Raw genomic sequence first — 144,179 nt, 5'->3', positions numbered from 1 at the left:
TCGAATGTGCGGTACCGATCAATCGATTGTTCGGTACCGATCAATCGAATGTGCGGTACCGATCACTCGAATGTGCGGTACCGATCAATCGAATGTGCGGTACCGATCAATCGAATGTGCGTTACCGATCAATCGAATGTTCGGTACCGATCAATCGAATGTGCGGTACCGATCAATCGAATGTGCGTTACCGATCAATCGAATGTTCGGTACCGATCAATCGAATGTGCGGTACCGATCAATCGAATGTGCGGTACCGATCAATCGAATGTTCGGTACCGATCAATCATATGGGCGGTACCGATGAATCGAATGTGCGATACCGATCAATCCAATGTGCGGTACCGATCAATCGAATGTTCGGTACCGATCAATCGAATGTGCGGTACCGATCAATCGAATGTGCGGTACCGATCAATCGAATGTGCGGTATTGATCAATCGAATGTTCGGTACCGATCAATCGAATGTGCGGTACCGATCAATCAAATATGCGGTACCGAACAATCGAATGTGCGGTACCGATCAATCGAATGTTCGATACCGATCAATCGAATGTGCGGTACCGAACAATCGAATGTGCGGTACCGAACAATCGAATGTGCGGTACCGATCAATCGAATGTGCGGTACCGATCAATCGAATGTGCGGTACCGATGAATCGAATGTGCGGTACCGATCAATCGAATGTGCGGTACCGATAAATCGATTGTTCGGTACCGATCAATCGAATGTGCGGTACCGATCAATCGAATGTGCGGTATTGATCAATCGAATGTTCGGTACCGATCAATCGAATGTGCGGTACCGATCAATCGAATGTTCGTTACCGATCAATCGAATGTGCGGTACCGATCAATCGAATGTGCGGTACCGATCAATCGAATGTGTTGTACCGATCAATCGAATGTGCGGTACCGATCAATCGAATGTGTTGTACCGATCAATCGAATGTGCGGTACCGATCAATCATATGTGCGGTACCGATCAATCGAATGTTCGGTTCAATCCAATGTGCGGTACCGATCAATCGAATGTTCGGTACCGATCAATCGAATGTGCGGTACCGATCAATCGCATGTGCGGTACCGATCAATCGAATGTGCGGTACCGAACAATCGAATGTGCGGTACCGAACAATCTAATGTGCGGTACCGATCAATCGAATGTAGGGTATTGATCAATCGAATGTTCGGTACCGATCAATCGAATGTGCGGTACCGATCAATCGAATGTTCGGTACCGATCAATCGATTGTGCGGTACCGATCAATCGAATGTGCGGTATTGATCAATCGAATGTTCGGTACCGATCAATCGAATGTGCGGTACCGATCAATCGAATGTGCGGTACCGATCAATCGAATGTGCGGTACCGATCAATCGAATGTGTTGTACCGATCAATCGAATGTGCGGTACCGATCAATCATATGTGCGGTACCGATCAATCGAATGTTCGGTTCAATCCAATGTGCGGTACCGATCAATCGAATGTTCGGTACCGATCAATCGAATGTGCGGTACCGATCAATCGCATGTGCGGTACCGATCAATCGAATGTGCGGTACCGAACAATCGAATGTGCGGTACCGAACAATCTAATGTGCGGTACCGATCAATCGAATGTAGGGTATTGATCAATCGAATGTTCGGTACCGATCAATCGAATGTGCGGTACCGATCAATCGAATGTTCGTTACCGATCAATCGAATGTTCGGTACCGATCAATCGATTGTGCGGTACCGATCAATCGAATGTGCGGTATTGATCAATCGAATGATCGGTACCGATCAATCGAATGTGCGGTACCGATTAATCGAATGTGCGGTACCGAAAAATCGAATGTGCGGTACCGATCAATCGAATGTTCGATACCGATCAATCGAATGTGCGGTACCGAACAATCGAATGTGCGGTACCGAACAATCGAATGTGCGGTACCGATCAATCGAATGTGCGGTACCGATCAATCGAATGTGCGGTACCGATCAATCGAATGTGCGGTACCGATCAATCGAATGTGCGGTACCGATCAATCGATTGTTCGGTACCGATCAATCGAATGTGCGGTACCGATCAATCGAATGTGCGGTATTGATCAATCGAATGTTCGGTACCGATCAATCGAATGTGCGGTACCGATCAATCGAATCTTCGTTACCGATCAATCGAATGTGCGGTACCGATCAATCGAATGTTCGTTACCGATCAATCGAATGTGCGGTATTGATCAATCGAATGTTCGGTACCGATCAATCGAATGTTCGGTACCGATCAATCGATTGTGCGGTACCGATCAATCGAATGTTCGGTACCGATCAATCGAATGTGCGGTACCGATCAATCGAATGTGCGGTACCGATCAACCGAATGTGCGGTACCGATCAATCGAATGTGCGTTACCGATCAATCGAATGTTCGGTACCGATCAATCGAATGTGCGGTACTGTTCAATCGATTGTGTTGTACCGATCAATCGAATGTGCGGTAACGATCAATCATATGTGCGGTACCGATTAATCGAATGTGCGATACCGATCAATCCAATGTGCGGTACCGATCAATCCAATGTTCGGTACCGAACAATCGAATGTGCGGTACCGATCAATCGCATGTGCGGTACCGATCAATCGAATGTTCGATACCGATCAATCGAATGTGCGGTACCGAACAATCGAATGTTCGATACCGATCAATCGAATGTGCGGTACCGATCAATCGAATGTGCGGTACCGATCAATCGATGTGCGGTACCGATCAATCGAATGTTCTGTACCGATCAATCGAATGTGCGGTACCGATCAATCGAATGTGCGGTATTGATCAATCGAATGTTGGGTACCGAACAATCGAATATGCGGTACCGATCAATCGAATGTGCGGTACCGATCAATCGAATGTGCGGTACCGATCAATCGAATGTTCGATACCGATCAATCGAATGTGCGGTACCGAACAATCGAATGTGCGATACCGAACAATCGAATGTGCGGTACCGATCAATCGAATGTGCGGTATTGATCAATCGAATGTTCGGTACCGATCAATCGCATGTGCGGTACCGATCAATCGAATGTGCGGTATTGATCAATCGAATGTTCGGTACCGATCAATCGCATGTGCGGTACCGATCAATCGAATGTGCGGTACCGATCAATCGAATGTTCGATACCGATCAATCGAATGTTCGGTACCGATCAATCGATTGTGCGGTACCGATCAATCGAATGTGCGGTATTGATCAATCGAATGTTCGGTACCGATCAATCGATTGTGCGGTACCGATTAATCGAATGTGCGGTACCGAAAAATCGAATGTGCAGTATCGATCAATCGAATGTTCGATTCCGATCAATCGAATGTGCGGTACCGAACAATCGAATGTGCGGTACCGAACAATCGAATGTGCGGTACCGATCAATCGAATGTGCGGTATTGATCAATCGAATGTTGGGTACCGAACAATCGAATGTGCGGTACCGATCAATCGAATGTGCGGTACCGATCAATCGAATGTGCGGTACCGATGAATCGAATGTGCGGTACCGATCAATCGAATGTGCGGTACCGATCAATCGATTGTTCGGTACCGATCAATCGAATGTGCGGTACCGATCAATCGAATGTGCGGTACCGAACAATCGAATGTTCGGTACCGATCAATCGAATGTGCGGTACCGATCAATCGAATCTTCGTTACCGATCAATCGAATGTGCGGTACCGATCAATCGAATGTTCGTTACCGATCAATCGAATGTGCGGTACCGATCAATCGAATCTTCGTTACCGATCAATCGAATGTGCGGTACCGATCAATCGAATGTTCGTTACCGATCAATCAAATGTGCGGTACCGATCAATCGAATGTTCGGTACCGATCAATCGATTGTGCGGTACCGATCAATCGAATGTTCGGTATTGATCAATCGAATGTTCGGTACCGATCAATCGAATGTGCGGTACCGATTAATCGAATGTGCGGTACCGAAAAATCGAATGTGCGGTAGCGATCAATCGATTGTTCGGTACCGATCAATCGAATGTGCGGTACCGATCAATCGAATGTGCGGTATTGATCAATCGAATGTTCGGTACCGATCAATCGAATGTGCGGTACCGATCAATCGAATCTTCGTTACCGATCAATCGAATGTGCGGTACCGATCAATCGAATGTTCGTTACCGATCAATCGAATGTGCGGTATTGATCAATCGAATGTTCGGTACCGATCAATCGAATGTTCGGTACCGATCAATCGATTGTGCGGTACCGATCAATCGAATGTTCGGTACCGATCAATCGAATGTGCGGTACCGATCAATCGAATGTGCGGTACCGATCAATCGAATGTGCGGTACCGATCAATCGAATGTGCGTTACCGATCAATCGAATGTACGGTACCGATCAATCGAATGTGCGGTACCGATCAATCGAATGTGTTGTACCGATCAATCGAATGTGCGGTAACGATCAATCATATGTGCGGTACCGATTAATCGAATGTGCGACACCGATCAATCCAATGTGCGGTACTGATCAATCCAATGTTCGGTACCGATCAATCGAATGTGCGGTACCGATCAATCGCATGTGCGGTACCGATCAATCGAATGTTCGATACCGATCAATCGAATGTTCGGTACCGATCAATCGAATGTTCGGTACCGATCAATCGATTGTGCGGTACCGATCAATCGAATGTTCGGTACCGATCAATCGAATGTGCGGTACCGATCAATCGAATGTGCGGTACCGATCAATCGAATGTGCGGTACCGATCAATCGAATGTGCGTTACCGATCAATCGAATGTACGGTACCGATCAATCGAATGTGCGGTACCGATCAATCGAATGTGTTGTACCGATCAATCGAATGTGCGGTAACGATCAATCATATGTGCGGTACCGATTAATCGAATGTGCGACACCGATCAATCCAATGTGCGGTACTGATCAATCCAATGTTCGGTACCGATCAATCGAATGTGCGGTACCGATCAATCGCATGTGCGGTACCGATCAATCGAATGTTCGATACCGATCAATCGAATGTGCGGTACCGAACAATCGAATGTGCGGTACCGAACAATCAAATGTGCGGTACCGATCAATCGAATGTGCGGTACCGATCAATCGAATGTGCGGTACCGATGAATCGAATGTGCGGTAGCGATCAATCGAATATGCGGTACCGATCAACTAATGTGCGATACCGAACAATCGAATGTTCGGTACCGTACCGATCAGTCGAATGTGCGGTACCGATCAATCGAATGTGCGGTACCGATCAATCGAATGTTCGGTACCGATCAATCGAATGTGCGGTACCGATCAATCGAATGTGCGGTACCGAACAATCGAATGTGCGGTACCGATCAATCGAATGTTCGATACCGATCAATCGAATGTGCGGTACCGAACAATCGAATGTGCGGTATTGATCAATCGAATGTGCGGTACCGATCAATCGAATGTGCGGTACCGATCAATCGAATGTGCGGTACCGATCAATCGAATGTTCGGTACCGATCAATCGAATGTTCGGTACCGATCAATCGAACGTGCGGTACCGATCAATCGAATGTGCGGTATTGATCAATCGAATGTTGGGTACCGAACAATCGAATGTGCGGTACCGATCAATCGAATGTGCGGTACCGATCAATCGAATGTGCGGTACCGATCAATCGAATGTTCGATACCGATCAATCGAATGTGCGGTACCGAACAATCGAATGTGCGGTACCGAACAATCGAATGTGCGGTACCGATCAATCGAATGTGCGGTATTGATCAATCGAATGTTCGGTACCGATCAATCGCATGTGCGGTACCGATCAATCGAATGTGCGGTAGCGATCAATCGAATGTTCGGTACCGATCAATCGCATGTGCGGTACCGATCAATCGAATGTGCGGTATTGATCAATCGAATGTTCGGTACCGATCAATCGAATGTGCGGTACCGATCAATCGAATGTGCGGTATCGATCAATCGAATGTGCGGTACCGATCAATCGCATGTGCGGTACCGATCAATCGAATGTGCGGTACCGATCAATCGCATGTGCGGTACCGATCAATCGAATGTGCGGTATCGATCAATCGAATGTTCGGTACCGATCAATCGCATGTGCGGTACCGATGAATCGAATGTGCGGTATTGATCAATCGAATGTTCGGTACCGATCAATCGAATGTGCGGTACCGATCAATCGAATGTGCGGTATCGATCAATCGAATGTGCGGTACCGATCAATCGCATGTGCGGTACCGATCAATCGAATGTTCGATACCGATCAATCGAATGTGCGGTACCGAACAATCGAATGTGCGGTACCGATCAATCGAATGTTCGATACCGATCAATCGAATGTGCGGTACCGAACAATCGAATGTGCGGTACCGATCAATCAAATGTGCGGTACCGATCAATCGAATGTGCGGTACCGATCAATCGAATGTGCGGTACCGATGAATCGAATGTGCGGTACCGATCAATCGAATGTGCGGTACCGATCAACTAATGTGCGATACCGAACAATCGAATGTTCGGTACCGTACCGATCAATCGAATGTGCGGTACCGATCAATCGAATGTGCGGTACCGATCAATCGAATGTTCGGTACCGATCAATCGAATGTGCGGTACCGATCAATCGAATGTGCGGTATTGATCAATCGAATGTTCGATACCGATCAATCGAATGTGCGGTACCGATCAATCGAATGTGCGGTACCGATCAATCGAATGTGCGGTACCGATCAATCGAATGTTCGGTACCGATCAATCCAATGTGCGGTACCGATCAATCGAATGTGCGGTACCGATCAATCGAATGTTCGGTACCGATCAATCGATTGTGCGGTACCGATCAATCGAATGTTCGGTACCGATCAATCGAATGTGCGGTACCCATCAATCGAATGTGCGGTACCGATCAATCGAATGTGCGGTATTGATCAATCGAATGTTCGGTACCGATCAATCGCATGTGCGGTACCGATCAATCGAATGTGCGGTACCGATCAATCGAATGTTCGTTACCGATCAATCGAATGTTCGGTACCGATCAATCGATTGTGCGGTACCGATCAATCGAATGTGCGGTATTGATCAATCGAATGTTCGGTACCGATCAATCGATTGTGCGGTACCGATTAATCGAATGTGCGGTACCGAAAAATCGAATGTGCAGTATCGATCAATCGAATGTTCGATTCCGATCAATCGAATGTGCGGTACCGAACAATCGAATGTGCGGTACCGAACAATCGATTGTGCGGTACCGATCAATCGAATGTGCATTATTGATCAATCGAATGTTGGGTACCGAACAATCGAATGTGCGGTACCGATCAATCGAATGTGCGGTACCGATCAATCGAATGTGCGGTACCGATGAATCGAATGTGCGGTACCGATCAATCGAATGTGCGGTACCGATCAATCGATTGTTCGGTACCGATCAATCGAATGTGCAGTACCGATCAATCGAATGTGCGGTACCGAACAATCGAATGTTCGGTACCGATCAATCGAATGTGCGGTACCGATCAATCGAATCTTCGTTACCGATCAATCGAATGTGCGGTACCGATCAATCGAATGTTCGTTACCGATCAATCGAATGTGCGGTACCGATCAATCGAATGTTCGGTACCGATCAATCGAATGTTCGGTACCGATCAATCGATTGTGCGGTACCGATCAATCGAATGTTCGGTATTGATCAATCGAATGTTCGGTACCGATCAATCGAATGTGCGGTACCGATTAATCGAATGTGCGGTACCGAAAAATCGAATGTGCAGTACCGATCAATCGAATGTTCGATACCGATCAATCGAATGTGCGGTACCGAACAATCGAATGTGCGGTACCGAACAATCGAATGTGCGGTACCGATCAATCGAATGTGCGGTACCGATCAATCGAATGTGCGGTACCGATGAATCGAATGTGCGGTACCGATCAATCGAATGTGCGGTAGCGATCAATCGATTGTTCGGTACCGATCAATCGAATGTGCGGTACCGATCAATCGAATGTGCGGTATTGATCAATCGAAAGTTCGGTACCGATCAATCGAATGTGCGGTACCGATCAATCGAATCTTCGTTACCGATCAATCGAATGTGCGGTACCGATCAATCGAATGTTCGTTACCGATCAATCGAATGTGCGGTATTGATCAATCGAATGTTCGGTACCGATCAATCGAATGTTCGGTACCGATCAATCGATTGTGCGGTACCGATCAATCGAATGTTCGGTACCGATCAATCGAATGTGCGGTACCGATCAATCGAATGTGCGGTACCGATCAATCGAATGTGCGGTACCGATCAATCGAATGTGCGTTACCGATCAATCGAATGTGTTGTACCGATCAATCGAATGTGCGGTACCGATCAATCGAATGTGTTGTACCGATCAATCGAATGTGCGGTAACGATCAATCATATGTGCGGTACCGATTAATCGAATGTGCGACACCGATCAATCCAATGTGCGGTACTGATCAATCCAATGTTCGGTACCGATCAATCGAATGTGCGGTACCGATCAATCGCATGTGCGGTACCGATCAATCGAATGTTCGATACCGATCAATCGAATGTGCGGTACCGAACAATCGAATGTGCGGTACCGAACAATCAAATGTGCGGTACCGATCAATCGAATGTGCGGTACCGATCAATCGAATGTGCGGTACCGATGAATCGAATGTGCGGTAGCGATCAATCGAATGTGCGGTACCGATCAACTAATGTGCGATACCGAACAATCGAATGTTCGGTACCGTACCGATCAATCGAATGTGCGGTACCGATCAATCGAATGTGCGGTACCGATCAATCGAATGTGCGGTACCGAACAATCGAATGTGCGGTACCGATCAATCGAATGTTCGATACCGATCAATCGAATGTGCGGTACCGAACAATCGAATGTGCGGTATTGATCAATCGAATGTGCGGTACCGATCAATCGAATGTGCGGTACCGATCAATCGAATGTGCGGTACCGATCAATCGAATGTGCGGTACCGATCAATCGAATGTTCGGTACCGATCAATCGAAAGTGCGGTACCGATCAATCGAATGTGCGGTATTGATCAATCGAATGTTGGGTACCGAACAATCGAATGTGCGGTACCGATCAATCGAATGTGCGGTACCGATCAATCGAATGTGCGGTACCGATCAATCGAATGTTCGATACCGATCAATCGAATGTGCGGTACCGAACAATCGAATGTGCGGTACCGAACAATCGAATGTGCGGTACCGATCAATCGAATGTGCGGTATTGATCAATCGAATGTTCGGTACCGATCAATCGCATGTGCGGTACCGATCAATCGAATGTGCGGTAGCGATCAGTCGAATGTTCGGTACCGATCAATCGCATGTGCGGTACCGATCAATCGAATGTGCGGTATTGATCAATCGAATGTTCGGTACCGATCAATCGAATGTGCGGTACCGATCAATCGAATGTGCGGTATCGATCAATCGAATGTGCGGTACCGATCAATCGCATGTGCGGTACCGATCAATCGAATGTTCGATACCGATCAATCGAATGTGCGGTACCGAACAATCGAATGTGCGGTACCGATCAATCGAATGTTCGATACCGATCAATCGAATGTGCGGTACCGAACAATCGAATGTGCGGTACCGAACAATCAAATGTGCGGTACCGATCAATCGAATGTGCGGTACCGATCAATCGAATGTGCGGTACCGATGAATCGAATGTGCGGTACCGATCAATCGAATGTGCGGTACCGATCAACTAATGTGCGATACCGAACAATCGAATGTTCGGTACCGTACCGATCAATCGAATGTGCGGTACCGATCAATCGAATGTACGGTACCGATCAATCGAATGTTCGGTACCGATCAATCGAATGTGCGGTACCGATCAATCGAATGTGCGGTATTGATCAATCGAATGTTCGATACCGATCAATCGAATGTGCGGTACCGATCAATCGAATGTGCGGTACCGATCAATCGAATGTGCGGTACCGATCAATCGAATGTTCGGTACCGATCAATCGAATGTGCGGTACCGATCAATCGAATGTGCGGTACCGATCAATCGAATGTTCGGTACCGATCAATCGATTGTGCGGTACCGATCAATCGAATGTTCGGTACCGATCAATCGAATGTGCGGTACCCATCAATCGAATGTGCGGTACCGATCAATCGAATGTGCGGTACCGATCAATCGAATGTGCGTTACCGATCAATCGAATGTTCGGTACCGATCAATCGAATGTGCGGTACCGATCAATCGAATGTTTTGTACCGATCAATCGAATGTGCGGTAACGATCAATCATATGTGTGGTACCGATTAATCGAATGTGCGATACCGATTAATCCAATGTTCGGTACCGAACAATCGAATGTGCGGTACCGATCAATCGAATGTGCGGTATTGATCAATCGAATGTTCGGTACCGATCAATCGAATGTGCGGTACCGATCAATCGAATGTGTTGTACCGATCAATCGAATGTGCGGTACCGATCAATCGAATGTGCGGTACCGATCAATCGAATGTGCGGTACCGATCAATCGAATGTTCGATACCGATCAATCGAATGTGCGGTACCGAACAATCGAATGTTCGGTACCGAACAATCGAATGTGCGGTACCGATCAATCGAATGTGCGGTATTGATCAATCGAATGTTCGGTACCGATCAATCGAATGTGCGGTACCGATCAATCGAATGTTCGTTACCGATCAATCGAATGTGCGGTACCGATCAATCGAATGTGCGGTACCGATCAATCGAATGTGTTGTACCGATCAATCGAATGTGCGGTACCGATCAATCGAATGTGTTGTACCGATCAATCGAATGTGCGGTACCGATCAATCGAATGTGTTGTACCGATCAATCGAATGTGCGGTACCGATCAATCATATGTGCGGTACCGATCAATCGAATGTTCGGTTCAATCCAATGTGCGGTACCGATCAATCGAATGTTCGGTACCGATCAATCGAATGTGCGGTACCGATCAATCGCATGTGCGGTACCGATCAATCGAATGTGCGGTACCGAACAATCGAATGTGCGGTACCGAACAATCTAATGTGCGGTACCGATCAATCGAATGTAGGGTATTGATCAATCGAATGTTCGGTACCGATCAATCGAATGTGCGGTACCGATCAATCGAATGTTCGTTACCGATCAATCGAATGTTCGGTACCGATCAATCGATTGTGCGGTACCGATCAATCGAATGTGCGGTATTGATCAATCGAATGTTCGGTACCTATCAATCGAATGTGCGGTACCGATTAATCGAATGTGCGGTACCGAAAAATCGAATGTGCGGTACCGATCAATCGAATGTTCGATACCGATCAATCGAATGTGCGGTACCGAACAATCGAATGTGCGGTACCGAACAATCGAATGTGCGGTACCGATCAATCGAATGTGCGGTACCGATCAATCGAATGTGCGGTACCGATCAATCGAATGTGCGGTACCGATCAATCGAATGTGCGGTACCGATCAATCGATTGTTCGGTACCGATCAATCGAATGTGCGGTACCGATCAATCGAATGTGCGGTATTGATCAATCGAATGTTCGGTACCGATCAATCGAATGTGCGGTACCGATCAATGGAATCTTCGTTACCGATCAATCGAATGTGCGGTACCGATCATTCGAATGTTCGTTACCGATCAATCGAATGTGCGGTATTGATCAATCGAATGTTCGGTACCGATCAATCGAATGTTCGGTACCGATCAATCGATTGTGCGGTACCGATCAATCGAATGTTCGGTACCGATCAATCGAATGTGCGGTACCGATCAATCGAATGTGCGGTACCGATCAACCGAATGTGCGGTACCGATCAATCGAATGTGCGTTACCGATCAATCGAATGTTCGGTACCGATCAATCGAATGTGCGGTACCGATCAATCGATTGTGTTGTACCGATCAATCGAATGTGCGGTAACGATCAATCATATGTGCGGTACCGATTAATCGAATGTGCGATACCGATCAATCCAATGTGCGGTACCGATCAATCCAATGTTCGGTACCGATCAATCGAATGTGCGGTACCGATCAATCGCATGTGCGGTACCGATCAATCGAATGTTCGATACCGATCAATCGAATGTGCGGTACCGAACAATCGAATGTGCGGTACCGAACAATCGAATGTGCGGTACCGATCAATCGAATGTGCGGTACCGATCAATCGAATGTGCGGTACCGATGAATCGAATGTGCGGTAGCGATCAATCGAATGTGCGGTACCGATCAACTAATGTGCGATACCGAACAATCGAATGTTCGGTACCGTACCGATCAATCGAATGTGCGGTACCGATCAATCGAATGTGCGGTACCGATCAATCGAATGTTCGGTACCGATCAATCGAATGTGCGGTACCGATCAATCGAATGTGCGGTATTGATCAATCGAATGTTCGATACCGATCAATCGAATGTGCGGTACCGATCAATCGAATGTGCGGTACCGATCAATCGAATGTGCGGTACCGATCAATCGAATGTTCGGTACCGATCAATCGAATGTGCGGTACCGATCAATCGAATGTGCGGTATTGATCAATCGAATGTTGGGTACCGAACAATCGAATGTGCGGTACCGATCAATCGAATGTGCGGTACCGATCAATCGAATGTGCGGTACCGATCAATCGAATGTTCGATACCGATCAATCGAATGTGCGGTACCGAACAATCGAATGTGCGGTACCGAACAATCGAATGTGCGGTACCGATCAATCGAATGTGCGGTATTGATCAATCGAATGTTCGGTACCGATCAATCGCATGTGCGGTACCGATCAATCGAATGTGCGGTATTGATCAATCGAATGTGCGGTATTGATCAATCGAATGTTCGGTACCTATCAATCGAATGTGCGGTACCGATTAATCGAATGTGCCGTACCGAAAAATCGAATGTGCGGTACCGATCAATCGAATGTTCGATACCGATCAATCGAATGTGCGGTACCGAACAATCGAATGTGCGGTACCGAACAATCGAATGTGCGGTACCGATCAATCGAATGTGCGGTACCGATCAATCGAATGTGCGGTACCGATCAATCGAATGTGCGGTACCGATCAATCGAATGTGCGGTACCGATCAATCGATTGTTCGGTACCGATCAATCGAATGTGCGGTACCGATCAATCGAATGTGCGGTATTGATCAATCGAATGTTCGGTACCGATCAATCGAATGTGCGGTACCGATCAATCGAATCTTCGTTACCGATCAATCGAATGTGCGGTACCGATCATTCGAATGTTCGTTACCGATCAATCGAATGTGCGGTATTGATCAATCGAATGTTCGGTACCGATCAATCGAATGTTCGGTACCGATCAATCGATTGTGCGGTACCGATCAATCGAATGTTCGGTACCGATCAATCGAATGTGCGGTACCGATCAATCGAATGTGCGGTACCGATCAACCGAATGTGCGGTACCGATCAATCGAATGTGCGTTACCGATCAATCGAATGTTCGGTACCGATCAATCGAATGTGCGGTACCGATCAATCGATTGTGTTGTACCGATCAATCGAATGTGCGGTAACGATCAATCATATGTGCGGTACCGATTAATCGAATGTGCGATACCGATCAATCCAATGTGCGGTACCGATCAATCCAATGTTCGGTACCGATCAATCGAATGTGCGGTACCGATCAATCGCATGTGCGGTACCGATCAATCGAATGTTCGATACCGATCAATCGAATGTGCGGTACCGAACAATCGAATGTGCGGTACCGAACAATCGAATGTGCGGTACCGATCAATCGAATGTGCGGTACCGATCAATCGAATGTGCGGTACCGATGAATCGAATGTGCGGTAGCGATCAATCGAATGTGCGGTACCGATCAACTAATGTGCGATACCGAACAATCGAATGTTCGGTACCGTACCGATCAATCGAATGTGCGGTACCGATCAATCGAATGTGCGGTACCGATCAATCGAATGTTCGGTACCGATCAATCGAATGTGCGGTACCGATCAATCGAATGTGCGGTATTGATCAATCGAATGTTCGATACCGATCAATCGAATGTGCGGTACCGATCAATCGAATGTGCGGTACCGATCAATCGAATGTGCGGTACCGATCAATCGAATGTTCGGTACCGATCAATCGAATGTGCGGTACCGATCAATCGAATGTGCGGTATTGATCAATCGAATGTTGGGTACCGAACAATCGAATGTGCGGTACCGATCAATCGAATGTGCGGTACCGATCAATCGAATGTGCGGTACCGATCAATCGAATGTTCGATACCGATCAATCGAATGTGCGGTACCGAACAATCGAATGTGCGGTACCGAACAATCGAATGTGCGGTACCGATCAATCGAATGTGCGGTATTGATCAATCGAATGTTCGGTACCGATCAATCGCATGTGCGGTACCGATCAATCGAATGTGCGGTATTGATCAATCGAATGTTCGGTACCGATCAATCGCATGTGCGGTACCGATCAATCGAATGTGCGGTACCGATCAATCGAATGTTCGTTACCGATCAATCGAATGTTCGGTACCGATCAATCGATTGTGCGGTACCGATCAATCGAATGTGCGGTATTGATCAATCGAATGTTCGGTACCGATCAATCGAATGTGCGGTACCGATTAATCGAATGTGCGGTACCGAAAAATCGAATGTGCAGTATCGATCAATCGAATGTTCGATTCCAATCAATCGAATGTTTGGTACCGAACAATCGAATGTGCGGTACCGAACAATCGAATGTGCGGTACCGATCAATCGAATGTGCGGTATTGATCAATCGAATGTTGGGTACCGAACAATCGAATGTGCGGTACCGATCAATCGAATGTGCGGTACCGATCAATCGAATGTGCGGTACCGATCAATCGAATGTGCGGTACCGATCAATCGAATGTGCGGTACCGATCAATCGATTGTTCGGTACCGATCAATCGAATGTGCGGTACCGATCAATCGAATGTGCGGTATTGATCAATCGAATGTTCGGTACCGATCAATCGATTGTGCGGTACCGATTAATCGAATGTGCGGTACCGAAAAATCGAATGTGCAGTATCGATCAATCGAATGTTCGATTCCGATCAATCGAATGTGCGGTACCGATCAATCGAATGTTCGGTACCGATCAATCGAATGTTCGGTACCGATCAATCGATTGTGCGGTACCGATCAATCGAATGTTCGGTATTGATCAATCGAATGTGCGGTACGATTAATCGAATGTGCGGTACCGATCAATCGAATGTGCGGTACCGAAAAATCGAATGTGCAGTACCGATCAATCGAATGTTCGATACCGATCAATCGAATGTGCGGTACCGAACAATCGAATGTGCGGTACCGAACAATCGAATGTGCGGTACCGATCAATCGAATCTTCGTTACCGATCAATCGAATGTGCGGTACCGATCAATCGAATGTTCGTTACCGATCAATCGAATGTGCGGTATTGATCAATCGAATGTTCGGTACCGATCAATCGAATGTTCGGTACCGATCAATCGATTGTGCGGTACCGATCAATCGAATGTTCGGTACCGATCAATCGAATGTGCGGTACCGATCAATCGAATGTGCGGTACCGATCAATCGAATGTGCGGTACCGATCAATCGAATGTGCGTTACCGATCAATCGAATGTTCGGTACCGATCAATCGAATGTGCGGTACCGATCAATCGAATGTGTTGTACCGATCAATCGAATGTGCGGTAACGATCAATCATATGTGCGGTACCGATTAATCGAATGTGCGACACCGATCAATCCAATGTGCGGTACTGATCAATCCAATGTTCGGTACCGGTCAATCGAATGTGCGGTACCGATCAATCGCATGTGCGGTACCGATCAATCGAATGTTCGATACCGATCAATCGAATGTGCGGTACCGAACAATCGAATGTGCGGTACCGATCAATCGCATGTGCGGTACCGATCAATCGAATATTCGATACCGATCAATCGAATGTGCGGTACCGAACAATCGAATGTGCGGTACCGATCAATCGAATGTGCGGTACCGATCAATCGAATGTGCGGTACCGATGAATCGAATGTGCGGTACCGATCAATCGAATGTGCGGTACCGATCAACTAATGTGCGATACCGAACAATCGAATGTTCGGTACCGTACCGATCAATCGAATGTGCGGTACCGATCAATCGAATGTGCGGTACCGATCAATCGAATGTTCGGTACCGATCAATCGAATGTGCGGTACCGATCAATCGAATGTGCGGTATTGATCAATCGAATGTTCGATACCGATCAATCGAATGTGCGGTACCGATCAATCGAATGTGCGGTACCGATCAATCGAATGTGCGGTACCGATCAATCGAATGTTCGGTACCGATCAATCGAATGTGCGGTACCGATCAATCGAATGTGCGGTACCGATCAATCGAATGTGCGGTACCGATCAATCGATTGTGCGGTACCGATCAATCGAATGTTCGGTACCGAACAATCAAATGTGCGATACCCATCAATCGAATGTGCGGTACCGATCAATCGAATGTGCGGTATTGATCAATCGAATGTTCGGTACCGATCAATCGCATGTGCGGTACCGATCAATCGAATGTGCGGTACCGATCAATCGAATGTTCGTTACCGATCAATCGAATGTTCGGTACCGATCAATCGATTGTGCGGTACCGATCAATCGAATGTGCGGTATTGATCAATCGAATGTTCGGTACCGATCAATCGATTGTGCGGTACCGATTAATCGAATGTGCGGTACCGAAAAATCGAATGTGCAGTATCGATCAATCGAATGTTCGATTCCGATCAATCGAATGTGCGGTACCGAACAATCGAATGTGCGGTACCGAACAATCGAATGTGCGGTACCGATCAATCGAATGTGCTGTATTGATCAATCGAATGTTGGGTACCGAACAATCGAATGTGCGGTACCGATCAATCGAATGTTCGGTACCGATCAATCGAATGTGCGGTACCGATGAATCGAATGTGCGGTACCGATCAATCGAATGTGCGGTACCGATCAATCGATTGTTCGGTACCGATCAATCGAATGTGCGGTACCGATCAATCGAATGTGCGGTACCGAACAATCGAATGTTCGGTACCGATCAATCGAATGTGCGGTACCGATCAATCGAATCTTCGTTACCGATCAATCGAATGTGCGGTACCGATCAATCGAATGTTCGTTACCGATCAATCGAATGTGCGGTACCGATCAATCGAATGTGCGGTACCGATCAATCGAATGTTCGGAACCGATCAATCGATTGTGCGGTACCGATCAATCGAATGTTCGGTATTGATCAATCGAATGTTCGGTACCGATCAATCGAATGTGCGGTACCGATCAATCGATTGTTCGGTACCGATCAATCGAATGTGCGGTACCGATCAATCGAATGTGCGGTATTGATCAATCGAATGTTCGGTACCGATCAATCGATTGTGCGGTACCGATTAATCGAATGTGCGGTACCGAAAAATCGAATGTGCAGTATCGATCAATCGAATGTTCGATTCCGATCAATCGAATGTGCGGTACCGATCAATCGAATGTTCGGTACCGATCAATCGAATGTTCGGTACCGATCAATCGATTGTGCGGTACCGATCAATCGAATGTTCGGTATTGATCAATCGAATGTGCGGTACCGATCAATCGAATGTGCGGTACCGATCAATCGAATGTGCGGTACCGAAAAATCGAATGTGCAGTACCGATCAATCGAATGTTCGATACCGATCAATCGAATGTGCGGTACCGAACAATCGAATGTGCGGTACCGAACAATCGAATGTGCGGTACCGATCAATCGAATGTGCGGTACCGATCAATCGAATGTGCGGTACCGATGAATCGAATGTGCGGTACCGATCAATCGAATGTGCGGTAGCGATCAATCGATTGTTCGGTACCGATCAATCGAATGTGCGGTACCGATCAATCGAATGTGCGGTATTGATCAATCGAATGTTCGGTACCGATCAATCGAATGTGCGGTACCGATCAATCGAATCTTCGTTACCGATCAATCGAATGTGCGGTACCGATCAATCGAATGTTCGTTACCGATCAATCGAATGTGCGGTATTGATCAATCGAATGTTCGGTACCGATCAATCGAATGTTCGGTACCGATCAATCGATTGTGCGGTACCGATCAATCGAATGTTCGGTACCGATCAATCGAATGTGCGGTACCGATCAATCGAATGTGCGGTACCGATCAATCGAATGTGCGGTACCGATCAATCGAATGTGCGTTACCGATCAATCGAATGTTCGGTACCGATCAATCGAATGTGCGGTACCGATCAATCGAATGTGTTGTACCGATCAATCGAATGTTCGGTAACGATCAATCATATGTGCGGTACCGATTAATCGAATGTGCGACACCGATCAATCCAATGTGCGGTACTGATCAATCCAATGTTCGGTACCGATCAATCGAATGTGCGGTACCGATCAATCGCATGTGCGGTACCGATCAATCGAATGTTCGATACCGATCAATCGAATGTGCGGTACCGAACAATCGAATGTGCGGTACCGAACAATTAAATGTGCGGTACCGATCAATCGAATGTGCGGTACCGATCAATCGCATGTGCGGTACCGATCAATCGAATGTTCGATACCGATCAATCGAATGTGCGGTACCGAACAATCGAATGTGCGGTACCGATCAATCGAATGTGCGGTACCGAACAATCAAATGTGCGGTACCGATCAATCGAATGTGCGGTACCGATCAATCGAATGTGCGGTACCGATGAATCGAATGTGCGGTACCGATCAATCGAATGTGCGGTACCGATCAACTAATGTGCGATACCGAACAATCGAATGTTCGGTACCGTACCGATCAATCGAATGTGCGGTACCGATCAATCGAATGTGCGGTACCGATCAATCGAATGTTCGGTACCGATCAATCGAATGTGCGGTACCGATCAATCGAATGTGCGGTATTGATCAATCGAATGTTCGATACCGATCAATCGAATGTGCGGTACCGATCAATCGAATGTGCGGTACCGATCAATCGAATGTGCGGTACCGATCAATCGAATGTTCGGTACCGATCAATCGAATGTGCGGTACCGATCAATCGAATGTGCGGTACCGATCAATCGAATGTTCGGTTCCGATCAATCGATTGTGCGGTACCGATCAATCGAATGTTCGGTACCGATCAATCGAATGTGCGGTACCCATCAATCGAATGTGCGGTACCGATCAATCGAATGTGCGGTATTGATCAATCGAATGTTCGGTACCGATCAATCGCATGTGCGGTACCGATCAATCGAATGTGCGGTACCGATCAATCGAATGTTCGTTACCGATCAATCGAATGTTCGGTACCGATCAATCGATTGTGCGGTACCGATCAATCGAATGTGCGGTACCGATCAATCGAATGTTCGGTACCGATCAATCGATTGTGCGGTACCGATTAATCGAATGTGCGGTACCGAAAAATCGAATGTGCAGTATCGATCAATCGAATGTTCGATTCCGATCAATCGAATGTGCGGTACCGAACAATCGAATGTGCGGTACCGAACAATCGAATGTGCGGTACCGATCAATCGAATGTGCGGTATTGATCAATCGAATGTGCGGTACCGATCAACTAATGTGCGATACCGAACAATCGAATGTTCGGTACCGTACCGATCAATCGAATGTGCGGTACCGATCAATCGAATGTGCGGTACCGATCAATCGAATGTTCGGTACCGATCAATCGAATGTGCGGTACCGATCAATCGAATGTGCGGTATTGATCAATCGAATGTTCGATACCGATCAATCGAATGTGCGGTACCGATCAATCGAATGTGCGGTACCGATCAATCGAATGTGCGGTACCGATCAATCGAATGTTCGGTACCGATCAATCCAATGTACGGTACCGATCAATCGAATGTGCGGTACCGATCAATCGAATGTTCGGTACCGATCAATCGATTGTGCGGTACCGATCAATCGAATGTTCGGTACCGATCAATCGAATGTGCGGTACCCATCAATCGAATGTGCGGTACCGATCAATCGAATGTGCGGTATTGATCAATCGAATGTTCGGTACCGATCAATCGCATGTGCGGTACCGATCAATCGAATGTGCGGTACCGATCAATCGAATGTTCGTTACCGATCAATCGAATGTTCGGTACCGATCAATCGATTGTGCGGTACCGATCAATCGAATGTGCGGTATTGATCAATCGAATGTTCGGTACCGATCAATCGATTGTGCGGTACCGATTAATCGAATGTGCGGTACCGAAAAATCGAATGTGCAGTATCGATCAATCGAATGTTCGATTCCGATCAATCGAATGTGCGGTACCGAACAATCGAATGTGCGGTACCGAACAATCGAATGTGCGGTACCGATCAATCGAATGTGCGGTATTGATCAATCGAATGTTGGGTACCGAACAATCGAATGTGCGGTACCGATCAATCGAATGTGCGGTACCGATCAATCGAATGTGCGGTACCGATGAATCGAATGTGCGGTACCGATCAATCGAATGTGCGGTACCGATCAATCGATTGTTCGGTACCGACCAATCGAATGTGCGGTACCGATCAATCGAATGTGCGGTACCGAACAATCGAATGTTCGGTACCGATCAATCGAATGTGCGGTACCGATCAATCGAATCTTCGTTACCGATCAATCGAATGTGCGGTACCGATCAATCGAATGTTCGTTACCGATCAATCGAATGTGCGGTACCGATCAATCGAATGTGCGGTACCGATCAATCGAATGTTCGGAACCGATCAATCGATTGTGCGGTACCGATCAATCGAATGTTCGGTATTGATCAATCGAATGTTCGGTACCGATCAATCGAATGTGCGGTACCGATTAATCGAATGTGCGGTACCGAAAAATCGAATGTGCAGTACCGATCAATCGAATGTTCGATACCGATCAATCGAATGTGCGGTACCGAACAATCGAATGTGCGGTACCGAACAGTCGAATGTGCGGTACCGATCAATCGAATGTGCGGTACCGATCAATCGAATGTGCGGTACCGATGAATCGAATGTGCGGTACCGATCAATCGAATGTGCGGTAACGATCAATCGATTGTTCGGTACCGATCAATCGAATGTGCGGTACCGATCAATCGAATGTGCGGTATTGATCAATCGAATGTTCGGTACCGATCAATCGAATGTGCGGTACCGATCAATCGAATCTTCGTTACCGATCAATCGAATGTGCGGTACCGATCAATCGAATGTTCGTTACCGATCAATCGAATGTGCGGTATTGATCAATCGAATGTGCGGTACCGATCAATCGAATGTTCGGTACCGATCAATCGATTGTGCGGTACCGATCAATCGAATGTTCGGTACCGATCAATCGAATGTGTTGTACCGATCAATCGAATGTGCGGTAACGATCAATCATATGTGCGGTACCGATTAATCGAATGTGCGACACCGATCAATCCAATGTGCGGTACCGATCAATCCAATGTGCGGTACCGATCAATCGAATGTGCGGTACCGATCAATCGCATGTGCGGTACCGATCAATCGAATGTTCGATACCGATCAATCGAATGTGCGGTACCGAACAATCGAATGTGCGGTACCGAACAATCAAATGTGCGGTACCGATCAATCGAATGTGCGGTACCGATCAATCGAATGTGCGGTACCGATGAATCGAATGTGCGGTAGCGATCAATCGAATGTGCGGTACCGATCAACTAATGTGCGATACCGAACAATCGAATGTTCGGTACCGTACCGATCAATCGAATGTGCGGTACCGATCAATCGAATGTGCGGTACCGATCAATCGAATGTTCGGTACCGATCAATCGAATGTGCGGTACCGATCAATCGAATGTGCGGTACCGAACAATCGAATGTGCGGTACCGATCAATCGAATGTTCGATACCGATCAATCGAATGTGCGGTACCGAACAATCGAATGTGCGGTATTGATCAATCGAATGTGCGGTACCGATCAATCGAATGTGCGGTACCGATCAATCGAATGTGCGGTACCGATCAATCGAATGTGCGGTACCGATCAATCGAATGTTCGGTACCGATCAATCGAATGTGCGGTACCGATCAATCGAATGTGCGGTATTGATCAATCGAATGTGCGGTACCGATCAATCGAATGTGCGGTAGCGATCAATCGAATGTTCGGTACCAATCAATCGCATGTGCGGTACCGATCAATCGAATGTGCGGTATTGATCAATCGAATGTTCGGTACCGATCAATCGAATGTGCGGTACCGATCAATCGAATGTGCGGTATCGATCAATCGAATGTGCGGTACCGATCAATCGCATGTGCGGTACCGATCAATCGAATGTTCGATACCGATCAATCGAATCTGCGGTACCGAACAATCGAATGTGCGGTACCGATCAATCGAATGTGCGGTACCGATGAATCGAATGTGCGGTACCGAACAATCGAATGTGCGGTACCGATCAATCGAATGTGCGGTACCGATCAATCGAATGTGCGGTACCGATGAATCGAATGTGCGGTACCGATCAATCGAATGTGCGGTACCGATCAACTAATGTGCGATACCGAACAATCGAATGTGCGGTACCGATCAATCGAATGTGCGGTACCGATCAATCGAATGTGCGGAACCGATCAATCGAATGTTCGGTACCGATCAATCGAATATGCGGTACCCATCAATCGAATGTGCGGTACCCATCAATCGAATGTGCGGTACCGATCAATCGAATGTGCGGTACCGATCAATCGAATGTGCGTTACCGATCAATCGAATGTTCGGTACCGATCAATCGAATGTGCGGTACCGATCAATCGAATGTGTTGTACCGATCAATCGAATGTGCGGTAACGATCAATCATATGTGCGGTACCGATTAATCGAATGTGCGATACCGATCAATCCAATGTACGGTACCGATCAATCGAATGTTCGGTACCGATCAATCGAATGTGCGGTACCGATCAATCGCATGTGCGGTACCGATCAATCGAATGTTCGATACCGATCAATCGAATGTGCGGTACCGAACAATCGAATGTGCGGTACCGAACAATCGAATGTGCGGTACCGATCAATCGAATGTGCGGTACCGATCAATCGAATGTGCGGTACCGATCAATCGAATGTTCGGTACCGATCAATCGAATGTGCGGTACCGATCAATCGAATGTGCGGTATTGATCAATCGAATGTGCGGTACCGATCAATCGAATGTTCGGTACCGATCAATCGAATGTGCGGTACCGATCAATCGAATGTGCGGTACCGATCAATCGAATGTTCGGTACCGAACAATCGAATGTGCGGTACCGATCAATCGAATGTGCGGTACCGATCAATCGAATGTGCGGTACCGATCAATCGAATGTTCGATACCGATCAATCGAATGTGCGGTACCGAACAATCGAATGTTCGGTACCGAACAATCGAATGTACGGTACCGATCAATCGAATGTGTGGTATTGATAAATCGAATGTTCGGTACCGATCAATCGAATGTGCGGTATTGATCAATCGAATGTTCGGTACCGATCAATCGAATGTGCGGTACCGATTAATCGAATGTGCGATACCGATCAATCGAATGTGCGGTATTGATCAATCGAATGTTCGGTACCGATCAATCGAGTGTGCGGTACCGATCAATCGAATGTGCGGTATTGATCAATCGAATGTTCGGTACCGATCAATCGAATGTGCTGTACCGATCAATCGAATGTGCGGTACCGATCAATCGATTGTTCGGTACCGATCAATCGAATGTGCGGTATTGATCAATCGAATGTTCGGTACCGATTAATCGAATGTGCTGTAGCGATCAATCGAATGTGCGGTACCGATCAACTAATGTGCGATACCGAACAATCGAATGTTCGGTACCGTACCGATCAATCGAATGTGCGGTACCGATCAATCGAATGTGCGGTATTGATCAATCGAATGTTCGGTACCGATCAATCGAATGTGCGGTACCGATCAATCGAATGTGCGGTACCGATCAATCGAATGTGCGGTACCGATCAATCGAATGTTTGGTACCGATCAATCGAATGTGCGGTACCGATCAATCGAATGTGCGGTATTGATCAATCGAATGTTCGGTACCGAACAATCGAATGTGCAGTACCGATCAATCGAATGTGCGGTACCGATCAATCGAATGTGCGGTACCGATCAATCGAATGTTCGATACCGATCAATCGAATGTGCGGTACCGAACAATCGAATGTGCGGTACCGAACAATCGAATGTGCGGTACCGATCAATCGAATGTGCGGTATTGATCAATCGAATGTTCGGTACCGATCAATCGAATGTGCGGTACCGATCAATCGAATGTGCGGTATTGATCAATCGAATGTTCGGTACCGATCAATCGAATGTGCGGTACCGATCAATCGAATGTGCGGTATTGATCAATCGAATGTTCGGTACCGATCAATCGAATGTGCGGTACCGATCAATCGAATGTTCGGTACCGATCAATCGAATGTGCGGTACCGATCAATCGAATGTTCGATACCGATCAATCGAATGTGCGGTACCGAACAATCGAATGTGCGGTACCGAACAATCGAATGTGCGGTACCGATCAATCGAATGTGCGGTACTGATCAATCGAATGTTCGGTACCGATCAATCGAATGTTCGGTACCGATCAATCGAATGTTCGTTACCGATCAATCGAATGTTCGGTACCAATCAATCGATTGTGCGGTACCGATCAATCGAATGTTCGGTACCGATTAATCGAATGTACGGTACCGATCAATCGAATGTGCGGTACCGTTCAACTAATGTGCGATACCGAACAATCGAATGTTCGGTAACGTACCGATGAATCGAATGTGCGGTACCGATCAATCAAATGTGCGGTACCGATCAATCGAATGTGCGGTACCGATCAATCGAATTTGCGGTATTGATCAATCGAATGTTCGGTACCGATCAATCGAATGTGCGGTACCGATCAATCGAATGTTCGTTACCGATCAATCGAATGTGCGGTACCGATCAATCGAATGTTCGTTACCGATCAATCGAATGTGCGGTATTGATCAATCAAATGTTCCGTACCGATCAATTTAATGTTCGGTATTGATCAATCGAATTTTCGGTACCGATCAATCGAATGTTCGGTACCGATCAATCGAATGTTCGGTACCGATCAATCGAATGTTCGGTACCGATCAATCGAATGATCGGTACCGATCAATCGAATGTTCGGTACCGATCAATCGAATGTTCGGTACCGATCAATCGAATGTGCGGTACCGATCAATCGAATGTGCGTTACCGATCAATCGAATGTGCGGTATTGATCAATCGAATGTTCGGTACCGATCAATCGAATGTGCGGTACCGATCAATCGAATCTTCGTTACCGATCAATCGAATGTGCGGTACCGATCAATCGAATATTCGTTACCGATCAATCGAATGTGCGGTATTGATCAATCGAATGTTCGTTACCGATCAATCGAATGTTCGTTACCGATCAATCGATTGTGCGGTACCGATCAATCGAATGTGCGGTACCGATTAATCATATGTGCGGTACCGATTAATCGAATGTGCGATACCGATCAATCGAATGTGCGATACCGATCAATCGAATGTGCGGTACCGATCAATCGAATGTGCGGTACCGAACAATCGAATGTGCGGTACCGAACAATCAAATGTGCGGTACCGATCAATCGAATGTGCGGTACCGAACAATCGAATGTGCGGTACCGAACAATCAAATGTGCGGTACCGATCAATCGAATGTGCGGTACCGATGAATCGAATGTGCGGTATTGATCAATCGAATGTTCGGTACCGATCAATCGAATGTGCGGTACCGATCAATCAAATGTGCGGTACCGATCAATCGAATGTGCGGTACCGATCAATCGAATGTTCGTTACCGATCAATCGAATGTGCGGTATTGATCAATCGAATGTTCGGTACCGATCAATCTAATGTTCGGTATTGATCAATCGAATGTTCGGTACCGATCAATCGAATGTTCGGTACCGATCAATCGAATGTTCGGTACCGATCAATCGAATGTTCGGTACCGATCAATCGAATGATCGGTACCGATCAATCGAATGTTCGGTACCGATCAATCGAATGTTCGGTACCGATCAATCGAATGTGCGGTACCGATCAATCGAATGTGCGTTACCGATCAATCGAATGTGCGGTATTGATCAATCGAATGTTCGGTACCGATCAATCGAATGTTCGGTACCGATCAATCGATTGTGCGGTACCGATCAATCGAATGTTCGGTACCGATCAATCGAATGTGCGGTACCGATCAATCGAATGTTCGGTACCGATCAATCGAATGTGCGGTACCGATCAATCGAATGTGCGTTACCGATCAATCGAATTTTCGGTACCGATCAATCGAATGTGCGGTACCGATCAATCGAATGTGTTGTACCGATCAATCGAATGTGCGGTACCGATCAATCATATGTGCAGTACCGATTAATCGAATGTGCGGTACCGATGAATCGAATGTTCGGTACCGATCAATCGAATGTGCGGTACCGATCAATCGAATGTTCGGTACTGATCAATCGAATGTGCGGTACCGATCAATCGAATGTTCGGTACCGATCAATCGAATGTGCGGTACCGATCAATCGAATGTGCGGTACCGATCAATCGAATGTTCGATACCGATCAATCGAATGTGCGGTACCGAACAATCGAATGTGCGGTACCGAACAATCGAATGTGCGGTACCGATCAATCGAATGTGCGGTACCGATCAATCGAATGTGCGATACCGATCAATCGAATGTGCGGTACCGATCAATCGAATGTGCGGTACCGATCAACTAATGTGCGATACCGAACAATCGAATGTTCGGTACCGTACCGATCAATCGAATGTGCGGTATTGATCAATCGAATGTGCGGTACCGATCAATCGAATGTTCGGTACCGATCAATCGAATGTGCGGTACCGATCAATCGAATGTTCGGTACCGATCAATCGAATGTGCGGTCCCGATCAATCGAATGTGCGTCACCGATCAATCGAATGTTCGGTACCGATCAATCGAATGTGCGGTACCGATCAATCGAATGTGCGTTACCGATCAATCGAATGTTCGGTACCGATCAATCGAATGTGCGATACCGATCAATCGAATGTGTTGTACCGATCAATCGAATGTGCGGTACCGATCAATCATATGTGCGGTACCGATCAATCGAATGGGCGATACCGATCAATCAAATGTGCGGTACCGATCAATCGAATGTTCGGTACCGATCAATCGAATGTGCGGTACCGATCAATCGAATGTGCGGTACCGATCAATCGAATGTTCGATACCGATCAATCGAATGTGCGGTACCGATCAATCGAATGTTCGATAACGATCAATCGAATGTTCGGTACCGATCAATCGAATGTGCGGTACCGATCAATCGAATGTTCGTTACCGATCAATCGAATGTGCGGTACCGATCAATCGAATGTTCGTTACCGATCAATCGAATGTGCGGTATTGATCAATCGAATGTTCGGTACCGATCAATCGAATGTTCGGTACCGATCAATCGATTGTGCGGTACCGATCAATCGAATGTTCGGTACCGATCAATCGAATGTGCGGTACCGATCAATCGAATGTTCGGTACCGATCAATCGAATGTGCGGTACCGATCAATCGAATATGCGTTACCGATCAATCGAATTTTCGGTACCGATCAATCGAATGTGCGGTACCGATCAATCGAATGTGTTGTACCGATCAATCGAATGTGCGGTACCGATCAATCATATGTGCTGTACCGATTAATCGAATGTGCGGTACCGATGAATCGAAAGTTCGGTACCGATCAATCGAATGTGCGGTACCGATCAATCGAATGTTCGGTACCGATCAATCGAATTTGCGGTACCGATCAATCGAATGTTCGGTACCGATCAATGGAATGTGCGGTACCGATCAATCGAATGTGCGGTACCGATCAATCGAATGTTCGATACCGATCAATCGAATGTGCGGTACCGATCAATCGAATGTGCGGTACCGATCAATCGAATGTGCGGTACCGATCAATCGAATGTGCGGTACCGATCAACTAATGTGCGATACCGAACAATCGAATGTTCGGTACCGTACCGATGAATCGAATGCTCGGTACCGATCAATCGAATGTGCGGTACCGATCAATCGAATGTTCGGTACCGATCAATCGAATGTGCGGTACCGATCAATCGAATGTGCGGTATTGATTAATCGAATGTGCGGTACCGATCAATCGAATGTGCGGTACCGATTAATCGAATGTGCGGTACCGATCAATCGAATGTGCGGTACCGATCAATCGAATGTTCGTTACCGATCAATCGAATGTGCGGTATTGATCAATCGAATGTTCGGTACCGATCAATCTAATGTTCGGTATTGATCAATCGAATGTTCGGTACCGATCAATCGAATGTTCGGTACCGATCAATCGAATGTTCGGTACCGATCAATCGAATGTTCGGTACCGATCAATCGAATGATCGGTACCGATCAATCGAATGTTCGGTACCGATCAATCGAATGTTCGGTACCGATCAATCGAATGTGCGGTACCGATCAATCGAATGTGCGTTACCGATCAATCGAATGTGCGGTATTGATCAATCGAATGTTCGGTACCGATCAATCGAATGTTCGGTACCGATCAATCGATTGTACGGTACCGATCAATCGAATGTTCGGTACCGATCAATCGAATGTGCGGTACCGATCAATCGAATGTTCGGTACCGATCAATCGAATGTGCGGTACCGATCAATCGAATGTGCGTTACCGATCAATCGAATTTTCGGTACCGATCAATCGAATGTTCGGTACCGATCAATCGAATGTGCGGTACCGATCAATCGAATGTTCGGTACCGATCAATCGAATGTGCGATACCGAACAATCGAATGTTCGGTACCGTACCGATCAATCGAATGTGCGGTATTGATCAATCGAATGTGCGGTAATGATCAATCGAATGTGCGGTACCGATCAATCGAATGTTCGATACCGATCAATCGAATGTTCGGTACCGATCAATCGAATGTGCGGTACCGAACAATCGAATGTGCGGTACCGATCAATCGAATGTGCGGTATTGATCAATCGAATGTGCGGTACCGAACAATCGAATCTGCGGTACCGAACAATCGAATGTGCGGTATTGATCAATCGAATGTTCGGTACCGATCAATCGAATGTGCGTTACCGATCAATCGAATGTTCGGTACCGATCAATCGAATGTGCGGTCCCGATCAATCGAATGTGCGTCACCGATCAATCGAATGTTCGGTACCGATCAATCGAATGTGCGGTACCGATCAATCGAATGTGCGTTACCGATCAATCGAATGTTCGGTACCGATCAATCGAATGTGCGATACCGATCAATCGAATGTGTTGTACCGATCAATCGAATGTGCGGTACCGATCAATCATATGTGCGGTACCGATCAATCGAATGGGCGATACCGATCAATCAAATGTGCGGTACCGATCAATCGAATGTTCGGTACCGATCAATCGAATGTGCGGTACCGATCAATCGAATGTGCGGTACCGATCAATCGAATGTTCGATACCGATCAATCGAATGTGCGGTACCGATCAATCGAATGTTCGATAACGATCAATCGAATGTTCGGTACCGATCAATCGAATGTGCGGTACCGATCAATCGAATGTTCGTTACCGATCAATCGAATGTGCGGTACCGATCAATCGAATGTTCGTTACCGATCAATCGAATGTGCGGTATTGATCAATCGAATGTTCGGTACCGATCAATCGAATGTTCGGTACCGATCAATCGATTGTGCGGTACCGATCAATCGAATGTTCGGTACCGATCAATCGAATGTGCGGTACCGATCAATCGAATGTTCGGTACCGATCAATCGAATGTGCGGTACCGATCAATCGAATATGCGTTACCGATCAATCGAATTTTCGGTACCGATCAATCGAATGTGCGGTACCGATCAATCGAATGTGTTGTACCGATCAATCGAATGTGCGGTACCGATCAATCATATGTGCTGTACCGATTAATCGAATGTGCGGTACCGATGAATCGAAAGTTCGGTACCGATCAATCGAATGTTCGGTACCGATCAATCGAATGTTCGGTACCGATCAATCGAATGTTCGGTACCGATCAATCGAATGATCGGTACCGATCAATCGAATGTTCGGTACCGATCAATCGAATGTTCGGTACCGATCAATCGAATGTGCGGTACCGATCAATCGAATGTGCGTTACCGATCAATCGAATGTGCGGTATTGATCAATCGAATGTTCGGTACCGATCAATCGAATGTTCGGTACCGATCAATCGATTGTACGGTACCGATCAATCGAATGTTCGGTACCGATCAATCGAATGTGCGGTACCGATCAATCGAATGTTCGGTACCGATCAATCGAATGTGCGGTACCGATCAATCGAATGTGCGTTACCGATCAATCGAATTTTCGGTACCGATCAATCGAATGTTCGGTACAGATCAATCGAATGTGCGGTACCGATCAATCGAATGTTCGGTACCGATCAATCGAATGTGCGATACCGAACAATCGAATGTTCGGTACCGTACCGATCAATCGAATGTGCGGTATTGATCAATCGAATGTGCGGTAATGATCAATCGAATGTGCGGTACCGATCAATCGAATGTTCGATACCGATCAATCGAATGTTCGGTACCGATCAATCGAATGTGCGGTACCGAACAATCGAATGTGCGGTACCGATCAATCGAATGTGCGGTATTGATCAATCGAATGTGCGGTACCGAACAATCGAATCTGCGGTACCGAACAATCGAATGTGCGGTATTGATCAATCGAATGTTCGGTACCGATCAATCGAATGTGCGTTACCGATCAATCGAATGTTCGGTACCGATCAATCGAATGTGCGGTCCCGATCAATCGAATGTGCGTCACCGATCAATCGAATGTTCGGTACCGATCAATCGAATGTGCGGTACCGATCAATCGAATGTGCGTTACCGATCAATCGAATGTTCGGTACCGATCAATCGAATGTGCGATACCGATCAATCGAATGTGTTGTACCGATCAATCGAATGTGCGGTACCGATCAATCATATGTGCGGTACCGATCAATCGAATGGGCGATACCGATCAATCAAATGTGCGGTACCGATCAATCGAATGTTCGGTACCGATCAATCGAATGTGCGGTACCGATCAATCGAATGTGCGGTACCGATCAATCGAATGTTCGATACCGATCAATCGAATGTGCGGTACCGATCAATCGAATGTTCGATAACGATCAATCGAATGTTCGGTACCGATCAATCGAATGTGCTATACCGATCAATCGAATGTTCGTTACCGATCAATCAAATGTGCGGTACCGATCAATCGAATGTTCGTTACCGATCAATCGAATGTGCGGTATTGATCAATCGAATGTTCGGTACCGATCAATCGAATGTTCGGTACCGATCAATCGATTGTGCGGTACCGATCAATCGAATGTTCGGTACCGATCAATCGAATGTGCGGTACCGATCAATCGAATGTTCGGTACCGATCAATCGAATGTGCGGTACCGATCAATCGAATATGCGTTACCGATCAATCGAATTTTCGGTACCGATCAATCGAATGTGCGGTACCGATCAATCGAATGTGTTGTACCGATCAATCGAATGTGCGGTACCGATCAATCATATGTGCTGTACCGATTAATCGAATGTGCGGTACCGATGAATCGAAAGTTCGGTACCGATCAATCGAATGTGCGGTACCGATCAATCGAATGTTCGGTACTGATCAATCGAATTTGCGGTACCGATCAATCGAATGTTCGGTACCGATCAATGGAATGTGCGGTACCGATCAATCGAATGTGCGGTACCGATCAATCGAATGTTCGATACCGATCAATCGAATGTGCGGTACCGATCAATCGAATGTGCGGTACCGATCAATCGAATGTGCGGTACCGATCAATCGAATGTGCGGTACCGATCAATCGAATGTGCGGTACCGATCAATCGAATGTGCGGTACCGATCAACTAATGTGCGATACCGAACAATCGAATGTTCGGTACCGTACCGATGAATCGAATGCTCGGTACCGATCAATCGAATGTGCGGTACCGATCAATCGAATGTTCGGTACCGATCAATCGAATGTGCGGTACCGATCAATCGAATGTGCGGTATTGATTAATCGAATGTGCGGTACCGATCAATCGAATGTGCGGTACCGATTAATCGAATGTGCGGTACCGATCAATCGAATGTGCGGTACCGATCAATCGAATGTTCGTTACCGATCAATCGAATGTGCGGTATTGATCAATCGAATGTTCGGTACCGATCAATCTAATGTTCGGTATTGATCAATCGAATGTTCGGTACCGATCAATCGAATGTTCGGTACCGATCAATCGAATGTTCGGTACCGATCAATCGAATGATAGGTACCGATCAATCGAATGTTCGGTACCGATCAATCGAATGTTCGGTACCGATCAATCGAATGTGCGGTATTGATCAATCGAATGTGCGGTACCGAACAATCGAATGTGCGGTATTGATCAATCGAATGTGCGGTACCGAACAATCGAATCTGCGGTACCGAACAATCGAATGTGCGGTATTGATCAATCGAATGTTCGGTACCGATCAATCGAATGTGCGTTACCGATCAATCGAATGTTCGGTACCGATCAATCGAATGTGCGGTCCCGATCAATCGAATGTGCGTCACCGATCAATCGAATGTTCGGTACCGATCAATCGAATGTGCGGTACCGATCAATCGAATGTGCGTTACCGATCAATCGAATGTTCGGTACCGATCAATCGAATGTGCGATACCGATCAATCGAATGTGTTGTACCGATCAATCGAATGTGCGGTACCGATCAAACATATGTGCGGTACCGATCAATCGAATGGGCGATACCGATCAATCAAATGTGCGGTACCGATCAATCGAATGTTCGGTACCGATCAATCGAATGTGCGGTACCGATCAATCGAATGTGCGGTACCGATCAATCGAATGTTCGATACCGATCAATCGAATGTGCGGTACCGATCAATCGAATGTTCGATAACGATCAATCGAATGTTCGGTACCGATCAATCGAATGTGCGGTACCGATCAATCGAATGTTCGTTACCGATCAATCGAATGTGCGGTACCGATCAATCGAATGTTCGTTACCGATCAATCGAATGTGCGGTATTGATCAATCGAATGTTCGGTACCGATCAATCGAATGTTCGGTACCGATCAATCGATTGTGCGGTACCGATCAATCGAATGTTCGGTACCGATCAATCGAATGTGCGGTACCGATCAATCGAATGTTCGGTACCGATCAATCGAATGTGCGGTACCGATCAATCGAATATGCGTTACCGATCAATCGAATTTTCGGTACCGATCAATCGAATGTGCGGTACCGATCAATCGAATGTGTTGTACCGATCAATCGAATGTGCGGTACCGATCAATCATATGTGCTGTACCGATTAATCGAATGTGCGGTACCGATGAATCGAAAGTTCGGTACCGATCAATCGAATGTGCGGTACCGATCAATCGAATGTTCGGTACTGATCAATCGAATTTGCGGTACCGATCAATCGAATGTTCGGTACCGATCAATGGAATGTGCGGTACCGATCAATCGAATGTGCGGTACCGATCAATCGAATGTTCGATACCGATCAATCGAATGTGCGGTACCGATCAATCGAATGTGCGGTACCGATCAATCGAATGTGCGGTACCGATCAATCGAATGTGCGGTACCGATCAATCGAATGTGCGGTACCGATCAATCGAATGTGCGGTACCGATCAACTAATGTGCGATACCGAACAATCGAATGTTCGGTACCGTACCGATGAATCGAATGCTCGGTACCGATCAATCGAATGTGCGGTACCGATCAATCGAATGTTCGGTACCGATCAATCGAATGTGCGGTACCGATCAATCGAATGTGCGGTATTGATTAATCGAATGTGCGGTACCGATCAATCGAATGTGCGGTACCGATTAATCGAATGTGCGGTACCGATCAATCGAATGTGCGGTACCGATCAATCGAATGTTCGTTACCGATCAATCGAATGTGCGGTATTGATCAATCGAATGTTCGGTACCGATCAATCTAATGTTCGGTATTGATCAATCGAATGTTCGGTACCGATCAATCGAATGTTCGGTACCGATCAATCGAATGTTCGGTACCGATCAATCGAATGTTCGGTACCGATCAATCGAATGATCGGTACCGATCAATCGAATGTTCGGTACCGATCAATCGAATGTTCGGTACCGATCAATCGAATGTGCGGTACCGATCAATCGAATGTGCGTTACCGATCAATCGAATGTGCGGTATTGATCAATCGAATGTTCGGTACCGATCAATCGAATGTTCGGTACCGATCAATCGATTGTACGGTACCGATCAATCGAATGTTCGGTACCGATCAATCGAATGTGCGGTACCGATCAATCGAATGTTCGGTACCGATCAATCGAATGTGCGGTACCGATCAATCGAATGTGCGTTACCGATCAATCGAATTTTCGGTACCGATCAATCGAATGTGCGGTAACGATCGATCGAATGTGTTGTACCGATCAATCGAATGTGCGGTACCGATCAATCATATGTGCGGTACCGATTAATCGAATGTGCGGTACCGATGAATCGAATGTTCGGTACCGATCAATCGAATGTGCGGTACCGATCAATCGAATGTTCGGTACAGATCAATCGAATGTGCGGTACCGATCAATCGAATGTTCGGTACCGATCAATCGAATGTGCGATACCGAACAATCGAATGTTCGGTACCGTACCGATCAATCGAATGTGCGGTATTGATCAATCGAATGTGCGGTAATGATCAATCGAATGTGCGGTACCGATCAATCGAATGTTCGATACCGATCAATCGAATGTTCGGTACCGATCAGTCGAATGTGCGGTACCGAACAATCGAATGTGCGGTACCGATCAATCGAATGTGCGGTATTGATCAATCGAATGTGCGGTACCGAACAATCGAATCTGCGGTACCGAACAATCGAATGTGCGGTATTGATCAATCGAATGTTCGGTACCGATCAATCGAATGTGCGTTACCGATCAATCGAATGTTCGGTACCGATCAATCGAATGTGCGGTACCGATCAATCGAATAAGTTGTACCGATCAATCGAATATACGGTACCGATCAATCATAAGTGCGGTACCGATCAATCGAATGTTCGGTACCGATCAATCGAATGTGCGGTACCGATCAATCGAATGTGCGGTACCGATCAATCGAATGTGCGGTACCGATCAACTAATGTGCGATACCGAACAATCGAATGTTCGGTACCGTACCGATCAATCGAATGTGCGGTATTGATCAATCGAATGTGCGGTACCGATCAATCGAATGTTCGGTACCGATCAATCGAATGTGCGGTACCGATCAATCGAATGTTCGGTACCGATCAATCGAATGTGCAGTCCCGATCAATCGAATGTGCGTCACCGATCAATCGAATGTTCGGTACCGATCAATCGAATGTGCGGTACCGATCAATCGAATGTGCGTTACCGATCAATCGAATGTTCGGTACCGATCAATCGAATGTGCGATACCGATCAATCGAATGTGTTGTACCGATCAATCGAATGTGCGGTACCGATCAATCATATGTGCGGTACCGATCAATCGAATGGGCGATACCGATCAATCAAATGTGCGGTACCGATCAATCGAATGTTCGGTACCGATCAATCGAATGTGCGGTACCGATCAATCGAATGTGCGGTACCGATCAATCGAATGTTCGATACCGATCAATCGAATGTGCGGTACCGATCAATCGAATGTTCGATACCGATCAATCGAATGTGCGGTACCGAACAATCGAATGTGCGGTACCGATCAATCGAATGTGCGGTACCGATCAATCGAATGTTCGATACCGATAAATCGAATGTTCGGTACCGATCAATCGAATGTGCGGTACCGAACAATCGAATGTGCGGTACCGATCAATCGAATGTGCGGTATTGATCAATCGAATGTGCGGTACCGAACAATCGAATCTGCGGTACCGAACAATCGAATGTGCGGTACCGATCAATCGAATGTTCGGTACCGATCAATCGAATGTGCGTTACCGATCAATCGAATGTTCGGTACCGATCAATCGAATGTGCGGTACCGATCAATCGAATAAGTTGTACCGATCAATCGAATATACGGTACCGATCAATCATAAGTGCGGTACCGATCAATCGAATGTTCGGTACCGATCAATCGAATGTGCGGTACCGATCAATCGAATGTGCGGTACCGATCAATCGAATGTGCGGTACCGATCAATCGAATGTGCGGTACCGATCAATCGAATGTTCGATACCGATCAATCGAATGTGCGATACCGAACAATCGAATGTGCGGTACCGAACAATCGAATGTGCGGTACCGATCAATCGAATGTGCGGTACCGATCAATCGAATGTGCGGTACCGATCAATCGAATGTGCGGTACCGATCAATCGAATGTGCGGTACCGATCAACTAATGTGCGATACCGAACAATCGAATGTTCGGTACCGTACCGATGAATCGAATGCTCGGTACCGATCAATCGAATGTGCGGTACCGATCAATCGAATGTTCGGTACCGATCAATCGATTGTGCGGTACCGATCAATCGAATGTTCGGTACCGATCAATCGAATGTGCGGTACCGATCAATCGAATGTGCGGTATTGATCAATCGAATGTGCGTTACCGATCAATCGAATGTTCGGTACCGATCAATCGAATGTGCGATACCGATCAATCGAATGTTCGGTACCGATCAATCGAATGTGCGGTCCCGATCAATCGAATGTGCGTCACCGATCAATCGAATGTTCGGTACCGATCAATCGAATGTGCGGTATTGATCAATCGAATGTTCGGTACCGATCAATCGAATGTGCGGTACCGATCAATCGAATGTTCGTTACCGATCAATTGAATGTGCGGTACCGATCAATCGAATGTTCCATTCCGATCAATCGAATGTGCGGTATTGATCAATCGAATGTTCGGTACCGATCAATCGAATGTTCGGTACCGATCAATCGATTGTGCGGTACCGATCAATCGATTGTGCGGTACCGATCAATCAAATGTTCGGTACCGATCAATCGAATGTGCGGTACCGATCAATCGAATGTTCGGTACCGATCAATCGAATGTTCGGTACCGATCAATCGAATGTTCGGTACCGATCAATCGAATGATCGGTACCGATCAATCGAATGTTCGGTACCGATCAATCGAATGTTCGGTACCGATCAATCGAATGTGCGGTACCGATCAATCGAATGTGCGTTACCGATCAATCGAATGTGCGGTACCGATCAATCGAATGTGCGGTACCGATCAACTAATGTGCGATACCGAACAATCGAATGTTCGGTACCGTACCGATGAATCGAATGCTCGGTACCGATCAATCGAATGTGCGGTACCGATCAATCGAATGTTCGGTACCGATCAATCGATTGTGCGGTACCGATCAATCGAATGTTCGGTACCGATCAATCGAATGTGCGGTACCGATCAATCGAATGTGCGGTATTGATCAATCGAATGTGCGTTACCGATCAATCGAATGTTCGGTACCGATCAATCGAATGTGCGATACCGATCAATCGAATGTTCGGTACCGATCAATCGAATGTGCGGTCCCGATCAATCGAATGTGCGTCACCGATCAATCGAATGTTCGGTACCGATCAATCGAATGTGCGGTATTGATCAATCGAATGTTCGGTACCGATCAATCGAATGTGCGGTACCGATCAATCGAATGTTCGTTACCGATCAATTGAATGTGCGGTACCGATCAATCGAATGTTCCATTCCGATCAATCGAATGTGCGGTATTGATCAATCGAATGTTCGGTACCGATCAATCGAATGTTCGGTACCGATCAATCGATTGTGCGGTACCGATCAATCGATTGTGCGGTACCGATCAATCAAATGTTCGGTACCGATCAATCGAATGTGCGGTACCGATCAATCGAATGTTCGGTACCGATCAATCGAATGTTCGGTACCGATCAATCGAATGTTCGGTACCGATCAATCGAATGATCGGTACCGATCAATCGAATGTTCGGTACCGATCAATCGAATGTTCGGTACCGATCAATCGAATGTGCGGTACCGATCAATCGAATGTGCGTTACCGATCAATCGAATGTTCGGTACCGATCAATCGAATGTTCGGTACCGATCAATCGAATGTGCGATACCGATCAATCGAATGTGCGGTACCGATCAATCGAATGTGCGGTACCGATCAATCGAATGTGCGTTACCGATCAATCGAATGTTCGGTACCGATCAATCGAATGTGCGGTACCGATCAATCGAATGTGTTGTACCGATCAATCGAATGTGCGGTACCGATCAATCATATGTGCGATACCGATTAATCGAATGTGCGATACCGATCAATCAAATGTGCTTTAAGGATCAATCGAATGTTCGGTACCGATCAATCGAATGTGCGTTACCGATCAATCGAATGTGCGGTACCGATCAATCGAATGTTCGATACCGATCAATCGAATGTGCGGTACCGAACAATCGAATGTGCGGTACCGATCTATCGAATGTGCGGTACCGATCAATCGAATGTGCGGTACCGATCAATCGAATGTGCGGTACCGATCAATCGAATGTGCGGTACCGATCAACTAATGTGCGATACCGAACAATCGAATGTTCGGTACCGTACCGATGAATCGAATGCTCGGTACCGATCAATCGAATGTGCGGTACCGATCAATCGAATGTTCGGTACCGATCAATCGAATGTGCGGTACCGATCAATCGAATGTGCGGTACCGAACAATCGAATGTGCGGTACCGATCAATCGAATGTTCGGTACCGATCAATCGAATGTGCGGTACCGATCAATCGAATGTGCGGTATTAATCAATCGAATGTCCGGTACCGATCAATCGAATGTGCGGTACCGATGAATCGAATGTGCGGTACCGATCAATCGAATGTGCGGTACCGAACAATCGAATGTTCGATACCGATCAATCGAATGTGCGGTACCGAACAATCGAATGTGCGGTACCGAACAATCGAATATGCGGTTCCGATCAATCGAATGTGCGGTACCGATCAATCGAATGTACGGTACCGTTCAACTAATGTGCGATACCGAACAATCGAATGTTCGGTACCGTACCGATGAATCGAATGTGCGGTACCGATCAATCAAATGTGCGGTACCGATCAACTAATGTGCGATACCGAACAATCGAATGTTCGGTACCGTACCGATCAATCGAATGTGCGGTATTGATCAATCGAATGTGCGGTACCGATCAATCGAATGTTCGGTACCGATCAATCGAATGTGCGGTACCGATCAATCGAATGTTCGGTACCGATCAATCGAATGTGCGGTCCCGATCAATCGAATGTGCGTCACCGATCAATCGAATGTTCGGTACCGATCAATCGAATGTGCGGTACCGATCAATCGAATGTGCGTTACCGATCAATCGAATGTTCGGTACCGATCAATCGAATGTGCGATACCGATCAATCGAATGTGTTGTACCGATCAATCGAATGTGCGGTACCGATCAATCATATGTGCGGTACCGATCAATCGAATGGGCGATACCGATCAATCAAATGTGCGGTACCGATCAATCGAATGTTCGGTACCGATCAATCGAATGTGCGGTACCGATCAATCGAATGTGCGGTACCGATCAATCGAATGTTCGATACCGATCAATCGAATGTGCGGTACCGATCAATCGAATGTTCGTTACCGATCAATCGAATGTGCGGTACCGATCAATCGAATGTTCGTTACCGATCAATCGAATGTGCGGTATTGATCAATCGAATGTTCGGTACCGATCAATCGAATGTTCGGTACCGATCAATCGATTGTGCGGTACCGATCAATCGAATGTTCGGTACCGATCAATCGAATGTGCGGTACCGATCAATCGAATGTTCGGTACCGATCAATCGAATGTGCGGTACCGATCAATCGAATATGCGTTACCGATCAATCGAATTTTCGGTACCGATCAATCGAATGTGCGGTACCGATCAATCGAATGTGTTGTACCGATCAATCGAATGTGCGGTACCGATCAATCATATGTGCTGTACCGATTAATCGAATGTGCGGTACCGATGAATCGAAAGTTCGGTACCGATCAATCGAATGTGCGGTACCGATCAATCGAATGTTCGGTACTGATCAATCGAATTTGCGGTACCGATCAATCGAATGTTCGGTACCGATCAATGGAATGTGCGGTACCGATCAATCGAATGTGCGGTACCGATCAATCGAATGTTCGATACCGATCAATCGAATGTGCGGTACCGATCAATCGAATGTGCGGTACCGATCAATCGAATGTGCGGTACCGATCAATCGAATGTGCGGTACCGATCAACTAATGTGCGATACCGAACAATCGAATGTTCGGTACCGTACCGATGAATCGAATGCTCGGTACCGATCAATCGAATGTGCGGTACCGATCAATCGAATGTTCGGTACCGATCAATCGAATGTGCGGTACCGATCAATCGAATGTGCGGTATTGATTAATCGAATGTGCGGTACCGATCAATCGAATGTGCGGTACCGATTAATCGAATGTGCGGTACCGATCAATCGAATGTGCGGTACCGATCAATCGAATGTTCGTTACCGATCAATCGAATGTGCGGTATTGATCAATCGAATGTTCGGTACCGATCAATCTAATGTTCGGTATTGATCAATCGAATGTTCGGTACCGATCAATCGAATGTTCGGTACCGATCAATCGAATGTTCGGTACCGATCAATCGAATGTTCGGTACCGATCAATCGAATGATCGGTACCGATCAATCGAATGTTCGGTACCGATCAATCGAATGTTCGGTACCGATCAATCGAATGTGCGGTACCGATCAATCGAATGTGCGTTACCGATCAATCGAATGTGCGGTATTGATCAATCGAATGTTCGGTACCGATCAATCGAATGTTCGGTACCGATCAATCGATTGTACGGTACCGATCAATCGAATGTTCGGTACCGATCAATCGAATGTGCGGTACCGATCAATCGAATGTTCGGTACCGATCAATCGAATGTGCGGTACCGATCAATCGAATGTTCGGTACCGATCAATCGAATGTGCGATACCGAACAATCGAATGTTCGGTACCGTACCGATCAATCGAATGTGCGGTATTGATCAATCGAATGTGCGGTACCGATCAATCGAATGTGCGGTACCGATCAATCGAATGTTCGATACCGATCAATCGAATGTTCGGTACCGATCAATCGAATGTGCGGTACCGAACAATCGAATGTGCGGTACCGATCAATCGAATGTGCGGTATTGATCAATCGAATGTGCGGTACCGAACAATCGAATCTGCGGTACCGAACAATCGAATGTGCGGTATTGATCAATCGAATGTTCGGTACCGATCAATCGAATGTGCGTTACCGATCAATCGAATGTTCGGTACCGATCAATCGAATGTGCGGTACCGATCAATCGAATAAGTTGTACCGATCAATCGAATATACGGTACCGATCAATCATAAGTGCGGTACCGATCAATCGAATGTTCGGTACCGATCAATCGAATGTGCGGTACCGATCAATCGAATGTGCGGTACCGATCAATCGAATGTGCGGTACCGATCAACTAATGTGCGATACCGAACAATCGAATGTTCGGTACCGTACCGATCAATCGAATGTGCGGTATTGATCAATCGAATGTGCGGTACCGATCAATCGAATGTTCGGTACCGATCAATCGAATGTGCGGTACCGATCAATCGAATGTTCGGTACCGATCAATCGAATGTGCGGTCCCGATCAATCGAATGTGCGTCACCGATCAATCGAATGTTCGGTACCGATCAATCGAATGTGCGGTACCGATCAATCGAATGTGCGTTACCGATCAATCGAATGTTCGGTACCGATCAATCGAATGTGCGATACCGATCAATCGAATGTGTTGTACCGATCAATCGAATGTGCGGTACCGATCAATCATATGTGCGGTACCGATCAATCGAATGGGCGATACCGATCAATCAAATGTGCGGTACCGATCAATCGAATGTTCGGTACCGATCAATCGAATGTGCGGTACCGATCAATCGAATGTGCGGTACCGATCAATCGAATGTTCGATACCGATCAATCGAATGTGCGGTACCGATCAATCGAATGTTCGATACCGATCAATCGAATGTGCGGTACCGAACAATCGAATGTGCGGTACCGATGAATCGAATATGCGGTACCGATCAATCGAATGTTCGATACCGATCAATCGAATGTTCGGTACCGATCAATCGAATGTGCGGTACCGAACAATCGAATGTGCGGTACCGATCAATCGAATGTGCGGTACCGATCAATCGAATGTGCGGTACCGAACAATCGAATCTGCGGTACCGAACAATCGAATGTGCGGTATTGATCAATCGAATGTTCGGTACCGATCAATCGAATGTGCGTTACCGATCAATCGAATGTTCGGTACCGATCAATCGAATGTGCGGTACCGATCAATCGAATATACGGTACCGATCAATCATAAGTGCGGTACCGATCAATCGAATGTTCGGTACCGATCAATCGAATGTGCGGTACCGATCAATCGAATGTTCGGTACCGATCAATCGAATGTGCGGTACCGATCAATCGAATGTGCGGTACCGATCAATCGAATGTTCGATACCGATCAATCGAATGTGCGATACCGAACAATCGAATGTGCGGTACCGAACAATCGAATGTGCGGTACCGATCAATCGAATGTGCGGTACCGATCAATCGAATGTGCGGTACCGATCAATCGAATGTGCGGTACCGATCAATCGAATGTGCGGTACCGATCAACTAATGTGCGATACCGAACAATCGAATGTTCGGTACCGTACCGATGAATCGAATGCTCGGTACCGATCAATCGAATGTGCGGTACCGATCAATCGAATGTTCGGTACCGATCAATCGATTGTGCGGTACCGATCAATCGAATGTTCGGTACCGATCAATCGAATGTGCGGTACCGATCAATCGAATGTGCGGTATTGATCAATCGAATGTGCGTTACCGATCAATCGAATGTTCGGTACCGATCAATCGAATGTGCGATACCGATCAATCGAATGTTCGGTACCGATCAATCGAATGTGCGGTCCCGATCAATCGAATGTGCGTCACCGATCAATCCAATGTTCGGTACCGATCAATCGAATGTGCGGTATTGATCAATCGAATGTTCGGTACCGATCAATCGAATGTGCGGTACCGATCAATCGAATGTTCGTTACCGATCAATTGAATGTGCGGTACCGATCAATCGAATGTTCCATTCCGATCAATCGAATGTGCGGTATTGATCAATCGAATGTTCGGTACCGATCAATCGAATGTTCGGTACCGATCAATCGATTGTGCGGTACCGATCAATCGATTGTGCGGTACCGATCAATCAAATGTTCGGTACCGATCAATCGAATGTGCGGTACCGATCAATCGAATGTTCGGTACCGATCAATCGAATGTTCGGTACCGATCAATCGAATGTTCGGTACCGATCAATCGAATGATCGGTACCGATCAATCGAATGTTCGGTACCGATCAATCGAATGTTCGGTACCGATCAATCGAATGTGCGGTACCGATCAATCGAATGTGCGTTACCGATCAATCGAATGTTCGGTACCGATCAATCGAATGTTCGGTACCGATCAATCGAATGTGCGATACCGATCAATCGAATGTGCGGTACCGATCAATCGAATGTGCGGTACCGATCAATCGAATGTGCGTTACCGATCAATCGAATGTTCGGTACCGATCAATCGAATGTGCGGTACCGATCAATCGAATGTGTTGTACCGATCAATCGAAAGTGCGGTACCGATCAATCATATGTGCGATACCGATTAATCGAATGTGCGATACCGATCAATCAAATGTGCTTTAAGGATCAATCGAATGTTCGGTACCGATCAATCGAATGTGCGGTACCGATCAATCGAATGTGCGGTATTGATCAATCGAATGTTCGGTACCGATCAATCGAATGTTCGGTACCGATCAATCGATTGTGCGGTACCGATCAATCGATTGTGCGGTACCGATCAATCAAATGTTCGGTACCGATCAATCGAATGTGCGGTACCGATCAATCGAATGTTCGGTACCGATCAATCGAATGTTCGGTACCGATCAATCGAATGTTCGGTACCGATCAATCGAATGATCGGTACCGATCAATCGAATGTTCGGTACCGATCAATCGAATGTTCGGTACCGATCAATCGAATGTGCGGTACCGATCAATCGAATGTGCGTTACCGATCAATCGAATGTTCGGTACCGATCAATCGAATGTTCGGTACCGATCAATCGAATGTGCGATACCGATCAATCGAATGTGCGGTACCGATCAATCGAATGTGCGGTACCGATCAATCGAATGTGCGTTACCGATCAATCGAATGTTCGGTACCGATCAATCGAATGTGCGGTACCGATCAATCGAATGTGTTGTACCGATCAATCGAAAGTGCGGTACCGATCAATCATATGTGCGATACCGATTAATCGAATGTGCGATACCGATCAATCAAATGTGCTTTAAGGATCAATCGAATGTTCGGTACCGATCAATCGAATGTGCGGTACCGATCAATCGAATGTGCGGTACCGATCAATCGAATGTTCGATACCGATCAATCGAATGTGCGGTACCGAACAATCGAATGTGCGGTACCGATCTATCGAATGTGCGGTACCGATCAATCGAATGTGCGGTACCGATCAATCGAATGTGCGGTACCGATCAATCGAATGTGCGGTACCGATCAACTAATGTGCGATACCGAACAATCGAATGTTCGGTACCGTACCGATGAATCGAATGCTCGGTACCGATCAATCGAATGTGCGGTACCGATCAATCGAATGTTCGGTACCGATCAATCGAATGTGCGGTACCGATCAATCGAATGTGCGGTACCGAACAATCGAATGTGCGGTACCGATCAATCGAATGTTCGGTACCGATCAATCGAATGTGCGGTACCGATCAATCGAATGTGCGGTACCGAACAATCGAATGTGCGGTACCGATGAATCGAATGTGCGGTACCGATCAATCGAATGTGCGGTACCGAACAATCGAATGTTCGATACCGATCATTCGAATGTGCGGTACCGAACAATCGAATGTGCGGTACCGAACAATCGAATATGCGGTTCCGATCAATCGAATGTGCGGTACCGATCAATCGAATGTACGGTACCGTTCAACTAATGTGCGATACCGAACAATCGAATGTTCGGTACCGTACCGATGAATCGAATGTGCGGTACCGATCAATCAAATGTGCGGTACCGATCAATCGAATGTGCGGTACCGATCAATCGAATGTGCGGTATTGATCAATCGAATGTGCGGTACCGATCAATCGAATGTGCGGTACCGATCAATCGAATGTTCGTTACCGATCAATCGAATGTGCGGTACCGATCAATCGAATGTTCGTTACCGATCAAGCGAATGTGCGGTATTGATCAATCGAATGTTCGGTACCGATCAATCGAATGTTCGTTACCGATCAATCGAATGTGCGGGATTGATCAATCGAATGTTCGGTACCGATCAATCTAATGTTCGGTACCGATCAATCGATTGTGCGATACCGATCAATCGAATGTTCGGTACCGATCAATCGAATGTGCGGTACCGATCAATCGAATGTTCGGTACCGATCAATCGAATGTTCGGTACCGATCAATCGAATGTTCGGTACCGATCAATCGAATGATCGGTACCGATCAATCGAATGTTCGGTACCGATCAATCGAATGTTCGGTACCGATCAATCGAATGTGCGTTACCGATCAATCGAATGTGCGGTATTGATCAATCGAATGTTCGGTACCGATCAATCGAATGTGCGGTACCGATCAATCGAATGTTCGGTACCGATCAATCGAATGTGCGGTACCGATCAATCGAATGTGCGGTACCGATCAATCGAATGTGCGGTACCGATCAATCGAATGTGCGGTATTGATCAATCGAATGTTCGGTACCGATGAATCGAATGTGCGGTACCGATCAATCGAATGTTCGGTACCGATCAATCGAATGTGCGGTACCGATCAATCGAATGTTCGATACCGATCAATCGAATGTGCGGTACCGAACAATCGAATGTGCGGTACCGAACAATCGAATGTGCGGTACCGAACAATCGAATGTGCGGTACCGATCAATCGAATGTGCGGTATTGATCAATCAAATGTTCGGTACCTATCAATCGAATGTGCGGTACCGATCAATCGAATGTTCGGTACCGATCAATCGAATGTTCGGTACCGATCAATCGAATGTTCGGTACCGATCAATCGAATGATCGGTACCGATCAATCGAATGTTCGGTACCGAACAATCGATAGTGCGGTACCGATCAATCGAATGTGCGGTATTGATCAATCGAATGTTCGGTACCGATCAATCGAATGTGCGGTACCGATTAATCGAATGTTCGTTTCCGATCAATCGAATGTGCGGTATTGATCAATCGAATGTTCGGTACCGATCAATCGAAGGTTCGGTACCGATCAATCGATTGTGCGGTACCGATCAATCGATTGTGGGGTACCGATCAATCGAATGTTCGGTACCGATCAATCGAATGTGCGGTACCGATCAATCGAATGTTCGGTACCGATCAATCGAATGTTCGGTACCGATCAATCGAATGTTCGGTACCGATCAATCGAATGATCGGTACCGATCAATCGAATGTTCGGTACCGATCAATCGAATGTTCGGTACCGATCAATCGAATGTGCGGTACCGATCAATCGAATGTGCGTTACCGATCAATCGAATGTTCGGTACCGATCAATCGAATGTTCGGTACCGATCAATCGAATGTGCGATACCGATCAATCGAATGTGCGGTACCGATCAATCGAATGTGCGGTACCGATCAATCGAATGTGCGTTACCGATCAATCGAATGTTCGGTACCGATCAATCGAATGTGCGGTACCGATCAATCGAATGTGTTGTACCGATCAATCGAATGTGCGGTACCGATCAATCATATGTGCGATACCGATTAATCGAATGTGCGATACCGATCAATCCAATGTGCGGTACCGATCAATCGAATGTTCGGTACCGATCAATCGAATGTGCGGTACCGATCAATCGAATGTGCGGTACCGATCAATCGAATGTTCGATACCGATCAATCGAATGTGCGTTACCGATCAATCGAATGTGCGGTATTGATCAATCGAATGTGCGGTACCGATCAATCGAATGTGCGTTACCGATCAATCGAATGTTCGTTACCGATCAATCGAATGTGCGGTACCTATCAATCGAATGTTCGTTACCGATCAATCAAATGTGCGGTATTGATCAATCGAATGTTCGGTACCGATCAATCTAATGTTCGGTACCGATCAATCGATTGTGCGATACCGATCAATCGAATGCTCGGTACCGATCAATCGAATGTGCGGTACCGATCAATCGAATGTTCGGTACCGATCAATCGAATGTGCGGTACCGATCAATGGAATGTGCGGTACCGAACAATCGAATGTGCGGTACCGATCAATCGAATGTTCGGTACCGATCAATCGAATGTGCGGTACCGATCAATCGAATGTGCGGTATTAATCAATCGAATGTTCGGTACCGATCAATCGAATGTGCGGTACCGATCAATCGAATGTGCGGTACCGATCAATCGAATGTGCGGTACCGAACAATCGAATGTTCGATACCGATCAATCGAATGTGCGGTACCGAACAATCGAATGTGCGGTACCGATCAATCGAATGTGCGGTACCGATCAATCGAATGTGCGGTACCGATCAATCGAATGTTCGGTACCGATCAATCGAATGTGCGGTACCGATCAATCGAATGTGCGGTATTGATCAATCGAATGTTCGGTACCGATCAATCGAATGTGCGGTACCGATCAATCGAATGTTCGGTACCGATCAATCGAATGTGCGGTACCGATCAATCGAATGTTCGATACCGATCAATCGAATGTGCGGTACCGAACAATCGAATGTGCGGTACCGAACAATCGAATGTGCGGTACCGAACAATCGAATGTGCGGTACCGATCAATCGAATGTGCGGTATTGATCAATCGAATGTTCGGTACCGATCAATCGAATGTGCGGTACCGATCAATCGAATGTTCGTTACCGATCAATCGAATGTTCGGTACCGATCAATCGAATGGGCGATACCGATCAATCGAATGTGCGGTACCGATCAATCGAATGTTCGGTACCGATCAATCGAATGTGCGGTACCGATCAATCGAATGTGCGGTACCGATCAATCGAATGTTCGATACCGATCAATCGAATGTTCGGTACCGTACCGATGAATCGAATGTGCGGTACCGATCAATCGAATGTGCGGTACCGATCAACTAATGTGCGATACCGAACAATCGAATGTTCGGTACCGTACCGATGAATCGAATGCTCGGTACCGATCAATCGAATGTGCGGTACCGATCAATCGAATGTTCGGTACCGATCAATCGAATGTGCGGTACCGATCAATGGAATGTGCGGTACCGAACAATCGAATGTGCGGTACCGATCAATCGAATGTTCGGTACCGATCAATCGAATGTGCGGTACCGATCAATCGAATGTGCGGTATTAATCAATCGAATGTTCGGTACCGATCAATCGAATGTGCGGTACCGATGAATCGAATGTGCGGTACCGATCAATCGAATGTGCGGTACCGAACAATCGAATGTTCGATACCGATCAATCGAATGTGCGGTACCGAACAATCGAATGTGCGGTACCGATCAATCGAATGTGCGGTACCGATCAATCGAATGTGCGGTATTGATCAATCGAATGTTCGGTACCGATCAATCGAATGTGCGGTACCGATCAATCGAATGTGCGGTATTGATCAATCGAATGTTCGGTACCGATCAATCGAATGTGCGGTACCGATCAATCGAATGTTCGGTACCGATCAATCGAATGTGCGGTACCGATCAGTCGAATGTTCGATACCGATCAATCGAATGTGCGGTACCGAACAATCGAATGTGCGGTACCGAACAATCGAATGTGCGGTACCGAACAATCGAATGTGCGGTACCGATCAATCGAATGTGCGGTATTGATCAATCGAATGTTCGGTACCGATCAATCGAATGTGCGGTACCGATCAATCGAATGTTCGTTACCGATCAATCGAATGTTCGGTACCGATCAATCGAATGGGCGATACCGATCAATCGAATGTGCGGTACCGATCAATCGAATGTTCGGTACCGATCAATCGAATGTGCGGTACCGATCAATCGAATGTGCGGTACCGATCAATCGAATGTTCGATACCGATCAATCGAATGTGCGGTACCGATCAATCGAATGTGCGGTACCGATCAATCGAATGTTCGATACCGATCAATCGAATGTGCGGTACCGAACAATCGAATGTGCGGTACCGAACAATCGAATGTGCGGTACCGATCTATCGAATGTACGGTACCGATCAATCGAATGTGCGGTACCGATCAATCGAATGTGCGGTACCGATCAATCGAATGTGCGGTACCGATCAACTAATGTGCGATACCGAACAATCGAATGTTCGGTACCGTACCGATGAATCGAATGCTCGGTACCGATCAATCGAATGTGCGGTACCGATCAATCGAATGTTCGGTACCGATCAATCGAATGTGCGGTACCGATCAATCGAATGTGCGGTACCGAACAATCGAATGTGCGGTACCGATCAATCGAATGTTCGGTACCGATCAATCGAATGTGCGGTACCGATCAATCGAATGTGCGGTATTAATCAATCGAATGTTCGGTACCGATCAATCCAATGTGCGGTACCGATGAATCGAATGTGCGGTACCGATCAATAGAATGTGCGGTACCGAACACACGAATGTTCGATACCGATCAATCGAATGTGCGGTACCGAACAATCGAATGTGCGGTACCGAACAATCGAATATGCGGTACCGATCAATCGAATGTGCGGTACCGATCAATCGAATGTGCGGTACCGTTCAACTAATGTGCGATACCGAACAATCGAATGTTCGGTACCGTACCGATGAATCGAATGTGCGGTACCGATCAATCGAATGTGCGTTACCGATCAATCGAATGTGCGGTACCGATCAATCGAATGTGCGGTATTGATCAATCGAATGTTCGGTACCGATCAATCGAATGTGCGGTACCGATCAATCGAATGTGCGGTATTTATCAATCGAATGTTCGGTACCGATCAATCGAATATGCGGTACCGATCAATCGAATGTGCGGTACCGATCAATCGAATGTTCGATACCGATCAATCGAATGTGCGATACCGAACAATCGAATGTGCGGTACCGAACAATCGAATGTGCGGTACCGATCAATCGAATGTGCGGTACCGATCAATCGAATGTGCGGTACCGATCAATCGAATGTGCGGTACCGATCAATCGAATGTGCGGTACCGATCAACTAATGTGCGATACCGAACAATCGAATGTTCGGTACCGTACCGATGAATCGAATGCTCGGTACCGATGAATCGAATGTGCGGTACCGATCAATCGAATGTTCGGTACCGATCAATCGATTGTGCGGTACCGATCAATCGAATGTTCGGTACCGATCAATCGAATGTGCGGTACCGATCAATCGAATGTGCGGTATTGATCAATCGAATGTGCGTTACCGATCAATCGAATGTTCGGTACCGATCAATCGAATGTGCGATACCGATCAATCGAATGTTCGGTACCGATCAATCGAATGTGCGGTCCCGATCAATCGAATGTGCGTCACCGATCAATCGAATGTTCGGTACCGATCAATCGAATGTGCGGTACCGATCAATCGAATGTGCGTTACCGATCAATCGAATGTTCGGTACCGATCAATCGAATGTGCGGTACCGATCAATCGAATGTGTTGTACCGATCAATCGAATGTGCGGTACCGATCAATCATATGTGCGATACCGATCAATCGAATGTGCGGTACCGATCAATCGAATGTTCGATACCGATCAATCGAATGTGCGGTACCGAACAATCGAATGTGCGGTACCGATCAATCGAATGTGCGGTACCGATCAATCGAATGTTTGATACCGATCAATCGAATGTTCGGTACCGATCAATCGAATGTGCGGTACCGATCAATCGAATGTGCGGTACCGATCAATCGAATGTGCGGTATTGATCAATCGAATGTGCGGTACCGAACAATCGAATGTGCGGTACCGAACAATCGAATGTGCGGTACCGATCAATCGAATGTGCGGTATTGATCAATCGAATGTTCGGTACCGATCAATCGAATGTGCGGTACCGATCAATCGAATGTTCGTTACCGATCAATTGAATGTGCGGTACCGATCAATCGAATGTTCCATTCCGATCAATCGAATGTGCGGTATTGATCAATCGAATGTTCGGTACCGATCAATCGAATGTTCGGTACCGATCAATCGATTGTGCGGTACCGATCAATCGATTGTGCGGTACCGATCAATCAAATGTTCGGTACCGATCAATCGAATGTGCGGTACCGATCAATCGAATGTTCGGTACCGATCAATCGAATGTTCGGTACCGATCAATCGAATGTTCGGTACCGATCAATCGAATGATCGGTACCGATCAATCGAATGTTCGGTACCGATCAATCGAATGTTCGGTACCGATCAATCGAATGTGCGGTACCGATCAATCGAATGTGCGTTACCGATCAATCGAATGTTCGGTACCGATCAATCGAATGTTCGGTACCGATCAATCGAATGTGCGATACCGATCAATCGAATGTGCGGTACCGATCAATCGAATGTGCGGTACCGATCAATCGAATGTGCGTTACCGATCAATCGAATGTTCGGTACCGATCAATCGAATGTGCGGTACCGATCAATCGAATGTGTTGTACCGATCAATCGAATGTGCGGTACCGATCAATCATATGTGCGATACCGATTAATCGAATGTGCGATACCGATCAATCAAATGTGCTTTAAGGATCAATCGAATGTTCGGTACCGATCAATCGAATGTGCGGTACCGATCAATCGAATGTGCGGTACCGATCAATCGAATGTTCGATACCGATCAATCGAATGTGCGGTACCGAACAATCGAATGTGCGGTACCGATCTATCGAATGTGCGGTACCGATCAATCGAATGTGCGGTACCGATCAATCGAATGTGCGGTACCGATCAATCGAATGTGCGGTACCGATCAACTAATGTGCGATACCGAACAATCGAATGTTCGGTACCGTACCGATGAATCGAATGCTCGGTACCGATCAATCGAATGTGCGGTACCGATCAATCGAATGTTCGGTACCGATCAATCGAATGTGCGGTACCGATCAATCGAATGTGCGGTACCGAACAATCGAATGTGCGGTACCGATCAATCGAATGTTCGGTACCGATCAATCGAATGTGCGGTACCGATCAGTCGAATGTGCGGTATTAATCAATCGAATGTTCGGTACCGATCAATCGAATGTGCGGTACCGATGAATCGAATGTGCGGTACCGATCAATCGAATGTGCGGTACCGAACAATCGAATGTTCGATACCGATCAATCGAATGTGCGGTACCGAACAATCGAATGTGCGGTACCGAACAATCGAATATGCGGTACCGATCAATCGAATGTGCGGTACCGATCAATCGAATGTACGGTACCGTTCAACTAATGTGCGATACCGAACAATCGAATGTTCGGTACCGTACCGATGAATCGAATGTGCGGTACCGATCAATCAAATGTGCGGTACCGATCAATCGAATGTGCGGTACCGATCAATCGAATGTGCGGTATTGATCAATCGAATGTGCGGTACCGATCAATCGAATGTGCGGTACCGATCAATCGAATGTTCGTTACCGATCAATCGAATGTGCGGTACCGATCAATCGAATGTTCGTTACCGATCAAGCGAATGTGCGGTATTGATCAATCGAATGTTCGGTACCGATCAATCGAATGTTCGTTACCGATCAATCGAATGTGCGGGATTGATCAATCGAATGTTCGGTACCGATCAATCTAATGTTCGGTACCGATCAATCGATTGTGCGATACCGATCAATCGAATGTTCGGTACCGATCAATCGAATGTGCGGTACCGATCAATCGAATGTTCGGTACCGATCAATCGAATGTTCGGTACCGATCAATCGAATGTTCGGTACCGATCAATCGAATGATCGGTACCGATCAATCGAATGTTCGGTACCGATCAATCGAATGTTCGGTACCGATCAATCGAATGTGCGTTACCGATCAATCGAATGTGCGGTATTGATCAATCGAATGTTCGGTACCGATCAATCGAATGTGCGGTACCGATCAATCGAATGTTCGGTACCGATCAATCGAATGTGCGGTACCGATCAATCGAATGTGCGGTACCGATCAATCGAATGTGCGGTATTGATCAATCGAATGTTCGGTACCGATGAATCGAATGTGCGGTACCGATCAATCGAATGTTCGGTACCGATCAATCGAATGTGCGGTACCGATCAATCGAATGTTCGATACCGATCAATCGAATGTGCGGTACCGAACAATCGAATGTGCGGTACCGAACAATCGAATGTGCGGTACCGAACAATCGAATGTGCGGTACCGATCAATCGAATGTGCGGTATTGATCAATCAAATGTTCGGTACCGATCAATCGAATGTGCGGTACCGATCAATCGAATGTTCGGTACCGATCAATCGAATGTTCGGTACCGATCAATCGAATGTTCGGTACCGATCAATCGAATGATCGGTACCGATCAATCGAATGTTCGGTACCGAACAATCGAATGTGCGGTACCGATCAATCGAATGTGCGGTATTGATCAGTCGAATGTTCGGTACCGATCAATCGAATGTGCGGTACCGATCAATCGAATGTTCGTTACCGATCAATCGAATGTGCGGTACCGATTAATCGAATGTTCGTTTCCGATCAATCGAATGTGCGGTATTGATCAATCGAATGTTCGGTACCGATCAATCGAAGGTTCGGTACCGATCAATCGATTGTGCGGTACCGATCAATCGATTGTGGGGTACCGATCAATCGAATGTTCGGTACCGATCAATCGAATGTGCGGTACCGATCAATCGAATGTTCGGTACCGATCAATCGAATGTTCGGTACCGATCAATCGAATGTTCGGTACCGATCAATCGAATGATCGGTACCGATCAATCGAATGTTCGGTACCGATCAATCGAATGTTCGGTACCGATCAATCGAATGTTCGGTACCGATCAATCGAATGTGCGTTACCGATCAATCGAATGTTCGGTACCGATCAATCGAATGTTCGGTACCGATCAATCGAATGTGCGATACCGATCAATCGAATGTGCGGTACCGATCAATCGAATGTGCGGTACCGATCAATCGAATGTGCGTTACCGATCAATCGAATGTTCGGTACCGATCAATCGAATGTGCGGTACCGATCAATCGAATGTGTTGTACCGATCAATCGAATGTGCGGTACCGATCAATCATATGTGCGATACCGATTAATCGAATGTGCGATACCGATCAATCCAATGTGCGGTACCGATCAATCGAATGTTCGGTACCGATCAATCGAATGTGCGGTACCGATCAATCGAATGTGCGGTACCGATCAATCGAATGTTCGATACCGATCAATCGAATGTGCGGTACCGAACAATCGAATGTGCGGTACCGAACAATCGAATGTGCGGTACCGATCTATCGAATGTGCGGTACCGATCAATCGAATGTGCGGTACCGATCAATCGAATGTGCGGTACCGATCAATCGAATGTGCGGTACCGATCAACTAATGTGCGATACCGAACAATCGAATGTTCGGTACCGTACCGATGAATCGAATGCTCGGTACCGATCAATCGAATGTGCGGTACCGATCAATCGAATGTTCGGTACCGATCAATCGAATGTGCGGTACCGATCAATGGAATGTGCGGTACCGAACAATCGAATGTGCGGTACCGATCAATCGAATGTTCGGTACCGATCAATCGAATGTGCGGTACCGATCAATCGAATGTGCGGTATTAATCAATCGAATGTTCGGTACCGATCAATCGAATGTGCGGTACCGATGAATCGAATGTGCGGTACCGATCAATCGAATGTGCGGTACCGAACAATCGAATGTTCGATACCGATCAATCGAATGTGCGGTACCGAACAATCGAATGTGCGGTACCGATCAATCGAATGTGCGGTACCGATCAATCGAATGTGCGGTATTGATCAATCGAATGTTCGGTACCGATCAATCGAATGTGCGGTACCGATCAATCGAATGTGCGGTATTGATCAATCGAATGTTCGGTACCGATCAATCGAATGTGCGGTACCGATCAATCGAATGTTCGGTACCGATCAATCGAATGTGCGGTACCGATCAATCGAATGTTCGATACCGATCAATCGAATGTGCGGTACCGAACAATCGAATGTGCGGTACCGAACAATCGAATGTGCGGTACCGAACAATCGAATGTGCGGTACCGATCAATCGAATGTGCGGTATTGATCAATCGAATGTTCGGTATTAATCAATCGAATGTTCGGTACCGATCAATCCAATGTGCGGTACCGATGAATCGAATGTGCGGTACCGATCAATAGAATGTGCGGTACCGAACACACGAATGTTCGATACCGATCAATCGAATGTGCGGTACCGAACAATCGAATGTGCGGTACCGAACAATCGAATATGCGGTACCGATCAATCGAATGTGCGGTACCGATCAATCGAATGTGCGGTACCGTTCAACTAATGTGCGATACCGAACAATCGAATGTTCGGTACCGTACCGATGAATCGAATGTGCGGTACCGATCAATCGAATGTGCGTTACCGATCAATCGAATGTGCGGTACCGATCAATCGAATGTGCGGTATTGATCAATCGAATGTTCGGTACCGATCAATCGAATGTGCGGTACCGATCAATCGAATGTGCGGTATTTATCAATCGAATGTTCGGTACCGATCAATCGAATATGCGGTACCGATCAATCGAATGTGCGGTACCGATCAATCGAATGTTCGATACCGATCAATCGAATGTGCGATACCGAACAATCGAATGTGCGGTACCGAACAATCGAATGTGCGGTACCGATCAATCGAATGTGCGGTACCGATCAATCGAATGTGCGGTACCGATCAATCGAATGTGCGGTACCGATCAATCGAATGTGCGGTACCGATCAACTAATGTGCGATACCGAACAATCGAATGTTCGGTACCGTACCGATGAATCGAATGCTCGGTACCGATGAATCGAATGTGCGGTACCGATCAATCGAATGTTCGGTACCGATCAATCGATTGTGCGGTACCGATCAATCGAATGTTCGGTACCGATCAATCGAATGTGCGGTACCGATCAATCGAATGTGCGGTATTGATCAATCGAATGTGCGTTACCGATCAATCGAATGTTCGGTACCGATCAATCGAATGTGCGATACCGATCAATCGAATGTTCGGTACCGATCAATCGAATGTGCGGTCCCGATCAATCGAATGTGCGTCACCGATCAATCGAATGTTCGGTACCGATCAATCGAATGTGCGGTACCGATCAATCGAATGTGCGTTACCGATCAATCGAATGTTCGGTACCGATCAATCGAATGTGCGGTACCGATCAATCGAATGTGTTGTACCGATCAATCGAATGTGCGGTACCGATCAATCATATGTGCGATACCGATCAATCGAATGTGCGGTACCGATCAATCGAATGTTCGATACCGATCAATCGAATGTGCGGTACCGAACAATCGAATGTGCGGTACCGATCAATCGAATGTGCGGTACCGATCAATCGAATGTTTGATACCGATCAATCGAATGTTCGGTACCGATCAATCGAATGTGCGGTACCGATCAATCGAATGTGCGGTACCGATCAATCGAATGTGCGGTATTGATCAATCGAATGTGCGGTACCGAACAATCGAATGTGCGGTACCGAACAATCGAATGTGCGGTACCGATCAATCGAATGTGCGGTATTGATCAATCGAATGTTCGGTACCGATCAATCGAATGTGCGGTACCGATCAATCGAATGTTCGTTACCGATCAATTGAATGTGCGGTACCGATCAATCGAATGTTCCATTCCGATCAATCGAATGTGCGGTATTGATCAATCGAATGTTCGGTACCGATCAATCGAATGTTCGGTACCGATCAATCGATTGTGCGGTACCGATCAATCGATTGTGCGGTACCGATCAATCAAATGTTCGGTACCGATCAATCGAATGTGCGGTACCGATCAATCGAATGTTCGGTACCGATCAATCGAATGTTCGGTACCGATCAATCGAATGTTCGGTACCGATCAATCGAATGATCGGTACCGATCAATCGAATGTTCGGTACCGATCAATCGAATGTTCGGTACCGATCAATCGAATGTGCGGTACCGATCAATCGAATGTGCGTTACCGATCAATCGAATGTTCGGTACCGATCAATCGAATGTTCGGTACCGATCAATCGAATGTGCGATACCGATCAATCGAATGTGCGGTACCGATCAATCGAATGTGCGGTACCGATCAATCGAATGTGCGTTACCGATCAATCGAATGTTCGGTACCGATCAATCGAATGTGCGGTACCGATCAATCGAATGTGTTGTACCGATCAATCGAATGTGCGGTACCGATCAATCATATGTGCGATACCGATTAATCGAATGTGCGATACCGATCAATCAAATGTGCTTTAAGGATCAATCGAATGTTCGGTACCGATCAATCGAATGTGCGGTACCGATCAATCGAATGTGCGGTACCGATCAATCGAATGTTCGATACCGATCAATCGAATGTGCGGTACCGAACAATCGAATGTGCGGTACCGATCTATCGAATGTGCGGTACCGATCAATCGAATGTGCGGTACCGATCAATCGAATGTGCGGTACCGATCAATCGAATGTGCGGTACCGATCAACTAATGTGCGATACCGAACAATCGAATGTTCGGTACCGTACCGATGAATCGAATGCTCGGTACCGATCAATCGAATGTGCGGTACCGATCAATCGAATGTTCGGTACCGATCAATCGAATGTGCGGTACCGATCAATCGAATGTGCGGTACCGAACAATCGAATGTGCGGTACCGATCAATCGAATGTTCGGTACCGATCAATCGAATGTGCGGTACCGATCAGTCGAATGTGCGGTATTAATCAATCGAATGTTCGGTACCGATCAATCGAATGTGCGGTACCGATGAATCGAATGTGCGGTACCGATCAATCGAATGTGCGGTACCGAACAATCGAATGTTCGATACCGATCAATCGAATGTGCGGTACCGAACAATCGAATGTGCGGTACCGAACAATCGAATATGCGGTACCGATCAATCGAATGTGCGGTACCGATCAATCGAATGTACGGTACCGTTCAACTAATGTGCGATACCGAACAATCGAATGTTCGGTACCGTACCGATGAATCGAATGTGCGGTACCGATCAATCAAATGTGCGGTACCGATCAATCGAATGTGCGGTACCGATCAATCGAATGTGCGGTATTGATCAATCGAATGTGCGGTACCGATCAATCGAATGTGCGGTACCGATCAATCGAATGTTCGTTACCGATCAATCGAATGTGCGGTACCGATCAATCGAATGTTCGTTACCGATCAAGCGAATGTGCGGTATTGATCAATCGAATGTTCGGTACCGATCAATCGAATGTTCGTTACCGATCAATCGAATGTGCGGGATTGATCAATCGAATGTTCGGTACCGATCAATCTAATGTTCGGTACCGATCAATCGATTGTGCGATACCGATCAATCGAATGTTCGGTACCGATCAATCGAATGTGCGGTACCGATCAATCGAATGTTCGGTACCGATCAATCGAATGTTCGGTACCGATCAATCGAATGTTCGGTACCGATCAATCGAATGATCGGTACCGATCAATCGAATGTTCGGTACCGATCAATCGAATGTTCGGTACCGATCAATCGAATGTGCGTTACCGATCAATCGAATGTGCGGTATTGATCAATCGAATGTTCGGTACCGATCAATCGAATGTGCGGTACCGATCAATCGAATGTTCGGTACCGATCAATCGAATGTGCGGTACCGATCAATCGAATGTGCGGTACCGATCAATCGAATGTGCGGTATTGATCAATCGAATGTTCGGTACCGATGAATCGAATGTGCGGTACCGATCAATCGAATGTTCGGTACCGATCAATCGAATGTGCGGTACCGATCAATCGAATGTTCGATACCGATCAATCGAATGTGCGGTACCGAACAATCGAATGTGCGGTACCGAACAATCGAATGTGCGGTACCGAACAATCGAATGTGCGGTACCGATCAATCGAATGTGCGGTATTGATCAATCAAATGTTCGGTACCGATCAATCGAATGTGCGGTACCGATCAATCGAATGTTCGGTACCGATCAATCGAATGTTCGGTACCGATCAATCGAATGTTCGGTACCGATCAATCGAATGATCGGTACCGATCAATCGAATGTTCGGTACCGAACAATCGAATGTGCGGTACCGATCAATCGAATGTGCGGTATTGATCAGTCGAATGTTCGGTACCGATCAATCGAATGTGCGGTACCGATCAATCGAATGTTCGTTACCGATCAATCGAATGTGCGGTACCGATTAATCGAATGTTCGTTTCCGATCAATCGAATGTGCGGTATTGATCAATCGAATGTTCGGTACCGATCAATCGAAGGTTCGGTACCGATCAATCGATTGTGCGGTACCGATCAATCGATTGTGGGGTACCGATCAATCGAATGTTCGGTACCGATCAATCGAATGTGCGGTACCGATCAATCGAATGTTCGGTACCGATCAATCGAATGTTCGGTACCGATCAATCGAATGTTCGGTACCGATCAATCGAATGATCGGTACCGATCAATCGAATGTTCGGTACCGATCAATCGAATGTTCGGTACCGATCAATCGAATGTTCGGTACCGATCAATCGAATGTGCGTTACCGATCAATCGAATGTTCGGTACCGATCAATCGAATGTTCGGTACCGATCAATCGAATGTGCGATACCGATCAATCGAATGTGCGGTACCGATCAATCGAATGTGCGGTACCGATCAATCGAATGTGCGTTACCGATCAATCGAATGTTCGGTACCGATCAATCGAATGTGCGGTACCGATCAATCGAATGTGTTGTACCGATCAATCGAATGTGCGGTACCGATCAATCATATGTGCGATACCGATTAATCGAATGTGCGATACCGATCAATCCAATGTGCGGTACCGATCAATCGAATGTTCGGTACCGATCAATCGAATGTGCGGTACCGATCAATCGAATGTGCGGTACCGATCAATCGAATGTTCGATACCGATCAATCGAATGTGCGGTACCGAACAATCGAATGTGCGGTACCGAACAATCGAATGTGCGGTACCGATCTATCGAATGTGCGGTACCGATCAATCGAATGTGCGGTACCGATCAATCGAATGTGCGGTACCGATCAATCGAATGTGCGGTACCGATCAACTAATGTGCGATACCGAACAATCGAATGTTCGGTACCGTACCGATGAATCGAATGCTCGGTACCGATCAATCGAATGTGCGGTACCGATCAATCGAATGTTCGGTACCGATCAATCGAATGTGCGGTACCGATCAATGGAATGTGCGGTACCGAACAATCGAATGTGCGGTACCGATCAATCGAATGTTCGGTACCGATCAATCGAATGTGCGGTACCGATCAATCGAATGTGCGGTATTAATCAATCGAATGTTCGGTACCGATCAATCGAATGTGCGGTACCGATGAATCGAATGTGCGGTACCGATCAATCGAATGTGCGGTACCGAACAATCGAATGTTCGATACCGATCAATCGAATGTGCGGTACCGAACAATCGAATGTGCGGTACCGATCAATCGAATGTGCGGTACCGATCAATCGAATGTGCGGTATTGATCAATCGAATGTTCGGTACCGATCAATCGAATGTGCGGTACCGATCAATCGAATGTGCGGTATTGATCAATCGAATGTTCGGTACCGATCAATCGAATGTGCGGTACCGATCAATCGAATGTTCGGTACCGATCAATCGAATGTGCGGTACCGATCAATCGAATGTTCGATACCGATCAATCGAATGTGCGGTACCGAACAATCGAATGTGCGGTACCGAACAATCGAATGTGCGGTACCGAACAATCGAATGTGCGGTACCGATCAATCGAATGTGCGGTATTGATCAATCGAATGTTCGGTACCGATCAATCGAATGTGCGGTACCGATCAATCGAATGTTCGTTACCGATCAATCGAATGTTCGGTACCGATCAATCGAATGGGCGATACCGATCAATCGAATGTGCGGTACCGATCAATCGAATGTTCGGTACCGATCAATCGAATGTGCGGTACCGATCAATCGAATGTGCGGTACCGATCAATCGAATGTTCGATACCGATCAATCGAATGTGCGGTACCGATCAATCGAATGTGCGGTACCGATCAATCGAATGTTCGATACCGATCAATCGAATGTGCGGTACCGAACAATCGAATGTGCGGTACCGAACAATCGAATGTGCGGTACCGATCTATCGAATGTACGGTACCGATCAATCGAATGTGCGGTACCGATCAATCGAATGTGCGGTACCGATCAATCGAATGTGCGGTACCGATCAACTAATGTGTGATACCGAACAATCGAATGTTCGGTACCGTACCGATGAATCGAATGCTCGGTACCGATCAATCGAATGTGCGGTACCGATCAATCGAATGTTCGGTACCGATCAATCGAATGTGCGGTACCGATCAATCGAATGTGCGGTACCGAACAATCGAATGTGCGGTACCGATCAATCGAATGTTCGGTACCGATCAATCGAATGTGCGGTACCGATCAATCGAATGTGCGGTATTAATCAATCGAATGTTCGGTACCGATCAATCGAATGTGCGGTACCGATCAATCGAATGTGCGGTACCGATCAATAGAATGTGCGGTACCGAACACACGAATGTTCGATACCGATCAATCGAATGTGCGGTACCGAACAATCGAATGTGCGGTACCGAACAATCGAATATGCGGTACCGATCAATCGAATGTGCGGTACCGATCAATCGAATGTGCGGTACCGTTCAACTAATGTGCGATACCGAACAATCGAATGTTCGGTACCGTACCGATGAATCGAATGTGCGGTACCGATCAATCAAATGTGCGGTACCGATCAAACGAATGTGCGGTACCGATCAATCGAATGTGCGGTATTGATCAATCGAATGTGCGGTACCGATCAATCGAATGTGCGGTACCGATCAATCGAATGTTCGTTACCGATCAATCGAATGTGCGATACCGATCAATCGAATGTTCGTTACCGATCAATCGAATGTACGGTATTGATCAATCGAATGTTCGGTACGGATCAATCTAATGATCGGTATTGATCAATCGAATGTTCGGTACCGATCAATCGAATGTTCGGTACCGATCAATCGAATGTGCGGTACCGATCAATCGAATGTTCGGTACCGATCAATCGAATGATCGGTACCGATCAATCGAATGTTCGGTACCGATCAATCGAATGTTCGGTACCGATCAATCGAATGTGCGGTACCGATCAATCGAATGTGCGTTACCGATCAATCGAATGTGCGGTATTGATCAATCGAATGTTCGGTACCGATCAATCGAATGTGCGTTACCGATCAATCGAATGTTCGTTACCGATCAATCGAATGTGCGGTACCTATCAATCGAATGTTCGTTACCGATCAATCAAATGTGCGGTATTGATCAATCGAATGTTCGGTACCGATCAATCTAATGTTCGTCACCGATCAATCGATTGTGCGATACCGATCAATCGACTGTTCGGTACCGATCAATCGAATGTGCGGTACCGATCAATCGAATGTGCGGTATTGATCAATCGAATGTTCGGTACCGATCAATCTAATGTTCGGTACCGATCAATCGAATGTGCGGTACCGATCAATGGAATGTGCGGTACCGAACAATCGAATGTGCGGTACCGATCAATCGAATGTTCGGTACCGATCAATCGAATGTGCGGTACCGATCAATCGAATGTGCGGTATTAATCAATCGAATGTTCGGTACCGATCAATCGAATGTGCGGTACCGATGAATCGAATGTGCGGTACCGATCAATCGAATGTGCGGTACCGAACAATCGAATGTTCGATACCGATCAATCGAATGTGCGGTACCGAACAATCGAATGTGCGGTACCGATCAATCGAATGTGCGGTACCGATCAATCGAATGTGCGGTATTGATCAATCGAATGTTCGGTACCGATCAATCGAATGTGCGGTACCGATCAATCGAATGTGCGGTATTGATCAATCGAATGTTCGGTACCGATCAATCGAATGTGCGGTACCGATCAATCGAATGTTCGGTACCGATCAATCGAATGTGCGGTACCGATCAATCGAATGTTCGATACCGATCAATCGAATGTGCGGTACCGAACAATCGAATGTGCGGTACCGAACAATCGAATGTGCGGTACCGAACAATCGAATGTGCGGTACCGATCAATCGAATGTGCGGTATTGATCAATCGAATGTTCGGTACCGATCAATCGAATGTGCGGTACCGATCAATCGAATGTTAGTTACCGATCAATCGAATGTTCGGTACCGATCAATCGAATGGGCGATACCGATCAATCGAATGTGCGGTACCGATCAATCGAATGTTCGGTACCGATCAATCGAATGTGCGGTACCGATCAATCGAATGTGCGGTACCGATCAATCGAATGTTCGATACCGATCAATCGAATGTGCGGTACCGATCAATCGAATGTGCGGTACCGATCAATCGAATGTTCGATACCGATCAATCGAATGTGCGGTACCGAACAATCGAATGTGCGGTACCGAACAATCGAATGTGCGGTACCGATCTATCGAATGTACGGTACCGATCAATCGAATGTGCGGTACCGATCAATCGAATGTGCGGTACCGATCAATCGAATGTGCGGTACCGATCAACTAATGTGCGATACCGAACAATCGAATGTTCGGTACCGTACCGATGAATCGAATGCTCGGTACCGATCAATCGAATGTGCGGTACCGATCAATCGAATGTTCGGTACCGATCAATCGAATGTGCGGTACCGATCAATCGAATGTGCGGTACCGAACAATCGAATGTGCGGTACCGATCAATCGAATGTTCGGTACCGATCAATCGAATGTGCGGTACCGATCAATCGAATGTGCGGTATTAATCAATCGAATGTTCGGTACCGATCAATCGAATGTGCGGTACCGATCAATCGAATGTGCGGTACCGATCAATAGAATGTGCGGTACCGAACACACGAATGTTCGATACCGATCAATCGAATGTGCGGTACCGAACAATCGAATGTGCGGTACCGAACAATCGAATATGCGGTACCGATCAATCGAATGTGCGGTACCGATCAATCGAATGTGCGGTACCGTTCAACTAATGTGCGATACCGAACAATCGAATGTTCGGTACCGTACCGATGAATCGAATGTGCGGTACCGATCAATCAAATGTGCGGTACCGATCAAACGAATGTGCGGTACCGATCAATCGAATGTGCGGTATTGATCAATCGAATGTGCGGTACCGATCAATCGAATGTGCGGTACCGATCAATCGAATGTTCGTTACCGATCAATCGAATGTGCGATACCGATCAATCGAATGTTCGTTACCGATCAATCGAATGTACGGTATTGATCAATCGAATGTTCGGTACGGATCAATCTAATGATCGGTATTGATCAATCGAATGTTCGGTACCGATCAATCGAATGTTCGGTACCGATCAATCGAATGTGCGGTACCGATCAATCGAATGTTCGGTACCGATCAATCGAATGATCGGTACCGATCAATCGAATGTTCGGTACCGATCAATCGAATGTGCGGTACCGATCAATCGAATGTGCGTTACCGATCAATCGAATGTGCGGTATTGATCAATCGAATGTTCGGTACCGATCAATCGAATGTGCGTTACCGATCAATCGAATGTTCGTTACCGATCAATCGAATGTGCGGTACCTATCAATCGAATGTTCGTTACCGATCAATCAAATGTGCGGTATTGATCAATCGAATGTTCGGTACCGATCAATCTAATGTTCGTCACCGATCAATCGATTGTGCGATACCGATCAATCGAATGTTCGGTACCGATCAATCGAATGTGCGGTACCGATCAATCGAATGTGCGGTATTGATCAATCGAATGTTCGGTACCGATCAATCTAATGTTCGGTACCGATCAATCGATTGTGCGATACCGATCAATCGAATGTTCGGTACCGATCAATCGAATGTGCGGTACCGATCAATCGAATGTGCGGTATTGATCAATCGAATGTTCGGTATCGATCAATCGAATGTGCGGTACCGATCAATCGAATGTGCGGTATTGATCAATCGAATGTTCGGTACCGTACCGATGAATCGAATGCTGGGTACCGATCAATCGATTGATCGGTACCGCACATTCGATTGTTTGGTACCGCACATTCGATTGTTCGGTACCGCACATTCGAATGTGCGTTATTGATCAATCGAATGTGCGGTACCGATGAATCGAATGTGCGGTATCGATCAATCGAATGTGCGGTATTGATCAATCGAATTTTCGGTACCGATCAATCGAATGTGCGGTACCGATCAATCGAATGTGCGGTACCGATCAATCGAATGTGCGGTACCGATCAATCGAATGTTCGATACCGATCAATCGAATGTGCGGTACCGAACAATCGAATGTGCGGTACCGAACAATCGAATATGCGGTACCGATCAATCGAATGTGCGGTACCGATCAATCGAATGTGCGGTACCGTTCAACTAATGTGCGATACCGAACAATCGAATGTTCGGTACCGTACCGATGAATCGAATGTGCGGTACCGATCAATCAAATGTGCGGTACCGATCAATCGAATGTGAGGTACCGATCAATCGAATGTGCGGTACCGATCAATCAAATGTTCGTTACCGATCAATCGAATGTGCGGTACCGATCAATCGAATGTTCGTTACCGATCAATCGAATGTGCGGTATTGATCAATCGAATGTTCGGTACCGATCAATCTAATGATCGGTATTGATCAATCGAATGTTCGGTACCGATCAATCAAATGTTCGGTACCGATCAATCGAATGATCGGTACCGATCAATCGAATGTTCGGTACCGATCAATCGAATGTTCGGTACCGATCAATCGAATGTGCGGTACCGATCAATCGAATGTGCGTTACCGATCAATCGAATGTGCGGTATTGATCAATCGAATGTTCGGTAATGATCAATCGAATGTGCGTTACCGATCAATCGAATGTTCGTTACCGATCAATCGAATGTGCGGTACCGATCAATCGAATGTTCGTTACCGATCAATCTAATGTGCGGTATTGATCAATCGAATGTTCGGTACCGATCAATCGAATGTGCGGTATTGATCAATCGAATGTTCGGTACCGATCAATCGAATGTGCGGTACCGATCAATCGAATGTTCGTTACCGATCAATCGAATGTTCGGTACCGATCAATCGATTGTGCGGTACCGATCAATCGAATGTGCGGTACCGTTCAACTAATGTGCGATACCGAACAATCGAATGTTCGGTACCGTACCGATGAATCGAATGTGCGGTACCGATCAATCAAATGTGCGGTACCGATCAATCGAATGTGCGGTACCGATCAATCGAATGTGCGGTATTGATCAATCGAATGTTCGGTACCGATCAATCGAATGTGCGGTACCGATCAATCGAATGTTCGTTACCGATCAATCGAATGTGCGGTACCGATCAATCGAATGTTCGTTACCGATCAATCGAATGTTCGGTATTGATCAATCGAATGTTCGGTACCGATCAATCGAATGTTCGGTACCGATCAATCGAATGTTCGGTACCGATCAATCGAATGTTCGGTACCGATCAATCGAATGTTCGGTACCGATCAATCGAATGATCGGTACCGATCAATCGAATGTTCGGTACCGATCAATCGAATGTGCGGTACCGATCAATCGAATGTGCGTTACCGATCAATCGAATGTGCGGTATTGATCAATCGAATGTTCGGTACCGATCAATCGAATGTGCGTTACCGATCAATCGAATGTTCGTTACCGATCAATCGAATGTGCGGTATTGATCAATCGAATGTTTGGTACCGATCAATCTAATGTTCGGTACCGATCAATCGATTGTGCGATACCGATCAATCGAATGTTCGGTACCGATCAATCGAATGTGCGGTACCGATCAATCGAATGTTCGGTACCGATCAATCGAATGTTCGGTACCGATCAATCGAATGTTCGGTACCGATCAATCGAATGATCGGTACCGATCAATCGAATGTTCGGTACCGATCAATCGAATGTTCGGTACCGATCAATCGAATGTGCGGTATCGATCAATCGAATGTGCGTTATCGATCAATCGAATGTGCGGTACCGATCAATCGAATGTGCGGTATTGATCAATCGAATGTTCGGTACCGATCAATCGAATGTGCGGTACCGATCAATCGAATGTGCGGTATTGATCAATCGAATGTGCGGTACCGATCAATCGAATGTGCGGTACCGATCAATCGAATGTGCGGTATTGATCAATCGAATGTTCGGTACCGATCAATCGAATGTGCGGTACCGATCAATCGAATGTTCGGTACCGATCAATCGAATGTGCGGTACCGATCAATCGAATGTTCGATACCGATCAATCGAATGTGCGGTACCGAACAATCGAATGTGCGGTACCGAACAATCGAATATGCGGTACCGATCAATCGAATGTGCGGTATTGATCAATCGAATGTTCGTTACCGATCAATCGAATGTTCGGTACCGATCAATCGATTGTGCGGTACCGATCAATCGAATGTTCGGTACCGATCAATCGAATGTGCGGTACCGATCAATCGAATGTGCGGTACCGATCAATCGAATGTGCGGTATTGATCAATCGAATGTTCGATACCGATCAATCGAATGTGCGGTACCGAACAATCGAATGTGCGGTACCGAACAATCGAATGTGCGGTACCGATCAATCGAATGTGCGGTACCGATCAATCGAATGTGCGGTACCGATCAATCGAATGTGCGGTACCGATCAATCGAATGTGCGGTACCGATCAACTAATGTGCGATACCGAACAATCGAATGTTCGGTACCGTACCGATGAATCGAATGCTCGGTACCGATCAATCGAATGTGCGGTACCGATCAATCGAATGTTCGGTACCGATCAATCGAATGTGCGGTGGCGATCAATCGAATGTGCGGTACCGATCAATCGAATGTGCGGTACCGATCAATCGAATGTGCGGTACCGATCAACTAATGTGCGATACCGAACAATCGAATGTTCGGTACCGTACCGATAAATCGAATGCTGGGTACCGATCAATCGATTGATCGGTACCGCACATTCGATTGTTTGGTACCGCACATTCGATTGTTCGGTACCGCACATTCGAATGTGCGTTATTGATCAATCGAATGTGCGGTACCGATGAATCGAATGTGCGGTATCGATCAATCGAATGTGCGGTATTGATCAATCGAATTTTCGGTACCGATCAATCGAATGTTCGTTACCGATCAATCGAATGTGCGGTATTGATCAATCGAATGTTCGGTACCGATCAATCTAATGTTCGGTATTGATCAATCGAATGTTCGGTACCGATCAATCGAATGTTCGGTACCGATCAATCGAATGTTCGGTACCGATCAATCGAATGTTCGGTACCGATCAATCGAATGATCGGTACCGATCAATCGAATGTTCGGTACCGATCAATCGAATGTTCGGTACCGATCAATCGAATGTGCGGTACCGATCAATCGAATGTGCGTTACCGATCAATCGAATGTGCGGTATTGATCAATCGAATGTTCGGTACCGATCAATCGAATGTGCGTTACCGATCAATCGAATGTTCGTTACCGATCAATCGAATGTGCGGTATTGATCAATCGAATGTTTGGTACCGATCAATCTAATGTTCGGTACCGATCAATCGATTGTGCGATACCGATCAATCGAATGTTCGGTACCGATCAATCGAATGTGCGGTACCGATCAATCGAATGTTCGGTACCGATCAATCGAATGTTCGGTACCGATCAATCGAATGTTCGGTACCGATCAATCGAATGATCGGTACCGATCAATCGAATGTTCGGTACCGATCAATCGAATGTTCGGTACCGATCAATCGAATGTGCGGTATCGATCAATCGAATGTGCGTTATCGATCAATCGAATGTGCGGTACCGATCAATCGAATGTGCGGTATTGATCAATCGAATGTTCGGTACCGATCAATCGAATGTGCGGTACCGATCAATCGAATGTGCGGTATTGATCAATCGAATGTGCGGTACCGATCAATCGAATGTGCGGTACCGATCAATCGAATGTGCGGTATTGATCAATCGAATGTTCGGTACCGATCAATCGAATGTGCGGTACCGATCAATCGAATGTTCGGTACCGATCAATCGAATGTGCGGTACCGATCAATCGAATGTTCGATACCGATCAATCGAATGTGCGGTACCGAACAATCGAATGTGCGGTACCGAACAATCGAATATGCGGTACCGATCAATCGAATGTGCGGTATTGATCAATCGAATGTTCGTTACCGATCAATCGAATGTTCGGTACCGATCAATCGATTGTGCGGTACCGATCAATCGAATGTTCGGTACCGATCAATCGAATGTGCGGTACCGATCAATCGAATGTGCGGTACCGATCAATCGAATGTGCGGTATTGATCAATCGAATGTTCGATACCGATCAATCGAATGTGCGGTACCGAACAATCGAATGTGCGGTACCGAACAATCGAATGTGCGGTACCGATCAATCGAATGTGCGGTACCGATCAATCGAATGTGCGGTACCGATCAATCGAATGTGCGGTACCGATCAATCGAATGTGCGGTACCGATCAACTAATGTGCGATACCGAACAATCGAATGTTCGGTACCGTACCGATGAATCGAATGCTCGGTACCGATCAATCGAATGTGCGGTACCGATCAATCGAATGTTCGGTACCGATCAATCGAATGTGCGGTGGCGATCAATCGAATGTGCGGTACCGATCAATCGAATGTGCGGTACCGATCAATCGAATGTGCGGTACCGATCAACTAATGTGCGATACCGAACAATCGAATGTTCGGTACCGTACCGATAAATCGAATGCTGGGTACCGATCAATCGATTGATCGGTACCGCACATTCGATTGTTTGGTACCGCACATTCGATTGTTCGGTACCGCACATTCGAATGTGCGTTATTGATCAATCGAATGTGCGGTACCGATGAATCGAATGTGCGGTATCGATCAATCGAATGTGCGGTATTGATCAATCGAATTTTCGGTACCGATCAATCGAATGTGCGGTACCGATCAATCGAATGTGCGGTACCGATCAATCGAATGTGCGGTACCGATCAATCGAATGTTCGATACCGATCAATCGAATGTGCGGTACCGAACAATCGAATGTGCGGTACCGAACAATCGAATATGCGGTACCGATCAATCGAATGTGCGGTACCGATCAATCGAATGTGCGGTACCGTTCAACTAATGTGCGATACCGAACAATCGAATGTTCGGTACCGTACCGATGAATCGAATGTGCGGTACCGATCAATCAAATGTGCGGTACCGATCAATCGAATGTGAGGTACCGATCAATCGAATGTGCGGTACCGATCAATCAAATGTTCGTTACCGATCAATCGAATGTGCGGTACCGATCAATCGAATGTTCGTTACCGATCAATCGAATGTGCGGTATTGATCAATCGAATGTTCGGTACCGATCAATCTAATGATCGGTATTGATCAATCGAATGTTCGGTACCGATCAATCAAATGTTCGGTACCGATCAATCGAATGATCGGTACCGATCAATCGAATGTTCGGTACCGATCAATCGAATGTTCGGTACCGATCAATCGAATGTGCGGTACCGATCAATCGAATGTGCGTTACCGATCAATCGAATGTGCGGTATTGATCAATCGAATGTTCGGTAATGATCAATCGAATGTGCGTTACCGATCAATCGAATGTTCGTTACCGATCAATCGAATGTGCGGTACCGATCAATCGAATGTTCGTTACCGATCAATCTAATGTGCGGTATTGATCAATCGAATGTTCGTTACCGATCAATCTAATGTGCGGTATTGATCAATCGAATGTTCGGTACCGATCAATCGAATGTGCGGTATTGATCAATCGAATGTTCGGTACCGATCAATCGAATGTGCGGTACCGATCAATCGAATGTTCGTTACCGATCAATCGAATGTTCGGTACCGATCAATCGATTGTGCGGTACCGATCAATCGAATGTGCGGTACCGTTCAACTAATGTGCGATACCGAACAATCGAATGTTCGGTACCGTACCGATGAATCGAATGTGCGGTACCGATCAATCAAATGTGCGGTACCGATCAATCGAATGTGCGGTACCGATCAATCGAATGTGCGGTATTGATCAATCGAATGTTCGGTACCGATCAATCGAATGTGCGGTACCGATCAATCGAATGTTCGTTACCGATCAATCGAATGTGCGGTACCGATCAATCGAATGTTCGTTACCGATCAATCGAATGTGCGGTATTGATCAATCGAATGTTCGGTACCGATCAATCTAATGTTCGGTATTGATCAATCGAATGTTCGGTACCGATCAATCGAATGTTCGGTACCGATCAATCGAATGTTCGGTACCGATCAATCGAATGTTCGGTACCGATCAATCGAATGTTCGGTACCGATCAATCGAATGATCGGTACCGATCAATCGAATGTTCGGTACCGATCAATCGAATGTTCGGTACCGATCAATCGAATGTGCGGTACCGATCAATCGAATGTGCGTTACCGATCAATCGAATGTGCGGTATTGATCAATCGAATGTTCGGTACCGATCAATCGAATGTGCGTTACCGATCAATCGAATGTTCGTTACCGATCAATCGAATGTGCGGTATTGATCAATCGAATGTTTGGTACCGATCAATCTAATGTTCGGTACCGATCAATCGATTGTGCGATACCGATCAATCGAATGTTCGGTACCGATCAATCGAATGTGCGGTACCGATCAATCGAATGTTCGGTACCGATCAATCGAATGTTCGGTACCGATCAATCGAATGTTCGGTACCGATCAATCGAATGATCGGTACCGATCAATCGAATGTTCGGTACCGATCAATCGAATGTTCGGTACCGATCAATCGAATGTGCGGTATCGATCAATCGAATGTGCGTTATCGATCAATCGAATGTGCGGTACCGATCAATCGAATGTGCGGTATTGATCAATCGAATGTTCGGTACCGATCAATCGAATGTGCGGTACCGATCAATCGAATGTGCGGTATTGATCAATCGAATGTGCGGTACCGATCAATCGAATGTGCGGTACCGATCAATCGAATGTGCGGTATTGATCAATCGAATGTTCGGTACCGATCAATCGAATGTGCGGTACCGATCAATCGAATGTTCGGTACCGATCAATCGAATGTGCGGTACCGATCAATCGAATGTTCGATACCGATCAATCGAATGTGCGGTACCGAACAATCGAATGTGCGGTACCGAACAATCGAATATGCGGTACCGATCAATCGAATGTGCGGTATTGATCAATCGAATGTTCGTTACCGATCAATCGAATGTTCGGTACCGATCAATCGATTGTGCGGTACCGATCAATCGAATGTTCGGTACCGATCAATCGAATGTGCGGTACCGATCAATCGAATGTGCGGTACCGATCAATCGAATGTGCGGTATTGATCAATCGAATGTTCGATACCGATCAATCGAATGTGCGGTACCGAACAATCGAATGTGCGGTACCGAACAATCGAATGTGCGGTACCGATCAATCGAATGTGCGGTACCGATCAATCGAATGTGCGGTACCGATGAATCGAATGTGCGGTACCGATCAATCGAATGTGCGGTACCGATCAATCGAATGTGTTGTACCGATCAATCGAATGTTCGTTACCGATCAATCGAATGTGCGGTACCGATCAATCGAATGTTCGGTACCGATCAATCGAATGTTCGGTACCGATCAATCGATTGTGCGATACCGATCAATCGAATGTTCGGTACCGATCAATCGAATGTGCGGTACCGATCAATCGAATGTTCGGTACCGATCAATCGAATGTTCGGTACCGATCAATCGAATGTTCGGTACCGATCAATCGAATGATCGGTACCGATCAATCGAATGTTCGGTACCGATCAATCGAATGTTCGGTACCGATCAATCGAATGTGCGGTACCGATCAATCGAATGTGCGTTATCGATCAATCGAATGTGCGGTACCGATCAATCGAATGTGCGGTATTGATCAATCGAATGTTCGGTACCGATCAATCGAATGTGCGGTACCGATCAATCGAATGTGCGGTATTGATCAATCGAATGTTCGGTACCGATCAATCGAATGTGCGGTACCGATCAATCGAATGTGCGGTATTGATCAATCGAATGTTCGGTACCGATCAATCGAATGTGCGGTACCGATCAATCGAATGTTCGGTACCGATCAATCGAATGTGCGGTACCGATCAATCGAATGTTCGATACCGATCAATCGAATGTGCGGTACCGAACAATCGAATGTGCGGTACCGAACAATCGAATGTGCGGTACCGATCAATCGAATGTGCGGTATTGATAAATCGAATGTTCGGTACCGATCAATCGAATGTGCGGTACCGATCAATCGAATGTTCGTTACCGATCAATCGAATGTTCGGTACCGATCAATCGATTGTGCGGTACCGATCAATCGAATGTTCGGTACCGATCAATCGAATGTGCGGTACCGATCAATCGAATGTGCGGTACCGATCAATCGAATGTGCGGTATTGATCAATCGAATGTTCGGTACCGATCAATCGAATGTGCGGTACCGATTAATCGAATGTGCGGTACCGAACAATCGAATGTGCGGTACCGATCAATCGAATGTTCGATACCGATCAATCGAATGTGCGGTACCGAACAATCGAATGTGCGGTACCGAACAATCGAATGTGCGGTACCGATCAATCGAATGTGCGGTACCGATCAATCGAATGTGCGGTACCGATCAATCGAATGTGCGGTACCGATCAATCGAATGTGCGGTACCGATCAATCGATTGTTCGGTACCGATCAATCGAATGTGCGGTACCGATCAATCGAATGTGCGGTATTGATCAATCGAATGTTCGGTACCGATCAATCGAATGTGCGGTACCGATCAATCGAATGTTCGTTACCGATCAATCGAATGTGCGGTACCGATCAATCGAATGTTCGTTACCGATCAATCGAATGTGCGGTACCGATCAATCGAATGTTCGGTACCGATCAATCGAATGTTCGGTACCGATCAATCGATTGTGCGGTACCGATCAATCGAATGTTCGGTACCGATCAATCGAATGTGCGGTACCGATCAATCGAATGTTCGGTACCGATCAATCGAATGTGCGGTACCGATCAATCGAATGTGCGTTACCGATCAATCGAATGTGCGGTACCGATCAATCGAATGTGCGGTACCGATCAATCGAATGTGTTGTACCGATCAATCGAATGTGCGGTACCGATCAATCATATGTGCGGTACCGATTAATCGAATGTGCGGTACCGATCAATCGAATGTTCGGTACCGATCAATCGAATGTGCGGTACCGATCAATCGAATGTTCGGTACGGATCAATCGAATGTGCGGTACCGATCAATCGAATGTTCGATACCGTACCGATCAATCGAATGTGCGGTACCGATCAATCGAATGTGCTGTACCGATCAATCGAATGTGATGTATTGACCAATCGAATGTTCGGTAGCGATCAATCGAATTTGCGGTACCGATCAAACGAATGTGCGGTATTGATCAATCGAATGTTCGGAACCGATCAATCGAATGTTCGGTACCGATCAATCGAATGTGCGGTACCGATTAATCGAATGTGCGGTACCGATCAATCGAATGTGCGGTACCGATCAATCAAATGTTCGGTACCGATCAATCATATGTGCGGTACCGATCAATCGAATGTGCGGTACGGAGCAGTCGAATGTTCGATACCGATCAATGGAATATGCGGTACCGATGAATCGAATGTGCGGTACCGATCAATCGAATGTGCGGTACCGATCAATCGAATGTGCGGTACCGATCATTCGAATATTCGTTACCGATCAATCGAATGTGCGGTATTGATCAATCGAATGTGCGGTACCGATTAATCGAATGTGCGGTACCGATCAATCGAATGTGAGGTACCGATCAATCGAATGTACGGTACCGATCAATCGAATGTTCGATACCGATCAATCGAATGTGCGGTAACGAACAATCGAATGTTCGGTACCGATCAATCGAATGTGCGGTACCGATGAATCGAATGTGCGGTACCGATCAATCGAATGTGCGGTACCGATCAATCGAATGTGCGGTACCGATCAACTAATGTGCGATACCGAACAATCGAATGTTCGATACCGTACCGATCAATCGAATGTGCGGTACCGATCAATCGAATGTGCTGTACCGATCAATCGAATGTTCGATACCGATCAATCGAATGTGCGGTACCGATCAATCGAATATGCGGTATTGATCAATCGAATGTGCGGTACCGATCAATCGAATGTTCGTTACCGATCAATCGAATGTGCGGTACCGATCATTCGAATATTCGTTACCGATCAATCGAATGTGAGGTATTGATCAATCGAATGTTCGGTACCGATCAATCGAATGTTCGGTACCGATCAATCGAATGTGCGGTACCGATCAATCGAATGTGCGGTACCGATGAATCGAATGTGCGGTACCGATCAATCGAATGTGCGGTACCGATAATCGAATGTTCGGTACCGTACCGATGAATCGAATGTGCGGTTCCGATCAATCGAATGTTCGGTATCGATCAATCGAATGTGCGGTACCGATTAATCGAATGTGCGGTACCGATCAATCGAATGTGAGGTACCGATCAATCGAATGTGCGGTACCGATCAATCGAATGTTCGATACCGATCAATCGAATGTGCGGTAACGAACAATCGAATGTTCGGTACCGATCAATCGAATGTGCGGTACCGATCAATCGAATGTGCGGTACCGATCAATCGAATGTGCGGTACCGATCAATCGAATGTGCGGTACCGATCAACTAATGTGCGATACCGAACAATCGAATGTTCGATACCGTACCGATCAATCGAATGTGCGGTACCGATCAATCGAATGTGCTGTACCGATCAATCGAATGTTCGATACCGATGAATCGAATATTCGGTATTGATCAATCGAATGTGCGGTACCGATCAATCGAATGTTCGTTACCGATCAATCGAATGTGCGGTACCGATCATTCGAATATACGTTACCGATCAATCGAATGTGCGGTATTGATCAATCGAATGTTCGGTACCGATCAATCGAATGTTCAGTACCGATCAATCGAATGTGCGGTACCGATCAATCGAATGTGCGGTACCGATAATCGAATGTTCGGTACCGTACCGATGAATCGAATGTGCGGTTCCGATCAATCGAATGTGCGGTACCGATGAATCGAATGTGCGGTACCGATCAATCGAATGTGCGGAACCGATCAATCGAATGTGCGGTACCGATCATTCGAATATTCGTTACCGATCAATCGAATGTGCGGTATTGATCAATCGAATGTTCGGTACCGATCAATCGAATGTTCGGTACCGATCAATCGAATGTGCGGTACCGATCGATCAATCAAATGTGCGGTACCGATCAATAGAATATTCGGTACCGATGAATCGAATGTGCGGTACCGATCAATCGAATGTGCGGTACCGATCAATCGAATGTGCGGTACCGATCAATCGAATGTGCGGTACCGATCAACTAATGTGCGATACCGAACAATCGAATGTATGATACCGTACCGATCAATCGAATGTGCGGTACCGATCAATCGAATGTGCTGTACCGATCAATCAAATGTTCGATACCGATCAATCAAATGTGCGGTACCGATCAAACGAATGTTCGATACCGATCAATCGAATGTGCGGTACCGACCAATCCAATGTGAGGTACCGATCAATCGAATGTGCGGTACCGATCAATCGAATGTGCGGTACCGATCAATCGAATGTGCGGTACAGATCAATAGAATGTTCGGTACCGATCAATCGATTGTGCGGTACCGATCAATCGAATGTTCGGTACCGATCAATCGAATGTGCGGTACCGATTAATCGAATGTGCGGTACCGATCAATCATATGTGCGGTACCGATCAATCGAATGTGCGGTACGGAGCAGTCGAATGTTCGATACCGATCAATGGACTATGCGGTACCGATCAATCGAATGTGCGGTACCGATCAATCGAATGTGCGGTACCGATCAATCGAATGTGCGGTACCGATCAATCGAATGTGCTGTACCGATCAATCGAATGTTCGATACCGATCAATCGAATGTGCTGTACCGATCAATCGAATGTGCGGTATTGATCAATCGAATGTTCGGTAGCGATCAATCGAATGTGCGGTACCGATCAATCGAATGTTCGTTACCGATCAATCGAATGTGCGGTACCGATCATTCGAATATTCGTTACCGATCAATCGAATGTGCGGTATTGTGCAATCGAATTTTCGTTACCGATCAATCGAATGTTCGGTACCGATCAATCGAATGTGCGGTACAGATCAATCGAATGTGCGGTACCGATCAATCGAATGTGCGGTACCGATCAATCGAATGTGCGGTACCGATCAATCGAATGTTCGGTACCGTACCGATGAATCGAATGTGAGGTTCCGATCAATCGAATGTTCGATACCGATCAATCGAATGTGCGGTACCGATTAATCGAATGTGCGGTACCGATCAATCGAATGTGCGGTACCGATCAATCGAATGTGCGGTACCGATCAATCGAATGTTCGATACCGATCAATCGAATGTGCGGTACCGATCAATCGAATGTGCGGTACCGATTAATCGAATGTTCGATACCGATCAATCGAATGTGCGGTATGGAACAATCGAATGTGCGGTACCGATCATTCGAATGTGCGGTACCGATCAATCGAATGTGCGGTACCGAACAATCGAATATTCGATACCGTACCGATCAATCGAATGTGCGGTACCGATCAATCGAATGTGCTGTACCGATCAATCGAATGTGATGTATTGACCAATCGAATGTTCGGTAGCGATCAATCGAATTTGCGGTACCGATCAAACGAATGTGCGGTATTGATCAATCGAATGTTCGGAACCGATCAATCGAATGTTCGGTACCGATCAATCGATTGTGCGGTATCGATCAATCGAATGTTCGGTACCGATCAATCGAATGTGCGGTACCGATTAATCGAATGTGCGGTACCGATCAATCGAATGTGCGGTACCGATCAATCAAATGTTCGGTACCGATCAATCATATGTGCGGTACCGATCAATCGAATGTGCGGTACGGAGTTGTCGAATGTTCGATACCGATCAATGGAATATGCGGTACCGATCAATCGAATGTGCGGTACCGATCAATCGAATGTGCCGTACCGATCAATCGAATGTTCGGTACCGATGAATCGAATATTCGTTACCGATCAATCGAATGTGCAGTATTGATCAATCGAATGTTCGGTACCGATCATATGAATGTGCGATACCGATCAATCGAATGTGCGGTACCGATCAATCGAATGTGCGGTACCGATCAACTAATGTGCGATACCGAACAATCGAATGTTCGATACCGTACCGATCAATCGAATGTGCGGTACCGATCAATCGAATGTGCTGCACCGATCAATCGAATGTTCGATACCGATCAATCGAATGTGCGGTACCGATCAATCGAATGTGCGGTTTTGATCAATCGAATGTTCGGTACCGATCAATCGAATGTGCGGTACCGATCAATCGAATGTTCGTTACCGATCAATCGAATGTGTGGTACCGATCATTCGAATATTCGTTACCGATCAATCGAATGTGCGGTATTGATCAATCGAATGTTCGGTACCGATCAATCGAATGTACGGTACCGATCAATCGAATGTGCGGTACCGATCAATCGAATGTGCGGTACCGATCAATCGATAGTTCGGTACCGATCAATCGAATGTGCGATACCGATCAATCGAATATGCGATATCGATCAATCGAATGTTCGGTACCGATCAATCGAATGTTCCGCACGGATCAAGTGATAGTTCGGTACCGATAAATCGAATGTAGGGTACGTATTCATCGAATGTACGATACCGATCAATGGAATGTTCGGTACTTATCAATCGAATGTTCGGTACCGATTAATCGAATGTTCGGTACCGATCAATCAAATGTTCGGTACCGATCAATCGAATGTTCGGTACCGATCAATCGAATGTGCGGTACCGATCAATCGAATGTGCGGTACCGATAATCGAATGTTCGGTACCGTAACGATGAATCGAATGTGCGGTTCCGATCAATCGAATGTGCGGTACCGATGAATCGAATGTGCGGTACCGATCAATCGAATGTGCGGTACCGATCAATCGAATGTGCGGTACCGATCATTCGAATATTCGTTACCGATCAATCGAATGTGCGGTATTGATCAATCGAATGTTCGGTACCGATCAATCGAATGTTCGGTACCGATCAATCGAATGTGCGGTACCGATCAATCGAATGTGCGGTACCGATCAATAGAATGTTCGGTACCCATCAATCGAATGTTCGGTACCGATCAATCGATTGTGCGGTACCGATCAATCGAATGTTCGGTACCGATCAATCGAATGTTCGGTACCGTACCGATGAATCGAATGTGCGGTTCCGATCAATCGAATGTTCGGTACCGATCAATCGAATGTTCGGTACCGATCAATCGAATGTGCGGTACCGATCAATCGAATGTGCGGTACCGATCAATAGAATGTTCGGTACCCATCAATCGAATGTTCGGTACCGATCAATCGATTGTGCGGTACCGATCAATCGAATGTTCGGTACCGATCAATCGAATGTTCGGTACCGTACCGATCAATCGAATGTGCGGTTCCGATCAATCAAATGTTCGGTACCGATCAATCGAATGTGCGGTACCGATCAATCGAATGTGCGGTACCGATCAATCGAATGTGAGGTACCGATCAATCGAATGTGCGGTACCGATCAATCGAATGTTCGATACCGATCAATCGAATGTGCGGTAACGAACAATCGAATGTTCGGTACCGATCAATCGAATGTGCGGTACCGATGAATCGAATGTGCGGTACCGATCAATCGAATGTGCGATACCGAACAATCGAATGTTCGATACCGTACCGATCAATCGAATGTGCGGTACCGAACAATCGAATGTGCTGTACCGATCAATCGAATGTTCGATACCGATCAATCGAATGTGCTGTACCGATCAATCGAATGTTCGATACCGATCAATCGAATGTTCGGTACCGATCAATCGAATATGCGGTATTGATCAATCGAATGTGCGGTACCGATCAATCGAATGTTCGTTACCGATCAATCGAATGTGCGGTACCGATCATTCGAATATTCGTTACCGATCAATCGAATGTGAGGTATTGATCAATCGAATGTGAGGTACCGATCAATCGAATGTGCGGTACCGATCAATCGAATGTGCGGTACCGATCAATCGAATGTGCGGTACCGATCAATCGAATGTGCGGTACCGATCAATCGAATGTGCGGTACCGATCAATCGAATGTGCGGTACCGATAATCGAATGTTCGGTACCGTACCGATGAATCGAATGTGCGGTACCGATGAATCGAATGTGCGGTACCGATCAATCGAATGTGCGGTACCGATCATTCGAATATTCGTTACCGATCAATCGAATGTGCGGTATTGATCAATCGAATGTTCGGTACCGATCAATCGAATGTTCGGTACCGATCAATCGAATGTGCGGTACCGATCAATCGAATGTGCGGTACCGATCAATAGAATATTCGGTACCCATCAATCGAATGTTCGGTACCGATCAATCGATTGTGCGGTACCGATGAATAGAATGTTCGGTACCGATCAATCGAATGTTCGGTACCGTACCGATGAATCGAATGTGCGGTTCTGATCAATCGAATGTTCGGTACCGATCAATCGAATGTGCTGTACCGATTAATCGAATGTGCGGTACCGATCAATCGAATGTGAGGTACCGATCAATCGAATGTGCGGTACCGATCAATCGAATGTTCGATACCGATCAATCGAATGTGCGGTACCGAACAATCGAATGTGCGGTACCGATCAATCTAATGTGCGGTTCCGATTAATCTAATGTGCGGTACCGATCAATCGAATGTGCTGTACCGATCAATCGAATGTTCGGTACCGATCAATCGAATGTGCGGTACCGATCAATCGAATGTGCGGTATTGATCAATCGAATGTTCGGTAGCGATCAATCGAATGTGCGGTACCGATCAATCGAATGTTCGTTACCGATCAATCGAATGTGCGGTACCGATCAATCGAATGTTCGATGCCGATCAATCGAATGTGCGGTACCGAACAATCGAATGTTCGGTACCTTACCAATGAATCGAATGTGCGGTACCGATCAATCATATATGCGGTACACATCAAACGAATGTGCGGTACCGATCAATCGAATGTTCGGTACCGATCAATCGAATGTGCGGTACCGATCAATCGAATGTGCGGTATTGATCAATCGAATGTTCGGTATTGATCAATCGAATGTGAGGTACCGATCAATCGAATGTTCGTTACCGATCAATCGAATGTGCGGTATCGATCAATCGAATGTTCGTTACCGATCAATCGAATGTGCGGTATTGATCAATAGAATGTTCGGTACCGATCAATCGAATGTTCGGTACCGATCAATCGAATGTGCGGTACCGATCAATCGAATGTGCGGTACCGATCAATCGAATGTGCGGTACTGATCAATCGAATGTTCGTTACCGATCAATCGAATGTGCGGTACCGATCAATCGAATGTGAGGTACCGATCAATCGAATGTGAGGTACCGATCAATCGAATGTGCGGTACCGATCAAACGAGTGGGCGGTATTGATCAATCGAATGTTCGGAACCGATCAATCAAATGTTCGATACCGGTCAATCGAATGTGCGGTACCGAACAATCGAATGTGCGGTACCAATCAATCGAATGTGCGGTACCGATCAATCGAATGTACGGTACCGATCAATCGAATGTGCGGTACCGATCAATCGAATGTGCGGTACCGATCAATCGAATGTGCGGTACCGATCAATCGAATGTGCGGTACCGATCAACTAATGTGCGATACCGAACAATCGAATGTTCGATACCGATCAATCGAATGTGCGGTACCGAACAATCGAATGTTCGGTACCGATCAATCGAATGTGCGGTACCGATCAATCGAATGTGCGGTACCGATCAATCGAATGTGCGGTACCGATCAACTAATGTGCGATACCGAACAATCGAATGTTCGGTACCGATCAATCGAATGTTCGGTACCGATCAATCGAATGTGCAGTACCGATCAATCGAATGTGCGATATCTATCAATCGAATGTTCGGTATTGATCAATCGAATGTTCGGTACCGATCAATTGAATGTTCGGTCCCGATCAATCGAATGTGCGGTACCGATCAATCGAATGTTCGGTACCGAACAATCGAATGTTCGGTACCTTACCAATCAATCGAATGTGCGGTACCGATCAATCATATATGCGGTACACATCAAACGAATGTGCGGTACCGATCAATCGAATGTTCGGTACCGATCAATCGAATGTGCGGTACCGATCAATCGAATGTGCGGTATTGATCAATCGAATGTTCGGTATTGATTAATCGAATGTTCGGTACCGATCAATCGAATGTGCGGTACCGATCAATCGAATGTGCGGTACCGATCAATCGAATGTTCGGTACCGTACCGATGAATCGAATGTGAGGTTCCGATGAATCGAATGTTCGATACCGATCAATCGAATGTGCGGTACCGATTAATCGAATGTGCGGTACCGATCAATCGAATGTGCGGTACCGATCAATCGAATGTGCGGTACCGATCAATCGAATGTTCGATACCGATCAATCGAATGTGCGGTACCGATCAATCGAATGTGCCGTACCGATCAATCGAATGTTCGATACCGATCAATCGAATGTGCGGTACCGAACAATCGAATGTTCGATACCGATCAATCGAATGTGCGGTACCGAACAATCGAATGTTCGATACCGTACCGATCAATCGAATGTGCGGTACCGATCAATCGATTGTGCTGTACCGATCAATCGAATGTGATGTATTGATCAATCGAATGTGCGGTACCGATCAATCGAATGTGCTGTACCGATTAATCGAATGTTCGATACCGATGAATCGAATGTGCGGTACCGATCAATCGAATATTCGGTATTGATCAATCGAATGTGCGGTACCGATCAATCGAATGTTCGTTACCGATCAATCGAATGTGCGGTACCGATCATTCGAATATTCGTTACCGATCAATCGAATGTGCGGTATTGATCAATCGAATGTTCGGTACCGATCATCGAATGTTCGGTACCGATCAATCGAATGTGCGGTACCGATTAATCGTTGGTGCGGTACCGATCAATCGAACGTTCGGTACCGATCAATCGAATGTTCGGTACCGTACCGATGAATCGAATGTGCGGTTCCGATCAATCGAATGTTCGGTACCGATCAATCGAATGTGCGGTACCGATTAATCGAATGTGCGGTACCGATCAATCGAATGTGAGGTACCGATCAATCGAATGTGCGGTACCGATCAATCGAATGTTCGATACCGATCAATCGAATGTGCGGTAACGAACAATCGAATGTTCGGTACCGATCAATCGAATGTGCGGTACTGATGAATCGAATGTACGGTACCGATCAATCGAATGTGCGGTACCGATCAATCGAATGTGCGGTACCGATCAATCGAATGTGCGGTACCGATCAACTAATGTGCGATACCGAACAATCGAATGTTCGATACCGTACCGATCAATCGAATGTGCGGTACCGATCAATCGAATGTGCTGTACCGATCAATCGAATGTTCGATACCGATCAATCGATTGTGCGGTACCGATCAATCGAATATGCGGTATTGATCAATCGAATGTGCGGTACCGATCAATCGAATGTTCGTTACCGATCAATCGAATGTGCAGTACCGATCATTCGAATATTCGTTACCGATCAATCGAATGTGAGGTATTGATCAATCGAATGTTCCGTACCGATCAAACGAATGTTCGGTACCGATCAATCGAATGTGCGGTACCGATCAATCGAATGTGCGGTACCGATCAATCGAATGTGCGGTACCGATCAATCGAATGTGCGGTACCGATAATCGAATGTTCGGTACCGTACCGATGAATCGAATGTGCGGTACCGATCAATCGAATGTGCGGTACCGATCAATCGAATGTGCGGTACCGATCATTCGAATATTCGTTACCGATCATTCGAATGTGCGGTATTGATCAATCGAATGTGCGGTACCGATTAATCGAATGTGCGGTACCGATCAATCGAATGTGAGGTACCGATCAATCGAATGTTCGATACCGATCAATCGAATGTGCGGTAACGAACAATCGAATGTTCGGTACCGATCAATCGAATGTGCGGTACCGATCAATCGAATGTGCGGTACCGATCAATCGAATGTGCGGTACCGATCAATCGAATGTGCGGTACCGATCAATCGAATGTGCGGTACCGATCAACTAATGTGCGATACCGAACAATCGAATGTTCGATACCGTACCGATCAATCGAATGTGCGGTACCGATCAATCGAATGTGCTGTACCGATTAATCGAATGTTCGATACCGATGAATCGAATGTGCGGTACCGATCAATCGAATATTCGGTATTGATCAATCGAATGTGCGGTACCGATCAATCGAATGTTCGTTACCGATCAATCGAATGTGCGGTACCGATCATTCGAATATTCGTTACCGATCAATCGAATGTGCGGTATTGATCAATCGAATGTTCGGTACCGATCAATCGAATGTTCGGTACCGATCAATCGAATGTGCGGTACCGATCAATCGAATGTGCGGTACCGATCAATCGAATGTGCGGTACCGATCAATCGAATGTGCGGTACCGATAATCGAATGTTCGGTACCGTACCGATGAATCGAATGTGCGGTTCCGATCAATCGAATGTGCGGTACCGATGAATCGAATGTGCGGTACCGATCAATCGAATGTGCGGTACCTATGAATCGAATGTGCGGTACCGATCATTCGAATATTCGTTACCGATCAATCGAATGTGCGGTATTGATCAATCGAATGTTCGGTACCGATCAATCGAATGTACGGTACCGATCAATCGAATGTGCGGTACCGATCAATCGAATGTTCTCTACCGATCAAGTGATAGTTCGGTACCGATAAATCGAATGTTCGGTACTTATCAATCGAATGTTCGGTACCGATTAATCGAATGTTCGGTACCGATCAATCAAATGTTCGGTACCGATCAATCGAATGTTCGGTACCGATCAATCGAATGTGCGGTACCGATCAATCGAATGTGCGGTACCGATAATCGAATGTTCGGTACCGTAACGATGAATCGAATGTGCGGTTCCGATCAATCGAATGTGCGGTACCGATGAATCGAATGTGCGGTACCGATCAATCGAATGTGTGGTATTGATCAATCGAATGTTCGGTACCGATCAATCGAATGTTCGGTACCGATCAATCGAATGTGCGGTACCGATCAATCGAATGTGCGGTACCGATCAATAGAATGTTCGGTACCGATCAATCGAATGTTCGGTACCGTACCGATGAATCGAATGTGCGGTTCCGATCAATCGAATGTTCGGTACCGATCAATCGAATGTGCGGTACCGATTAATCGAATGTGCGGTACCGATCAATCGAATGTGAGGTACCGATCAATCGAATGTGCGGTACCGATCAATCGAATGTTCGATACCGAACAATCGAATGTGCGGTAACGAACAATCGAATGTTCGATACCGATCAATCGAATGTGCGGTACCGATGAATCGAATGTGCGGTACCGATCAATCGAATGTGCGGTACCGATCAATCGAATGTGCGGTACCGATCAACTAATGTGCGATACCGAACAATCGAATGTTCGATACCGTACCGATCAATCGAATGTGCGGTACCGAACAATCGAATGTGCTGTACCGATCAATCGAATGTTCGATACCGATCAATCGAATGTGCGGTACCGATCAATCGAATATGCGGTATTGATCAATCGAATGTGCGGTACCGATCAATCGAATGTTCGTTACCGATCAATCGAATGTGCGGTACCGATCATTCGAATATTCGTTACCGATCAATCGAATGCGAGGTATTGATCAATCGAATGTTCGGTACCGATCAATCGAATGTGCGGTACCGATCAATCGAATGTGCGGTACCGATCAATCGAATGTGCGGTACCGATCAATCGAATGTGCGGTACCGATCAATCGAATGTGCGGTACCGATAATCGAATGTTCGGTACCGTACCGATGAATCGAGTGTGCGGTACCGATGAATCGAATGTGCGGTACCGATCAATCGAATGTGCGGTACCGATCATTCGAATATTCGTTACCGATCAATCGAATGTGCGGTATTGATCAATCGAATGTTCGGTACCGATCAATCGAATGTTCGGTACCGATCAATCGAATGTGCGGTACCGATCAATCGAATGTGCGGTACCGATCAATAGAATATTCGGTACCCATCAATCGAATGTTCGGTACCGATCAATCGATTGTGCGGTACCGATGAATCGAATGTGCGGTTCTGATCAATCGAATGTTCGGTACCGATCAATCGAATGTGCGGTACCGATTAATCGTTGGTGCGGTACCGATCAATCGAATGTTCGGTACCGATCAATCGAATGTTCGGTACCGTACCGATGAATCGAATGTGCGGTTCCGATCAATCGAATGTTCGGTACCGATCAATCGAATGTGCGGTACCGATTAATCGAATGTGCGGTACCGATCAATCGAATGTGAGGTACCGATCAATCGAATGTGCGGTACCGATCAATCGAATGTTCGATACCGATCAATCGAATGTGCGGTAACGAACAATCGAATGTGAGGTACCGATCAATCGAATGTGCGGTACTGATGAATCGAATGTGCGGTACCGATCAATCGAATGTGCGGTACCGATCAATCGAATGTGCGGTACCGATCAATCGAATGTGCGGTACCGATCAACTAATGTGCGATACCGAACAGTCGAATGTTCGATACCGTACCGATCAATCGAATGTGCGGTACCGATCAATCGAATGTGCTGTACCGATCAATCGAATGTTCGATACCGATCAATCGAATGTGCGGTACCGATCAATCGAATATGCGGTATTGATCAATCGAATGTGCGGTAACGATCAATCGAATGTTCGTTACCGATCAATCGAATGTGCGGTACCGATCATTCGAATATTCGTTACCGATCAATCGAATGTGAGGTATTGATCAATCGAATGTTCCGTACCGATCAAACGAATGTTCGGTACCGATCAATCGAATGTGCGGTACCGATCAATCGAATGTGCGGTACCGATCAATCGAATGTGCGGTACCGATCAATCGAATGTGCGGTACCGATAATCGAATGTTCGGTACCGTACCGATGAATCGAATGTGCGGTACCGATCAATCGAATGTGCGGTACCGATCATTCGAATATTCGTTACCGATCAATCGAATGTGCGGTATTGATCAATCGAATGTGCGGTACCGATTAATCGAATGTGCGGTACCGATCAATCGAATGTGAGGTACCGATCAATCGAATGTTCGATACCGATCAATCGAATGTGCGGTAACGAACAATCGAATGTTCGGTACCGATCAATCGAATGTGCGGTACCGATCAATCGAATGTGCGGTACCGATCAATCGAATGTGCGGTACCGATCAATCGAATGTGCGGTACCGATCAATCGAATGTGCGGTACCGATCAACTAATGTGCGATACCGAACAATCGAATGTTCGATACCGTACCGATCAATCGAATGTGCGGTACCGATCAATCGAATGTGCTGTACCGATTAATCGAATGTTCGATACCGATGAATCGAATGTGCGGTACCGATCAATCGAATATTCGGTATTGGTCAATCGAATGTGCGGTACCGATCAATCGAATGTTCGTTACCGATCAATCGAATGTGCGGTACCGATCATTCGAATATTCGTTACCGATCAATCGAATGTGCGGTATTGATCAATCGAATGTTCGGTACCGATCAATCGAATGTTCGGTACCGATCAATCGAATGTGCGGTACCGATCAATCGAATGTGCGGTACCGATCAATCGAATGTGCGGTACCGATCAATCGAATGTGCGGTACCGATAATCGAATGTTCGGTACCGTACCGATGAATCGAATGTGCGGTTCCAATCAATCGAATGTGCGGTACCGATGAATCGAATGTGCGGTACCGATCAATCGAATGTGCGGTACCGATCAATCGAATGTGCGGTACCGATCATTCGAATATTCGTTACCGATCAATCGAATGTGCGGTATTGATCAATCGAATGTTCGGTACCGATCAATCGAATGTTCGGTACCGATCAATCGAATGTGCGGTACCGATCGATCAATCAAATGTGCCGTACCGATCAATAGAATATTCGGTACCCATCAATCGAATGTTCGGTACCGATCAATCGATTGTGCGGTACAGATCAATCGAATGTTCGGTACCGATCAATCGAATGTTCTGTACCGTACCGATCAATCGAATGTGCGGTTCCGATCAATCGAATGTGCGGTATTGATCAATCGAATGTGCGGTACCGATCAATCGAATGTTCGTTACCGATCAATCGAATGTGCGGTACCGATCATTCGAATATTCGTTACCGATCAATCGAATGTGAGGTATTGATCAATCGAATGTTCCGTACCGATCAAACGAATGTTCGGTACCGATCAATCGAATGTGCGGTACCGATCAATCGAATGTGCGGTACCGATAATCGAATGTTCGGTACCGTACCGATGAATCGAATGTGCGGTACCGATCAATCGAATGTGCGGTACCGATCATTCGAATATTCGTTACCGATCAATCGAATGTGCGGTATTGATCAATCGAATGTGCGGTACCGATTAATCGAATGTGCGGTACCGATCAATCGAATGTGAGGTACCGATCAATCGAATGTTCGATACCGATCAATCGAATGTGCGGTAACGAACAATCGAATGTTCGGTACCGATCAATCGAATGTGCGGTACCGATCAATCGAATGTGCGGTACCGATCAATCGAATGTGCGGTACCGATCAATCGAATGTGCGGTACCGATCAATCGAATGTGCGGTACCGATCAACTAATGTGCGATACCGAACAATCGAATGTTCGATACCGTACCGATCAATCGAATGTGCGGTACCGATCAATCGAATGTGCTGTACCGATTAATCGAATGTTCGATACCGATGAATCGAATGTGCTGTACCGATCAATCGAATATTCGGTATTGATCAATCAAATGTGCGGTACCGATCAATAGAATATTCGGTACCCATCAATCGAATGTTCGGTACCGATCAATCGATTGTGCGGTACAGATCAATCGAATGTTCGGTACCGATCAATCGAATGTTCTGTACCGTACCGATGAATCGAATGTGCGGTTCCGATCAATCGAATGAGCGGTATTGATCAATCGAATGTGCGGTACCGATCAATCGAATGTTCGTTACCGATCAATCGAATGTGCGGTACCGATCATTCGAATATTCGTTACCGATCAATCGAATGTGAGGTATTGATCAATCGAATGTTCCGTACCGATCAAACGAATGTTCGGTACCGATCAATCGAATGTGCGGTACCGATCAATCGAATGTGCGGTACCGATCAATCGAATGTGCGGTACCGATCAATCGAATGTGCGGTACCGATAATCGAATGTTCGGTACCGTACCGATGAATCGAATGTGCGGTACCGATCAATCGAATGTGCGGTACCGATCATTCGAATATTCGTTACCGATCAATCGAATGTGCGGTATTGATCAATCGAATGTGCGGTACCGATTAATCGAATGTGCGGTACCGATCAATCGAATGTGAGGTACCGATCAATCGAATGTTCGATACCGATCAATCGAATGTGCGGTACCGATCATTCGAATATTCGTTACCGATCAATCGAATGTGAGGTATTGATCAATCGAATGTTCCGTACCGATCAAACGAATGTTCGGTACCGATCAATCGAATGTGCGGTACCGATCAATCGAATGTGCGGTACCGATCAATCGAATGTGCGGTACCGATCAATCGAATGTGCGGTACCGATAATCGAATGTTCGGTACCGTACCGATGAATCGAATGTGCGGTACCGATCAATCGAATGTGCGGTACCGATCATTCGAATATTCGTTACCGATCAATCGAATGTGCGGTATTGATCAATCGAATGTGCGGTACCGATTAATCGAATGTGCGGTACCGATCAATCGAATGTGAGGTACCGATCAATCGAATGTTCGATACCGATCAATCGAATGTGCGGTAACGAACAATCGAATGTTCGGTACCGATCAATCGAATGTGCGGTACCGATCAATCGAATGTGCGGTACCGATCAATCGAATGTGCGGTACCGATCAATCGAATGTGCGGTACCGATCAATCGAATGTGCGGTACCGATCAACTAATGTGCGATACCGAACAATCGAATGTTCGATAAGGTACCGATCAATCGAATGTGCGGTACCGATCAATCGAATGTGCTGTACCGATTAATCGAATGTTCGATACCGATGAATCGAATGTGCTGTACCGATCAATCGAATATTCGGTATTGATCAATCGAATGTGCGGTACCGATCAATCGAATGTTCGTTACCGATCAATCAAATGTGCGGTACCGATCATTCGAATATTCGTTACCGATCAATCGAATGTGCGGTATTGATCAATCGAATGTTCGGTACCGATCAATCGAATGTTCGGTACCGATCAATCGAATGTGCGGTACCGATCAATCGAATGTGCGGTACCGATCAATCGAATGTGCGGTACCGATCAATCGAATGTGCGGTACCGATAATCGAATGTTCGGTACCGTACCGATGAATCGAATGTGCGGTTCCGATCAATCGAATGTGCGGTACCGATGAATCGAATGTGCGGTACCGATCAATCGAATGTGCGGTACCGATCAATCGAATGTGCGGTACCGATCATTCGAATATTCGTTACCGATCAATCGAATGTGCGGTATTGATCAATCGAATGTTCGGTACCGATCAATCGAATGTTCGGTACCGATCAATCGAATGTGCGGTACCGATCGATCAATCAAATGTGCGGTACCGATCAATAGAATATTCGGTACCCATCAATCGAATGTTCGGTACCGATCAATCGATTGTGCGGTACAGATCATTCGAATGTTCGGTACCGATCAATCGAATGTTCTGTACCGTACCGATGAATCGAATGTGCGGTTCCGATCAATCGAATGTGCGGTATTGATCAATCGAATGTGCGGTACCGATCAATCGAATGTTCGTTACCGATCAATCGAATGTGCGGTACCGATCATTCGAATATTCGTTACCGATCAATCGAATGTGCGGTATTGATCAATCGAATGTTCGGTACCGATCAATCGAATGTTCGGTACCGATCAATCGAATGTGCGGTACCGATCAATCGAATGTGCGGTACCGATCAAACGAATGTGCGGTACCGATCAATCGAATGTGCGGTACCGATAATCGAATGTTCGGTACCGAACCGATGAATCGAATGTGCGGTTCCGATCAATCGAATGTGCGGTACCGATGAATCGAATGTGCGGTACCGATCAATCGAATGTGCGGTACCGATCAATCAAATGTGCGGTACCGATCAAACGAATGTTCGATACCGATCAATCGAATGTGCGGTACCGATCAATCGAATGTGAGGTACCGATCAATCGAATGTGCGGTACCGATCAATCGAATGTGCGGTACCGATCAATCGAATGTGCGGTACAGATCAATAGAATGTTCGGTACCGATCAATCGATTGTGCGGTACCGATCAATCGAATGTTCGGTACCGATCAATCGAATGTGCGGTACCGATTAATCGAATGTGCGGTACCGTTCAATCGAATGTGCGGTACCAATCAATCGAATGTGCGGTACCGATCAATCATATGTGCGGTACCGATCAATCGAATGTGCGGTACCGATCATTCGAATATTCGTTACCGATCAATCGAATGTGCGGTATTGTGCAATCGAATTTTCGGTACCGATCAATCGAATGTTCGGTACCGATCAATCGAATGTGCGGTACAGATCAATCGAATGTGCGGTACCGATTAATCGAATGTGCGGTACCGATCAATCGAATGTGCGGTACCGATCAATCGAATGTTCGGTACCGTACCGATGGATCGAATGTGAGGTTCCGATCAATCGAATGTTCGATACCGATCAATCGAATGTGCGGTACCGATCAATCGAATGTGCGGTACCGATCAATCGAATGTGCGGTACCGATCAATCGAATGTTCGATACCGATCAATCGAATGTGCGGTACCGATCAATCGAATGTGCGGTACCGATCAATCGAATGTTCGATACCGATCAATCGAATGTGCGGTACCGAACAATCGAATGTTCGATACCGATCAATCGAATGTGCGGTACCGATCAATCGAATGTGCGGTACCGATTAATCGAATGTGCGGTACCGATCAATCGAATGTGCGGAACCGATCAATCGAATGTGCGGTACCGATCAATCGAATGTTCGATACCGATCAATCGAATGTGCGGTACCGATCAATCGAATGTGCGGTACCGATCAATCGAATGTTCGATACCGATCAATCGAATGTGCGGTACCGAACAATCGAATGTTCGATACCGATCAATCGAATGTGCGGTACCGATCAATCGAATGTGCGGTACCGAACAATCGAATGTTCGATACCGTACCGATCAATCGAATGTGCGGTACCGATCAATAGAATGTGCTGTACCGATCAATCGAATGTGATGTATTGACCAATCGAATGTTCGGTAGCGATCAATCGAATTTGCGGTACCGATCAAACGAATGTGCGGTATTGATCAATCGAATGTTCGGAACCGATCAATCGAATGTTCGGTACCGATCAATCGATTGTGCGTTACCGATCAATCGAATGTTCGGTACCGATCAATCGAATGTGCGGTACCGATTAATCGAATGTGCGGTACCGATCAATCGAATGTGCGGTACCGATCAATCAAATGTTCGGTACCGATCAATCATATGTGCGGTACCGATCAATCGAATGTGCGGTACGGAGCAGTCGAATGTTCGATACCGATCAATGGAATATGCGGTACCGATCAATCGAATGTGCGGTACCGATCAATCGAATGTGCGGTACCGATCAATCGAATGTTCGGTACCGATGAATCGAATATTCGTTACCGATCAATCGAATGTGCGGTATTGATCAATCGAATGTTCGGTACCGATCAATCGAATGTGCGGTACCGATCAATCGAATGTGCTGTACCGATCAATCGAATGTTCGATACCGATCAATCGAATGTGCGGTACCGATCAATCGAATGTGCGGTTTTGATCAATCGAATGTTCGGTAGCGATCAATCGAATGTGCGGTACCGATCAATCGAATGTTCGTTACCGATCAATCGAATGTGCGGTACCGATCATTCGAATATTCGTTACCGATCAATCGAATGTGCGGTATTGATCAATCGAATGTTCGGTACCGATCAATCGAATTTACGGTACCGATCAATCGAATGTGCGGTACCGATCAATCGAATGTTCGGTACCGATCAATCGAATGTGCGATACCGATCAATCGAATGTTCGGTACCGATCAATCGATTGTGCGGTACCGATCAATCGAATGTTCGGTACCGATCAATCGAATGTTCGGTACCGTACCGATCAATCGAATGTGCGGTTCCGATCAATCGAATGTTCGGTACCGATCAATCGAATGTGCGGTACCGATCAATCGAATGTGCGGTACCGATCAATCGAATGTGAGGTACCGATCAATCGAATGTGCGGTACCGATCAATCGAATGTTCGATACCGATCAATCGAATGTGCGGTAACGAACAATCGAATGTTCGGTACCGATCAATCGAATGTGCGGTACCGATGAATCGAATGTGCGGTACCGATCAATCGAATGTGCGATACCGAACAATCGAATGTTCGATACCGTACCGATCAATCGAATGTGCGGTACCGAACAATCGAATGTGCTGTACCGATCAATCGAATGTTCGATACCGATCAATCGAATGTGCTGTACCGATCAATCGAATGTTCGATACCGATCAATCGAATGTTCGGTACCGATCAATCGAATATGCGGTATTGATCAATCGAATGTGCGGTACCGATCAATCGAATGTTCGTTACCGATCAATCGAATGTGCGGTACCGATCATTCGAATATTCGTTACCGATCAATCGAATGTGAGGTATTGATCAATCGAATGTGAGGTACCGATCAATCGAATGTGCGGTACCGATCAATCGAATGTGCGGTACCGATCAATCGAATGTGCGGTACCGATCAATCGAATTTGCGGTACCGATCAATCGAATGTGCGGTACCGATCAATCGAATGTGCGGTACCGATAATCGAATGTTCGGTACCGTACCGATGAATCGAATGTGCGGTACCGATGAATCGAATGTGCGGTACCGATCAATCGAATGTGCGGTACCGATCATTCGAATATTCGTTACCGATCAATCGAATGTGCGGTATTGATCAATCGAATGTTCGGTACCGATCAATCGAATGTTCGGTACCGATCAATCGAATGTGCGGTACCGATCAATCGAATGTGCGGTACCGATCAATAGAATATTCGGTACCCATCAATCGAATGTTCGGTACCGATCAATCGATTGTGCGGTACCGATGAATAGAATGTTCGGTACCGATCAATCGAATGTTCGGTACCGTACCGATGAATCGAATGTGCGGTTCTGATCAATCGAATGTTCGGTACCGATCAATCGAATGTGCTGTACCGATTAATCGAATGTGCGGTACCGATCAATCGAATGTGAGGTACCGATCAATCGAATGTGCGGTACCGATCAATCTAATGTGCGGTTCCGATTAATCTAATGTGCGGTACCGATCAATCGAATGTGCTGTACCGATCAATCGAATGTTCGGTACCGATCAATCGAATGTGCGGTACCGATCAATCGAATGTGCGGTATTGATCAATCGAATGTTCGGTAGCGATCAATCGAATGTGCGGTACCGATCAATCGAATGTTCGTTACCGATCAATCGAATGTGCGGTACCGATCAATCGAATGTTCGATGCCGATCAATCGAATGTGCGGTACCGAACAATCGAATGTTCGGTACCTTACCAATGAATCGAATGTGCGGTACCGATCAATCATATATGCGGTACACATCAAACGAATGTGCGGTACCGATCAATCGAATGTTCGGTACCGATCAATCGAATGTGCGGTACCGATCAATCGAATGTGCGGTATTGATCAATCGAATGTTCGGTATTGATCAATCGAATGTGAGGTACCGATCAATCGAATGTTCGTTACCGATCAATCGAATGTGCGGTATCGATCAATCGAATGTTCGTTACCGATCAATCGAATGTGCGGTATTGATCAATAGAATGTTCGGTACCGATCAATCGAATGTTCGGTACCGATCAATCGAATGTGCGGTACCGATCAATCGAATGTACGGTACCGATCAATCGAATGTGCGGTACTGATCAATCGAATGTTCGTTACCGATCAATCGAATGTGCGGTACCGATCAATCGAATGTGAGGTACCGATCAATCGAATGTGAGGTACCGATCAATCGAATGTGCGGTACCGATCAAACGAGTGGGCGGTATTGATCAATCGAATGTTCGGAACCGATCAATCAAATGTTCGATACCGGTCAATCGAATGTGCGGTACCGAACAATCGAATGTGCGGTACCAATCAATCGAATGTGCGGTACCGATCAATCGAATGTACGGTACCGATCAATCGAATGTGCGGTACCGATCAATCGAATGTGCGGTAACGATCAATCGAATGTGCGGTACCGATCAATCGAATGTGCGGTACCGATCAACTAATGTGCGATACCGAACAATCGAATGTTCGATACCGTACCGATCAATCGAATGTTCGATACCGATCAATCGAATGTGCGGTACCGAACAATCGAATGTTCGGTACCGATCAATCGAATGTGCGGTACCGATCAATCGAATGTGCGGTACCGATCAATCGAATGTGCGGTACCGATCAACTAATGTGCGATACCGAACAATCGAATGTTCGGTACCGATCAATCGAATGTTCGGTACCGATCAATCGAATGTGCAGTACCGATCAATCGAATGTGCGATATCTATCAATCGAATGTTCGGTATTGATCAATCGAATGTTCGGTACCGATCAATTGAATGTTCGGTCCCGATCAATCGAATGTGCGGTACCGATCAATCGAATGTTCGGTACCGAACAATCGAATGTTCGGTACCTTACCAATCAATCGAATGTGCGGTACCGATCAATCATATATGCGGTACACATCAAACGAATGTGCGGTACCGATCAATCGAATGTTCGGTACCGATCAATCGAATGTGCGGTACCGATCAATCGATTGTGCGGTACCGATGAATAGAATGTTCGGTACCGATCAATCGAATGTTCGGTACCGTACCGATGAATCGAATGTGCGGTTCTGATCAATCGAATGTTCGGTACCGATCAATCGAATGTGCTGTACCGATTAATCGAATGTGCGGTACCGATCAATCGAATGTGAGGTACCGATCAATCGAATGTGCGGTACCGATCAATCTAATGTGCGGTTCCGATTAATCTAATGTGCGGTACCGATCAATCGAATGTGCTGTACCGATCAATCGAATGTTCGGTACCGATCAATCGAATGTGCGGTACCGATCAATCGAATGTGCGGTATTGATCAATCGAATGTTCGGTAGCGATCAATCGAATGTGCGGTACCGATCAATCGAATGTTCGTTACCGATCAATCGAATGTGCGGTACCGATCAATCGAATGTTCGATGCCGATCAATCGAATGTGCGGTACCGAACAATCGAATGTTCGGTACCTTACCAATGAATCGAATGTGCGGTACCGATCAATCATTTATGCGGTACACATCAAACGAATGTGCGGTACCGATCAATCGAATGTTCGGTACCGATCAATCGAATGTGCGGTACCGATCAATCGAATGTGCGGTATTGATCAATCGAATGTTCGGTATTGATCAATCGAATGTGAGGTACCGATCAATCGAATGTTCGTTACCGATCAATCGAATGTGCGGTATCGATCAATCGAATGTTCGTTACCGATCAATCGAATGTGCGGTATTGATCAATAGAATGTTCGGTACCGATCAATCGAATGTTCGGTACCGATCAATCGAATGTGCGGTACCGATCAATCGAATGTACGGTACCGATCAATCGAATGTGCGGTACTGATCAATCGAATGTTCGTTACCGATCAATCGAATGTGCGGTACCGATCAATCGAATGTGAGGTACCGATCAATCGAATGTGAGGTACCGATCAATCGAATGTGCGGTACCGATCAAACGAGTGGGCGGTATTGATCAATCGAATGTTCGGAACCGATCAATCAAATGTTCGATACCGGTCAATCGAATGTGCGGTACCGAACAATCGAATGTGCGGTACCAATCAATCGAATGTGCGGTACCGATCAATCGAATGTACGGTACCGATCAATCGAATGTGCGGTACCGATCAATCGAATGTGCGGTAACGATCAATCGAATGTGCGGTACCGATCAATCGAATGTGCGGTACCGATCAACTAATGTGCGATACCGAACAATCGAATGTTCGATACCGTACCGATCAATCGAATGTTCGATACCGATCAATCGAATGTGCGGTACCGAACAATCGAATGTTCGGTACCGATCAATCGAATGTGCGGTACCGATCAATCGAATGTGCGGTACCGATCAATCGAATGTGCGGTACCGATCAACTAATGTGCGATACCGAACAATCGAATGTTCGGTACCGATCAATCGAATGTTCGGTACCGATCAATCGAATGTGCAGTACCGATCAATCGAATGTGCGATATCTATCAATCGAATGTTCGGTATTGATCAATCGAATGTTCGGTACCGATCAATTGAATGTTCGGTCCCGATCAATCGAATGTGCGGTACCGATCAATCGAATGTTCGGTACCGAACAATCGAATGTTCGGTACCTTACCAATCAATCGAATGTGCGGTACCGATCAATCATATATGCGGTACACATCAAACGAATGTGCGGTACCGATCAATCGAATGTTCGGTACCGATCAATCGAATGTGCGGTACCGATCAATCGAATGTGCGGTATTGATCAATCGAATGTTCGGTATTGATTAATCGAATGTGCGGTACCGATCAATTGAATGTTCGTAACCGATCAATCGAATGTGCGGTATCGATCAATCGAATGTTCGTTACCGATCAATCGAATGTTCGGTACCGATCAATCGAATGTGCGGTACCGATCAATCGAATGTTCGGTACCGATCAATCGAATGTGCGGTACCGATCAATCGAATGTGCGGTACCGATCAATCGAATGTTCGGTACCGTACCGATGAATCGAATGTGAGGTTCCGATGAATCGAATGTTCGATACCGATCAATCGAATGTGCGGTACCGATCAATCGAATGTGCGGTACCGATCAATCGAATGTGCGGTACCGATCAATCGAATGTGCGGTACCGATCAATCGAATGTTCGATACCGATCAATCGAATGTGCGGTACCGATCAATCGAATGTGCGGTACCGATCAATCGAATGTTCGATACCGATCAATCGAATGTGCGGTACCGAACAATCGAATGTTCGATACCGATCAATCGAATGTGCGGTACCGAACAATCGAATGTTCGATACCGTACCTATCAATCGAATGTGCGGTACCGATCAATCGATTGTGCTGTACCGATCAATCGAATGTGATGTATTGATCAATCGAATGTGCGGTACCGATCAATCGAATGTGCTGTTCCGATTAATCGAATGTTCGATACCGATGAATCGAATGTGCGGTACCGATCAATCGAATATTCGGTATTGATCAATCGAATGTGCGGTACCGATCAATCGAATGTTCGTTACCGATCAATCGAATGTGCGGTACCGATCATTCGAATATTCGTTACCGATCAATCGAATGTGCGGTATTGATCAATCGAATGTTCGGTACCGATCATCGAATGTTCGGTACCGATCAATCGAATGTGCGGTACCGATTAATCGTTGGTGCGGTACCGATCAATCGAACGTTCGGTACCGATCAATCGAATGTTCGGTACCGTACCGATGAATCGAATGTGCGGTTCCGATCAATCGAATGTTCGGTACCGATCAATCGAATGTGCGGTACCGATTAATCGAATGTGCGGTACCGATCAATCGAATGTTCGATACCGATCAATCGAATGTGCGGTACCGATCAATCGAATGTTCGATACCGATCAATCGAATGTTCGGTAACGAACAATCGAATGTTCGGTACCGATCAATCGAATGTGCGGTACTGATGAATCGAATGTGCGGTACCGATCAATCGAATGTGCGGTACCGATCAATCGAATGTGCGGTACCGATCAATCGAATGTGCGGTACCGATCAACTAATGTGCGATACCGAACAATCGAATGTTCGATACCGTACCGATCAATCGAATGTGCGGTACCGATCAATCGAATGTGCTGTACCGATCAATCGAATGTTCGATACCGATCAATCGGATGTGCGGTACCGATCAATCGAATATGCGGTATTGATCAATCGAATGTGCGGTACCGATCAATCGAATGTTCGTTACCGATCAATCGAATGTGCAGTACCGATCATTCGAATATTCGTTACCGATCAATCGAATGTGAGGTATTGATCAATCGAATGTTCCGTACCGATCAAACGAATGTTCGGTACCGATCAATCGAATGTGCGGTACCGATCAATCGAATGTGCGGTACCGATCAATCGAATGTGCGGTACCGATCAATCGAATGTGCGGTACCGATAATCGAATGTTCGGTACCGTACCGATGAATCGAATGTGCGGTACCGATCAATCGAATGTGCGGTACCGATCAATCGAATGTGCGGTACCGATCATTCGAATATTCGTTACCGATCAATCGAATGTGCTATATTGATCAATCGAATGTGCGGTACCGATTAATCGAATGTGCGGTACCGATCAATCGGATGTGCGGTACCGATCAATCGAATATGCGGTATTGATCAATCGAATGTGCGGTACCGATCAATCGAATGTTCGATACCGATCAATCGAATGTGCGGTAACGAACAATCGAATGTTCGGTACCGATCAATCGAATGTGCGGTACCGATCAATCGAATGTGCGGTACCGATCAATCGAATGTGCGGTACCGATCAATCGAATGTGCGGTACCGATCAATCAAATGTGCGGTACCGATCAACTAATGTGCGATACCGAACAATCGAATGTTCGATACCGTACCGATCAATCGAATGTGCGGTACCGATCAATCGAATGTGCTGTACCGATTAATCGAATGTTCGATACCGATGAATCGAATGTGCGGTACCGATCAATCGAATATTCGGTATTGATCAATCGAATGTGCGGTACCGATCAATCGAATGTTCGTTACCGATCAATCGAATGTGCGGTACCGATCATTCGAATATTCGTTACCGATCAATCGAATGTGCGGTATTGATCAATCGAATGTTCGGTACCGATCAATCGAATGTTCGGTACCGATCAATCGAATGTGCGGTACCGATCAATCGAATGTGCGGTACCGATCAATCGAATGTGCGGTACCGATCAATCGAATGTGCGGTACCGATAATCGAATGTTCGGTACCGTACCGATGAATCGAATGTGCGGTTCCGATCAATCGAATGTGCGGTACCGATGAATCGAATGTGCGGTACCGATCAATCGAATGTGCGGTACCTATGAATCGAATGTGCGGTACCGATCATTCGAATATTCGTTACCGATCAATCGAATGTGCGGTATTGATCAATCGAATGTTCGGTACCGATCAATCGAATGTACGGTACCGATCAATCGAATGTGCGGTACCGATCAATCGAATGTTCTCTACCGATCAAGTGATAGTTCGGTACCGATAAATCGAATGTTCGGTACTTATCAATCGAATGTTCGGTACCGATTAATCGAATGTGCGGTACCGATCGATCAATCAAATGTGCGGTACCGATCAATAGAATATTCGGTACCCATCAATCGAATGTTCGGTACCGATCAATCGATTGTGCGGTACAGATCAATCGAATGTTCGGTACCGATCAATCGAATGTTCTGTACCGTACCGATGAATCGAATGTGCGGTTCCGATCAATCGAATGTGCGGTACCGATCAATCGAATGTGCTGTACCGATCAATCGAATGTTCGATACCGATCAATCGGATGTGCGGTACCGATCAATCGAATATGCGGTATTGATCAATCGAATGTGCGGTACCGATCAATCGAATGTTCGTTACCGATCAATCGAATGTGCAGTACCGATCATTCGAATATTCGTTACCGATCAATCGAATGTGAGGTATTGATCAATCGAATGTTCCGTACCGATCAAACGAATGTTCGGTACCGATCAATCGAATGTGCGGTACCGATCAATCGAATGTGCGGTACCGATCAATCGAATGTGCGGTACCGATCAATCGAATGTGCGGTACCGATAATCGAATGTTCGGTACCGTACCGATGAATCGAATGTGCGGTACCGATCAATCGAATGTGCGGTACCGATCAATCGAATGTGCGGTACCGATCATTCGAATATTCGTTACCGATCAATCGAATGTGCTATATTGATCAATCGAATGTGCGGTACCGATTAATCGAATGTGCGGTACCGATCAATCGGATGTGCGGTACCGATCAATCGAATATGCGGTATTGATCAATCGAATGTGCGGTACCGATCAATCGAATGTTCGATACCGATCAATCGAATGTGCGGTAACGAACAATCGAATGTTCGGTACCGATCAATCGAATGTGCGGTACCGATCAATCGAATGTGCGGTACCGATCAATCGAATGTGCGGTACCGATCAATCGAATGTGCGGTACCGATCAATCAAATGTGCGGTACCGATCAACTAATGTGCGATACCGAACAATCGAATGTTCGATACCGTACCGATCAATCGAATGTGCGGTACCGATCAATCGAATGTGCTGTACCGATTAATCGAATGTTCGATACCGATGAATCGAATGTGCGGTACCGATCAATCGAATATTCGGTATTGATCAATCGAATGTGCGGTACCGATCAATCGAATGTTCGTTACCGATCAATCGAATGTGCGGTACCGATCATTCGAATATTCGTTACCGATCAATCGAATGTGCGGTATTGATCAATCGAATGTTCGGTACCGATCAATCGAATGTTCGGTACCGATCAATCGAATGTGCGGTACCGATCAATCGAATGTGCGGTACCGATCAATCGAATGTGCGGTACCGATCAATCGAATGTGCGGTACCGATAATCGAATGTTCGGTACCGTACCGATGAATCGAATGTGCGGTTCCGATCAATCGAATGTGCGGTACCGATGAATCGAATGTGCGGTACCGATCAATCGAATGTGCGGTACCTATGAATCGAATGTGCGGTACCGATCATTCGAATATTCGTTACCGATCAATCGAATGTGCGGTATTGATCAATCGAATGTTCGGTACCGATCAATCGAATGTACGGTACCGATCAATCGAATGTGCGGTACCGATCAATCGAATGTTCTCTACCGATCAAGTGATAGTTCGGTACCGATAAATCGAATGTTCGGTACTTATCAATCGAATGTTCGGTACCGATTAATCGAATGTTCGGTACCGATCAATCAAATGTTCGGTACCGATCAATCGAATGTTCGGTACCGATCAATCGAATGTGCGGTACCGATCAATCGAATGTGCGGTACCGATAATCGAATGTTCGGTACCGTAACGATGAATCGAATGTGCGGTTCCGATCAATCGAATGTGCGGTACCGATGAATCGAATGTGCGGTACCGATCAATCGAATGTGCGGTACCGATCAATCGAATGTGTGGTATTGATCAATCGAATGTTCGGTACCGATCAATCGAATGTTCGGTACCGATCAATCGAATGTGCGGTACCGATCAATCGAATGTGCGGTACCGATCAATAGAATGTTCGGTACCGATCAATCGAATGTTCGGTACCGTACCGATGAATCGAATGTGCGGTTCCGATCAATCGAATGTTCGGTACCGATCAATCGAATGTGCGGTACCGATTAATCGAATGTGCGGTACCGATCAATCGAATGTGAGGTACCGATCAATCGAATGTGCGGTACCGATCAATCGAATGTTCGATACCGATCAATCGAATGTGCGGTAACGAACAATCGAATGTTCGATACCGATCAATCGAATGTGCGGTACCGATGAATCGAATGTGCGGTACCGATCAATCGAATGTGCGGTACCGATCAATCGAATGTGCGGTACCGATCAACTAATGTGCGATACCGAACAATCGAATGTTCGATACCGTACCGATCAATCGAATGTGCGGTACCGAACAATCGAATGTGCTGTACCGATCAATCGAATGTTCGATACCGATCAATCGAATGTGCGGTACCGATCAATCGAATATGCGGTATTGATCAATCGAATGTGCGGTACCGATCAATCGAATGTTCGTTACCGATCAATCGAATGTGCGGTACCGATCATTCGAATATTCGTTACCGATCAATCGAATGCGAGGTATTGATCAATCGAATGTTCGGTACCGATCAATCGAATGTGCGGTACCGATCAATCGAATGTGCGGTACCGATCAATCGAATGTGCGGTACCGATCAATCGAATGTGCGGTACCGATCAATCGAATGTGCGGTACCGATAATCGAATGTTCGGTACCGTACCGATGAATCGAGTGTGCGGTACCGATGAATCGAATGTGCTGTACCGATCAATCGAATGTGCGGTACCGATCATTCGAATATTCGTTACCGATCAATCGAATGTGCGGTATTGATCAATCGAATGTTCGGTACCGATCAATCGAATGTTCGGTACCGATCAATCGAATGTGCGGTACCGATCAATCGAATGTGCGGTACCGATCAATAGAATATTCGGTACCCATCAATCGAATGTTCGGTACCGATCAATCGATTGTGCGGTACCGATGAATCGAATGTGCGGTTCTGATCAATCGAATGTTCGGTACCGATCAATCGAATGTGCGGTACCGATTAATCGTTGGTGCGGTACCGATCAATCGAATGTTCGGTACCGATCAATCGAATGTTCGGTACCGTACCGATGAATCGAATGTGCGGTTCCGATCAATCGAATGTTCGATACCGATCAATCGAATGTGCGGTACCGATTAATCGAATGTGCGGTACCGATCAATCGAATGTGAGGTACCGATCAATCGAATGTGCGGTACCGATCAATCGAATGTTCGATACCGATCAATCGAATGTGCGGTAACGAACAATCGAATGTGAGGTACCGATCAATCGAATGTGCGGTACTGATGAATCGAATGTGCGGTACCGATCAATCGAATGTGCGGTACCGATCAATCGAATGTGCGGTACCGATCAATCGAATGTGCGGTACCGATCAACTAATGTGCGATACCGAACAGTCGAATGTTCGATACCGTACCGATCAATCGAATGTGCGGTACCGATCAATCGAATGTGCTGTACCGATCAATCGAATGTTCGATACCGATCAATCGAATGTGCGGTACCGATCAATCGAATATGCGGTATTGATCAATCGAATGTGCGGTAACGATCAATCGAATGTTCGTTACCGATCAATCGAATGTGCGGTACCGATCATTCGAATATTCGTTACCGATCAATCGAATGTGAGGTATTGATCAATCGAATGTTCCGTACCGATCAAACGAATGTTCGGTACCGATCAATCGAATGTGCGGTACCGATCAATCGAATGTGCGGTACCGATAATCGAATGTTCGGTACCGTACCGATGAATCGAATGTGCGGTACCGATCAATCGAATGTGCGGTACCGATCATTCGAATATTCGTTACCGATCAATCGAATGTGCGGTATTGATCAATCGAATGTGCGGTACCGATTAATCGAATGTGCGGTACCGATCAATCGAATGTGAGGTACCGATCAATCGAATGTTCGATACCGATCAATCGAATGTGCGGTAACGAACAATCGAATGTTCGGTACCGATCAATCGAATGTGCGGTACCGATCAATCGAATGTGCGGTACCGATCAATCGAATGTGCGGTACCGATCAATCGAATGTGCGGTACCGATCAATCGAATGTGCGGTACCGATCAACTAATGTGCGATACCGAACAATCGAATGTTCGATACCGTACCGATCAATCGAATGTGCGGTACCGATCAATCGAATGTGCTGTACCGATTAATCGAATGTTCGATATCGATGAATCGAATGTGCTGTACCGATCAATCGAATATTCGGTATTGATCAATCGAATGTGCGGTACCGATCAATCGAATGTTCGTTACCGATCAATCGAATGTGCGGTACCGATCATTCGAATATTCGTTACCGATCAATCGAATGTGCGGTATTGATCAATCGAATGTTCGGTACCGATCAATCGAATGTTCGGTACCGATCAATCGAATGTGCGGTACCGATCAATCGAATGTGCGGTACCGATCAATCGAATGTGCGGTACCGATCAATCGAATGTGCGGTACCGATAATCGAATGTTCGGTACCGTACCGATGAATCGAATGTGCGGTTCCAATCAATCGAATGTGCGGTACCGATGAATCGAATGTGCGGTACCGATCAATCGAATGTGCGGTACCGATCAATCGAATGTGCGGTACCGATCATTCGAATATTCGTTACCGATCAATCGAATGTGCGGTATTGATCAATCGAATGTTCGGTACCGATCAATCGAATGTTCGGTACCGATCAATCGAATGTGCGGTACCGATCGATCAATCAAATGTGCGGTACCGATCAATAGAATATTCGGTACCCATCAATCGAATGTTCGGTACCGATCAATCGATTGTGCGGTACAGATCAATCGAATGTTCGGTACCGATCAATCGAATGTTCTGTACCGTACCGATGAATCGAATGTGCGGTTCCGATCAATCGAATGTGCGGTATTGATCAATCGAATGTGCGGTACCGATCAATCGAATGTTCGTTACCGATCAATCGAATGTGCGGTACCGATCAATCGAATGTGCGGTACCGATCATTCGAATATTCGTTACCGATCAATCGAATGTGCGGTATTGATCAATCGAATGTTCGGTACCGATCAATCGAATGTTCGGTACCGATCAATCGAATGTGCGGTACCGATCGATCAATCAAATGTGCGGTACCGATCAATAGAATATTCGGTACCCATCAATCGAATGTTCGGTACCGATCAATCGATTGTGCGGTACAGATCAATCGAATGTTCGGTACCGATCAATCGAATGTTCTGTACCGTACCGATGAATCGAATGTGCGGTTCCGATCAATCGAATGTGCGGTATTGATCAATCGAATGTGCGGTACCGATCAATCGAATGTTCGTTACCGATCAATCGAATGTGCGGTACCGATCATTCGAATATTCGTTACCGATCAATCGAATGTGCGGTATTGATCAATCGAATGTTCGGTACCGATCAATCGAATGTTCGGTACCGATCAATCGAATGTGCGGTACCGATCAATCGAATGTGCGGTACCGATCAAACGAATGTGCGGTACCGATCAATCGAATGTGCGGTACCGATAATCGAATGTTCGGTACCGAACCGATGAATCGAATGTGCGGTTCCGATCAATCGAATGTGCGGTACCGATGAATCGAATGTGCGGTACCGATCAATCGAATGTGCGGTACCGATCAATCAAATGTGCGGTACCGATCAAACGAATGTTCGATACCGATCAATCGAATGTGCGGTACCGATCAATCGAATGTGAGGTACCGATCAATCGAATGTGCGGTACCGATCAATCGAATGTGCGGTACCGATCAATCGAATGTGCGGTACAGATCAATAGAATGTTCGGTACCGATCAATCGATTGTGCGGTACCGATCAATCGAATGTGCGGTATTGATCAATCGAATGTTCGGTACCGATCAATCGAATGTTCGGTACCGATCAATCGAATGTGCGGTACCGATCGATCAATCAAATGTGCGGTACCGATCAATAGAATATTCGGTACCCATCAATCGAATGTTCGGTACCGATCAATCGATTGTGCGGTACAGATCAATCGAATGTTCGGTACCGATCAATCGAATGTTCTGTACCGTACCGATGAATCGAATGTGCGGTTCCGATCAATCGAATGTGCGGTATTGATCAATCGAATGTGCGGTACCGATCAATCGAATGTTCGTTACCGATCAATCGAATGTGCGGTACCGATCAATCGAATGTGCGGTACCGATCATTCGAATATTCGTTACCGATCAATCGAATGTGCGGTATTGATCAATCGAATGTTCGGTACCGATCAATCGAATGTTCGGTACCGATCAATCGAATGTGCGGTACCGATCGATCAATCAAATGTGCGGTACCGATCAATAGAATATTCGGTACCCATCAATCGAATGTTCGGTACCGATCAATCGATTGTGCGGTACAGATCAATCGAATGTTCGGTACCGATCAATCGAATGTTCTGTACCGTACCGATGAATCGAATGTGCGGTTCCGATCAATCGAATGTGCGGTATTGATCAATCGAATGTGCGGTACCGATCAATCGAATGTTCGTTACCGATCAATCGAATGTGCGGTACCGATCATTCGAATATTCGTTACCGATCAATCGAATGTGCGGTATTGATCAATCGAATGTTCGGTACCGATCAATCGAATGTTCGGTACCGATCAATCGAATGTGCGGTACCGATCAATCGAATGTGCGGTACCGATCAAACGAATGTGCGGTACCGATCAATCGAATGTGCGGTACCGATAATCGAATGTTCGGTACCGAACCGATGAATCGAATGTGCGGTTCCGATCAATCGAATGTGCGGTACCGATGAATCGAATGTGCGGTACCGATCAATCGAATGTGCGGTACCGATCAATCAAATGTGCGGTACCGATCAAACGAATGTTCGATACCGATCAATCGAATGTGCGGTACCGATCAATCGAATGTGAGGTACCGATCAATCGAATGTGCGGTACCGATCAATCGAATGTGCGGTACCGATCAATCGAATGTGCGGTACCGATCATTCGAATATTCGTTACCGATCAATCGAATGTGCGGTATTGTGCAATCGAATTTTCGGTACCGATCAATCGAATGTTCGGTACCGATCAATCGAATGTGCGGTACAGATCAATCGAATGTGCGGTACCGATCAATCGAATGTGCGGTACCGATCAATCGAATGTGCGGTACCGATCAATCGAATGTTCGGTACCGTACCGATGGATCGAATGTGAGGTTCCGATCAATCGAATGTTCGATACCGATCAATCGAATGTGCGGTACCGATCAATCGAATGTGCGGTACCGATCAATCGAATGTGCGGTACCGATCAATCGAATGTTCGATACCGATCAATCGAATGTGCGGTACCGATCAATCGAATGTGCGGTACCGATCAATCGAATGTTCGATACCGATCAATCGAATGTGCGGTACCGAACAATCGAATGTTCGATACCGATCAATCGAATGTGCGGTACCGATCAATCGAATGTGCGGTACCGATCAATCGAATGTGCGGTACCGATCAATCGAATGTGCGGAACCGATCAATCGAATGTGCGGTACCGATCAATCGAATGTTCGATACCGATCAATCGAATGTGCGGTACCGATCAATCGAATGTGCGGTACCGATCAATCGAATGTTCGATACCGATCAATCGAATGTGCGGTACCGAACAATCGAATGTTCGATACCGATCAATCGAATGTGCGGTACCGATTAATCGAATGTGCGGTACCGAACAATCGAATGTTCGATACCGTACCGATCAATCGAATGTGCGGTACCGATCAATAGAATGTGCTGTACCGATCAATCGAATGTGATGTATTGACCAATCGAATGTTCGGTAGCGATCATTCGAATATTCGTTACCGATCAATCGAATGTGCGGTATTGATCAATCGAATGTGCGGTACCGATTAATCGAATGTGCGGTACCGATCAATCGAATGTGAGGTACCGATCAATCGAATGTTCGATACCGATCAATCGAATGTGCGGTAACGAACAATCGAATGTTCGGTACCGATCAATCGAATGTGCGGTACCGATCAATCGAATGTGCGGTACCGATCAATCGAATGTGCGGTACCGATCAATCGAATGTGCGGTACCGATCAATCGAATGTGCGGTACCGATCAACTAATGTGCGATACCGAACAATCGAATGTTCGATACCGTACCGATCAATCGAATGTGCGGTACCGATCAATCGAATGTGCTGTACCGATTAATCGAATGTTCGATACCGATGAATCGAATGTGCTGTACCGATCAATCGAATATTCGGTATTGATCAATCGAATGTGCGGTACCGATCAATCGAATGTTCGTTACCGATCAATCAAATGTGCGGTACCGATCATTCGAATATTCGTTACCGATCAATCGAATGTGCGGTATTGATCAATCGAATGTTCGGTACCGATCAATCGAATGTTCGGTACCGATCAATCGAATGTGCGGTACCGATCAATCGAATGTGCGGTACCGATCAATCGAATGTGCGGTACCGATCAATCGAATGTGCGGTACCGATAATCGAATGTTCGGTACCGTACCGATGAATCGAATGTGCGGTTCCGATCAATCGAATGTGCGGTACCGATGAATCGAATGTGCGGTACCGATCAATCGAATGTGCGGTACCGATCAATCGAATGTGCGGTACCGATCATTCGAATATTCGTTACCGATCAATCGAATGTGCGGTATTGATCAATCGAATGTTCGGTACCGATCAATCGAATGTTCGGTACCGATCAATCGAATGTGCGGTACCGATCGATCAATCAAATGTGCGGTACCGATCAATAGAATATTCGGTACCCATCAATCGAATGTTCGGTACCGATCAATCGATTGTGCGGTACAGATCAATCGAATGTTCGGTACCGATCAATCGAATGTTCTGTACCGTACCGATGAATCGAATGTGCGGTTCCGATCAATCGAATGTGCGGTATTGATCAATCGAATGTGCGGTACCGATCAATCGAATGTTCGTTACCGATCAATCGAATGTGCGGTACCGATCATTCGAATATTCGTTACCGATCAATCGAATGTGCGGTATTGATCAATCGAATGTTCGGTACCGATCAATCGAATGTTCGGTACCGATCAATCGAATGTGCGGTACCGATCAATCGAATGTGCGGTACCGATCAAACGAATGTGCGGTACCGATCAATCGAATGTGCGGTACCGATAATCGAATGTTCGGTACCGAACCGATGAATCGAATGTGCGGTTCCGATCAATCGAATGTGCGGTACCGATGAATCGAATGTGCGGTACCGATCAATCGAATGTGCGGTACCGATCAATCAAATGTGCGGTACCGATCAAACGAATGTTCGATACCGATCAATCGAATGTGCGGTACCGATCAATCGAATGTGAGGTAATGATCAATCGAATGTGCGGTACCGATCAATCGAATGTGCGGTACCGATCAATCGAATGTGCGGTACAGATCAATAGAATGTTCGGTACCGATCAATCGATTGTGCGGTACCGATCAATCGAATGTTCGGTACCGATCAATCGAATGTGCGGTACCGATTAATCGAATGTGCGGTACCGTTCAATCGAATGTGCGGTACCAATCAATCGAATGTGCGGTACCGATCAATCATATGTGCGGTACCGATCAATCGAATGTGCGGTACCGATCATTCGAATATTCGTTACCGATCAATCGAATGTGCGGTATTGTGCAATCGAATTTTCGGTACCGATCAATCGAATGTTCGGTACCGATCAATCGAATGTGCGGTACAGATCAATCGAATGTGCGGTACCGATCAATCGAATGTGCGGTACCGATCAATCGAATGTGCGGTACCGATCAATCGAATGTTCGGTACCGTACCGATGGATCGAATGTGAGGTTCCGATCAATCGAATGTTCGATACCGATCAATCGAATGTGCGGTACCGATCAATCGAATGTGCGGTACCGATCAATCGAATGTGCGGTACCGATCAATCGAATGTTCGATACCGATCAATCGAATGTGCGGTACCGATCAATCGAATGTGCGGTACCGATCAATCGAATGTTCGATACCGATCAATCGAATGTGCGGTACCGAACAATCGAATGTTCGATACCGATCAATCGAATGTGCGGTACCGATCAATCGAATGTGCGGTACCGATCAATCGAATGTGCGGAACCGATCAATCGAATGTGCGGTACCGATCAATCGAATGTTCGATACCGATCAATCGAATGTGCGGTACCGATCAATCGAATGTGCGGTACCGATCAATCGAATGTTCGATACCGATCAATCGAATGTGCGGTACCGAACAATCGAATGTTCGATACCGATCAATCGAATGTGCGGTACCGATTAATCGAATGTGCGGTACCGAACAATCGAATGTTCGATACCGTACCGATCAATCGAATGTGCGGTACCGATCAATAGAATGTGCTGTACCGATCAATCGAATGTGATGTATTGACCAATCGAATGTTCGGTAGCGATCAATCGAATTTGCGGTACCGATCAAACGAATGTGCGGTATTGATCAATCGAATGTTCGGAACCGATCAATCGAATGTTCGGTACCGATCAATCGATTGTGCGTTACCGATCAATCGAATGTTCGGTACCGATCAATCGAATGTGCGGTACCGATTAATCGAATGTGCGGTACCGATCAATCGAATGTGCGGTACCGATCAATCAAATGTTCGGTACCGATCAATCATATGTGCGGTACCGATCAATCGAATGTGCGGTACGGAGCAGTCGAATGTTCGATACCGATCAATGGAATATGCGGTACCGATCAATCGAATGTGCGGTACCGATCAATCGAATGTGCGGTACCGATCAATCGAATGTTCGGTACCGATGAATCGAATATTCGTTACCGATCAATCGAATGTGCGGTATTGATCAATCGAATGTTCGGTACCGATCAATCGAATGTGCGGTACCGATCAATCGAATGTGCTGTACCGATCAATCGAATGTTCGATACCGATCAATCGAATGTGCGGTACCGATCAATCGAATGTGCGGTTTTGATCAATCGAATGTTCGGTAGCGATCAATCGAATGTGCGGTACCGATCAATCGAATGTTCGTTACCGATCAATCGAATGTGCGGTACCGATCATTCGAATATTCGTTACCGATCAATCGAATGTGCGGTATTGATCAATCGAATGTTCGGTACCGATCAATCGAATTTACGGTACCGATCAATCGAATGTGCGGTACCGATCAATCGAATGTTCGGTACCGATCAATCGAATGTGCGATACCGATCAATCGAATATGCGATATCGATCAATCGAATGTGCGGTACCGATCAATCGAATGTGCGGTACCGATCAATCGAATGTTCGATACCGATCAATCGAATGTGCGGTACCGAACAATCGAATGTTCGATACCGATCAATCGAATGTGCGGTACCGATCAATCGAATGTGCGGTACCGATTAATCGAATGTGCGGTACCGATCAATCGAATGTGCGGAACCGATCAATCGAATGTGCGGTACCGATCAATCGAATGTTCGATACCGATCAATCGAATGTGCGGTACCGATCAATCGAATGTGCGGTACCGATCAATCGAATGTTCGATACCGATCAATCGAATGTGCGGTACCGAACAATCGAATGTTCGATACCGATCAATCGAATGTGCGGTACCGATCAATCGAATGTGCGGTACCGAACAATCGAATGTTCGATACCGTACCGATCAATCGAATGTGCGGTACCGATCAATAGAATGTGCTGTACCGATCAATCGAATGTGATGTATTGACCAATCGAATGTTCGGTAGCGATCAATCGAATTTGCGGTACCGATCAAACGAATGTGCGGTATTGATCAATCGAATGTTCGGAACCGATCAATCGAATGTTCGGTACCGATCAATCGATTGTGCGTTACCGATCAATCGAATGTTCGGTACCGATCAATCGAATGTGCGGTACCGATTAATCGAATGTGCGGTACCGATCAATCGAATGTGCGGTACCGATCAATCAAATGTTCGGTACCGATCAATCATATGTGCGGTACCGATCAATCGAATGTGCGGTACGGAGCAGTCGAATGTTCGATACCGATCAATGGAATATGCGGTACCGATCAATCGAATGTGCGGTACCGATCAATCGAATGTGCGGTACCGATCAATCGAATGTTCGGTACCGATGAATCGAATATTCGTTACCGATCAATCGAATGTGCGGTATTGATCAATCGAATGTTCGGTACCGATCAATCGAATGTGCGGTACCGATCAATCGAATGTGCTGTACCGATCAATCGAATGTTCGATACCGATCAATCGAATGTGCGGTACCGATCAATCGAATGTGCGGTTTTGATCAATCGAATGTTCGGTAGCGATCAATCGAATGTGCGGTACCGATCAATCGAATGTTCGTTACCGATCAATCGAATGTACGGTACCGATCATTCGAATATTCGTTACCGATCAATCGAATGTGCGGTATTGATCAATCGAATGTTCGGTACCGATCAATCGAATTTACGGTACCGATCAATCGAATGTGCGGTACCGATCAATCGAATGTTCGGTACCGATCAATCGAATGTGCGATACCGATCAATCGAATATGCGATATCGATCAATCGAATGTTCGGTACCGATCAATCGAATGTTCCGCACGGATCAATCAACTGTGCGTTACCGATCAATCGAATGTTCGGTGCCGATCAATCGAATGTGCGGTATCGATCAATCGAATGTGCGGTACCGATCAATCGAATGTTCTCTACCGATCAAGTGATAGTTCGGTACCGATAAATCGAATGTACGGTACGTATTCATCGAATGTACGATACCGATCAATCGAATGTTCGGTACTTATCAATCGAATGTTCGGTACCGATTAATCGAATGTTCGGTACCGATCAATCAAATGTTCGGTACCGATCAATCGAATGTTCGGTACCGATCAATCGAATGTGCGGTACCGATCAATCGAATGTGCGGTACCGATAATCGAATGTTCGGTACCGTAACGATGAATCGAATGTGCGGTTCCGATCAATCGAATGTGCGGTACCGATGAATCGAATGTGCGGTACCGATCAATCGAATGTGCGGTACCGATCAATCGAATGTGCGGTACCGATCATTCGAATATTCGTTACCGATCAATCGAATGTGCGGTATTGATCAATAGAATGTTCGGTACCGATCAATCGAATGTTCGGTACCGATCAATCGAATGTGCGGTACCGATCAATCGAATGTTCGGTACCGATCAATAGAATGTTCGGTACCCATCAATCAAATGTTCGGTACCGATCAATCGATTGTGCGGTACCGATCAATCGAATGTTCGGTACCGATCAATCGAATGTTCGGTACCGTACCGATGAATCGAATGTGCGGTTCCGATCAATCGAATGTTCGGTACCGATCAATCGAATGTTCGGTACCGATCAATCGAATGTGCGGTACCGATCAATCGAATGTTCGGTACCGATCAATCGAATGTTCGGTACCCATCAATCGAATGTTCGGTACCGATCAATCGATTGTGCGGTACCGATCAATCGAATGTTCGGTACCGATCAATCGAATGTTCGGTACCGTACCGATGAATCGAATGTGCGGTTCCGATCAATCGAATGTTCGGTACCGATCAATCGAATGTTCGGTACCGATCAATCGAATGTGCGGTACCGATCAATCGAATGTGCGGTACCGATCAATCGAATGTTCGGTACCCATCAATCGAATGTTCGGTACCGATCAATCGATTGTGCGGTACCGATCAATCGAATGTTCGGTACCGAACAATCGAATGTTCGGTACCGTACCGATGAATCGAATGTGCGGTTCCGATCAATCGAATGTGCGGTAACGAACAATCGAATGCTCGGTACCGATCAATCGAATGTGCGGTACCGATCAATCGAATGTGCGGTACCGATCAATCGAATGTGCGGTACCGAACAATCGAATGTGCTGTACCGATCAATCGAATGTTCGATACCGATCAATCGAATGTGCGGTACCGATCAATCGAATATGCGGTATTGATCAATCGAATGTGCGGTACCGATCAATCGAATGTTCGTTACCGATCAATCGAATGTGCGGTACCGATCATTCGAATATTCGTTACCGATCAATCGAATGTGAGGTATTGATCAATCGAATGTTCGGTACCGATCAATCGAATGTGCGGTACCGATCAATCGAATGTGCGGTACCGATCAATCGAATGTGCGGTACCGATCAATCGAATGTGCGGTACCGATCAATCGAATGTGCGGTACCGATAATCGAATGTTCGGTACCGTACCGATGAATCGAATGTGCGGTACCGATCAATCGAATGTGCGGTACCGATCAATCGAATGTGCGATACCGATCAACTAATGTGCGATACCGAACAATCGAATGTTCGATACCGTACCGATCAATCGAATGTGCGGTACCGATCAATCGAATGTGCTGTACCGATCAATCGAATGTTCGATACCGATGAATCGAATGTGCGGTACCGATCAATCGAATATTCGGTATTGATCAATCGAATGTGCGGTACCGATCAATCGAATGTTCGTTACCGATCAATCGAATGTGCGGTACCGATCATTCGAATATTCGTTACCGATCAATCGAATGTGCGGTATTGATCAATCGAATGTTCGGTACCGATCAATCGAATGTTCGGTACCGATCAATCGAATGTGCGGTACCGATCAATCGAATGTGCGGTACCGATCAATCGAATGTGCGGTACCGATCATTCGAATATTCGTTACCGATCAATCGAATGTGCGGTATTGATCAATCGAATGTTCGGTACCGATCAATCGAATGTTCGGTACCGATCAATCGAATGTGCGGTACCGATCGATCAATCAAATGTGCGGTACCGATCAATAGAATATTCGGTACCCATCAATCGAATGTTCGGTACCGATCAATCGATTGTGCGGTACCGATCAATCGAATGTTCGGTACCGATCAATCGAATGTTCGGTACCGATCAATCGAATGTTCGGTACCGTACCGATAAATAGAATGTGCGGTTCCGATCAATCGAATGTGCGGTACCGATCAATCGAATATGCGGTATTGATCAATCGAATGTGCGGTACCGATCAATCGAATGTTCGTTACCGATCAATCGAATGTGCGGTACCGATCATTCGAATATTCGTTACCGATCAATCGAATGTGAGGTATTGATCAATCGAATGTTCGGTACCGATCAATCGAATGTGCGGTACCGATCAATCGAATGTGCGGTACCGATCAATCGAATGTGCGGTACCGATCAATCGAATGTGCGGTACCGATCAATCGAATGTGCGGTACCGATAATCGAATGTTCGGTACCGTACCGATGAATCGAATGTGCGGTACCGATGAATCGAATGTGCGGTACCGATCAATCGAATGTGCGGTACCGATCAACTAATGTGCGATACCGAACAATCGAATGTTCGATACCGTACCGATCAATCGAATGTGCGGTACCGATCAATCGAATGTGCTGTACCGATCAATCGAATGTTCGATACCGATGAATCGAATGTGCGGTACCGATCAATCGAATATTCGGTATTGATCAATCGAATGTGCGGTACCGATCAATCGAATGTTCGTTACCGATCAATCGAATGTGCGGTACCGATCATTCGAATATTCGTTACCGATCAATCGAATGTGCGGTATTGATCAATCGAATGTTCGGTACCGATCATTCGAATGTTCGGTACCGATCAATCGAATGTGCGGTACCGATCAATCGAATGTGCGGTACCGATCAATCGAATGTGCGGTACCGATCAATCGAATGTGCGGTACCGATCAATCGAATGTGCGGTACCGATCATTCGAATATTCGTTACCGATCAATCGAATGTGCGGTATTGATCAATCGAATGTTCGGTACCGATCAATCGAATGTTCGGTACCGATCAATCGAATGTGCGGTACCGATCGATCAATCAAATGTGCGGTACCGATCAATAGAATATTCGGTACCCATCAATCGAATGTTCGGTACCGATCAATCGATTGTGCGGTACCGATCAATCGAATGTTCGGTACCGATCAATCGAATGTTCGGTACCGATCAATCGAATGTGCGGTACCGATCAATCGAATGTGCGGTATTGATCAATCGAATGTCGGTATTGATTAATCGAATGTGCGGTACCGATCAATTGAATGTTCGTAACCGATCAATCGAATGTGCGGTATCGATCAATCGAATGTTCGTTACCGATCAATCGAATGTTCGGTACCGATCAATCGAATGTGCGGTACCGATCAATCGAATGTTCGGTACCGATCAATCGAATGTGCGGTACCGATCAATCGAATGTGCGGTACCGATCAATCGAATGTTCGGTACCGTACCGATGAATCGAATGTGAGGTTCCGATGAATCGAATGTTCGATACCGATCAATCGAATGTGCGGTACCGATTAATCGAATGTGCGGTACCGATCAATCGAATGTTCGTTACCGATCAATCGAATGTGCGGTACCGATCATTCGAATATTCGTTACCCATCAATCGAATGTGCGGTATTGATCAATCGAATGTTCGGTACCGATCATCGAATGTTCGGTACCGATCAATCGAATGTGCGGTACCGATTAATCGTTGGTGCGGTACCGATCAATCGAACGTTCGGTACCGATCAATCGAATGTTCGGTACCGTACCGATGAATCGAATGTGCGGTTCCGATCAATCGAATGTTCGGTACCGATCAATCGAATGTGAGGTACCGATTAATCGAATGTGCGGTACCGATCAATCGAATGTGAGGTACCGATCAATCGAATGTGCGGTACCGATCAATCGAATGTTCGATACCGATCAATCGAATGTGCGGTAACGAACAATCGAATGTTCGGTACCGATCAATCGAATGTGCGGTACTGATGAATCGAATGTGCGGTACCGATCAATCGAATGTGCGGTACCGATCAATCGAATGTGCGGTACCGATCAATCGAATGTGCGGTACCGATCAACTAATGTGCGATACCGAACAATCGAATGTTCGATACCGTACCGATCAATCGAATGTGCGGTACCGATCAATCGAATGTGCTGTACCGATCAATCGAATGTTCGATACCGATCAATCGAATGTGCGGTACCGATCAATCGAATATGCGGTACCGATCAATCGAATGTTCGTTACCGATCAATCGAATGTGCAGTACCGATCATTCGAATATTCGTTACCGATCAATCGAATGTGAGGTATTGATCAATCGAATGTTCCGTACCGATCAAACGAATGTTCGGTACCGATCAATCGAATGTGCGGTACCGATCAATCGAATGTGCGGTACCGATCAATCGAATGTGCGGTACCGATCATTCGAATGTGCGGTACCGATCAATCGAATGTGCGGTATTGATCAATCGAATGTGCGGTACCGATTAATCGAATGTGCGGTACCGATCAATCGCATGTGAGGTACCGATCAATCGAATGTTCGATACCGATCAATCGAATGTGCTCTAACGAACAATCGAATGTTCGGTACCGATCAATCGAATGTGCGGTACCGATCAATCGAATGTGCGGTACCGATCAATCGAATGTGCGGTACCGATCAATCGAATGTGCGGTACCGATCAATCGAATGTGCGGTAACGATCAACTAATGTGCGATACCGAACAATCGAATGTTCGATACCGTACCGATCAATCGAATGTGCGGTACCGATCAATCGAATGTGCTGTACCGATTAATCGAATGTTCGATACCGATGAATCGAATGTGCGGTACCGATCAATCGAATATTTGGTATTGATCAATCGAATGTGCGGTACCGATCAATCGAATGTTCGTTACCGATCAATCGAATGTGCGGTACCGATCATTCGAATATTCGTTACCGATCAATCGAATGTGCGGTATTGATCAATCGAATGTTCGGTACCGATCAATCGAATGTTCGGTACCGATCAATCGAATGTGCGGTACCGATCAATCGAATGTGCGGTACCGATCAATCGAATGTGCGGTACCGATCAATCGAATGTGCGGTACCGATAATCGAATGTTCGGTACCGTACCGATCAATCGAATGTGCGGTTCCGATCAATCGAATGTGCGGTACCGATGAATCGAATGTGCGGTACCGATCAATCGAATGTGCGGTACCTATGAATCGAATGTGCGGTACCGATCATTCGAATATTCGTTACCGATCAATCGAATGTGCGGTATTGATCAATCGAATGTTCGGTACCGATCAATCGAATGTACGGTACCGATCAATCGAATGTGCGGTACCGATCAATCGAATGTTCTCTACCGATCAAGTGATAGTTCGGTACCGATAAATCGAATGTACGGTACGTATTCATCGAATGTACGATACCGATCAATCGAATGTTCGGTACTTATCAATCGAATGTTCGGTACCGATTAATCGAATGTTCGGTACCGATCAATCAAATGTTCGGTACCGATCAATCGAATGTTCGGTACCGATCAATCGAATGTGCGGTACCGATCAATCGAATGTGCGGTACCGATAATCGAATGTTCGGTACCGTAACGATGAATCGAATGTGCGGTTCCGATCAATCGAATGTGCGGTACCGATGAATCGAATGTGCGGTACCGATCAATCGAATGTGCGGTACCGATCAATCGAATGTGCGGTATTGATCAATCGAATGTTCGGTACCGATCAATCGAATGTTCGGTACCGATCAATCGAATGTGCGGTACCGATCAATCGAATGTGCGGTACCGATCAATAGAATGTTCGGTACCGATCAATCGAATGTTCGGTACCGTACCGATGAATCGAATGTGCGGTTCCGATCAATCGAATGTTCGGTACCGATCAATCGAATGTGCGGTACCGATTAATCGAATGTGCGGTACCGATCAATCGAATGTGAGGTACCGATCAATCGAATGTGCGGTACCGATCAATCGAATGTTCGATACCGATCAATCGAATGTGCGGTAACGAACAATCGAATGTTCGATACCGATCAATCGAATGTGCGGTACCGATGAATCGAATGTGCGGTACCGATCAATCGAATGTGCGGTACCGATCAATCGAATGTGCGGTACCGATCAACTAATGTGCGATACCGAACAATCGAATGTTCGATACCGTACCGATCAATCGAATGTGCGGTACCGAACAATCGAATGTGCTGTACCGATCAATCGAATGTTCGATACCGATCAATCGAATGTGCGGTACCGATCAATCGAATATGCGGTATTGATCAATCAAATGTGCGGTACCGATCAATCGAATGTTCGTTACCGATCAATCGAATGTGCGGTACCGATCATTCGAATATTCGTTACCGATCAATCGAATGCGAGGTATTGATCAATCGAATGTTCGGTACCGATCAATCGAATGTGCGGTACCGATCAATCGAATGTGCGGTACCGATCAATCGAATGTGCGGTACCGATCAATCGAATGTGCGGTACCGATCAATCGAATGTGCGGTACCGATAATCGAATGTTCGGTACCGTACCGATGAATCGAGTGTGCGGTACCGATGAATCGAATGTGCGGTACCGATCAATCGAATGTGCGGTACCGATCATTCGAATATTCGTTACCGATCAATCGAATGTGCGGTATTGATCAATCGAATGTTCGGTACCGATCAATCGAATGTTCGGTACCGATCAATCGAATGTGCTGTACCGATCAATCGAATGTGCGGTACCGATCAATAGAATATTCGGTACCCATCAATCGAATGTTCGGTACCGATCAATCGATTGTGCGGTACCGATGAATCGAATGTGCGGTTCTGATCAATCGAATGTTCGGTACCGATCAATCGAATGTGCGGTACCGATTAATCGTTGGTGCGGTACCGATCAATCGAATGTTCGGTACCGATCAATCGAATGTTCGGTACCGTACCGATGAATCGAATGTGCGGTTCCGATCAATCGAATGTTCGGTACCGATCAATCGAATGTGCGGTACCGATTAATCGAATGTGCGGTACCGATCAATCGAATGTGAGGTACCGATCAATCGAATGTGCGGTACCGATCAATCGAATGTTCGATACCGATCAATCGAATGTGCGGTAACGAACAATCGAATGTGAGGTACCGATCAATCGAATGTTCGGTACCGATCAATCGAATGTGCGGTACCGATCAATCGAATGTGCGGTACCGATCAATCGAATGTGCGGTACCGATCAATCGAATGTGCGGTACCGATCAACTAATGTGCGATACCGAACAATCGAATGTTCGATACCGTACCGATCAATCGAATGTGCGGTACCGATCAATCGAATGTGCTGTACCGATCAATCGAATGTTCGATACCGATCAATCGAATGTGCGGTACCGATCAATCGAATATGCGGTATTGATCAATCGAATGTGCGGTAACGATCAATCGAATGTTCGTTACCGATCAATCGAATGTGCGGTACCGATCATTCGAATATTCGTTACCGATCAATCGAATGTGAGGTATTGATCAATCGAATGTTCCGTACCGATCAAACGAATGTTCGGTACCGATCAATCGAATGTGCGGTACCGATCAATCGAATGTGCGGTACCGATCAATCGAATGTGCGGTACCGATCAATCGAATGTGCGGTACCGATCAATCGAATGTGCGGTACCGATCAATCGAATGTGCCGTACCGATAATCGAATGTTCGGTACCGTACCGATGAATCGAGTGTGCGGTACCGATGAATCGAATGTGCGGTACCGATCAATCGAATGTGCGGTACCGATCATTCGAATATTCGTTACCGATCAATCGAATGTGCGGTATTGATCAATCGAATGTTCGGTACCGATCAATCGAATGTTCGGTACCGATCAATCGAATGTGCGGTACCGATCAATCGAATGTGCGGTACCGATCAATAGAATATTCGGTACCCATCAATCGAATGTTCGGTACCGATGAATCGATTGTGCGGTACCGATGAATCGAATGTGCGGTTCTGATCAATCGAATGTTCGGTACCGATCAATCGAATGTGCGGTACCGATTAATCGTTGGTGCGGTACCGATCAATCGAATGTTCGGTACCGATCAATCGAATGTTCGGTACCGTACCGATGAATCGAATGTGCGGTTCCGATCAATCGAATGTTCGGTACCGATCAATCGAATGTGCGGTACCGATTAATCGAATGTGCGGTACCGATCAATCGAATGTGAGGTACCGATCAATCGAATGTGCGGTACCGATCAATCGAATGTTCGATACCGATCAATCGAATGTGCGGTAACGAACAATCGAATGTGAGGTACCGATCAATCGAATGTTCGGTACCGATCAATCGAATGTGCGGTACCGATCAATCGAATGTGCGGTACCGATCAATCGAATGTGCGGTACCGATCAATCGAATGTGCGGTACCGATCAACTAATGTGCGATACCGAACAATCGAATGTTCGATACCGTACCGATCAATCGAATGTGCGGTACCGATCAATCGAATGTGCTGTACCGATCAATCGAATGTTCGATACCGATCAATCGAATGTGCGGTACCGATCAATCGAATATGCGGTATTGATCAATCGAATGTGCGGTAACGATCAATCGAATGTTCGTTACCGATCAATCGAATGTGCGGTACCGATCATTCGAATATTCGTTACCGATCAATCGAATGTGAGGTATTGATCAATCGAATGTTCCGTACCGATCAAACGAATGTTCGGTACCGATCAATCGAATGTGCGGTACCGATCAATCGAATGTGCGGTACCGATCAATCGAATGTGCGGTACCGATCATTCGAATGTGCGGTACCGATAATCGAATGTTCGGTACCGTACCGATGAATCGAATGTGCGGTATTGATCAATCGAATGTGCGGTACCGATCATTCGAATATTCGTTACCGATCAATCGAAGTGCGGTATTGATCAATCGAATGTGCGGTACCGATTAATCGAATGTGCGGTACCGATCAATCGAATGTGAGGTACCGATCAATCGAATGTTCGATACCGATCAATCGAATGTACGGTAACGAACAATCGAATGTTCGGTACCGATCAATCGAATGTGCGGTACCGATCAATCGAATGTGCCGTACCGATCAATCGAATGTGCGGTACCGATCAATCGAATGTGCGGTACCGATCAATCGAATGTGCGGTACCGATCAACTAATGTGCGATACCGAACAATCGAATGTTCGATACCGTACCGATCAATCGAATGTGCGGTACCGATCAATCGAATGTGCTGTACCGATTAATCGAATGTTCGATACCGATGAATCGAATGTGCGGTACCGATCAATCGAATATTCGGTATTGATCAATCGAATGTGCGGTACCGATCAATCGAATGTTCGTTACCGATCAATCGAATGTGCGGTACCGATCATTCGAATATTCGTTACCGTTCAATCGAATGTGCGGTATTGATCAATCGAATGTTCGGTACCGATCAATCGAATGTTCGGTACCGATCAATCGAATGTGCGGTACCGATCAATCGAATGTGCGGTACCGATCAATCGAATGTGCGGTACCGATCAATCGAATGTGCGGTACCGATAATCGAATGTTCGGTACCGTACCGATGAATCGAATGTGCGGTTCCGATCAATCGAATGTGCGGTACCGATGAATCGAATGTGCGGTACCGATCAATCGAATGTGCGGTACCGATCAATCGAATGTGCGGTACCGATCATTCGAATATTCGTTACCGATCAATCGAATGTGCGGTATTGATCAATCGAATGTTCGGTACCGATCAATCGAATGTTCGGTACCGATCAATCGAATGTGCGGTACCGATCGATCAATCAAATGTGCGGTACCGATCAATAGAATATTCGGTACCCATCAATCGAATGTTCGGTACCGATCAATCGATTGTGCGGTACAGATCAAACGAATGTTCGGTACCGATCAATCGAATGTTCTGTACCGTACCGATGAATCGAATGTGCGGTTCCGATCAATCGAATGTGCGGTATTGATCAATCGAATGTGCGGTACCGATCAATCGAATGTTCGTTACCGATCAATCGAATGTGCGGTACCGATCATTCGAATATTCGTTACCGATCAATCGAATGTGCGGTATTGATCAATCGAATGTTCGGTACCGATCAATCGAATGTTCGGTACCGATCAATCGAATGTGCGGTACCGATCAATCGAATGTGCGGTACCGATCAAACGAATGTGCGGTAACGATCAATCGAATGTGCGGTACCGATAATCGAATGTTCGGTATCGAACCGATGAATCGAATGTGCGGTTCCGATCAATCGAATGTGCGGTACCGATGAATCGAATGTGCGGTACCGATCAATCGAATGTGCGGTACCGATCAATCAAATGTGCGGTACCGATCAAACGAATGTTCGATACCGATCAATCGAATGTGCGGTACCGATCAATCGAAGGTGAGGTACCGATCAATCGAATGTGCGGTACCGATCAATCGAATGTGCGGTACCGATCAATCGAATGTGCGGTACCGATCAACTAATGTGCGATACCGAACAATCGAATGTTCGATACCGTACCGATCAATCGAATGTGCGGTACCGATCAATCGAATGTGCTGTACCGATCAATCGAATGTTCGATACCGATCAATCGAATGTGCGGTACCGATCAATCGAATATGCGGTATTGATCAATCGAATGTGCGGTAACGATCAATCGAATGTTCGTTACCGATCAATCGAATGTGCGGTACCGATCATTCGAATATTCGTTACCGATCAATCGAATGTGAGGTATTGATCAATCGAATGTTCCGTACCGATCAAACGAATGTTCGGTACCGATCAATCGAATGTGCGGTACCGATCAATCGAATGTGCGGTACCGATCAATCGAATGTGCGGTACCGATAATCGAATGTTCGGTACCGTACCGATGAATCGAATGTGCGGTATTGATCAATCGAATGTGCGGTACCGATCATTCGAATATTCGTTACCGATCAATCGAATGTGCGGTATTGATCAATCGAATGTGCGGTACCGATTAATCGAATGTGCGGTACCGATCAATCGAATGTGAGGTACCGATCAATCGAATGTTCGATACCGATCAATCGAATGTGCGGTAACGAACAATCGAATGTTCGGTACCGATCAATCGAATGTGCGGTACCGATCAATCGAATGTGCCGTACCGATCAATCGAATGTGCGGTACCGATCAATCGAATGTGCGGTACCGATCAATCGAATGTGCGGTACCGATCAACTAATGTGCGATACCGAACAATCGAATGTTCGATACCGTACCGATCAATCGAATGTGCGGTACCGATCAATCGAATGTGCTGTACCGATTAATCGAATGTTCGATACCGATGAATCGAATGTGCGGTACCGATCAATCGAATATTCGGTATTGATCAATCGAATGTGCGGTACCGATCAATCGAATGTTCGTTACCGATCAATCGAATGTGCGGTACCGATCATTCGAATATTCGTTACCGATCAATCGAATGTGCGGTATTGATCAATCGAATGTTCGGTACCGATCAATCGAATGTTCGGTACCGATCAATCGAATGTGCGGTACCGATCAATCGAATGTGCGGTACCGATCAATCGAATGTGCGGTACCGATCAATCGAATGTGCGGTACCGATAATCGAATGTTCGGTACCGTACCGATGAATCGAATGTGCGGTTCCGATCAATCGAATGTGCGGTACCGATGAATCGAATGTGCGGTACCGATGAATCGAATGTGCGGTACCGATCAATCGAATGTGCGGTACCGATCATTCGAATATTCGTTACCGATCAATCGAATGTGCGGTATTGATCAATCGAATGTTCGGTACCGATCAATCGAATGTTCGGTACCGATCAATCGAATGTGCGGTACCGATCGATCAATCAAATGTGCGGTACCGATCAATAGAATATTCGGTACCCATCAATCGAATGTTCGGTACCGATCAATCGATTGTGCGGTACAGATCAATCGAATGTTCTGTACCGTACCGATGAATCGAATGTGCGGTTCCGATCAATCGAATGTGCGGTATTGATCAATCGAATGTGCGGTACCGATCAATCGAATGTTCGTTACCGATCAATCGAATGTGCGGTACCGATCATTCGAATATTCGTTACCGATCAATCGAATGTGCGGTATTGATCAATCGAATGTTCGGTACCGATCAATCGAATGTTCGGTACCGATCAATCGAATGTGCGGTACCGATCAATCGAATGTGCGGTACCGATCAAACGAATGTGCGGTACCGATCAATCGAATGTGCGGTACCGATAATCGAATGTTCGGTACCGAACCGATGAATCGAATGTGCGGTTCCGATGAATCGAATGTGCGGTACCGATGAATCGAATGTGCGGTACCGATCAATCGAATGTGCGGTACCGATCAATCAAATGTGCGGTACCGATCAAACGAATGTTCGATACCGATCAATCGAATGTGCGGTACCGATCAATCGAATGTGAGGTACCGATCAATCGAATGTGCGGTACCGATCAATCGAATGTGCGGTACCGATCAATCGAATGTGCGGTACAGATCAATAGAATGTTCGGTACCGATCAATCGATTGTGCGGTACCGATCAATCGAATGTTCGGTACCGATCAATCGAATGTGCGGTACCGATTAATCGAATGTGCGGTACCGTTCAATCGAATGTGCGGTACCAATCAATCGAATGTGCGGTACCGATCAATCATATGTGCGGTACCGATCAATCGAATGTGCGGTACCGATCAATCGAATGTTCGATACCGATCAATCGAATGTGCGGTACCGAACAATCGAATGTTCGATACCGATCAATCTAATGTGCGGTACCGATCAATCGAATGTGCGGTACCGAACAATCGAATGTTCGATACCGTACCGATCAATCGAATGTGCGGTACCGATCAATAGAATGTGCTGTACCGATCAATCGAATGTGATGTATTGACCAATCGAATGTTCGGTAGCGATCAATCGAATTTGCGGTACCGATCAAACGAATGTGCGGTATTGATCAATCGAATGTTCGGAACCGATCAATCGAATGTTCGGTACCGATCAATCGATTGTGCGATACCGATCAATCGAATGTTCGGTACCGATCAATCGAATGTGCGGTACCGATTAATCGAATGTGCGGTACCGATCAATCGAATGTGCGGTACCGATCAATCAAATGTTCGGTACCGATCAATCATATGTGCGGTACCGATCAATCGAATGTGCGGTACGGAGCAGTCGAAAGTTCGATACCGATCAATGGAATATGCGGTACCGATCAATCGAATGTGCGGTACCGATCAATCGAATGTGCGGTACCGATCAATCGAATGTTCGGTACCGATGAATCGAATATTCGTTACCGATCAATCGAATGTGCGGTATTGATCAATCGAATGTTCGGTACCGATCAATTGAATGTGCGATACCGATCAATCGAATGTTCGGTACCGATCAATCGAATGTGCGGTACCGATCAACTAATGTGCGATACCGAACAATCGAATGTTCGATACCGTACCGATCAATCGAATGTGCGGTACCGATCAATCGAATGTGCTGTACCGATCAATCGAATGTTCGATACCGATCAATCGAATGTGCGGTACCGATCAATCGAATGTGCGGTTTTGATCAATCGAATGTTCGGTAGCGATCAATCGAATGTGCGGTACCGATCAATCGAATGTTCGTTACCGATCAATCGAATGTGCGGTACCGATCATTCGAATATTCGTTACCGATCAATCGAATGTGCGGTATTGATCAATCGAATGTTCGGTACGGATCAATCGAATGTACGGTACCGATCAATCGAATGTGCGGTACCGATCAATCGAATGTGCGGTACCGATCAATCGATAGTTCGGTACCGATCAATCGAATGTGCGATACCGATCAATCGAATATGCGATATCGATCAATCGAATGTTCGGTACCGATCAATCGAATGTTCCGCACGGATCAATCAACTGTGCGTTACCGATCAATCGAATGTTCGGTGCCGATCAATCGAATGTGCGGTATCGATCAATCGAATGTGCGGTACCGATCAATCGAATGTTCTCTACCGATCAAGTGATAGTTCGGTACCGATAAATCGAATGTACGGTACGTATTCATCGAATGTACGATACCGATCAATCGAATGTTCGGTACTTATCAATCGAATGTTCGGTACCGATTAATCGAATGTTCGGTACCGATCAATCAAATGTTCGGTACCGATCAATCGAATGTTCGGTACCGATCAATCGAATGTTCGGTACCGATCAATCGAATGTGCGGTACCGATAATCGAATGTTCGGTACCGTAACGATGAATCGAATGTGCGGTTCCGATCAATCGAATGTGCGGTACCGATCAATCGAATGTGCGGTACCGATCAATCGAATGTGCGGTACCGATCATTCGAATATTCGTTACCGATCAATCGAATGTGCGGTATTGATCAATCGAATGTTCGGTACCGATCAATCGAATGTTCGGTACCGATCAATCGAATGTGCGGTACCGATCAATCGAATGTTCGGTACCGATCAATAGAATGTTCGGAACCCATCAATCGAATGTTCGGTACCGATCAATCGATTGTGCGGTACCGATCAATCGAATGTTCGGTACCGATCAATCGAATGTTTGGTACCGTACCGATGAATCGAATGTGCGGTTCCGATCAATCGAATGTTCGGTACCGATCAATCGAATGTTCGGTACCGATCAATCGAATGTGCGGTACCGATCAATCGAATGTGCGGTACCGATCAATAGAATGTTCGGTACCGATCAATCGAATGTTCGGTACCGATCAATCGATTGTGCGGTACCGATCAATCGAATGTTCGGTACCGAACAATCGAATGTTCGGTACCGTACCGATGAATCGAATGTGCGGTTCCGATCAATCGAATGTTCGGTACCGATCAATCGAATGTGCGGTACCGATTAATCGAATGTGCGGTACCGATCAATCGAATGTGAGGTACCGATCAATCGAATGTGCGGTACCGATCAATCGAATGTTCGATACCGATCAATCGAATGTGCGGTAACGAACAATCGAATGCTCGGTACCGATCAATCGAATGTGCGGTACCGATGAATCGAATGTGCGGTACCGATCAATCGAATGTGCGGTACCGATCAATCGAATGTGCGGTACCGATCAACTAATGTGCGATACCGAACAATCGAATGTTCGATACCGTACCGATCAATCGAATGTGCGGTACCGAACAATCGAATGTGCTGTACCGATCAATCGAATGTTCGATACCGATCAATCGAATGTGCGGTACCGATCAATCGAATATGCGGTATTGATCAATCGAATGTGCGGTACCGATCAATCGAATGTTCGTTACCGATCAATCGAATGTGCGGTACCGATCATTCGAATATTCGTTACCGATCAATCGAATGTGCGGTACCGATAATCGAATGTTCGGTACCGTACCGATGAATCGAATGTGCGGTACCGATGAATCGAATGTTCGTTACCGATCAATCGAATGTGCGGTACCGATCAACTAATGTGCGATACCGAACAATCGAATGTTCGATACCGTACCGATCAATCGAATGTGCGGTACCGATCAATCGAATGTGCTGTACCGATCAATCGAATGTTCGATACCGATGAATCGAATGTGCGGTACCGATCAATCGAATATTCGGTATTGATCAATCGAATGTGCGGTACCGATCAATCGAATGTTCGTTAACGATCAATCGAATGTGCGGTACCGATCATTCGAATATTCGTTACCGATCAATCGAATGTGCGGTATTGATCAATCGAATGTTCGGTACCGATCAATCGAATGTTCGGTACCGATCAATCGAATGTGCGGTACCGATCAATCGAATGTGCGGTACCGATCAATCGAATGTGCGGTACCGATCATTCGAATATTCGTTACCGATCAATCGAATGTGCGGTATTGATCAATCGAATGTTCGGTACCGATCAATCGAATGTTCGGTACCGATCAATCGAATGTGCGGTACCGATCGATCAATCAAATGTGCGGTACCGATCAATAGAATATTCGGTACCCATAAATCGAATGTTCGGTACCGATCAATCGATTGTGCGGTACCGATCAATCGAATGTTCGGTACCGATCAATCGAATGTTCGGTACCGATCAATCGAATGTTCGGTACCGTACCGATAAATAGAATGTGCGGTTCCGATCAATCGAATGTGCGGTACCGATCAATCGAATATGCGGTATTGATCAATCGAATGTGCGGTACCGATCAATCGAATGTTCGTTACCGATCAATCGAATGTGCGGTACCGATCATTCGAATATTCGTTACCGATCAATCGAATGTGAGGTATTGATCAATCGAATGTTCGGTACCGATCAATCGAATGTGCGGTACCGATCAATCGAATGTGCGGTACCGATAATCGAATGTTCGGTACCGTACCGATGAATCGAATGTGCGGTACCGATGAATCGAATGTGCGGTACCGATCAATCGAATGTGCGGTACCGATCAACTAATGTGCGATACCGAACAATCGAATGTTCGATACCGTACCGATCAATCGAATGTGCGGTACCGATCAATCGAATGTGCTGTACCGATCAATCGAATGTTCGATACCGATGAATCGAATGTGCGGTACCGATCAATCGAATGTGCGGTATTGATCAATCGAATGTGCGGTACCGATCAATCGAATGTTCGTTACCGATCAATCGAATGTGCGGTACCGATCATTCGAATATTCGTTACCGATCAATCGAATGTGCGGTATTGATCAATCGAATGTTTGGTACCGATCATTCGAATGTTCGGTACCGATCAATCGAATGTGCGGTACCGATCAATCGAATGTGCGGTACCGATCAATCGAATGTGCGGTACCGATCAATCGAATGTGCGGTACCGATCAATCGAATGTGCGGTACCGATCATTCGAATATTCGTTACCGATCAATCGAATGTGCGGTATTGATCAATCGAATGTTCGGTACCGATCAATCGAATGTTCGGTACCGATCAATCGAATGTGCGGTACCGATCGATCAATCAAATGTGCGGTACCGATCAATAGAATATTCGGTACCCATCAATCGAATGTTCGGTACCGATCAATCGATTGTGCGGTACCGATCAATCGAATGTTCGGTACCGATCAATCGAATGTTCGGTACCGATCAATCGAATGTTCGGTACCGTACCGATAAATCGAATGTGCGGTTCCGATCAATCGAATGTGCGGTACCGATCAATCGAATGTGCGGTACAGATCAATCGAATGTTCGATACCGATCAATCGAATGTGCGGTAACGAACAATCGAATGTTCGGTACCGATCAATCGAATGTGCGGTACCGATGAATCGAATGTGCGGTACCGATCAATCGAATGTGCGGTACCGATCAATCGAATGTGCGGTACCGATCAATCGAATGTGCGGTACCGATCAACTAATGTGCGATACCGAACAATCGAATGTTCGATACCGTACCGATGAATCGAATGTGCGGTTCCGATCAATCGAATGTGCGGTACCGATCAATCGAATGTGCGGTACCGATCATTCGAATGTGCGGTACCGATCAATCGAATGTTCGATACCGATCAATCGAATGTTCGGTACCGATCAATCGAATGTGCGGTACCGATCAATCGAATGTGCGGTACCGATCAATCGAATGTGCGGTACCGATCATTCGAATATTCGTTACCGATCAATCGAATGTGCGGTATTGATCAATCGAATGTTCGGTACCGATCAATCGAATGTTCGGTACCGATCAATCGAATGTGCGGTACCGATCGATCAATCAAATGTGCGGTACCGATCAATAGAATATTCGGTACCCATCAATCGAATGTTCGGTACCGATCAATCGATTGTGCGGTACCGATCAATCGAATGTTCGGTACCGATCAATCGAATGTTCGGTACCGATCAATCGAATGTTCGGTACCGTACCGATAAATAGAATGTGCGGTTCCGATCAATCGAATGTGCGGTACCGATCAATCGAATATGCGGTATTGATCAATCGAATGTGCGGTACCGATCAATCGAATGTTCGTTACCGATCAATCGAATGTGCGGTACCGATCATTCGAATATTCGTTACCGATCAATCGAATGTGAGGTATTGATCAATCGAATGTGAGGTACCGATCAATCGAATGTGCGGTACCGATCAATCGAATGTGCGGTACCGATAATCGAATGTTCGGTACCGTACCGATGAATCGAATGTGCGGTACCGATGAATCGAATGTGCGGTACCGATCAATCGTATGTGCGGTACCGATCAACTAATGTGCGATACCGAACAATCGAATGTTCGATACCGTACCGATCAATCGAATGTGCGGTACCGATCAATCGAATGTGCTGTACCGATCAATCGAATGTTCGATACCGATGAATCGAATGTGCGGTACCGATCAATCGAATGTGCGGTATTGATCAATCGAATGTGCGGTACCGATCAATCGAATGTTCGTTACCGATCAATCGAATGTGCGGTACCGATCATTCGAATATTCGTTACCGATCAATCGAATGTGCGGTATTGATCAATCGAATGTTCGGTACCGATCATTCGAATGTTCGGTACCGATCAATCGAATGTTCGGTACCGATCAATCGAATGTGCGGTACCGATCAATCGAATGTGCGGTACCGATCAATCGAATGTGCGGTACCGATCAATCGAATGTGCGGTACCGATCATTCGAATATTCGTTACCGATCAATCGAATGTGCGGTATTGATCAATCGAATGTTCGGTACCGATCAATCGAATGTTCGGTACCGATCAATCGAATGTGCGGTACCGATCGATCAATCAAATGTGCGGTACCGATCAATAGAATATTCGGTACCCATCAATCGAATGTTCGGTACCGATCAATCGATTGTGCGGTACCGATCAATCGAATGTTCGGTACCGATCAATCGAATGTTCGGTACCGATCAATCGAATGTTCGGTACCGTACCGATAAATCGAATGTGCGGTTCCGATCAATCGAATGTGCGGTACCGATCAATCGAATGTGCGGTACAGATCAATCGAATGTTCGATACCGATCAATCGAATGTGCGGTAACGAACAATCGAATGTTCGGTACCGATCAATCGAATGTGCGGTACCGATGAATCGAATGTGCGGTACCGATCAATCGAATGTGCGGTACCGATCAATCGAATGTGCGGTACCGATCAATCGAATGTGCGGTACCGATCAACTAATGTGCGATACCGATCAATCGAATGTGCGGTAACGAACAATCGAATGTTCGGTACCGATCAATCGAATGTGCGGTACCGATGAATCGAATGTGCGGTACCGATCAATCGAATGTGCGATACCGAACAATCGAATGTTCGATACCGTACCGATCAATCGAATGTGCGGTACCGATCAATCGAATGTGCTGTACCGATCAATCGAATGTTCGATACCGATCAATCGAATGTGCAGTACCGATCAATCGAATATGCGGTATTGATCAATCGAATGTGCGGTACCGATCAATCGAATGTTCGTTACCGATCAATCGAATGTGCGGTACCGATCATTCGAATATTCGTTACCGATCAATCGAATGTGCGGTATTGATCAATCGAATGTTCGGTACCGATCAATCGAATGTTCGGTACCGATCAATCGAATGTGCGGTACAGATCAATCGAATGTGCGGTACCGATGAATCGAATGTGCGGTACCGATGAATCGAATGTGCGGTACCGATCAATCGAATGTGCGGTACCGATCAACTAATGTGCGATACCGAACAATCGAATGTTCGATACCGTACCGATCAATCGAATGTGCGGTACCGATCAATCGAATGTGCTGTACCGATCAATCGAATGTTCGATACCGATGAATCGAATGTGCGGTACCGATCAATCGAATATTCGGTATTGATCAATCGAATGTGCGGTACCGATATATCGAATGTTCGTTACCGATCAATCGAATGTGCGGTACCGATCATTCGAATATTCGTTACCGATCAATCGAATGTGCGGTATTGATCAATCGAATGTTCGGTACCGATCAATCGAATGTTCGGTACCGATCAATCGAATGTGCGGTACCGATCAATCGAATGTGCGGTACCGATCAATCGAATGTGCGGTACCGATCAATCGAATGTGCGGTACCGATCAATCGAATGTGCGGTACCGATCATTCGAATATTCGTTACCGATCAATCGAATGTGCGGTACCGATCGATCAATCAAATGTGCGGTACCGATCAATAGAATATTCGGTACCCATCAATCGAATGTTCGGTACCGATCAATCGATTGTGCGGTACCGATCAATCGAATATTCGGTACCGATCAATCGAATGTTCGGTACCGATCAATCGAATGTTCGGTACCGTACCGATAAATAGAATGTGCGGTTCCGATCAATCGAATGTGCGGTACCGATCAATCGAATATGCGGTATTGATCAATCGAATGTGCGGTACCGATCAATCGAATGTTCGTTACCGATCAATCGAATGTGCGGTACCGATCATTCGAATATTCGTTACCGATCAATCGAATGTGAGGTATTGATCAATCGAATGTTCGGTACCGATCAATCGAATGTACGGTACCGATCAATCGAATGTGCGGTACCGATCAATCGAATGTGCGGTACCGATCAATCGAATGTGCGGTACCGATCAATCGAATGTGCGGTACCGATAATCGAATGTTCGGTACCGTACCGATGAATCGAATGTGCGGTACCGATCAATCGAATGTGCGGTACCGATCAATCGAATGTGCGGTACCGATCAACTACTGTGCGATACCGAACAATCGAATGTTCGATACCGTACCGATCAATCGAATGTGCGGTACCGATCAATCGAATGTGCTGTACCGATCAATCGAATGTTCGATACCGATGAATCGAATGTGCGGTACCGATCAATCGAATATTCGGTATTGATCAATCGAATGTGCGGTACCGATCAATCGAATGTTCGTTACCGATCAATCGAATGTGCGGTACCGATCATTCGAATATTCGTTACCGATCAATCGAATGTGCGGTATTGATCAATCGAATGTTCGGTACCGATCAATCGAATGTTCGGTACCGATCAATCGAATGTGCGGTACCGATCGATCAATCGAATGTGCGGTACCGATCGATCAATCAAATGTGCGGTACCGATCAATAGAATATTCGGTACCCATCAATCGAATGTTCGGTACCGATCAATCGATTGTGCGGTACCGATCAATCGAATGTTCGGTACCGATCAATCGAATGTTCGGTACCGATCAATCGAATGTTCGGTACCGTACCGATAAATCGAATGTGCGGTTCCGATCAATCGAATGTGCGGTACCGATCAATCGAATGTGCGGTACCGATCAATCGAATGTTCGATACCGATCAATCGAATGTGCGGTAACGAACAATCGAATGTTCGGTACCGATCAATCGAATGTGCGGTACCGATGAATCGAATGTGCGGTACCGATCAATCGAATGTGCGGTACCGATCAATCGAATGTGAGGTACCGATCAATCGAATGTGCGGTACCGATCAACTAATGTGCGATACCGAACAATCGAATGTTCGATACCGTACCGATGAATCGAGTGTGCGGTTCCGATCAATCGAATGTGCGGTACCGATCAATCGAATGTGCGGTACCGATCAATCGAATGTGCGGTACCGATCAATCGAATGTGCGGTATTGATCAATCGAATGTTCGGTACCGATCAATCGAATGTTCGGTACCGATCAATCGAATGTGCGGTACCGATCGATCAATCAAATGTGCGGTACCGATCAATAGAATATTCGGTACCCATCAATCGAATGTTCGGTACCGATCAATCGATTGTGCGGTACCGATCAATCGAATGTTCGGTACCGATCAATCGAATGTTCGGTACCGATCAATCGAATGTTCGGTACCGTACCGATAAATCGAATGTTCGGTACCGATCAATCGATTGTGCGGTACCGATCAATCGAATGTTCGGTACCGATCAATCGAATGTTCGGTACCGATCAATCGAATGTTCGGTACCGTACCGATAAATAGAATGTGCGGTTCCGATCAATCGAATGTGCGGTACCGATCAATCGAATATGCGGTATTGATCAATCGAATGTGCGGTACCGATCAATCGAATGTTCGTTACCGATCAATCGAATGTGCGGTACCGATCATTCGAATATTCGTTACCGATCAATCGAATGTGAGGTATTGATCAATCGAATGTTCGGTACCGATCAATCGAATGTACGGTACCGATCAATCGAATGTGCGGTACCGATCAATCGAATGTGCGGTACCGATCAATCGAATGTGCGGTACCGATCAATCGAATGTGCGGTACCGATAATCGAATGTTCGGTACCGTACCGATGAATCGAATGTGCGGTACCGATGAATCGAATGTGCGGTACCGATCAATCGAATGTTCGGTACCGATCAACTACTGTGCGATACCGAACAATCGAATGTTCGATACCGTACCGATCAATCGAATGTGCGGTACCGATCAATCGAATGTGCTGTACCGATCAATCGAATGTTCGATACCGATGAAACGAATGTGCGGTACCGATCAATCGAATATTCGGTATTGATCAATCGAATGTGCGGTACCGATCAATCGAATGTTCGTTACCGATCAATCGAATGTGCGGTACCGATCATTCGAATATTCGTTACCGATCAATCGAATGTGCGGTATTGATCAATCGAATGTTCGGTACCGATCAATCGAATGTTCGGTACCGATCAATCGAATGTGCGGTACCGATCAATCGAATGTGCGGTACCGATCAATCGAATGTGCGGTACCGATCAATCGAATGTGCGGTACCGATCAATCGAATGTGCGGTACCGATCATTCGAATATTCGTTACCGATCAATCGAATGTGCGGTATTGATCAATCGAATGTTCGGTACCGATCAATCGAATGTTCGGTACCGATCAATCGAATGTGCGGTACCGATCGATCAATCAAATGTGCGGTACCGATCAATAGAATATTCGGTACCCATCAATCGAATGTTCGGTACCGATCAATCGATTGTGCGGTACCGATCAATCGAATGTTCGGTACCGATCAATCGAATGTTCGGTACCGATCAATCGAATGTTCGGTACCGTACCGATAAATCGAATGTGCGGTTCCGATCAATCGAATGTGCGGTACCGATCAATCGAATGTGCGGTACCGATCAATCGAATGTTCGATACCGATCAATCGAATGTGCGGTAACGAACAATCGAATGTTCGGTACCGATCAATCGAATGTGCGGTACCGATGAATCGAATGTGCGGTACCGATCAATCGAATGTGCGGTACCGATCAATCGAATGTGAGGTACCGATCAATCGAATGTGCGGTACCGATCAACTAATGTGCGATACCGAACAATCGAATGTTCGATACCGTACCGATGAATCGAGTGTGCGGTTCCGATCAATCGAATGTGCGGTACCGATCAATCGAATGTGCGGTACCGATCAATCGAATGTGCGGTACCGATCAATCGAATGTGCGGTATTGATCAATCGAATGTTCGGTACCGATCAATCGAATGTTCGGTACCGATCAATCGAATGTGCGGTACCGATCGATCAATCAAATGTGCGGTACCGATCAATAGAATATTCGGTACCCATCAATCGAATGTTCGGTACCGATCAATCGATTGTGCGGTACCGATCAATCGAATGTTCGGTACCGATCAATCGAATGTTCGGTACCGATCAATCGAATGTTCGATACCGATCAATCGAATGTGCGGTAAAGAACAATCGAATGTTCGGTACCGATCAATCGAATGTGCGGTACCGATGAATCGAATGTGCGGTACCGATCAATCGAATGTGCGGTACCGATCAATCGAATGTGCGGTACCGATCAATCGAATGTGCGGTACCGATCAACTAATGTGCGATACCGAACAATCGTATGTTCGATACCGTACCGATCAATCGAATGTGCGGTACCGATCAATCGAATGTGCTGTACCGATCAATCGAATGTTCGATACCGATCAATCGAATGTGCAGTACCGATCAATCGAATATGCGGTATTGATCAATCGAATGTGCGGTACCGATCAATCGAATGTTCGTTACCGATCAATCGAATGTGCGGTACCGATCATTCGAATATTCGTTACCGATCAATCGAATGTGCGGTATTGATCAATCGAATGTTCGGTACCGATCAATCGAATGTTCGGTACCGATCAATCGAATGTGCGGTACCGATCAATCGAATGTGCTGTACCGATCAACCAAATGTGCGGTACCGATCAAACGAATGTTCGATACCGATCAATCGAATGTGCGGTACCGATCAATCGAATGTGAGGTACCGATCAATCGAATGTGCGGTACCGATCAATCATATGTGCGGTACCGATCAATCGAATGTGCGGTACGGAGCAGTCGAATGTTCGATACCGATCAATCGAATGTTCGGTACCGATCAATCGAATTTTCGGTACCGATCAATCGAATGTTCGGTACCGATCAATCGAATGTGCGGTACAGATCAATCGAATGTGCGGTACCGATCAATCGAATGTGCGGTACCGATCAATCGAATGTGCGGTACCGATCAATCGAATGTTCTGTACCGTACCGATGAATCGAATGTGAGGTTCCGATCAATCGAATGTTCGATACCGATCAATCGAATGTGCGGTACCGATGAATCGAATGTGCGGTACCGATCAATCGAATGTGCGGTACCGATCAATCGAATGTGCGGTACCGATCAATCGAATGTTCGATACCGATCAATCGAATGTGCGGTACCGATCAATCGAATGTGCGGTACCGATCAATCGAATGTTCGATACCGATCAATCGAATGTGCGGTACCGAACAATCGAATGTTCGATACCGATCAATCGAATGTGCGGTACCGATCAATCGAATGTGCGGTACCGAACAATCGAATGTTCGATACCGTACCGATCAATCGAATGTGCGGTACCGATCAATCGAATGTGCTGTACCGATCAATCGAATGTGATGTATTGACCAATCGAATGTTCGGTAGCGATCAATCGAATTTGCGGTACCGATCAAACGAATGTGCGGTATTGATCAATCGAATGTTCGGTACCGATCAATCGAATGTTCGGTACCGATCAATCGATTGTGCGGTACCGATCAATCGAATGTGCGGTACCGATCAATCGAATGTGCCATACCGATTAATCGAATGTGCGGTACCGATCAATCGAATGTGCGGTACCGATCAATCGAATGTTCGGTACCGATCAATCATATGTGCGTTACCGATCAATCGAATGTGCGGTACGGAGCAGTCGAATGTTCGATACCGATCAATGGAATATGCGGTACCGATCAATCGAATGTGCGGTACCGATCAATCGAATGTGCGGTACCGATCAATCGAATGTTCGGTACCGATGAATCGAATATTCGTTACCGATCAATCGAATGTGCGGTATTGATCAATCGAATGTTCGGTACCGATCAATTGAATGTGCGGTACCGATCAATCGAATGTGCGGTACCGATCAATCGAATGTGCGGTACCGATCAACTAATGTGCGATACCGAACAATCGAATGTTCGATACCGTACCGATCAATCGAATGTGCGGTACCGATCAATCATATGTGCGGTACCGATCAATCGAATGTGCGGTACGGAGCAGTCGAATGTTCGATACCGATCAATCGAATGTGCGGTATTGTGCAATCGAATTTTCGGTACCGATCAATCGAATGTTCGGTAACGATCAATCGAATGTGCGGTACAGATCAATCGAATGTGCGGTACCGATCAATCGAATGTGCGGTACCGATCAATCGAATGTGCGGTACCGATCAATCGAATGTTCGGTACCGTACCGATGAATCGAATGTGAGGTTAAGATCAATCGAATGTTCGATACCGAACAATCGAATGTGCGGTACCGATGAATCGAATGTGCGGTACCGATCAATCGAATGTGCGGTACCGATCAATCGAATGTGCGGTACCGATCAATCGAATGTTCGATACCGATCAATCGAATGTGCGGTACCGATCAATCGAATGTGCGGTACCGATCAATCGAATGTTCGATACCGATCAATCGAATGTGCGGTACCGAACAATCGAATGTTCGATACCGATCAATCGAATGTGCGGTACCGATCAATCGAATGTGCGGTACCGAACAATCGAATGTTCGATACCGTACCGATCAATCGAATGTGCGGTACCGATCAATCGAATGTGCTGTACCGATCAATCGAATGTGATGTATTGACCAATCGAATGTTCGGTAGCGATCAATCGAATTTGCGGTACCGATCTAACGAATGTGCGGTATTGATCAATCGAATGTGCGGTATTGATCAATCGAATGTTCGGTACCGATCAATCGAATGTTCGGTACCGATCAATCGATTGTGCGGTACCGATCAATCGAATGTGCGGTACCGATCAATCGAATGTGCCATACCGATTAATCGAATGTGCGGTACCGATCAATCGAATGTGCGGTACCGATCAATCGAATGTTCGGTACCGATCAATCATATGTGCGTTACCGATCAATCGAATGTGCGGTACGGAGCAGTCGAATGTTCGATACCGATCAATGGAATATGCGGTACCGATCAATCGAATGTGCGGTACCGATCAATCGAATGTGCGGTACCGATCAATCGAATGTTCGGTACCGATGAATCGAATATTCGTTACCGATCAATCGAATGTGCGGTATTGATCAATCGAATGTTCGGTACCGATCAATTGAATGTGCGGTACCGATCAATCGAATGTGCGGTACCGATCAATCGAATGTGCGGTACCGATCAACTAATGTGCGATACCGAACAATCGAATGTTCGATACCGTACCGATCAATCGAATGTGCGGTACCGATCAATCGAATGTGCTGTACCGATCAATCGAATGTTCGATACCGATCAATCGAATGTGCGGTACCGATCAATCGAATGTGCGGTTTTGATCAATCGAATGTTCGGTAGCGATCAATCGAATGTGCGGTACCGATCAATCGAATGTTCGTTACCGATCAATCGAATGTGCGGTACCGATCATTCGAATATTCGTTACCGATCAATCGAATGTGCGGTATTGATCAATCGAATGTTCGGTACCGATCAATCGAATGTGCGGTACCGATCAATCGAATGTGCGGTACCGATCAATCGATAGTTCCGTACCGATCAATCGAATGTGCGATACCGATCAATCGAATATGCGATATCGATCAATCGAATGTTCGGTACCGATCAATCGAATGTTCCGCACGGATCAATCAACTGTGCGTTACCGATCAATCGAATGTTCGGTGCCGATCAATCGAATGTGCGGTATCGATCAATCGAATGTGCGGTACCGATCAATCGAATGTTCTCTACCGATCAAGTGATAGTTCGGTACCGATAAATCGAATGTACGGTACGTATTCATCGAATGTACGATACCGATCAATCGAATGTTCGGTACCGATCAATCGAATGTGCGGTACCGATCAATCGATAGTTCGGTACCGATCAATCGAATGTTCGGCACCGATCAATCGATTGTGCGGTACCGATTAATCGAATGTTCGGTGCCGATCAATCGAATGTGCGGTACCGATCAATCGAATATGCAGTATCGATCAATCGAATGTTCTTTGCCGATCAATCGAATGTTCGGGACCGAACATTAGATTGATCGGTACCGAACATTCAATTGATCGGTACCGAACATTCGATTGATAAGTACCGAACATTCGATTGATCGGTATCGTACATTCTATGAATACGTACCGCACAATCGAATGTTCGGGACCGAAAAATCGAATGTGCGATACCGATCAATAGAATGTGCAGTAACGATTAATAGAATGTGCGATAACTATCAATCGAATGTGCGGTACCGATCAATCGAATATGGGATACCGATCAATTGATAGTTCGGTACCGATCAATCGAATGTACGATACCGATCAATCGAATTTTTGGTACCGATCAATCGAATGTTCCGCACCGATCAATCTAATGCTTGAACCGATCAATCGAATGTTTGGTACCGATCAATCGATGGTTCGGTACCGATCAATCGAATGTTCGGCACCGATCAATCGATTGTGCGGTACCGAACAATCGAATGTTCGGTGCCGATCAATCGAATGTACGGTACCGATCAATCGAATGTGCAGTATCGATCAATCGAATTTTCGGTACCGATCAATCGAATGTGCGGTATCGATCAATCGATAGTTCGGTACCGATCAATCGAATGTTCGGCACCGATCAATCGATTGTTCGGTACCGATCAATCGATAGTTCGATACCGATCAATCGAATGTGCGGTACGTATTAATCGAATGTGCGGTACCGATCAATCGAATGTGCGGTACCGCTCAATCGAATGTTCAATACCGAACAATCGAATGTGCAATACCGATCAATCGAATGTTCAGTACCGATCAATTGAATGTGCGGTACCGATCAATCGAATGATCGGTACCGATTAATAGAATGTACAATAATGATGAATCGAATGTGCGATACCTATCAATCGAATGTGCGGTACCGATCAATCGATAGTTCGGTACCGATCAATCGATTGTTCGGCACCGATCAATCGATTGTGCGGTACCGATCACTCGAATGTGCAGTATCGATCAATCGAATGTGCGGTACCGATCACTCGAATGTTCGGATCCGATCAATCGATAGTTCGGTGCCGATCAACGAATGTGCGATCACGATGAATCGAATGTGCGGTCCCGATCAAACGAATGTTCGGTACCGATCAATCGAATGTGCGATACCGATCAATCGAATGTGCGGTACCGTTCAATCGAATGTGC

This window comes from Apostichopus japonicus, chromosome 11 (genome assembly GCF_037975245.1).
Source record: "Apostichopus japonicus isolate 1M-3 chromosome 11, ASM3797524v1, whole genome shotgun sequence".
NCBI lineage: Eukaryota > Metazoa > Echinodermata > Holothuroidea > Aspidochirotida > Stichopodidae > Apostichopus > Apostichopus japonicus.
Note: the sequence above shows the minus strand (reverse complement) of the source record.